We start from the raw sequence: 144,179 nt of genomic DNA, 5'->3' as shown, positions 1-144,179 counted from the left end.
TGGGTCTATTACAAAAGAGCAGAATTACAGGTAGGCTACTGAAGTCCTCCTGAGAAGGTGGTGTGCATTAGTCATAAGACATAATGGCACATGCATGAGACAGATCAAGTCAACAGGAAATTGATCATGGTGTCTATGAGATGAAGACAGAAGTTGAAGTATGTGTGCTACACAGATTCTTAGGAAATTGGGATCATGGATTTTTTTTTCTCACCAAATGAGAGAGTGAAGGGATTTCTGTAAAGAGTGGTTTACAGATTTATTAACAAAGGAGGGATGCAGACATATCACTTAAGTCAAAATACATCTCTGTAAGCCACTAATGACACAAGAGTTAGGCTAGAAAGGAGCTTGTCTGAGCCCGTTTAGAGAGTATCACCCCTTCCCTCAGACGAAAGGAAGGTAAACTAAAGGAATTAGGGAGTTTGTTTTGAAAAAGAAAAATAGGAAGTTTTACGCCTATAGAGATCATCAAAATTTTGACTAGACTGCTACGTGATCCTTTCATTCTACAGCCTTCTGGAAAATGGAGCCCAGTGAAAAATCTAAATAAAATTCAGTCCAGGATTTTTGTGTTCACACTGGTCTAAGGATAAGCTTGCTTCTAGCAGTTTCTCAGATCATGGCAAACTAAACACGGATGCTCACCTGTCGCTGACATAGAATGCTCCCAGTTATGGGACAGGGAAGGGTAATATATATCGTCTAGCTATCTGCCTTATTCCAGATTCCAGATACCTTTTTGGAACCTCTCAAGGAGTCCTCAGGGCTGGAAGGGAGGGAGGTCACTTCCAGATTTCTGAGTCACCTCCAAGTAATAACCTTGGTACCCAAGGGTTCTTGGCTGGGCCTCTCTCCATCTCTCACCTCCATTCCTACTTCTCGATTTCTCATCTGTCTTCTTTATGTTGGATCTTATTGTTAACCTTTTAAAAATCAAGCTCTAAAATCATAAAATAATTTTGACCATGTGGCTCTATAACTATTAAATTTTTACATTCCACTTTTTTTTTTAATTTCTTCAGCAATGTAAAATGACACAATTGCTAAAACACATCTGAAATCTCAGTAACTTTAAAACTCAGAATTCATTTATGGACTAAGTCCTCATACGACAGAGGACTTCATGTGGTTAGAGTCTAATATCTATTGCCACACAGACTTAACTAAAAAACTTTGGTTCTTCTGTCTTACTTCTTAATTGGAAGAGGAACCTGGAAATCATTGCCAAACAGGCCACATGAGTCATGGCAGGTGACTGTATTCTCCTTTCTAGTATGAGGCAGTGCAAGATAAATTTGGTTTCTATTACTTTTGTTATTTCTCAGTAAGAGCAGAACTTGCAAAATAGCCTAGGTTTACAGATCTGATTTACTTCAATGTTCATGTCCTTACAGGGTTGTTTCTAAGGAATAATGCAAGATCTTTTCATTAACTCCTCAAAGGCTCTGGGAATCAGGCCTCAAATGTGATCTTTTTGTTGTTAAAACATATTTGGACCACTTAATAGCCACCATCAGTTCTACAATTCAAGTGTTCTGTTCAATGAATGTAGTTGTAACAGCCAACACATATATATTTTTTAAGTGTACCTTTTTTAGAAAGTGTGCTTATTTATTTTTGGCTGTGCTAGGTCTTCATTGCTGCATGTGGGCTTTCTCTAGTTGCGGTGAGTGGGGGCTACGTTTTGGTGGGGTGTTCAGGCTTCTGATTGCGGTGGCTTCCGTTGTTGCAGAGCACAGGCCCTAACGGCATGGTTTGACAGCTAACAGACTTTTGGTCCTTTGTTTCTCATTTTACATTTACTCGTTTCATAAATGTGAAATCAGTGCCTACAGTGTCTGGGATTACCTTATGCGCTGTGGGAGAGAGGAAGGTATAGGATTTGACCTCTGATTTCAAGGAAATAGTTGGGGACTAATTCTAGGGTAGCACAAATGGCAATGAACAATGTATGTATAAATGCTGAGCGTTTAAAAAGGAGAGCAATTACCATGGGAGATGACTCAAGCAGATCTAGAAGAAAGAACAGGGAATTTGGTACTTAAGAAAACAATAGAATTTGAGGCACTGCTGGCAGTATGTCAGACTAGATACTCTGAACAGATCCTCCAACAAAACAACTAGACCTACAATGAAATATACTCTCCTTTGCATCAGTGAGCTTGCAGAAGTAAGGGAAATTTCCCTGGAGCAGAGATTAAAATGTTGGCTAAAACCAGAGTGGTGAATGAGGACACAGGAGGAAAACTGTGGTTGCCCTGGGGGGAAATCCTAATGAAGGAGCTGTGGTGCCCTATCGGTCCACTCAGGCTGCTGTAAGAAGATACCACAGACGGGGAGGGGGTTGAAACCCAGAATGTATGTTCTCACAGTTCTGGAGGTTAGATGTCCAAGGTCTAGGTGCCAACTCCCAAGATTGGGTTCTTCTGAGGTTTCTCTCCTTGGCCTGAAGATTGTCGCCCTCTTGCTGTCTCTTCACATGGTCGTACTCAGGCCTCCCTAGCTTCTTTCCTTCTTATAAGAACACCAGTCATGTTGGATTAGGGTCCCATCCTAACAGTCTCTTTTTAACTTTATCACCTCTTCAAAGACCTTATCGCTTAGCATGGTTACACTCTGTGGTATTGAGAACTGGGACTTCAACATAGTAATTGAGAGGTAGAGGGAGGCAGAGTCCAGCCCATAACAGAGTCTAAGCCCTGAGTCCTGGCTCCAGATTAAGCCAAAAACCCTGGAAGGGGCCAAAAGGTCCCAGTCAGTAGTGCTCCCTGTATGCAGAGGTAAATGAAAACATTCCCTGAAAGAAAGTAACCCAGTCTTAGGCCGTAAGTGTCTTTGTACATATGTACAAATACATATGTACTCCTTACCAACGACCAATAAGAAAAAAAGGCACCATGAGTGAGCATCTGCATAAACAACAGACAACAGGGCTAGAAACGCTCAAAATTTTAAATAAATATTAGTGTCAACAAACATTCAATTAATTATCAAGTTAAGAAAAGGGGAATTTTATTTGACTCAAGCTGAGGATTATAACTTAGGAAACAGATTCTCAGAAAGCTCTGAGAACTACTCCATCTGTCAGAAGGTACAGTCATATACATTTTCAAGACAAAGGATCATATATCAACATGATATACTGACACTTTATGTAAAGTTCACCAAGGATTGGGCTTCCCTTGTGGCTCAGATGGTAAAGAATCTGCCTATAATGTGGGAGATGTGGGCTATATCCCTGGATTGGGAAGTTCCCCTGGAGAAGGAAATGGCAACCCACTCTAGTGTTCTTGCCTGGAGAAACCCATGTACAGAGGAGGCTGGTAGGCTACAGTCCATGGGGTCATGAAGACTCAGACACAACTAAGCGACTAACACTTTCACTTTCACCAAGGATACATAGGCCAGGTAAGCATATACAAAGCCAGGAGGAAGTCACTATGACCCCCTGCTGCTGCTGCTGCTGCTAAGTTACTTCAGTCGAGTTCGATTCTGTGCAACCCCATAGACGGCAGCCCACCAGGCTCCCCTGTCCCTGGGATCCTCCAGGCAAGAACACTGGAGTGGGTTGCCATTTCCTTCTCCAATGCATGAAAGTGAAAATTGAAAGTGAAGTCACTCAGTCATGTCCGATTCTTCGCGACCCCATGGACTGCAGCCAACCAGGCTCCTCTGTCCATGGCAAGAGTACTGGAGTGGGGTGCCATCACCTTCTCCGCCATGACCCCCTACAGAGCCACAAAAGAACTCTGTTCTTTTAAGAAGTTGCCTTGCTAGCATCAGAAGAAAGAAAAAGAATTGCTCCTCAGGGTTGAGCAAGCACTCCCACCTTTGAGGAGCTCTGGTTCATGTGTAATGCACACTGCACTTTACAGAGAGAGGAAAGGAGGGAGGGAGGAGGCCCAAACACACAGAGGGAATTTTGTGTTTAACTTTTTTCTTGACCTGCCTTAGAATATAAATTTTATTTCATTGCTGGAATTATCAAATAAACAATCAATAATATATGAAGTATCTAGATAAATGAAAGTCAGAATCACAGAAGTGGGAGGGAAAGAGACAATGAAAATGAGTTTGGTTGAGAAAAGATCTATAAAGAACTTTTAAAACACAAAACATTAGTATAGAAAAATTTAAAACTCTATGGAGGGATGAAATAGCAGATTGGAAACAGTTGAAGCAAAAATCGGCTAACCGAATAAGAAGTCTTAAAAAGTCTATCAGAATGTAGCAGAGGGAAAAGACAGAAAAAGAACAATGTCTAGCATATGTCTAATCAGCGTCTCGGAAGGAATAAGAGAATGCAAAAGGCAGTATTTAAAGAGATCATTGCTGAGGATTTTCCAGAAGGATGAAAGAGTTCACAGATAGAGGAAGAAATAATCTATGCCAAGGAAGGTTAAATTTCTTTAAAATCTATACCCAGTTGTATCATAATGAAACCTGCAGAACACCAGAGACAAAGAGAAGATCTTTTCTCTAAGAGAAAAGGCAAGTCACCTACAAAAGGATGGTAATTAGAATGACAGTAGACAATGAAATAATGCTTCCAAAGTTTGAGAGAAAACAGTTGACAACCTAAGATAGTGATCCAGCAAAACCATTTTCCAAGAGAAATAATAAAATGAAGGTGTTTTCTGACAAACAGAAACTGAATTTGTTACCAATAAACCTGTATTAAGAGAACTTCTAAATGATCTTGTCTTTGGGTTCCCTGAAGGAAATACTCTGGACTGAGTGAAAGTAGTTTGAGAGGTGACCCCAGGAAATACTTGCAAGCAAGTGGGGATATGACAGGGGAAAGAAAAGGAAGCCAGAAAAGATGGATCATCAAGCAGGTCACCACAATGGATGATGGGAGCTTCAACATTTTGAGGGACCTGGGTCCAGCGTGAAGTGTCCCAGTTTTCCTTGCCAAAGGGCGAGAGAGCTGGGCCACGCACCGACCCCCTCCAGACCTCCTAGAGGGCTGCTCGCAGGAGGCAGCACTCCCACATATCCTTCGCCGGCACCTGAGAGCAGCAGCAGGGCTGCAGCAGCCAGACGGAGCCCTCAAGCCGAGTGACAGGTGCTGAGAATTAGAAGCGGGCCCCGGGCTGATATGAAGGGCCACCAGTAAAGCCTCACTATTCATGTGACTGCAGGAGAACTGGGAAATGCCTGTGGAAGAAAGTCGGGTGCGCTTTAAAGACGGAGGAGCCAGTAAGTTTGCCACCATGGAAGTACATCCAGATACACACTGTTGGTGTAACATGATGACATTAGTATCTAATTTGCAGTCCAACAAAAAATGAAATAGAACCTAACTACGGTATTGGATACTAGTGTATTTTAAGCCAGAGTCTGCGATCATGGGCAAGAAATTAAAAGTTAGGAACCGTAAGTTTTTTCTAAAAGAATAACATTTGGCCATCTGGATTGGTGGAAGGAAGATAAAAGTACGTCAGCTGAGGTTGCCTGATGGGCTAGAAGAGTGGAGGGAAGCTTGGAGGAACACGAGTGAGCTCCAGCAAAGGCAAGCTTCACGACGGGGAGGAACTGTGGTGGATAAGACTGCACAGGTGAGGCAAGGGGAGGGTGACTGGAGAAAAGTCTTGAAGACCTAGCACTTTATCCTTTAGGCCAGGGTATTTTTTAAAATCGCATTAAAATATTTTAAGCTTGTACCCCATATAGAACATTTGTACTCTCTACTAATATGCTCATTATAAAACATATATTCAAAATAACTTAAAGGAGATTAGTTAAATAAGCATTTAAAATTTATTTTTAATATTTGTTTTCTCTAAAAACAAAATGAATAATTTCTGCCGAGCAATGAGATGGGCTATGATTCATTAGTTTGGAGCTTGTGACTTACAGAAAACAGGTACATTTTGACACTGGGTTTCAGTGACTGTCATAGCTGGTGAAAGACACCTCACCAAAGTAAAGCAGACCCAAAGTAAGAACGGTGCTTATACATCATGATAATTATTATTATTATTTCAATCCGACATACCCATGATGCAAACATTTTTGTTGAAATTTGGCTAGGAAGTTTCCATGTTCTCGGATTTCAATCAGTGGTAATATTAATAGCATACTAGTCAGAAGGATTTCCCTGGTGGCTCAGTGGTAAAGAATCCACCTGCGAATGCAGGAGACACAGGTTCAACCCATGGGTCAGGAATAACCTCTGGAGAAGGAAATGGCAATCCACTCCAGTACTCTTGCTTGGAAAATCCCATGGACAGAGGAGCCTATCGGGCTATAATCCACGGGGTCGCAAAGGTGTCGGACACGACTGATGACTGAACATGCAGATGGGCCTGATTTACAGGTTGTGGTTTGTTTGTTGTTTTTGGTTTTTAACAAATGAGTCCAAACTCCATTAAAAAGCTTCATCAGAACAAATTTTAAATAAATTGGAAAATTATATTTCTGAGTTTTTAAAGCCGGCTCTGCCAGTTCACAGCATCTGTGCTGATAGGATTAAAGCCTCTTCCATCAAGAGGAAGGTGCAGAAAGAAGGGATCTGAGGACAGAGGTGACAGGAGTTGGTAATGGCATTTGGAAGGAAGGGAAACAAGGAGAAGCTAGGGCTGGAATCCCTGGGTTTGCCAGGTCCTTTCAGGTTGCAAGATGCAAAAGTATCATCAAAACACATCTGTGAGTGTGAGTGAATTAAAAGGATACCTGGAAACTTAAAGGGGACAAGGAACCATTTCCATAATTGCATTGGTGGCTTCATAAACATGTCACCCATGTCATTTCAAGATACCACATGGCCCTGGTGACCAGTATCAATTCAGGGCTCAACTGCAATCTCTATCGTGGCCGTGTTTGTGACAGTTCTTCCAAGTAGAGCCTGCTCTTCTCTTGTTTCTTCCCTTCTGCGCAGCAGACCGACTGCCCTACTACCCCTGCCCACCTCGCGGCTCCTGCTGACTCATATTTTCTGTGCCTCCTGCCTCCTCTTTGCTGCTTTCTGTGTCTCTCTAAGCCAACACCAGTTCACTCCTCCAGCATCTCCTCTCTGCCTTACTACATATCTCCAAGGGAGAGTCTGACTTGTCCACACACCACTATGTCGGCTGAAGGTCTTAGGTGAGGCCAATCCTTAGGTCACTGGCCAGTCTTTAAGATGGTTGTTTATGGAGTGGGTGTTTGTGCCTGGGATGGTAGATCATGTCTCCAAGGCACAAATAAGAGCAACCTATGTGATCAAGATTCCTGAAGAGCAACCAAAGCAACTCCCTAAGCTGTGGACCCACAAACACATTGAGGCTTTGTGTAAGTAAGCTGCTTATACAGTGTGTCCATTATAATCAGGGAGATGAGATATTCTGGTTGTAGCTTCTTATAAAGCAAAGGCCAGTAACATGCATGCATGTATTTTACTTAACCCCCAAGGCTTTACTTCAGGTATTAGCATAGGAAATAACAATTTTAAATTATTGTTAATACTAATAGTAGAAGAAGTATGAGAAGCCATGTGGTTAATATCACAAACTTTGGGACTAGATTGCCTGGGGTCAGATCCTCAACGCTGTCACTGACTGGCTGTGGGACCTTGGGGAAATTACCTAACTGATCTATGCCACAGTTTCCTCATCTATAAAATGAGTATAATAAAGTCTATCTTGCTGGGTTGTTATGAGAGTTGAATTCATTAATATATTTAAATGACTTATAACAGTGCCTGGCATATAATTAACACTACATGAGTATTTGCTATTTGAGTATTTGCTCCAACTATGTACCAGCATTATATCTATTATTTTGGTCTCTCTAAATTTAGTCTCTGATTAAATGTTATCTTGCACTATTTTCAAATTATTTCCTGTTGCCAGTCTTGGCTCACTAGTAAGATTTTATACTTTAACTGTATAAAAAATATTTTTTTACTCAGATTTAAAAACTATTATTTGTTTTTATTTTATAGCCTATTCTAGGACTTCTTAGTCTGCTAAATCAGAGGGTCAAAATTCTAGAAAAGGAAATAATACTTATAATAAATATTATTTTCATTTCTTTTATCTTTGTTTTGGGATGTTTGTTATATTTTCATAGTTTGATCAGTTTCCCTCAGGAGAAGGTCAGATTTCTCTGGAACATTTGATTTCATTACTTTGAGATGAAATAGGTGTTACATGTTTATTAAAAGTTATCCATGAGAATGCATCAGAAACCAAAAGGCATTGATATTTTTTTTTCCTCAAAAATCTTACTGGCTTGCTTCCATACTTGAATTTGAATGCTGTTTTAAATTAACATTTTATACGGTAATCAATAGTTGGTAGGATTTGCCCCAAGTATTTGAAACTGAAATGTTCCACTATATTTTCAGATGTAAATTTAAGCAAATCTTCCAATATCATTATATTTTGAGATTGCACACCCTAAGTGTAGGACATAAAGCTGTATGGCAACATGACTGTAGATACATCAACCGGTGGCTTCATCACTCCTGGGATATGGGGTTGGCCCATCCCTGAAGTCAAACCCAGGTTTCCCTGACTATGTCAACTGCAACCATTTTCAGTGGCTTCACCTTCCAGGAATCTGGTTTGGAACTTATGCAGGTCTCCTCTCTTTCTTCTCCCTCAGGGGTCAACCACCGAGCCAGAGCAGTAACCCATAGGCCATCCTTCTTCCTCAAAGCCCTGGGAGAGAGAGAGAGAGAGCCAACTCATGCCTCCCCGTTTGCCTTTAAAAAAACCTAAGCCATCAGCATAGTCGCTCAATTTCCTGACTTGTTCTCTTTGCCAGCATTATCACTGTCAGTCATGGAATCAGGGATTTCACTGAATCTCATACAGGTCAGATACTACTCTTTTTTTATTGAAGTATAGTTGATTTACAGTGCTGGGTTAGTTTCAGGTGTACAACAAAGTGATTCAGATATGTATACATATTAATTATATAAATATAAAATATAAAATAATATTCCTAAGATTATTTTCCACTGAATATTACAAGATGTCTAGCTGTTGTTCAGTCGCTCAGTCATCTCCTACTCTCTGTGACCCCATTGACTGCAGCATGTCAGGCTTCCCTGTCATTCACTGTCTCCCAAAGTTTGCTCAAACTCATGTCCATTGAGTCAATGATGCCATCCAACCATCTCATACTCTGTAGCCCCCTTCTCCTCAGATACATATATATATATTTTAAGATTTTTTATATAGGTTATTACAAAATATTGCCTATATTTTATAACCCCTGTGATGTTCAGTAAGTAGCTCCATGTTATTCATCTATTTTTTATATAGTGGTATGTGTTTGTTAAGCTCAAATTCCTAATTTATCCCTCCCCACACCCCTACTTTCCCCTTTGGTAACCATAAGTTTGTTTTCTACATCCACGAGTCTATTTCTGTTTTGTAAATAAGTTCATTTGTGTCATTTTTTTAGATTCCACATATAAGTGATATCATATATCTGTCTTTCTTTGTCTGACTTACTTTGCTTAGCCGATCTCTAGTCCATCCATGCTGCTGCAAGTGGTATTATTTCACTATTTTTCGTGGCTCAGTAATATTCCACTGTATATAGGTACACATCTTCTTTACCCATTCCTCTGTCAATAGACACTTATGTAGCTTCCATGTCTTGGTTATTGTGAATAGTGCTGCAGTGAACATTGGAGTGTATGTATCTTTTCAAATTAGAGTTTTCATCAGATACTGCTAGTGATAGGACAGAAGAAGGCAAAGAATTTCAAATCAGACGAGGGCAGGATGCATGTTTCCGAGCACACTCAATAATGTAGGAGCTCTGGAGGTGACACATTAAACAATGATGGTTCAATCCCTCCTAGCTTTATACCAATACTGAAGGCCTTTTAGATTGCTCACAGTAACTACTGTCTCAGAGAGCTCCTCCTATATGTGGTCTATATGTGCCCTGTGATCTCCAAAACCCAAAGTAGGGTCAAATGGAATTCCAATGTCATCATACAATGTGCGAGATATAAACACAGGACCCTTCACATCATCAGTGCAGCATTTTCTAAGCCAAAATTGTGCACTCAATATGATTCTCAGTATATGCTGAGACAATACAAAAATGTATGAGATTCTTCCTGCCCTGAAGAAAAGCATTATCTTATTAGAGAGGCAAGACTAGCAACAGGAAAGAATGTGAAAACAGAGGTAACCTTTAATCAGAAATCATAAATTAAATCAGAGAAACCAAAATGGCAGATACTACAAGGCATCCAGGAATATGTGGTTTGGGAAGAAGCATTTACTTTTCCTGGACTTCAGCTTCCTTGTTGATTTTTGTTTTGTTTTTAGGTAGGGGTAATATCAATCCCTATCTTTTGAGTGATCCTGGGAGGCACAACTATAACACAGTATGTGTCAGCACTCTGAAAAATTCTTAGCACTATTCTAATGTCTTTGTTTAGTCGCTAAGTCATGTCCGACTCTTTGGCAACCCCGTGGACTATAGCCCGCCAGGCTCATCTGTTCATGGGATTTTTCAGGCTAGAATACTGGAATGGGTATTCATTTCCTTCTCCAGGGCATCTTCCGGGACCAGAGATTGAATCTGCATCTCCCAGATTGGCAGGCAGATTCTTTCCCATTGAGCCATTCAGGGAAGCCCCTACTATTTTAACATAGGGCTTTATTATTATTGCTGTGATCATTGCTGCTATGATTATTAATACAATACCTGGAGTTCAGAGAAAGGAGGGGTCCTGGTACAAAGGGAAGCCTGCTCAGAGAAGGAAATGTGTGGAAACCTGAGCCAGCCTGGAAGGATGTGCAGGATTCTGAAGGGGCATGAATACCTTGGGGCAGTAGGGGGAGTGGCCAGGGCAGAGGCAAGGAGAGAGTGTGAAGGATGTGAGGCGTCAATCAGGTGCCTGCTTGGCTGTGCAGAGGGACTACTGTGGGGAGGAACAGAACACATATTGGGTGGATAAGGAGACTGACCCAGGGCAGATCTTACCATCCCCACAGAACATGAATCCTGCAGTTGGAAAGGGAGAAATTGGCATTTCCTTTGTTTAAGATTAGGGGTTTGCTTAGGAAAAAGCACAGTATATTTACCAGTCTAGAGAATTAAAATGCTCATTCTAGGGACTTCCGTGGGGGTCCAGTGGTTAAAATTCCAAGCTTCCACTGTAGGGGGTGTGGGTTCATTCCTGGTTGGTGAACTAAGACCCCCACATGTTGTATGGTGGGCCAAAAAAAAAAAAAGAATGTTCATTCTACTACTTTTATCGAGCATTATCCTCTTCTTCCAAGTGAGTGTATACTTTTCCTGTGGTTTTGTTTGTATCTAGCCCAGGGCTTAGCAGATAACTGGTACCCCGACTCTGGCTGGTTGAACTGAAGTCATGCCATCTGTAGTATCTTTCATCATCACTGCTACTGCTGTTCCCCAGCTCTTTTAAGTTACCAGTGATCTCATTTGACGCCAACCAATGGTACATTTCTTTGTCTTCATCTTTCTCGACCTCTGCTGAATCTGTGCCTGGTCCTTACTCATCCCATGTGTTCACAGAAGGCTGTATTGTCTACTCGGCACTGGGAACAATTCCATCCCCAACTCCCAGGCAAACAGCTTCAGGATTCTGCCTGAAACTTAAACGACTGAGATATCTATACCTATAAACCAGCATTTTCCTTTAAAATCCAAATGCATCCAAGGTGGCTAAGGAGGGCAAAGATTCACACTTCACTTTTAATTATTTTAATTTATTTATTTTTCTGCTACAGTCTACCTATGAGCTGCACCTCAAGGAATGAAGGAGTGCTTGTTTGGACAAGTTTGGAAGGCTGGAAAGGTCATCTGGAAGATGAGGGAATTATAAGTAGCAGACTGAAGAGCAGATCGAGGACAAGAAAGGTGAGCCTAATTTTCAAACTTGTTCAACTCTCAACCTTGCCAGTGCATATATATACCAGGCTCCCCTTCCAGCCCCCAATCCATACTCCAGGCTTTTCTCCCCTGATGGCCTCAAAAGGGAGAGGCAGCTTCCAATGAAAAGAAATATAAGTGACTTTCTTCCCTCAAATAAGTCCTGTGGGGCTCTCAAGTGGGACTCCTTGGCTCCTTTTCAAGATCCATCTCAGAGTTTCATTGCAAACGCTCCAACAAATGCTTTTACCTACTCACACACCCATGAACAATAATGAGTGAATGTCTCCTGGCTCTGTCCTGATTAAAACTTGGGCTCATTTAAAAATGGAACTTTCATGACCCAACTGTCCCAGAATGTTCTATTGAGGGGATAAGACTGAGTCACGTGACAACCAACTAAGGGACTACGTCTCTCCTTCTTCTCATGCCCCATCGTTGACCTCCAAAGTAGTAACTTCTACCCACACTTTGTTCTCTCTGGGAAGCAAGAGAGAAAGCTGCTGCAAGCTGTGCCCTTTGGGGAAGAGTGACTGATATGACCAGGAGGATAGGGGTAAAGATCACACTGCTTGCTCGTTCTTTTGTTCTTTCGGGCTAAAGCCTACCTGCACATTCTTCCCTCTGACTTCATTTCCAAGAGGCAAGCAGAGCCGGGGGGCAGGGGTGGTGGTGGTGGGGGCCTGTCTTCTGGAGTCTGATGTTTCCCTGAGTCTGATGGGGAGTGAGGGCAGAAACTCCCTTTCCTGCACGCAGCTCTCCTCACCCACAGGTAGAGCTGAAGGTCCTGCCGAGCCCACGGTGCAAGCTGTGTTCTCCAGTCCAGCTTTAGCACGAGCAAAAGTGTGGTTTACTCCCACTAGGTTGGTCTGCCCATCTCTCAACTGACTCAGAACCTGAGGGGAGGAGGCATGGGCTTGACTGGCATCCCTAAGATGTAAGAATTCTCCCCTTAGAGTCTCAGTGTAGCATGAAGAACTAGCATCTATTCTAACATTATGTTAGCGATCTTGCCCCCGCCCTCACCTCCACACCTAGCCCTCACCTTCCCCTGTCCTCCTCATTTGGACCTGAGGTTTGTCAAATGTATTCTGTGGGCTGGAGGACACCTAACTCTAGAGATAAATACCTAGGCATTCCCAAGTTTTATCCTGTTCTACTCCCTTCCAGTGTCCTACCGGGTCTAATTCGGGGCACACCATGATCACCAGGCTATTTGGAATACTCTAAGATACATTTAAATCTATGTGGTTTCCCTGCATAGTTATCAATGTTAGTATCAAGGAAAGAGTGTACCATTTTAAAAGTCATGGGACTTTCCTGGTGGTCCAGAGGCTAGGACTCTGTACATGCGATTCAGAGGACCTGAGTTCCATCCATGGTCAGGGAACTAGATCCCAGATGATGCAACTAAAAATTTCCATGTTGCAGCTAGAAAAGATCATGCATGTCGCAGCCAAGACCTGGTTCAGTCAAATAAATAAATATTAAAAAAATTTTTTTAATTCTTCCTATCCTTTAGGAAAAACCACTGTGGGAATATCATCATTATTTATCAATGAGACCTTTCATAACACCAAATATTTTTATCTTTCAAGCAAACATTTGATGGATTACTTTTAAAGAAAGACACATTTTTGTTTCTCATATTGTAAGTGAGTTTAGAATAGTAGCTCTAGAATTCAATTACATTGTCAGAGTTTTCTGGCACAAACCATTATTGCAGTGTCTCATAAAAAGCAATGAAATGAAAAAATAACCATTGTTTTTATGACTGGAATGTTGGCTAGCTAGCTCTCATGGCCCTATTCCAATCAGAATAATTATATTCCATTTACATATAACCCACATATAATTCAGCTGAATTGATCTATAATAGGAAAAGTCATGTCTCAGACTTTTGAGAATACAGACTTAGTAAAATGCCCTGGCAGTGGACTTAAAAAATTAGTAATAAAGCAATTTCAATAGCCCCGTTTTGCAGATGATCAAATTCTAAGCCATAAAGGCTATAAAATGAAGTAATTTGTATAACTTGAGGTAACATGATATTTAAATAGAAATCACACATCTTCTTAAAGTGTATTGCCCTAAGATATTTCTGTTCATAAACATTTCTAAGCAAAAGTACTCTTATATCTGATGCTTGGAGCAATGCTTAAATTTCTATACTATTATGAGTACATGTGAATGGGTGAAAACTCCATTGAAACATATGAGAAAGGGTTTTGCTCAGTTATAAAAAAATTATACATGCTAACAAAAACCTGAGATTCCTAGGTCAGAGGGTTCCCCCAGCTCTACTGGTAACCCAGGATTGAAACTTCAGTATCTTCTGTTGTCTTTTTTCTTTTTTGTTCTCCCATATCTTGGTAGTTTCTGAGAACTTGATAATTTTCCCTGTGCGATCTTCCCAATCACTATCTCTTTTTCATCCCTTTGGTGATGCTTGTGACCCTCCACTGCAACTTCTACAAGAGGCTTCTAACTGCAGTGCCTTCCTTAGACCCTGGCAAGAGGGGCCCTAGCCCTGGCCCTCCTCCACTGTGCCCTTCTGCACAAAGAGGATACTACGGAACTGAAAGATCCTCAGCAACCCCAAGTCCAAGCCCCCACTTCTAGGCCACTGATGGAATGCTCTTGCCCAGATCCTGGAATTTCTTGTCCAAATAGTCTTAAGCCTGCTTCCAGAGCCTGTGCAGGCTTTTTCCTGGCATCCGTCCCCCCGCCGTGAATGTTGCAATCAGTATGCACAGCCCTGGATCTAAAGGGGTAGCTGGATCTAGAGGTAGCTATTTGAAGGGTGTGTGGACGTGCAGTTTGGGTGTGGGAGAGATGGTCACAGAGTTGGATGGTATCAGACGAAGAAATGGGAGGAGGTGCCGGAGCAGGGGCAGGGAGACAGGGTCAGCTCGTTCTGTGATGCCACATTTTGATATGAGTTTCTGAGAATTTAAAATTCAACCTGGTTCTTCAGGTTGTTGTGAATGTGTATTTGTCAAGATAGGAAGATAAAACATAATTTATTTAACAATTGATCAGTTTTATCTGCAATTCTTAAATATTTTCACACATGGTGTATGGGCCTTTGTACTCTTGCCCCAGCTCTACCAGCATTAGCAACAGGTCTGCCTAACTGGTCTCCCTATACCCAGAATTTTTCTTTCTCGTTTGTTTTTGTTTGGGTTTTTAGAATTTTTAATTTTTATTTTATATTGGAGTAGTGGATTAACAATGTTATGTTAGTTTCAGGTGTACAGCAAAGAGATTTGATTATACATATACATATAGCTCCAGGAGTTGATGATGATGGACAGGGAAGCCTGTCATGCTGCAGTCCATGGGGTCTCAGAGTCAGACATGACTGAGCAACTGAACTGTTACATATATCTATTCTTTTTCAGATTCTTTTCACATATAGTTTATTACAGAGTAATGAGTACAGTTCCTTGTGCTATTCAGTGGGTCCTTGTTGATTATCTATTTTATATACACTAGTGTGTATCTGTTAATAACAACCTCCTAATTTATCACCCTCCCCACCTTTTCCTTTCGATAACTGTAAGTTTTTCTAAGTTTGTGAGTCTGTTTCTGTTTTGTAAGTAAGTTCATTTGTATCATTTTTCAGATTCCACATATAAGTGATATCTTATGATATTTGTCTTTCTCTGACTTACTTCACTCAGTATGACGATCTCTAGGTTCATCTATGTTGCTGCAGATGGCATTATTTTGTTCTTTTTACGACAGAGTAATATCCGTTATATATATGTACCACATCTTTATCCATTCATCTGTTGGTAGACATTTAGGTTGCTTCCATGTCTTGCCTACTGTAAACAGTACTGAAATGACATCCAAAATTTTTCAAGACAAACATTAGATCCTCCAACTCCTATGCACAATGGGGAGGATTCAGTGGTGTGTTGTGTTTTGTCTCTAAGAATATTTGCAAATGTGCTTTGAGGTTTTGCCCTCAACTATTCATTTTGTATTGTTTATGAAGGGGTAAAAAGAAAACAGCTGCTTTAAATGACGAACTGCATTGGTGAATCCATCAGCATCTCAAACCAATTCAATTACTGAGTCTAGAAAGCTACACATGAGTAGAGGGCAAGTAAACCAATCAATCAGCTGTATTTGCATAAGCCTTCATTCAGTACTAATTCACTCACCTTCTCCAAGCCTGTTTTCTCCTCTACAAATGGGACTGATATAGTGATGGAGAAGGAAATGGCAACCCACTCCAGCATTCTTGCCTGGAGAATCCCATGGACGGAGGAGCTTGGTGGGCTACAGTCCACAGGTGGCAGAAAGTCGGACACAACTGAGTGGGCAGCTAGGGTACTATATCAGTCCCATTTATAGGAGAGAAAACATGTTTGGAGAAGGTGAATGAATTAGTAAAGTTGTCTAAAATCATACAACTAATAAATGCAGAGTCTCCTAAGATCTGATTCCAAACTCTTGCTTTTAAGGGCTACAGGATCCAGACTTACTCTAAGACATACAATTGCACTTTTTATATTTGGAAAAACTACCCTAGGAAGGTACATGTGTCTTCCAGTTCTGGTTTGGCACAGACAAACATTTCTTGGGGAAGTCATCCAACAGAGGTAGGCCTCAGTTTCCACCTTTGAGATAAAGGAGTCAAAGTAGATAATCACTAAGGTTTCTTTTACAATCTATACCCCAGATTGCTTTTCACATTTGTGCATGTGGCCCTAAAACCTAGGTAACACAGTTGTAATATAGTAATGTCTTTTTCAAATGGCCCCAGGTGTCCTCCATCCCCCCAAGTTAATCAGATCAGCTGGCACCAGTTTAATCAGAAGTTAAAAATGAACATTGAGGACAAAATGACAAACCAACAGAACTTTTTTGTTGCTATTTCCCAACACTTTTAGGGACAAGGCCACTGGGCAGTATTACCATGATGTACTAGTTCCAAGAGATATTAATCGAATCTCCTTGAAAAGAGGTTTTTATGGTGACTGTGTTAAATAATGTCAAACAAGTTTCTTTTGTGGAAATTCTTTAATATCTACATAGCTTATTAGTTATTCATATCCAGGAAGAAGATTTTTTTTTTTTTCCTCTAGGAACTAGTGCTCAGAACACAGTTTTGGAAAACACTTCTTCAGAGAATTTAGGTAGGATCTACTGATTATTTTCAGCATCTCAAAATTAACCCCCAAAGCAAAGTGTAGCTTTTGGTGATGCCTGTATGTACAAAACATGATATAAGATGACCAGGCTATTTGCCTTCTCATAAACTAAGTGAAAGAATGTACCTGTGTAGGGACTTCCCTATGGTCCAGTGATTAGGAATCCGCCTCCCAATGGAGGGGACAAGGGTTCAGTCCCTAGTGAGGGAACTAAGATCCCACATGCCACAGGGCAACTAAACCCACATACAACTAGAGAAAGCCCGCACACCACAGCGAATATCCTGTATGCCACGTGCCACAGCTAAAACCTGATGTATGCATGCATGCTAAGTCACTTCAGTCGCATTTGACTCTTTCCGACCCCATGGGCTATAGCCCACCAGGCTTCTCTGTCCATGGGATTCTTTAGGCAAGAATACTGGAGTGTATTGCCATGCCCTTCTCCCTCTGGTTTTTCATGACCCAGGGTTCCAACCTGCATCCCATGTCTTCTGGGTTGGTAAGCAGGTTCTTTACCACTGGCAACACCTGGGAAGCCCAAGACCTGACACAGCAAAGTAAATACATGAATTTTTTTTTTTTTTAAAGAATTTAACTCTTAATGCCTTTTAGTTGCATCTGAAGTCAGATCTACTACTGTGGCAGATTGTATTCTCCAGAGATGCCTGAAATAATCCCATCCCACATGCTTGTCTTGCCTTGAGACCTTGAGCCAGATCATCAAAATGTCATGCACTTCAACCTTGCTCTCTGGGCACAAACAAGCCCTATGCTGACACGTGTGTAGGTGTGCCTTGCCAATGGCCCTCATCAGCTGCCAGACATATGGGTGATGCTGTCTCCATCTGATTCCAACCTCCAGTTATCTATCACCTGGGCCTTCTTCCCAGCCGAGGACCCAGAATCACAAAGCAAAGGCACGCTGTCCCCTCTCTGCCCTAGCTCACAGAATCCGCGAGCCTAAGGAAGTCTGCACCTGCGAATGCAACCACCCACAGATCAGAGTATTTGGGAAAAAATTCCAGAAAGTTCCAAAAAGCAAAGCTTGAATTTGTCCCACGCTGATAACTGTTTTGTTATGGCTATTTAGTCACTTAGTTGTGTCTGATTCTTTCTGCTACCGCATGAACTGTGGCCCACCAGGCTCCTCTGTCCATGGGATTTCCCAGGCAAGAATACTGGAGCGGGCTGTCGTTTCTTTTCTCCAGGGGATCTTCCTGACCCAGGGATCGAACCCTTGTCTCCCGCATTGCAGGCAGATTCTTTACCGCTGAGCCACTGGGGAAGCCTGGTAACTATTTACATAGTATTTACACTATATTAGGTATAATAAGTAATATAGAGATGATTTGAAGTATACAGAGGATGTGTGTAGCTTATATACAAATACTATGCCATTTCGCGGGGCATCCCTGGTGGCGTAGGCAGTAAAGAATCTGCCTGCAATGCAGGAGGCTGGGATTTGATCCCTGGGTCAGGAAAATCCCCTGGAGAAAGAAAATGGCAACCCGCTCCAGTATTCTCTTCCTGGAAAATTCCACGGATAGATGAACCTGGTGTGCTATAGTCCAATGGGGTCCCGAAGAATAGGAAATGACTGAGCAATTAACACACACATGCATGTTATTTTATAGAAAGAACTTGAGCATCAATGAATATTGACATCTTGGGGGATTCTGGGACAAAGCCCCCCTTGGATTACAAGGAATGACTATATTTTTGGTCCCTAAATTTCAGGGTAGGATGTTTGACAATAACAGTAACTTAACAACTCCCAAAGGATAAAATTTGTCCCTGCTGAGGAAATTCAAAAGAATGTGCTAAAGAAATTTTACTTTATGAATCTTTAGGATTTGAGATTTATAATCCCAGCATCTTGGACCCATGTGTATTGAAGATTTTTGGACTGGTACTCAAGTCACCAGCATTTTAGCATTTGAATTTCCCCAAATCATATTGTATTTGTTTAATAAAAAAATTCCAGGGATTTCAGAAAACTAAAACTCTTAGCATGTTCAATTCACAGTCTTGAAGCAGGGCTCAGAAAATCAAGTGTCTTCAGGGTCCTGACTGGTAAAAAAAAATGAGTCAGGTAGAGACTCAGGAGCCTGGGGGAAACCAGAGAGTTCCAACAAAATTATTGGTTGTGACTTCTAGAAGAAAGTGACCTGTTCCCAACTTCCCTTCTTAAGCTTTAAAGTTTACCTATTGCAATGCCTGCCGTATGCCTGATCTCTTTTACAATCTCCAAAGAACACTTGCAGAGCCCTGAGCCATCCTCAGAATCTGAATTCTTTGGATGTTGAAACATGGATTCAAAGGTTATTCTCAAATCAAACTCACTGAGACTGATAAATATGCTGGTGCCACAGGGCAGTCTTGATCAGACGCCTCAGCACAAAATTAGCCTGAGAACTAGAAATGGATCATTTGCTTCACGGGATCCCATCCAGTTTCCAGAAATAAAATCCTTTTATCAATTCATAAATGTGGTTTGGGTCCCTGAGAATTCTAGACTCTGTGGCTGACAGCTCACCTACCCTATCCACACTTCTGGCATATACATTTATAGTAATCTGTGAACAAACAAGCAATTTCTTATTTCTTTGTTGTTTTTGGATACAGTTTCAGCACTACTTAAAGTAGCCAAGACATGGAAACAATCCAAACATCCATTAATAGATAAATGGATTAAGAAGATATGGTGTATATATATTATCACTATATAATATTACTCAGCCATCAAAAAGAATGAAATAGTGCCATTTACAGCAACATGGATGGACTTAGAGATTATCACACTAAGTCAGAAAGAAAATGACAAATACCATGTGATATCATTTATACATGGAATCTAAAATTTGATACATATCAACATATACAAAACAAAACAGGTTCACAAATCTAGAAAACAGACTTGTGGTTGCCAAGGTGTAAGGGAGGGCAGGAATGGGAGTTTGGGATTAGCAGAGGCAAATTATTACATATAGGATGGACAAAAAACAAGCTGCTACTGTTTAGCACAGGGAAATATATTCAATATCCAGTGAAACCATAATGGAAAAGAATATGAAAAAAAACTACATATATATATATCTGAGTCACTTTGCCTTATAGCAGAAATGAACACAACACTGTAAATCAAATATATTTCAATAAAACCTACAAAAAAGTTTTGATTGATTATTATTATTTTAATAGCTATCTTTCCTTCTAGACCTGAAGCCTCTTTGGGGGAGCCTTTGCCCATCTTATTTACCATTATGTCTCTTGCACTAATAGCACCTGGCACACACAAAATACAGAATAATACTTGGTCAGTGAATGAACAGTGTCCCATTCATTTAACCAATGAACATACATTAAATACCTACTGTGTCAGGTATTGATCTTGGATGTGGGAATAATAGTATTATCGTGAACAATACAGGCCCAACTCGGCTTTCATGGCGCTTAGCATCTAGTGAGGGGAGGGTATTGGAGAAAAATCCAAGTAAACAAATAAACTCAATAATTTCAGGTAGTGCTAATAACTATGAAGAAAACCGAACAGTGTCCTGTGAAAGAGGGGAAAGTCAAGGGAAGCCCTTAGAAAGACTGTTTTTTCAATGAGCTGTCTAATGAATGGGGAGAGGAGGGCACAGGGAGCCAGATGTTTATGTACAGGAAAGAACAGTGGAATGAATGTTCCAGGAGCAGAAATAGCTGGTGTAAAGGTCCTGAGGCAGAACTCATTTGACTTATTTATGGGATATGGTTCACTGAGAACACAGTGTAGCTAGAGCATAGTGGAAGAGTGTCACATGGTAGGGGATCAAGTTGAGATGTTGGCAGGGGCAGAGCAAGGAGGACCTTGTAGGCCATAATAGAGATTGATTCCAGGGTTGCAGAACAGCAAGCTGTTAATAAAAATTAAAGGAGCTGGTTGGCCCAGACTTGTTCCTCATAGACCTAAAATAACATGCTTCCCTGGTGGCTCAGACAGCAAAGAATCCGCCTGCAATGCAGGAGCCCTGGGTATGATCCCTGGGTCGGAAGGTCCCCTGGAGGAGGGCATGGCAACCCACTCCAGTATTCTTGCCTGGGAAATCCCATGGACAGAGAAGCCTGGTGGGCTACAGTCCATGGGGTCACAAAGAGTCAGACACGACTGAGCGACTGAAACAATAGCAACACATCCAACAGGAACAGAAACGTCCTAGTTACAGCTGCAATCTCTCAGGTTGCAATCTCTCACATCAGACCTCTGAACTTTAGGACACCTGACCTCACTGCTGCCTTTCTTTGTATCAGCTGCCAGCAATACAACTGACTCTGGAAATTTGGAGTTCTGAGCTCTTGTGGAGGCATAATTGTCATTATTATTGCAAAAGTAAAGTACATCCTGAGTTGCTTTAGATGTAGGTTGAATGAATCAGGCTGAAATATCAGGAACTAGGCAACAAAACCATTTCAGGTTAGCAGGCTGTGATGGTCCAAGGGCCCCTCCTCTCTCAAGCCAGAGTTCCCAGCCTCTCTAATAAACAGCTCTCCCTCCCTCTCCCACATGCCTGGCCCTCTGCCTATTTGCAGCTGAAGGGGAGAATTAGGCAGCTGCTCCTGTTTCCAGACTCCCAGATCCTCATCTTATCTTCTGTGGCTGCAAACACTCTGGCCTCTGTGAACAAGACCTAGTAAGTGTCTGGAGAATAGGGAGGAGCAGAAAGGGGGAATGGGTGTAAAAAGATAAGAGATGGGGGATTGTGGTGGGAGTGATGAAGATAAAAAGACCATGCAAAGTGAAGGGATTTGTAGTCAGATGAGGTTAGAGTTATTTGGAATATTCAAAGGAGATAAAGAGGAAATTAGGGTCAGGGTAAAAGGAATTTGTATACATTTCATATTAAAATGTCCATGTGTTGGGACTTCCCTGGTGGTCCAGTGGTTAAGACTCCACCTTTCAATGCAGGGAACTTGGGTTCGATTCCTGATCAGGGAAATAAGATCCCACATGCCAGGTGGCAGAGCCAAATGAAAAAAAAGTTAACGTGAAAAATAATCTGTAACTTGTCATTTTATAACAAGTATCTTGGTCCTTTATGAGAGACAGCTAAATTTGAGCTTTAGGGCAAAGTACCTCAAATACATGCAACATTTTATGTGAACTTCTCATTCAATAGTAACCAGTCTACTATGCAAAGGCCCATGGTTTCGCAATGATAGATGACCAGCAAGAGCCATGCAGGTTAATAAGTACTGGGACAGGAGCTCCAGGCCAGTTATCAGGCTAAATGTGAAGTTTCAGGATGATCAATCATAGGGTTTAAGAGCTAAAAGGGAATTTAGACATCCTCTAATCTAGAGGGGGCAAAACTGACCCACTTGCGTGGGCATGTTTTGTATGTGAAGGGGTTCAGGCAGGGCCCTCTATCTCAGCTAGCCCAGCCCTCACCGCTCCTTAATGTTCACCTCATAGGAGTCAGCCTCAGGAATTGTGGTACCCTGGAGGATTTAAGGTTGTGACCACTGGTCAACTAAGAAGCCTCATTTTACCAGGGAGGAAGCGAGAAGTCTCCCATCCTGTTAGTGAAACAATTTGCTATCTGTGAACAATGGGTAGTATGGGGGTGAATGACCTAAGGGTTAAGGTAGGAGGCTAGAGAAGAATTTGTCCAGACCAATTAGAATTTTAAAAAAAAAAATGATACAATTCTAAACTGGGGCTATGTTCTTTCTTTCCTAAAGCAGTTTGACAGAAACCCTCTTCAGTCCCAATTTTGTGAGGCCAATTTTACAAATATAACTATTCCCACTCTACAGATTTTAAAATAGAGGCAAAAAGTGCCTTAACACCCATGTCTTGATCCAGAATATCCTCCAAACCCAAGATCTGTTATGAAGTCAGTCTGATAAGCAAGCTTCATAAATCTTGTAAGCAGGAAGGATAGTGTCCTGCAGCTTAATAGCAATGACTGTCAAGTGTTTTGGTTCCTGGGAAGCCCAGGATTAACTTTCCAGCAAATTATAAAGGTAGAGGAGATCTCTCTTCTCCTGTTTCTCCCCTTTCTTTAAATCTCAGGAATTTCTTTATTTCTTTTTCTCAGTGCCTCTTTTTTCCAAAACAAATCTATTTCTAATTTTCTTAGTCCTTTACAGTTGTGGATTGTACTGATTCATTAGCTGATTACACTGGAGCATGAATGCATTTCCATATCTGTGTTACTCTGGCCAGTTATATGCATTTGAAGACTTTATTGCAAAGAGATTTGCTCTCTGTTTATAGGATTAAGACTCAGGTAAGAAGTTTATGTTGGGTGAGGAGTGGGAATCAGGAAGAGGCCTTTACACTCAAATCATTCTGAAAATGTTCTTGGTTCACGTTTGAAAGTGAAAGTCCCCTACCTCTCTTCGCTCCATTTTCTATTGAGAAGAGGCAGGTTGGGGCATGTACATGAGAGGAGAAGGTTCTGGAAGCGGTAAGCTGTTCTGCTTGTAGAGCTGCTGAACAGAACTAAGAGGGATTAGCCTTCCCTTCATTTTGTTCATTTTTCATTTTCTCCTATTGACTACTGTCCTAAATTAACAATCACAACAATTTCAGCAGGATAACTACACTCCATTTAAAAAAAAACTTTTTTTTTTCAAGTATAGTTGATTTACAATGTTGTGTTAATTTCTGCTGGACAGCAAAGCGATTTAGCTATATATTCATTTTTTATATTCTTTTCCATATGGTTTATCATAGGATATTAAGTATAATTCTCTGTTCTATAAAGTAGGACCTAGTTGCTTATCCATTTCATATGTAATTACTTACAACTGCTAACCTCAATCTCCCATCCCCTCCTTCCCTCAACGCCTTTCCCCTTGGCAACCAGAAATCTCTCCATGTCCATGAGTCTGTTTTTGTTTCATAGTTATGTTCATTTGTGTCTTTTATAAGATTCTACATACAAGTGATTTAATATGGGACTTGTCTTTGTCTTTCTGACTCTTTGAAGTCCCAGAAAACATCCCTAAGCCTCCTGTGGTTCCACCCTCTGTTGACAAGATTTCTGTGACAAACAGCTAATGTACTGATAAAACTAGGATTTTCCTGGCTTTTCAAAGCAAAACTGCTCTTGGGTATAAAAGTCAATCCCAATCTCATATACACACTACTATGCAGAAAGTGAAGAGGAACTGAACAGCCTCTTGGTGAAAGTGAAAGTGGAGAGTGAAAAAGTTGGCTTAAAACTCAACATTCAGAAAACGAAGATCATGGCATCTGGTCCCATCACTTCATGGCAAATAGATGGGGAAACAGTGGAAACAGTGTCAGACTTTATTTTGGGGGGCTCCAAAATCACTGCAGATGGTGACTGCAGCCATGAAATTAAAAGACGCTTACTCCTTGGAAGGAAAGTTTTGACCAACCTAGATGGCATATTGAAAAACAGAGACAGTACTTTGCCAACAAAGGTCCGTCTAGTCAAGGCTATGGGTTTTCCAGTGGTCATGTATGTATATGAGAGTTGAACTGTGAAGAAAGCTGAGCACCGAAGAATTGATGCTTTTGAACTGTGGTGTTGCAGGAGTCTTGAGAGTCCCTTGGACTGCAAGGAGATCCAACCAGTCCATTCTGAAGGAGATCAGCCCTGGGATTTCTTTGGAGGGAATGATGCTGAAGCTGAAACTCCAGTACTTTGGCCACCTCATGAAGAGTGACTCATTGGAAAAGACTCTGATGCTGGGAGGGATTGGGGACAGGAGGACGGCAGAGGATGAGATGGCTGGATGGCATCACCGACTCAATGGACGCGAGTTTGAGTGAACTCTGGGAGTTGGTGATGGACAGGGAGGCCTGGCGTGCTGCGATTCATGGGGTCGCAGAGAGTCGGACACGACTGAGTGATTGAACTGAACTGAACTGATGTATAAAATAGGTGAAGAATAAGAAACTGCTGTTCAGGATGGAAAATTCTATTCAGTACTCTGTAATGACTAATTTGATTCTTGATCAGCCTCATGATAAAGCAAAATCAGGAAAACCAAGAGAAAAAGAATCAAAGAACTGACTCATTAGAAAAGACCCTGATGCTGGGAAAGATTGAAGGCAGGAGGAGAAGGGGACAACAGAGGATGAGATGGTTGGATGCCATCACTGACTCGATGGACATGAGTTTGAGCAAGCTCTGAGTGTTGATGGGCAGGGAAGCCTGGCGTGCTGCAGTCCATGGGGTCGCAGAGAGTCGGACACGACTGAGCAACTGAACTGAATGGCTTGTATGGGAACAGAATCTAAAGAAAAGTAAGTGCGTGCGTGCTCAGTCACGTCCAGCTCTTTGCAACTCCATGGGCTGTAGCCCGCCAGGCTCCTCTATCTGTAGAATTTTCTAGGCAAGAATACTGGAACAGGTTGCCATTTCCTATTCCACTAAAAAAGAAATGGATATATGTGTATGTATCACTGATTCACTTTGCTGTACAGTAGAAATGAACACAACATTGTAAAGCAACTATAATCTAAAAAAATTCATTTAAAAAACTTCTCTCAGGGGCTAACATATGAAAGACAAATGAATTTAACAATATCTAACAGACTTTTATGGAACTTCTCTATTTACTGAAACATTGTAAGATACTGTATACTCTATACCCAAGTTTACTAATTTTTCAACATTATTGCCACATTTGCTTTATCATTCTTTCTTCTCCCCCTCCGTCACAAAACCTCACCACTATTTTACAGTGTTTTTCAACTCATTTGAGAGCAAGTAGCAAATCTCATGGGCCTTCAGCATATATTTCCTAAGAACAAAGATATTCTTTTACATAAGTACAATATCATGAATAAATTCCAGAATTTTAATACTGATAAACTAATTGAATCTAATCTACAGCCTATATTCCAGCTCTGTCAATTATCCAAATGATATTCCCTTTATCGTATACGGTCATATCATGTCTATAGTCTCCCTTAATCTGGAACAGCTCTATGGTCTGTCTGTGTCTTTCATGGCACTGGCCTCTTTGAAGACTGTAGGGCAATTATGTTTTATGTTCTTCAACTGGTTTACCTAGTGTTTCCTCACTAGGATTAGATTCAGATTATGCATCCCCAGTGGATCATTTCCTGGGTGATTTTGTTCTCCCCAGACTATCCTATCTGGAGACACATGATATCTGTCAGCATGTATTGGGTGCTGTTAATTTCAACCACCCAGTCATTGTTTATTTCCTCACTATGTATTTATTGCTTATACCCTTCAGCCAAACAACAGTCTTCGGAGACAATGAGACCATGCAAATGCTCTGCTTCTCGTTAAATCCTCCCCTACTTTTAGCATCCTTTCTTTTCCATGATGGTTAAAAAATGGTAATTTCCCAATTATAGCACCACTGACTCTACATTTATTAAATGACGTTGTAAGACAGAGTTTTCCTTTCTATGCCAATTTTTGTTTATTTACAGCTTTAGTAATGTAATTCACATGCCATATATAATTTACCCTTTTGAAGTATACAGTTCAGCAGGTTTTCCTTTTTTAAAAAATTGTGGTTATATATATATATAATTTACCATCTTAATCACTTTAAAGTTATAGTCCAGTGGTATTAAATATATTCGCATTGTTATGTAACAGTCACCATCATCCATCCCCATAACTCTTTCATCTTGTAACACTGAAACCCTATACCCACTAAACAATAACACCCTTCTCCCCTCCCCTGAGCCCTTGGCAACCACCACTGATTCTCTCTGTCTTTATGACTTTATGATTTCATCTACTACAAGTACTTTCAGTGGAATCATATGGTATTTATTTTTTTGTGACTATCTCATATTGGAGAATTTCTTTCACTTTTAAGGCTGAATAAATTTTAGTGTGTCTATGTTTGTGTGTGTGTGAATATAATTTATACATACCAAATTTTCCATATGTATTCACCCATTGATGGACACTGGATTGCTTTCAAGTTTTAGCTATGACTAATACTGCTATGAACACAAGGATACAAATATATTTTCCAAACCCTGCTTTCAGTTCTCTTGAGTATACACCCAGAAGTGGAATTCCTGAATCATATGATGTCTATTTTTAATTGTTTGAGGAACTGCCATAGTGTTTTTCACAGTGACTATTCCATTTTACATTCCCACCAACAGTGCACAAGTTTTCAATTTTTCCATATCCTCGTGAACACCTGTTGTTTTCTCTTTCATTGATAGCAGCCATCCCAATGGGTATGAGGTGGTATCTCATTCTAATTTTGATTTGCATTTCCCTAATTATTTATGATGTTGGGCATCTTTTCTTGTGCTTATTGTCCATTTGCAAATCTTCTTTGGAGAAATGTCCGTTCAGGTCTTTGCCCATTTTTGACTTGGGTTGTTTGGATGTTTGTTTTTTTTCTTGCTGAGTTTTAGGGGTTTTCTGTATATTTAGGATATTAATCCCTTACCAGATATGTGATTTACAAATATTTTCTCCTACTCTGTGGGTTGCCTTTTTATTCTGTGTGTAGTGTGTTTGAATACATAACATTTGAAAAATTTTCATAAGATCAATTTGTCTGTTTTTCTTTTGTAACCTGTGCCTCTGGTGTCAAAGTCTTGCAAGTTCTGAATCTGGTGAGGGGGTAAATTAGTGTATACCACACTGTGCTGTTCTCTCTATGTGTGTGAGGCTTTTTTCCAGTTTCACCCTCCTGTGCTCCCCAATACTGTTCTGCCCACCCTGGGTCATCACTGTCTGGGGACAAGATCTGTCTTCTTACTGGATGATGAACACCGTGAGAGAAGGGCCTGGGTGTCTCTTACCACTGTGGCCTCAGCATCAACCAGCATAATGTGACAAATTAGGCAAATCACATTCACTATGTAAAGAAGTCCTCATATCAACTTAAAAGGAAATACAAAATGTTATATTTATCAAGTTTCTACTTTGGACCAGACTCATGCTAACTGCATTATGTTATTAATAGTAACAACACCAAATAAAATTTAACCATGACAAGCCACAAAGTTACTTCCTTTCTCTAAATACTCCACCTGTTCAGTCATACTCCCTCCACCCATGCTCCCTCTCCAGTCATACTCCTTCCACCTCTCCTCCACTTCCAATTCTTCATCCATTACTCTTTCCTGTCCTCCTTAAGACATAGAGGATTTAAACCACAATAAGTCAACTCAATCTAACAAACTTATACAGAATATTACCCAGCAATAGCAGAACACACACTCTTATGTGCACACAGACATATTACAGGGTAGAATACAGGTGAGGCCACAACTCAAGTCTCTATGGATTTAAAATTAAGATATCATACAAAGTATCTTCTTTGACTACAAATGGGATGAAGTTAGGAATAAATAACAAAAGGAAAGCTGTTTATCTATTATGATAATGGACATTGGGTTTTTCCAGTATGGAATTACCATGATTAAAATTGCCATGAACTTTTGTGTACAAAGCTTTGCATGGACATATGTTTTTGTCTTGCTTGGGTGTTTACCCAAGGGGAAGAAAAATGGCTTGTTGTGAGTGAAACTGAGCATCTTTCAAATGCCATTTTCTATCTTTTGTGATTGTCCATTCATTTTGCTAATTTTTTGTAATATTTTTAGTCTTATTTATTCTTAAAGTTCTTTGTCTATGGGGAACATTAGGCCTTTCTTTTATATATGCTACAAATATTCTTTCCCAGCTTGTAATTTGTAATTTAATTTTTCTTAAGGTGATTCTATGTAAAATTTTAAAATTTTATGTAGTCAAATGTATTTGTCTTTACTCTAATTGCATCTGGATTTTGAATCACAATTAGAAGTCTACCCTGTATGCATGTTACAGAGAAATTCATCCATGTTTTCTTTCAGTATTACTTTGGTTTCCCTTTTTATATTCAGATTCCAGATCCATTTAAAGTTTATTCTGTCTGTGGTGTGAAGAAAGTGGTATTGAAATATCAAAAGCCTTTTTATTTTTTTTTGGCCCCAGTGATTTGAAAAATCACCTTTATCATACATTATATGTCCACAGGTTACTGATGTTGTTGTTTCAGTTCAGTTCAGTTCAGTCGCTCAGTCGTGTCCAACTCTTTGCGACCCCATGAATCGCAGCATGCCAGGCCTCCCTTTTCATCACCATCTCCCGGAGTTCACTCAGACTCACGTCCATCAAGTCCGTGATGCCATCCAGCCATCTCATCCTCGGTCGTCCCCTTCTCCTCCTGCCCTCAATCGCTCTCAGCATCAGAGTCTTTTCCAATGAGTCAACTCTTCTCATGAGGTGGCCAAAGTACTGGAGTTTCAGCTTTAGCATCATTCCTTCCAAAGAAATCCCAGGGTTGATCTCCTTCAGAATGGACTGGTTGGATCTCCTTGTAGTCCAAGGGACTCTCAAGAGTCTTCTGCAACACCACAGTTCAAAACCATCAATTTTTCAGCACTCAACCTTCTTCACAGTCCAACTCTCACATCCATACATGACCACAGGAAAAACCATAGCCTTGACTAGACGGACCTTAGTCGGCAAAGTAATGTCTCTGCTTTTGAATATGCTATCTAGTTTGGTCATAACTTTTCTTCCAAGGAGTAAGCGTCTTTTAATTTCATGGCTGCAGTCACCATCTGCAGTGATTCTGGAGCCCAAAAAAATAAAGTCTGACACTGTTTCCACTGTTTCCCCATCTATTTGCCATGAAGTGATGGAACCGAATACCATGATCTTCGTTTTCTGAATGTTGAGCTTTAGGCCAACTTTTTTGCTCTCCTCTTTCACTTTCATCAAGAGGCTTTTTAGTTCCTCTTCACTTTCTGCCATAAGGGTGGTGTCATCTGCATATCTGAGGTTATTGATATTTCTCCCGGCAATCTTGATTCCAGCTTGTGTTTCTTCCTCAGAATGTCTGACTCTTTTGTGGATAACTCCATGGACTGTAGCCTACCAGGTTCTCTGTCCATAGGATTTCTTAGGCAAGAATATTGGAATGGGTTGCCATTTCTTTTTCCAGGGGATCTTCCCCACACAGGGATCAAACCCTTGTCTCCTGCACTGACAGGCAGATTCTTTACCACTGAGCCATCAGGGAAACCCATTTCTGTACATACTTGGTATTATTCTGGATTTTTCCATTCTAGTCTAGTCCTTGGTATTATTCTGGATTTTCCAATTCTATTCCTTTGTTTACCCTAGTTCATGTACCAGCACCATGTTGTTTAAAGAATAGAGGCTTTTTTGTATGTTTAGTTATCTGGCCAGACAAGTCCCTTCTCTTTCCCTCACCACAGCAGAGCTCCCTGTTCGGATTTTCTGGTTATTGTCATGTGTTTATTTTTCTACATGGACTTTAATATCAACCAGTATAGCTCTAGCGGGAAAAATGTTTATTAGTAATTTTATTGGGATCATGTTTAATTTACGAGTTAACATAGGGAAAACATACTTTGATGATGATTAGATATTCTAACCATGAGCAAAAGATATCTTTCCTTTTGTTTTCTTAAGTTTTCTTTTGTTAAATAGGATATGTTTTAGGTAAGTATATTTAAAAATTGAACCAGAGATTACTTCCATGAGACATATTAAAAAGCAAGAAGTCTATCTTGCTTTCTTTCCAATAAAAGAAGGAAGCAATTTGAAAACAGTAGTAATACACTACTTGAGTAGCTTTAATTGTGTTCAGGAATTGTTAAGCATCTTGGTCTGCAGCATTCAGATTTCCTGGATGTCTCTTCCTTGGGTCTGCTCTGGGTCAATATGGAGGGCAATCGCTCCTCAATATAAATAATAAGCCTAATCACTTCAAGTCTTTTTTGTTTATTTAAGGAGACTTTGGGGAATTCTCTGGTGGTCCAGTGGTTAGGACTCTGTGCTTTCACTGGAAAAGGCAGTGAAAAGTTTAGTCCTGGGTTGGGGAACTGAGATCCTGCAAGGGACATGTCATGGCAGGTAGATAAATAGATAAACAGACAGATGAATGAATCTTGGATCCCTTTAAGAATCTGAAAGCCATGGACTCCATGTCTCCCAAAATACATAAGCTCAAAATTTTTTCATGTAGGAGGAGAGGGCAGAGGTGCCATGAAGCTGATTCTTAGATGCTAGTTTTGAACCCCTGCACTATGGATTATTGAAGGCAAAAGGAGAATGCAGCAGAGGATATGACATGATTAGATAGCATCACTGATTCGATGGACATGAATTTGAGAAAACTCCAGGAAATAGTGGAGGATAGAGGAGCCTGGCAGGCTACAGTCCATGGCTTCACATAGAGTTGGACAGGACTTAGCATGTGAAAAACAACAATACTATGGATTATATATTACAGGCTTACAAACCTAGTGCTGCAGAGGCAATGTCTATCTAGGTTTGGACATTTTACTCACTGATATTAATTTGTATTACTCATATTTTCCAGTTTCTCTTGAGGGATCTATCATTTAACATAATTTGGATGTGAATAGATTTTAGTTTGGCAAAGCTCCACCAAGAAGATCACAGTGTTGTCCCTGTGAAAGTAAAGGAAGGAGACTTCTTCCCCTACTGGTGGTTAATCTAATTCTATACTAAGAATCTACACTTTAGATTCTAAAGGATTTGTACATTGAGAATAAAGTGCTTGATGCTACACCCATACATATTCTGAGTGTTAGGGAAAATGGGGCTATGTCCAGGGAGCCCCCCATGACTAGTTTTAATTTCTTTCAGGTTTGGAAACCTCACTCTAGTGCTGACGGTTCTAGCATTCCAAGGCCAGAAGGCAAACAACAGAATTGGTGCTGTGGCCAGCATCCTTCAGCTTCTCACCAATAGTAAACCCAAATGCTATAGTAAGGTCAAAAGTAAGATACCCCGAGAATCCTGGGTCATGATGATCCTCTGAAGGCTAACCTGGGGACATTCCCTCTTGATATCACAGGATGCGACTGGGGAGATGAAGCTGGAGAGGGAGATATACAGGGACAGATGGTAAAAGGTCTTGCTTACCATCTGCTGCTGCTGCTGCTAAGTTGCTTCAGTAGTGTCCGACTCTGTGCGACCCCATAGATGGCAGTCCACCAGGCTCCTCTGTACCTGGGATTCTCCAGGCAAGAATACTGGAGTGGGTTGCCATTTCCTTCTCCAATGCATGAAAGTGAAATGTGAAAGTGAAGTCACTTAGTCATGTCCGACTCTTTGTGACCCCATGGACTGTAGCCTACCAGGCTCCTCCATCCACGGGATTTTCCAGCTAAGAGTACTGGAGTGAGTTGCCATTTCCTTCTCCATCAGACAGTTTCAATTTTATTCTTAGACAAAGGGAACCACTTAAGGGGAATGACATGATCAGACCTGCTTAGGGGGTACTCACTCGGGGGGTTAGAGAGTGAAACTGGGGCTGGAGAGGACATCTGAGGCAAGAAGACTAATCAGTCTTAGAGGAACATCAAGGGCTGTAAAAGACAGTGGCAGGCCAGAGGTAGGACTGGAAGGATTTGAAGGTCGCATTAGGAGGGCCCATCCAGGATGGCTGAGTGCACTTAGCAAGGATGTGGGAGTGTTGTGGGCCTTGGAGACTGCACTCTGAGTTCCATTTTCCCTAGCCAAATGATCTCCCTCAAAGACATTTTCCCATCTCATGCCTCACTGCAAAAGGAATAAAGTATTCTTCATCCTAAGTGCTGTCTGTGTGAAGCCACAGACAAGAAAGAAGAGAGAGGAAAAAGGAAGCAGAGATGATAAAGGTGCTAGTATGGTAAGGTGGTCATCATATTGCAATATTTAAATGTATCAAATCAACATATTCTACACCTTAAGCTTATCCAATGTTATGTGTTAATTATATCTCAATAAAAAGTTAAACTAAACAAAACAGCATATGTTTTAATAGCTTGGAGGCCAACATCGTCGCTGTGTTGAGCGATTTCTGAGCCAATGGCTTAACCCACATCCTCACTGATCCAAGGCTGGGGCATGTTGTCCTAACAGTGCATTTGTGTGGTGTGCTTTTGCTTTCAAAATACTTCTATTTTTCATTCTCCTCTTTACTCATCCAAGAATAACTTTCTTATTTTTTCCACTGGGTCAACTGGTAGTTTGTTTTGGACTAAATTAAAACCATTTTCCAAATGGTTTTGCCATGGTTTGAGTTTCCTGAAATACTACCACTTCTGCAGATTTGACCAACTTTATTTTACCTAGTGAGTAATAATGTACACACAGTAAATGCATGAAGTACCCAATCTTAAGCATGTAGTTTCTTTTTAACATTTGTGCACATCCAAATAACCACCATTGAGGGAAAACTATATAATATTTCCTGTACCCTATGAGGTTATTTTGTGCACTTTTCATTCTTTTCCTTGAAGGGTTAATCACTATTCTGACTTCTAAACGCATCTTTTAGTTTTACCTGCTCTTAAACTGTGGTGTTGGAGAAGACTCTTGAGAGTCCCTTGGACTGCAAGGAGATCCAACCAGTCCATTCTGAAGGAGATCAACCCTGGGATTTCTTTGGAAGGAATGATGCTAAAGCTGAAACTCCAGTACTTTGGCCACCTCAGGCTAAGAGTTGGCTCATTGGAAAAGACTCTGATGCTGGGAGGGATTGGGGGCAGGAGGAAAAGGGGACGACCGAGGATGAGATGGCTGGATGGCATCACCGACTCAATGGACATGAGTTTGAGTGAACTCCGGGAGTTGGTGATGGACAGGGAGGCCTGGCATGCTGCAGTTCATGGGGCCGCAAAGAGTTGGACATGACTGAGCGACTGAACTGAACTGAAACCGTATATGGTTTCCCAGGTGGCACTAGTGGTAAGGAGCCCACCTGCCAATGCGGGAGACATAAGAGACATGGGTTTGATCCCTGGGTCAGCAAGATGCCCTGGAGGAGGGCAAGGCAACCCATGCCAGTAGTCTCACTTGGAGAATCACATAGACAGAGGAGCCTGGTGGGCTACAGTCCATAGGTGTCCAAGAGTTGGATATGATTGAGCACAAACACACAAACTGTATATAAATTGAATCACATGCTAGAACTTTTTTGTATCTGGCATGTTTCATGCAATACTGCATCTGAGATTTCTCTAACTTGTGTTGGAGCCTTTTTCAAAAATTGATTGGTAGTATTCCATTATATAAAATATCATAATTTATCTGTTTGTGTGATGAGTATTTGTGCTGTTTCACCTTTTAGATATTATGAATAAAGCTGCTATGAATATAGTGAACAGATTAGAGGGCATATGCATTCATTTCTCTGGAGGATTAAAAAATGGAATTGTTTTATCCTAAAGCCAATGCATATTTAACTCTAATAGAAATGAACAAATGATTTTCCAAAGAGATTGCATTACTTTGCAGCTCCCACTGACAAAATATGAGATTTAATCTGAAAACACTTGATATTGTCAGTGGTCTAAATCTTAGCCTTTCTGGGAAGGGACTAGTGGTCTCTTATTGGGGTTTTGTTTGTTTGTTTGCTTTTTAATTGGAATATAGTTGATTGATCAGGCTTCCCTGAAAGCTCAGTTGGTAAAGGAAACTGCAATGCAGGAGACCCTGATTCAATTCCTGTGTGGAAAACATCCACTGGAGAAGGGATAGGCTACCCACTTCAGCATTCTTGGGTTTCCCTTGTGGCTCAGCTGGTGAAGAATCTGCCTACAATGCTGGAGACCTGGGTTCTATCCCTGGGTTGGGAAGATCCCCTGGAGAAGGGAAAGGCTACCCACTCCAGTATTCTGGCCTAGAGAATTCCATGGACTGTATAGTCCATGGGGTTGCAAAGAGTCAGACATGACTGAGTGACTTTCACTCACTCACTTATAGTTGATTAACAATGTTATGATAGTTTCAGGTGTTATGTTCAGTTCAGTTGCTCAGTCGTGTCCGACTCTTTGCGACCCCATGAATTGCAGCATGCCAGGTCTCGCTGTTCATCACCATCTCCCGGAGTTCACTCAGACTCACGTCCATCGAGTCCGTGATGCCATCCTGCCATCTCATCGTCAGTAATCCCCTTCTCCTCCTGCCCCCAATCCCTCCCAGCATCAGAGTCTTTTCCAATGAGTCAACTCTTCTCATGAGGTGGCCAAAGTACTGGAGTTTCAGCTTTAGCATCATTCCTTCCAAAGAAATCCCAGGGTTGACTCCTTCAGAGTGGACTGGTTAGATCTCCTTGCAGTCCAAGGGACTCTCAAGACTCTTCTCCAACACCACAGTTCAAAAGCATCAATTCTTCGGCGCTCAGCCTTCTTCACAGTCCAACTCTCACATCCATACATGACCACTGGAAGAACCATAGCCTGTTATGTTAGTTTCAGGTATACAGCAAACTGATTCAATTATATGTATGCAAGTATCTATTCTTTTCCCATTTAGATTTGTGCTATACAGTAGCTCTGTGTTGCCTATTTTAAATTTAACAGTGCATACATGTCAATCACAAACTTCCAGTCTATACTTCCCCACCACACTTCTCCCCTGGTAATCTCGTTGTAGTTTTAATTTGCATTTCCCTGATGAGTCATATAAATTCCTGTTAAGTTTTAATTTTGTTTATTACCCAGTTAGATATCTTCATTTTCCAAGTTCCTATTCAAGTCTTTTACCCAATATTTTTATTGAATTTGTTGCCTTTTTTCTTATTGCTTTATAGAAAAGTTTTTTCCTCAAAGGTGGTTCTGAATCCTTTGTCAGATGTGTGTATTGCAAATATCTTCTATTTTGTGACTTGCAAGCAAATTTATTTATAAGCAAATGGAATTATGATATAATTAGAGCTATAATTTTAATCTTTTTAATTTTTTCTGGCCTTGAATCCCTTTGGAAGTCTGCCTATGAATTCCTAAAAATAATAATTTAAAATGTATAAATTAAACTATATAACAATTAAAAGGAATCCAATAATCTTGAAATACAGAGCATTTCTTAATTATGATGTTTGCTCCATTATTGGTACATAAAAAGATCTAGTGGTAGCTCTAATGATTATCATAATTTCAAAGTAGTCACAGCTATAAATGATATCTTGAAATGTTTCAACTTAAATGGGATATGAAAATATCTATAATTTCTGTTGACAGTTGTAGGTTCTACCGTTACTATAGTTTGTTGCCTACCTTCATAATGGAAAGAAATACTGCTGCTGCTGCTAAGTCGCTTCAGTCGTGTCCGACTCTGTGCAACCCCATAGACTGCAGCCCACCAGGCTCCGCCGTCCCTGGGATTCTCCAGGCAAGAGCACTGGAGTGGGATGCCATTTCCTTCTCCAATGCATGAAAGTAAAAAGTCAAGTGAAGTTGCTCAGTCGTGTCCGACTCTTAGCGACCCCACAGTTAAATGTTAGCAAAAATTAGAATGTTCTTTTCTCATCAAGGTCACAAACTCAGTGAATTCTGAGGCAGGCACTCATTGTGCCTCCCATATGAAGATTTCCTGTAATCAGGATACCCATGCCAATAGAATAGACCGGAAGAAGGGATAAGCTGGAGGCAGGGAGGCCATTTCAATAGTCCAGACAAGTTTAAACGGAAGCCATGGTAGTGGAGTCAAGGGCAGTGTCTAATGTTGGGAAAGAGAATTTAGGAGTGTGTGTCTTGGAAGTCGGTGGGGAGATGGCTGAGGAAGCAGGAGAAAAGCCTGACTAGAGGAGTTCGCTGAGGTTCAGAGCTTGGTTAAGAGGGAAGTTGGCAGTCTAAGCCACACTAGCTCTTGGCTGGACTGCAGTAACAGCCTACTAACTGGCTGGTAGTGTTTGTCCTTCCCCCCTACAGTCTAATTTCAAACGAACAAAGTGGACTTTTAAAACAGAAGTAAGATTACAAAATGTCTCAGTTCAAAGCCCTGCAATGACAAGTGTCCTTACAATAGTCCTTAGGGCCTCTCATGGTCTGAGTGTCCATCCTCTCTCTGACTTTATCTCCTTCTGTCTCTCCTCTCTCTCTCTCTCTCCTCCTTCACCCTCCCCTATTCACTGTTTCAGACACAATTGCTCTTCTCAAACAAACAAGACAATGTTTCTGCCTTGGGCATATTTGGACTCTTTTTCAGTCAGGGACAGTCTTCCTTTAAGCAGCCACATGCTAACTCCCTTAACTCCTTCAAATCTTTGCTCAAAACTCAAGTCCTTTCTTCCTTAACCTCCTTCAAATCACACCAGTGAGGTTTACCGTGATAACTGGATGTGAAATAGCATCTCTGTAACTAAGAAGGACCCTATGGGGCCTTTCTGAGACAGATCCCTCCCCCATATCTCTGCTTTAGCTCCTCGCTGAAGTTCCTAAATGATAGTATCTGACACATATTTCCCGAGTTTTTTCAGATGCTAAAAGTACTACCCCATGGAAGAAATTAATTACTTGTGATCATGAGAATGTATCCCCCAGACCTACTGGACTACACTGTACCTACTCAGGACTGATGTTGACCCCTGTGACAACACCTTGTTATCTCACCATCAACCAATCAGAATTGTGCATGAGTTGATTACACTCCCTGGGACCAGCCTCTCTCACCTTGCATGTAAAAATGCTTCGCTGAAATCCTTTGGAGAGTTTGAGGGTTTTGAACGTGAGCCACCAGTTCTCCTTGTCTGGCACCATAACAATAAATGCTGCACATCCCTTCAGCCCATGTCAGTAGATGGGCTTTACTGCATGTGGGCTAGTGGACCCAAATTTGATTCAGTAACATTTCTTCAAATCTCACTTACTCTGATTTATTTTTTTTCCTGCCTTTCACAGATGATATCCCTTCTTCAATTTCTTGTCTATATTCTCTCACTAGAATGTAAGCTCCATGAGGACTGGAATCTTTGTTTTGGTACTGTGGTCTAAAATATCAAGAACAGTGGTTGGTACGCAGCAGGTGTTCAATAGATATTGTAAGAATGAATACAATATTCATTGTGGGGATGGTGATGCAGCTCCAAAAAAGGAAAGGCAGGAAAGAAGAAGACGCTTTCAGGGAACACGGAGAATATTTTTGATTTAATACATTAAAGAAGGATCCATGGGTTGCCCTGGTGGATACCTAGTTGGTTTGGAATTTGAGGGAAAGGATTACTGGTACAGAATTTTAGATTTGAAAGTTGATTAGCATGTGGGAGATAATTGAAGCTTGGGCTTGTTCAAAGAGTACCTGTTGCCTGATGACAGAAGGAAACTGAGAAATTTGGAGGAAAAGTAACTTTTAAAAAGTAGTTAGGGCCTTCACTGGTGGCACAGTTAGGAATCCACCTGCTAATGCAGGGGACACGGGCTCTATCCCTGGTCCAGGAAGATTCCATATGCTGCGGAACAACAAAGCCCATGTGCTCCAGAGCCCAGCAGCCACAACTATTGAGCTTGCTTGCCTAGAGCCTGTGCTCCCCAGCAAGAGAAGCCACAACGAGAAGTCCTAGCATCACAATAAAGAGTGGCCCTCACTCACCACAACTAGAGAAAGCCCCTGCAAAAAGCAACAAAGACCTAGTTCAGGCCAAAAAAAAAAAAAAAACCAGAGAATTTCTTCTTACCCCCACTATATCCAAATTTCTACATAAATAAAATTAGTAAAAAAAATTAGAAAACTCATCAAAAAAGATGTGGTAGCAAAACAAAAACACTAGAAAGAGCTATCAGAAAACATAAAGTAATTATTAAATTTAAAAGTGGAAATGTACAGTAATCTAGGGAAATAGGCAGGACAAAATATATTTCAAAATTAGATTTTAAACATGTAATGAAAGTTTCCAATTTTGTAAAACAGCAGGGTTTGTGTCAAAATGTTTTGTTTTCTTTTTGTTTGTATTTTCTGTTTTCTAGCTGACACAAAAGGCCAGATCACATTTCTGTGAATTTTTGACACTCAGAAGAGAAATGGTAATTATCTGCTTTAATTCTAAGTGATCTTGTATTAAAAATGTACTCAGTTGGAGGTTTAAGTGTTAAATGCAAAGAGATTGATGTGAAAAGTTGCAAAATTCTAGCTTGTATTTTTGAAGAAAATGTATCAAAATGCAAAGGAGTCACATAATATATTGCATTTAATTTAAAGAACTCACAGGGTCTTTGAACAAAAGAAAGTAGAGCTAGGTACGAGAGAGAGAGAAGAAGAGAAATGATTTAAATAGTGTAGGCACTTCTATCTGCCATCCCCTTTGACTAATATCTTTCTCTGTGTAAGCATGAGAAGCAAGGTTTGAAGAGGCAATTCCATTGATTGGTATTAGTTTTCACATGCTCTTAGTGTAAGCATTTCACTGTATTAAGTGCAATTTCAGTGTTTCATATAAACTTTTGTAATCAACTTAACAAATTCCATTCAAAAACCTTGTAGAGATTTTGATTGAGGCTATATTTAATTTTTGATTGAGAAATCTGTGTGTATGTGTGTATTTGTTTTTTCATTCTCATGTATGCATGTATTTTCATTTTTATTTTACAGGTAATTTATAACAATTATAGAAAAATCAGAAAATACATACTGTAAACATAAAGAAGATAAGAATCACCTATACTGATCGAGAAATCTTATCTTTAAACACTGATTCTTCCTATCAGGAACATCGTCTGCTTTTCCAGTTATTTAAATCTTTTATGTCATTTTGTTTCATTGTTGTTGTTTTCCCATGTAAGTCTTCAACATTTTTACTAGATTTATTTCTAAGTGATGCAATGTTTTGTTGCTATAATGAATGGATCCCTTTCCCCTAACATTATCTAGTAAGTTAGTGTTAGAAGCTATCAATTTTTCAAAGGTTGATCACATATTGGTACTAAATTTCCTTGTTTGTTCTACTAGTTTAACCATAACCTCTGAAATAGTTTTGTTTCAACCTTTCCATTTACTTGTATCTATGTCTTTCTTCCCTGATTTAGTGTGTTGACAAAAGCCTCAAATACAATGATAAATAGTTATGGTGGAAGTAGGTATTCTTATCTTGTTCTTTCAAGGGGATGCTTGCTTTGAATGTCTATTAGGATAATGCTTGCTCTAAGGTTGTGATAAATTCTCTATAAGGAAGTTTTCCCCTCTCATTAGCTCTCTAAAGCATTTTAATAGAAACAGTATTCAATTTTATCAAGTTCCTTATTCAACGTCAGATGATCATTTGGTTTCTATGTCTTTAATCAGTATGGCAATTTGTATTAATAGAGTTCATAATGTTGAAATAGTTCTGTATTTCTAGAACAAACTCTCTTGGTCTTAATGTGAGAGTCCTTTAATATACTGCCATATTCTGTGCTAATACTATATTTGGGATATTTGTTTCTATGTACATAAGTGGCATTAGTTTCTTGTGGATTTTAGGGGGAAAGCAGTACTTTCCATTTTGGCTTGTTATCAGGATTTTGTTGGTCTCAGAATGAAATAGGAAGCTTTTTATTCCTTTCTTTGCCCTGGACTATTTACACAACAAAATAATTACCTGTTCTTCAATCGTATGGTAGAATTCTCTCAAACTCTTCTGGGTCTGTTATCTTTTTTTTTCTAAGAAGTAACTGGAGCCTTTTTATACAGAGTGAAGTAACCCAGAAAGAAAAATACCAATACAGTATACTAACGCATATATATGGAATTTAGAAAGATGGTAACGATAACCCTGTATGCGAGACAGCAAAAGAGACACAGATGTATAGAACAGTCTTTTGGACTCTGTGGGAGAGGCAGAGGATGGGATGATTTGGGAGAATGGCATTGAAACATGTATAATATCATATATGAAACAAATTGCCAGTCCAGGTTCGATGCAGGATACTGGATGCTCCGGGCTGGTGCACTGGGACAACCCAGAGGGATGGTACGGGGAGGGAGGAGGGAGAAGGGTTCAGGATGGGGAATACGTGTATACCTGTGGCAGATTCATGTTGATGTATGGCAAAACCAATACAATATTGTAAAGTAATTAACCTCCAGTTAAAATAAATAAATTTATATTGAAAAAAGAAGTAAATCTTTGACTAACTTTTCTATTTCTTAGATGACGACTAGGCTAGTTAGTTTCTCTACCTATTCTTGATTCCATATTATAAGTTTATATTTTCTGTAAGATTATCTATTTCACATTAATTTTATAATTAATTGTAAAAAATTACATAAAGTTTGTGCTAATTAAATTATCTTCTATAGATGTGGTTATGTCATCTCTAATTTCCAACATTATCTGTGTTCTCTGCTTAGAGAGCTGCAGACCTTTAAATTGCAACCTATTGAATTGAAGACAACGAGATAATTTCCATAATGTTACTATAGCAACCAGACTAAGTCTTACAGCAATTAGAAGTTCAAGGGCTTAGAGATTTGAGTATCTTGAAAGGGAAACATAAAAAAGTTTGAATGGTAAAATATAACTAAGAGCATTTCAATCCCTTGATGCTCCAAGTGAAATAGAGTCCAAGAAACCCTGAAGAGCTTAACAGTGATCCCCTCAACTCTCTGCTCTCACTGGACCATCTTATCTGCACTGAGAAAGACATTCACTCTTAATTTTAGTCAGTCTAAGAAATACAGCATTAAAATTTTTGCTTGACTATTGAGTTACCAGCAGGATACATCAATGTCAATTCTTTGACATTTCAATTTCACCGAGTATCTGATTCCATCTTCTCCATTTTTCTTCAGTCTAATTTAATGAATCACCTATATCTTTATTTTCAGCCTTGTTATCTTGGGCAATCCATGCCATTAATTTTCAGTTTATCTTTTACTTAGGATGAAGAAAAATGTTCAGCCTTTCTATTTCAAGACTCACTTTCATTTATAGGTGACACATTACCACTGTTGCAAGATGCTGGCATATAAATGTCATCACTTTATTCCCTTTGTTTGATTTCTACAAGCCTCATCTTACTACTATATTTCTGGCTCTACTCGGGCCAGGTTCTAATTAATAGCTTGTAGTTTTGTTAATTCTGATTTCTGTTGTTTGCTCTGTTTCTAATATGGTAAATCTTAGAAAGCTCTGAACTAAAAGTTACCCAGATACAAATGTAGGGTATCCTTAAACTATTAACATAAGTATTAATCCTATACCTTTATCAGTATATTTGGAAAACCATAAATATTTAAAACAGAAAAATGTAGACCACAAGCTTCTGAGACATATTAAGTTTAGGTTTGTCCATATAGTACATGGACAAACCTCTGTCCATGGAATTCTTCAGACGAGTACTGCAGCGATCTCTCGGCCTTAGCGCCATCTTTTGAGAAACCTCTGCGCCATGAGAGCGAAGTGGAGGAAGAAGCGAATGCGCAGGCTGAAGCGCAAAAGAAGAAAGATGAGGCAGAGGTCCAAGTAAACTTGTACACCTATGGAAGCCACAGAAGCAGAAACAAGGGAAGCCAGAGGCCAGGGACGCTGGTACAAAGTGTGGACTGCATGCCTACTATCTAGAACTTCTCAATGGATCTGGAACATCTATGGCCATTCTGATCGCCTTGACCACCTTTGGAGACCTACCTTGCTCATATCAGAGCCGTCCCTTTTATTGCCTTGGACCTGTGATAACTATGGACTAGTTCTCTTCTCAGTTGTGGCTGAATGTAACGTGTACAATAAATCATCTCTTTTGCTGTCTTAGCTGAAGAAAAAAAAAAAAAAAAGAGTACTGCAGCGAATTGCCATTCCCTTCTCCAGGGGATCTTCCCGACCCAGGGATGGAACCTGGGTCTCCTGCATTGCAGGCAGATTCTTTACCATATGAGCCACCAAAGTACATATTAAGACCCAAACAGTCTACATATTCCAGTCCATATTCCATAGCATCATACAGGCAGGGGTCACGTCAATCTGTTTACTACCAAATTCCTAATGCTAGTATATGTCTGGCACATAGTAGTTAATCAGTACATACAGTTGGCTGAATAATCAATTGATGTGTATAGGGACCCTAATTCAATAATGTATCTTAACATTGTCACACATGATTAAAAATGACAATGTAAAATTATGTTAGATGCTTTCAAGTTTCAGGTATCAGAGATCTTCAGAACTTACATTTGTTATAGGGGTTTATTGGAAGGATTAATGGAGCCATAAAATGAAGACAAAAAAAAATCTCAACAGGTATACAGCTGATTGACCATCATTTTGGACTGGTGGTACCTCTAGGAGTCATGCTTTTTCAGAATTGGGTTTCTGTTGCCCCGTTTCCCATTGTTCATCATTCAGGAGGCCTCTGTGTTTGCTCAGCTGCTACTAACTCTGCATGTCTGAGTACATCGCCACCCTCCTACCACCACCATCATAATGAATATGATTAGCCAATCACTAACAATAAAATGGGTCTAATTCTCCAGCACTGAGCCACTTCACAGGTCACTTTCCAACCTGTATAGGGTTGCCTTCAGGTGAGATAATGATCCTAGGTTCAGTCACCCGTGGTGAAGGGAGTAGTCACATGGTAAAAGAGGGGCCACTAGTGAGGCAGGTACCCTGAGGCACCTTGCGTGACCTAGTACCACCTTTCTATTTAAATCAATCACCAGGGCCTGTTCGGCATCAACATCTAACAGACCAAACAGCCATACTGGTTTCATTTCATATTCATGTTACCACATCTTTACTGTGTGGATTTTATTTACTAGTCAAGCCATTAATACCCAGTCATGTATCCTAGAATCATGATGGTGTATTCTGATGAATAGAAATGAACCATGATTTATTGAGAGAAAAATGTCATGTATATAGCATGCTGAAGAGAAATTCAAAATACGGGAACTTATGAATAAGAGCTAGGGAGGGTTTTTTTGGAGGGGGAGCTTTTCATACATGACACTCCTATAAATCAGAAAACATTTCTAAGTATCTTGTTCTCAGAAAAACAATTTCCATGAAATCTCTGCATGCTGGCTTTTGCTGGTATACTTCATGAAATTACGGATAATGGGTCTTTCTGGGATACAGCACAAATGATATTGAATTCCCAAAACATGTGCCCATAGTAAATCTATCAGCTATTCTCAGAATTATGCCACATTGACCTGGTATAAAGTAGTGATCTGAGTCAAGCACTGGTGCTATGAATTTCCCAACTATGGGATATTTTCTGAATAAACAGTGAGTTCAGTTAGGCCCAGGGTACCACTGTCCATCTGTAAAAAGAGTTTCAAAATTGTTGCTTCTCATCAGGATGACGTGATTGCTAAATCAAAAGAATATTTCTCAGTCCTTACCTTATTTAACTTCACAACAGCCAGCATTTCTGAGCATCTTCTTCTATCTCATGATAGCTTCATCTGCTTCTATAGAGTAGCTGCCATTTGTACAGTGATGGTTTCTGAGTACTCTACATCCAGATGAGACCCCATCCCCAAGTTTCAGGGCAGAAATCTCCTCTGCCTTCAAACTGTCGGTCTAGACAATTAAAGGTCTTTCAAACAATATGTCTTGATTAAATACATTATACTCCTGTTTCCCACCATTACCCTAGCCCTCAGAGGCCAATCTGATTTTTCCGTGTGTTTCCTATCTATATGTATATGGTGGTCTACCAACTATTCTGAATCAGGGTAGGATTGAATGGTAGGGGTGGGATTGCTGCCCTCTTTCTTTGCCCACAACCAATCACCACTCAAATTCTACCAGGTCTATCACCAAACCGTCTCTCCAGTCTGCTTCCTCTACTCCATCCCTATTGCCACTGCCTTAGTTCAGGTTTGCGTGTTCTTGGGGTTGGAGCACTATAATAGCTTTTTTTGTCACCACCTTGATCTCTGTCTTCCGCTTTGTTGCTGAAACCATCTTTCTGAAATAATCTCATTACTGATTTATTAAAATCCTTTATAGTTTTCTGTAATCCACAAGATAAAACCCAAATTCATCGCTATGACTGTATTGGTTTGCTAATGCCTCAATAATCTTGTGTCACAAACCACTCCAAACCTTTATGGCTTAAAACAACAATTCATATTCTTGGATATATGGGTTGGCTGTGGTAGTTCTGCTCATCAAAACTGGGGATGATCTGTGGATCACGTGAGGTGGCTTAAGTTCCTTCCACTTGACTCTTATCTTCCAAGGACCAGCAGGTTAGCCTTGGTATCTGTTTTTCGTGGTAAAGACAGAGGCACAAGAGCGCAAACAGCTAAGTCCTCTTAGGGTCTAACTAAAAGCTATCATGTTACTCTCATTTTAATTGTCAAAGTCATGTGACTGAATCAGGATCTGGGAAATATATTTTGACCTGTTACTGGGAGAGACTGCAAGTTACAAGGGAAAAGCATGAATACAGAGAGGGATGAAAAACTGAAGCCAATGGGGAAAAAAGAGGGGGGCTGTCTAATGTACCTATCATTTGCACTTAACTTCCTTGAATCTGACCTTCTAATATGACATTTTGAACAAAATATTTTCTGTCATGCATCAGTGACATGCTTGAATCACATGCTAGGAACAGCTTCTGCCATCTCCACCCCACCCCATGTTGCTTTTCTGATGATGACCCCTTCATTCTCCAAAACATAGCTAATATGTTGTTTCTTGTTCCTAAGTAACCCCCTTTCCTAGAGAGAAGCAATTTCCTTCTCTGTGCCACCTGTTTTCTTTATGCATGAATTTTTCTCCTGCTATCAAATAAATTACAATTACTTATTTACATTGCCACCTCCTTTTTTAGATTAATAAATCTTTTTGAGGTTAAGTATTTGCTTTTCTATCTCTGTGTCTCTAGGGCCCAGCAAAGTGTTTGGCATGCAAAGTTCAATGAGTGCTGAATTGAATTAAAATTACATTAGACAGAAATGACATTTTGGAAATAAGACCAATTACATTGAGTTGCAAGTAGAGAATTTTGCCTGTGCAATTTGGAATAAGAAGGCAGCTAATGTTCTGTTCTCTCTGAAGCATGGCAGTATAAAATTATTGAGATATACACAGCAGACAAATAAAGGAATCTCTTCTAGAATTCTTTTTATGCTGCACTGAGCTTTTGGGTTCTGATAGAAGTAGCAAAAATCTGATTTTAAAAAATACTTTACAGATTGTTCTACCATGCTCTGTTACATGTGAACAATTTAGTTTCAATTATGAGTTTTCCCATTTGTGAAAAGGAGTTGGAGATTTTCTGCATTATTTTTGTATAGTCTTACAAACCTTTTTTTCTTTCTTAAAGCCTAATAGCATAATAACCTAAGATTGCTTCTTAAAAACTTTTGAAGAATTGGACTCTGCTCAAAATTTTTTTTTCTGAAATATCTGATCATGTACATTTTGAAAAAAGAGGTCATTGCTGTTGTTATATTCTGTTCAAGTCAAATGGTATGGATTTTTTTTTTTAACAATGAAAAGCACTATCATAGAATTCTCATTAAGATATGATGAACTGGTTTATTCTGATGAAAAGATTTAAAGGAACAGTAAGTTGATTTATAATAGACTTATACTAGCTCATTGAGAGTTTAATTGTACGTTGGAGTCCACTCATCACTGCTTCTGAAAACAGCTCACAGTATTTGGGGGCAAGGTAGTTTTATGTGATCCTTTAACAGGCATAAAGGGGAAAGTAATTTCTATGAAAACTCTACTGAATTTAATGTGTGTTTGGAAGGGTCATTCACTACTGTGTCTACTGTATCTAAGGTGTGCTCTTACCATTTTGTAGTACGTTCAAGTTTCATTAGGATGCATATAACTTTTTAATTTTTGGCTGCACCCGGCCAACTTGCAGGATCTTAGTTCCCTGACCAGGGATTGAACTTGTGCCCTCAGCAGTGAAAGTGCTGAGTCCTAACCACTGAATCTCCAGGGAATTCCCATAGGATGCATAGAACTTTTGATAGGATAGAGTAAGCAGTAAGCTCTCTGAGCCCTAAATTTGACCTGCTAGAAGGCGTCACTTGGTTGGGGAGCGTAGCTCATTTTTAAATGTCTTTTGTGGTATTGCTACCAAGTCACTAAGTCCTAGAGCAGTGTTCTCTAATAGAAGTACTATGTGAGCTACAGATGTAAGTTTATATTTTTCAGTAGCCATATTAAAAAAAAATGTTTTTAAAGAAACCAAATCTATCTAAAGTAGGGTCATTTCAACACAGAATCAACATTTTTAGAGTATTAATATGTTTTTCATTCTTTTTATCATACTAAATCTTTGAAATCCGATGTATATTTTAGGCTTACAGCACATTTCAATTTGAATGCTATATTTTCATTAGAAATAACTGATCTAATGCCTTGGTCACACTCTCCTGTCCTACTCTGGCTCTTTCTTTTTCACACCACTACCCTGCCTGGTCCTCACTGGTCTAGCAAATTTCTGCCCCCATGCCCAAGTTCAGCCTGACTTCTTACAGCATCCCTCATCTCCTTCATCTGTTTTCTCACAACGTTTGTATTTTTATTACAATAATCATCACATCACATTGTACTACAGCTTTTTAAAAATCTGTTGCATCCCAGTTGGAAGTGATCTCATTAGGAGCAGATTGTCATATTTATCTTTGTACCCTTGGTTCCTAGCAAGTGCTGAGCCTGAAAAATAGTCGACTGATTCATTTATGTGAAATGTGCAAGACAGGCAAATCCATATAGACAGGAAGCTGACTTGTGGGTACCAGGGACTTGGAGGAGGGAAGATAAAGAGCGAGTGCTAAACAGTGGGTGAAGTGAAGTCACTCAGTCATGTCCAACTCTTTGCGACCCTCTGGACTGTAGCCTACCGGTGTCCTCCATCCATGGGATTTTCCAGGCAAGAATACTGGAGTGGTTTACCATTTCCTTCTCCAGAGAATCTTCTCGACCCAGGGCTCAAACCCGGGTCTCCCACAGTGTAGGTAGATGCTTTACCGTCTGAGCCACAAGAAACAGTGGGTACCAGGGGTTTTTTCAGGGTGTTGGAAATGTTCTGGAACTAGACAATGATGATAATTACACCATGCTGTGAATGAATGTTCTAGATGCCACTCACTAAACTGTGCACTTTAAAATGGTGAATTTTATGTTATGTGAATTTTGCTAGAATAAAAAACTATATCTTGGTTGGGAAAAAAGAGAAATAATAGATCAATGTCTCAGTTTCTATAATTTGCAGTTGGAAAAAGTAGATTCACATACCGAAGTTGTTCCAAACAGACTTTTCTAATAATGGAATGAATAACTAGTCATTCAATTTAAATTAATTGGGAAATTCAGTTTCTCAGTTTCATTAGTCACGTTACAAGTGCTCAGCAGCCACTTGTGACCAGTGGCCACTGTGTTGGCCAGAGCAATTCTAGAGAAAAGTGATGGCCTCAGGTCTTCAGTGATTACCTGAGGATTTGTGCCCAGCTGCTGTCCATCAGCACAAGAAATAAAAAGGAATCAGAGGTCACAGTTCATCTCATAAAAAGATAAAAAGTATATAGTATGTGGTTTTATATCATAAATAAAACATGAGTTCAGAGAAAAGACAAATGGGTGTGTGTGAGTGTGAGCATTAGAAAGACTTTGGGCCCTGGAAGTCCACAAGGGTTTAGACAGGAATTGTTATTGTTGTTTAGTCACTAGAAGTCGTGTCCAACTCTTTTGTGACCTCATGGACTGTAGCCCTCCAAGCTCCTTTGTCCATGGGATTGCCCAGGCAAGAATATTGGAGTGGGTTGTTCATAATTAAACCCACATCTCCTGTATTGCAGGCGGCTTCTTTACTGCTGAGACACCTGTGATGCCCAGAAAGAATTTAGGAAGGGACATTATGTGGGGAATATGGCAAAAGTTTGGTGGTGAAGATACAGGGTTTAATGGAAAACCAAACTATATGGGACCATTACTAGGTGGTGCTTAAGAACTTAAGCCCCATAGTCATCCTCCTTCAGTGTGAATCCTGGCTCTGAGACTTCCTATTTAATTGACCATGATCATGTTATTTAACTTCCCTTTTCCTATTTATTTGATCGTAAAATAGGGCTACAGTTAGAACTGGACATGGAACAACAGACTGGTTCCAAATAGGAAAAGGAGTACGTCAAGGCTGTATATTGTCACCCTGCTTATTTAACTTATATGCAGAGTACATCATGAGAAACACTGGGCTGGAGGAAGCACAAGCTGGAATCAAGATTGCCGGGAGAAATATCAATAACCTCAGATACGCAGATGACACCACCCTTATGGCAGAAAGTGAAGAAAAACTAAAGAGCCTCTTGATGAAAGTGAAAGAGGAGAGTGGAAAAGTTGGCTTAAAGCTCAACATTCAGAAAATGAAGATCATGGCATCCAGTCCCATCACTTCATGGCAGATAGATGGGGAAACTGGAAACAGTGGCTGACTATTTTTCTGGGCTCCGAAATCACTGTAGATGGTGATTGCAGCAATGAAATTAAAAGACACTTGCTTCTTGGAAGAAAAATTATGACCAACCTAGACAGCATATTAAAAAGCAGAGACATTAATTTGCCAACAAAGGTCTATCTAGTCAAGGCTATGGTTTTTCCAGTGGTCATGTATGGACGTGAGCGTTGGACTGTGAAGAAAGCTGAGTACTGAAGAATTGATGCTTTTGAACTGTGGTATTGGAGAGGACTCTTGAGAGTCCGTTGGACTGCAAGGAGATCCAAGCAGTCCATCCTACAGGAGATCAGTCCTGAGTGTTCACTGGAAGGACTGATGTTGAGGCTGAAACTCCAACACTTTGGCTACCTGATGCGAAGAGCTGACTCATATGAAAAGACCCTGATGCTGGGAAAGATTGAGGGCAGGAGGAGAAGGGGACGACAGAGGACGAGATGGTTGGATGGCAACACTGACACGATGGACATGGGTTTGGGTGGACTCCAGGAGTTGGTGATGGACAGGGAGGCCTGGCGTGCTGCAGTTCATGGGGTCACACAGAGTCGGACACGATTGAGCGACTGAACTGACTGATACTGAGTAATACTTCATAGGGGTTTTGTGAGGACTAATGAACTAATACCTATAAAGCATTCAGTGTAGTGCTTACTGCTTAAGTGCTCAAGATACATTAGCTGCTGTTATTAACTAAGTGTGACTATTTGCTCTTTGGAATTTATGTAAAACAAGCCAGAGCCATTCTCTTTAAAACTTATCTCTTACAGCATTGAGCTTATGTTTACATAAACCAATTTATATTCCAAATATACAACCATTCTCAATGTTACTGAGTCTCAGTTTCCCCATTTGAAAATTTTGGAATAATTTAACCTACTTTGTAAAGTTGTAATGGAAATTAAATGAGCCCATTTAGGAAGCAGGCTTCTTCTACCTATTAACTACAGCCTTGGGAAACATACTCACCTCAGAGCCCCAGTTTTCTAATCTAAATGATAATATCACCCTTTCAGGATCAAATGTATAATATATGTGAAGTGCTGAGCACAATTACTGTCACAAAAATGTGCAATTATTTTTAACTTTTGAAAAGATCTTAAGTCTTGATGGCTTAGAGACCTCTAGCAGTTCAGCAAACCTTCAGATTAAAGATTTCCATGACTTCAAGTTTAGAGGCTTTCATATCTCTAAGAAGTACAGTCACTTCTGCAGGCAGGAACCAGAGTCATTTTACACTTCCTTATACCTGTGGTTAAAGAAGGTGGAGAAACAGGAGTCTCAAAAAAGGACAAATCAGCCAACTCATTTAAAAGAAGGTGGAGAATTGTTTACATGAACCGATACCTTAGCAATGACTCTGTGATCCTTCTCCCTTAGGAAGAAATGAACTGTAATAAGTATGAGTGAACAATTGGAAACAATTTAGAAATGGAAAAAATAGCTTGCCTTTCCTCTTGTTGCTTCAAGAACTAAAAGCACACAGTTTGATGGTTTTTTACTTACCTTAGAAGATTTATCTATACAATTTAATTAATTATACTAGTCTTTATTTCTACAATATGGTGAAACAGATCTACCAATCACCATATTTAAAACAGTCTATTTTCATGTGATGATTCTCAGTCACTTATTCATGATCATAAAGTTGTTCTTTTGTGACACTAAAGAGATTTTCTTCACATTTTCAACTGATTTACTGTAATTTTTACTTAATTAAAGATCCCCACGATTCCGTGACCATTCAGAACCTGAAAGGCTTAGAAAGCTTGCAGTATTTGCAGTGCAACTTACAGGCCAAGAAAAAATTATGGCAAGATTCTTTGTTGGGGGCTTCCCTGGTGGCTCTGCGGTAAAGAATCCACCTGTCAATGCAAGAGATGTGGGTTCAATCTTAGGGTTGGTAAGATCCCCTGGAGAAGGAAATGGAAACCCACTCCAGTATTCGAGCCTGGGGAAATCCTAGGGGCAGAGGAGCCTGGCGGGCTACAGTCCACTGGGTCACAAAAGGTTCAGACATGACTTAGCAACTAAACAATAAACCCTTCGCTGGAGTTCTATATTAGTTTCTTGGGCCATAGTAAATAAATACAACAAGACCGAATGACTTAAAACAACAGAAATTTATTCTCTCAGAGTTCTGAAGATGAAAAGGACAAAAGCAAGATAACTTCAGGCACATGCTCCCTCTGAAATCTCGGAGAAGAATCCTTCCTTGCCTCTTTCTGGATTCTGGTGGCTCGCGGCAATCTTCTACATTCTTTGGCTTGCAGCTACCTCATTCCAATCTCTGTTGCCTGGCCACAGGGCCATCTTCCATGAGTATCCTGTCTTCAAATAACTCTTACTTTATAAAGACACTTATAATTGGATTTACGGCTCACCTTACTCCAGCATGACTTCATCTTAACTTGATTACATCTGCAAAGACCCTAATTCCAATTAAGGTCACGTTCACAGGTATCAGGGATAGGATATCAACATATTATTTTGGAAGACACAACTCAACCCACAAGATCCTACTATTATAAGACAACACCAAAAGTACAATGAAAACATATCCTTCATGTATAAAGTTTGTGCCAGCCACTGATTTCCCAGCTCTCTAGCTTTATCCCTAGGGAATAAAATGCCAACTGGTATTACAAGTACAGTTTGTGGGCATGTACAAGAAAACTTTATCGGTGAATACAAAAGTTAACATGTATTGAGATCCTGCTCTGGGCTAGGTCATTTACTTGGTGTTAGAGATACAAGAAGAAAAAGGTACCAGTCCCTGCATTTGTGGAGCTCATTCTGTTAGCCTGGACTGGTTCCATGACCTTGGTAACAGTAACAGCCTTGCACTAATAAAGTGAGTAAACCAGTTATCTTCCATCACTTTAGTCAGTAAAAGACCTCCATTAAATACATAGTTTTGTTTACTGTGCCCATTTCAGCAAAACCTATCAAAGTTGAAGGGATTACCTCCTTGCTGAAGATAGGCTAGCTTTTTTGAAGTTAATTACTCAAGTCTTTGTGACCCCATGGACTGTAGCCATTCAGGCTCCTCCTTCCATGGGATTTTCCAGGCAAGAATACTAGAGTGGGTTGCCATTTCTTTGTCCAGGGGATCTTCCCGACCCAGGGATCGAAGCGGGGTCTTTACCGTCTGAGCCACCTCAGAGTCTTCCTGGAATGCAGGAGACCTGGGTTCAGTCCCTGGGTGGGGAAGATCTCCTGTAGAAAGAAATGGCAACCCACTCCAGCATTCTTGCCTGGAAAATCCCATGGACGGAGGAGCTTGGCCGCCTACAGTCCATGGGGTCGCAAAGAGTTGGACACAACTGAGTGACTTCACTTTTTTTTTTCAACACTAAGGGGATAAAAATGGAGAGTAAATCAGATAGAAAAGGAGGAAGGTTCCTGCCAGCTGTTTTGACTTGCTTCACCCACCTTCACCCCTCAGCAGGCAGGAAACAGAGATGTTTGTTTTGCTTGGGTGCTCCAAGGCCCAAACACACTTTATCACTAACACTTAAGAGTTGCCATGGTAGGTAGGTCATTATTTCCAACCATTCTTCAAATGTTTTAAACAATTATAGAATTGTTTTGGAATTAGAAAGAGATTATTTACTGCCTGAGTCCAAATACCTCACTTTTATAGGTTAAGGGAGGCTGTAGAATGTGACCTGACCTAGACCATGCAACTGCAGTAGTCAATACTGTAAGCTCCATCAGAGTAATGACCCTGTTTTTGGTGACTTTAGTGCTTTCAGAGACTAGCATATGCCTAGCAGATAGTGAGTGTTCTATAAAGGAGAGTTGAATGAGTAAAAAAAATAATTTGAAAAATAAATTAATGAGTCAAAAATATATCTCTTTAAAAATACTTTTTCCACTGCCATAATTAACTCCACATTTTTCAACAAATATAAGATTCTCAATCAAAAGTTTCAAGGTAAAAAGATTCAAGTCTAACAAATGTTCAGACATCATCATTTATCCATGTGCTGTAAAACTTAATTGTTTAAAAGATAATTCTTTTGTTTTCCAGATTATCCAATACTCTAAGCCTCCACTCTTTTTTTTCCTACTCTTTATACCTCTTGCAAATTTGGCAGAGGAAGAGGAGCTGAATCACAGATCTTGCTGCCTGTTCACCCAGTAAGCCTTTACAATAGCTGTTATCTAGTCCCAGCTGTTGTGCTAAATTTAGGATTTTGGATTATCTGTAACTGTCCTTTCTGTCTCCCATTACCAAGGTTAACTGAGAATTGATGTTAGAACAAATAAAACTTCAGTTCATACAATAAACTACATAATATAGTATTCAATAATATCTAAGTCAAATCCACTGGGAGTTAACATTTGTAGCTATTACATAGATTAACAAACTGTTGCCATTTGTCAGAAGTTTCATCTTCAAGATGCCAGAACATTTCTCATGAAAATACATGTTACCCTCCTGAATGCTCCATCCAGTTTTGACTAGTTACAGTCTTAGAGTTAAGGTTTTTAAATGCAGTTGCATACATAATTCTACTGTACATATGAAAACATCCAGAAAACATTATTTTTTCATAATAAAAAATATATGCATTTGATTGATTTGAGGCAAAAAATGCAATCCCAATCGTCATTTACAAAAATTACAATTTTTGTAAATTGTTACTTCTGATGTAGAAGTAAACAATCCTCACTGTAAAACTTCGGAAACCTCAGGAGAGTACAAAGACTAAAGGAAATCACCTTTAGACCCATCCTAATTACTTTCTTGTGATTTTTTAAAAATGATAATTTAGTTTACTTCTGAATATTTTAAATATAATGAAAACAAATATAACAGTTTTGTTTTCAAAACTCTTATCAACTATTAAAAGATAGGGGTTTGTAAAAAAAAACAGTGGTTTATTGAATACTTAGAACGTTTACACCTTCAATATTAATTCCATTTAATTTTAGAGGACAGAAGTGCACAAAACAAAAAGCTGTTGGAAACATCTTCAAAGTGGGAACCACATCAGATGGAACTGTGGCGCTAGACACTTACCCCCAACATATATGATGGTGGTGGTGGTGTAGTCGCTAAGTCGTGTCGGACTCTTTTGCTACCCCATGGACTATAGCCCGCCAGGCTCCTCTGTCCACGGGATTTCCCAGGCAAGAATACTGGAGTGGATTGCTATTTCCTTCTCATCCCGTTGTGATTCTTGTATGCAAAATTGTTTCTTTTTTTAAAAGTTTCTATACTGAACCCAAGAGGACTGTAAATTTTGTACTTTGTCTCTATTTTAAGCTCACAACCCGGTATGTACTTTGTCTATAAACTGAGTAGCTAATAGCTTCAGTCCTTGCTAGGGTTGCTTTTTTTAATTACAGCAGATCCTTGTCATCTGTTTGTGTTGAAATGATGATACAACATCGCAACACGAAATGTCATCATGTCACATTGTTATAGCACAACAACAAAATTACAGCTCCCCAACAATAACACGGTGTCAAAAGTGTCCTCTTGCCATGAGTCAGTGTTTCAGAGATTATAAAAGTTATTTTTAGCACCGCAAGTGCCTCGGGAGCTTGGGTTCTGAATCCTACTAAAATCCCTAGTGATGTGAAAAAAAAAAAAATTTTTTTTTTAGGGTGAGGAGGGCTTCTTGTTCTTAAACTCCCCAGTCCCTGAAGCGTATGGAGGCCCACGCTATTGTCCCGGCCACAATTAGATCCAGCTTCCACTGTGCACTGCAAGCCACTCGGGGATGGGTCACAACTCTGCGCCAGCATCCCGTGTGGAGGAGGAGGAGGAGACTATAATTATCCTCCAAGTCTGGGGCAGGCCCTCGGATGACATCTCCTCGGTTACCCTGTGCTCTAATAGCGCAGCTCTGGTTCCTGGTCCCAGACGCGCTTCAGCCAGCTCGAAGGGCAGACAGGAAGCGAGCGCAGCCGATGTGCCTGGCGCCTCGCGGGCCTTCGGGGCTCCGCCAGCCCCTCGCAACCCGCTGTACCTGCAAGGAAACCCAGGCCCCCAGGCTAGCGCCCCTGGGCGCGCCGGGCGTTGTCATAACAACCGGGCGCCAGCAGCTGAGGCCGCCGGGGAGGAAGTGACGAGCGGTGGGTTGGCTGTTGTTGGGACACGTGACCCGGGCAGTGTTTTGACAGGGCAAACAGCAGAGAAAGAACTGGGCGAGCGAGGGGGCCAGGGAGCTGGGGCGCCAGAGCTAGAGACAGCGGGCGGGCGAGGAGCTGGCAGAGGCGCGGGGCGAACGGGCTGGCCAGGTCGCCAGGCGGCCAAAGCCCGAGGGCCGCGGGGCTCGGGTGCGAGTCGGGCAGGACGAAGGGCTGAGCGTCGGGAGCGGAGCGAGGCGGCGGCCAAGGCGGGGGTGGATGGCCACAGGGGCGCCGGGGAGCCGCGTCGGGCTTGTTGTCTCGGGCCCCCATGGTCCCCTAGCGCAGCCTCGGGGGCCGCTGCGCGCCACGCTCCGCTTTTGCCGGCCCTGCGCCTCTCGGAGCCTCACGTCTGAGGTGGGAGTGTGATGTGAGCCGCTGGGCGAACGGCGGAGTCAAGTGCCTGGAGGAGGAGGTATTGGGACGGGAGGCGAGAGAGTTAGTCAGCAGAGGTCGGCCGAGGGAGCCATGAAAACAACTCTCCGGCTGGGAGAGGGGCCGGCGCGGCGCTCCGGACGGCGGGACTGAAGGAAATCCGGGGCCGCGGCGGGACGGAAGGGGCCCTCACCGGCAGGCTGCACCGAGGAGGGGCGATCGCCCGGCTGTAAACACCTTCCCGGGACGACCCTCAGGCCCGGCCTCTCAGGGCCAGGGGTGTTGCAGGGGCGACCCGGGGCAGCACAGTACAGTTCTTTTGGGACTGGGGGCTGGGCGCGAGGAGATGTCTCGGGTTTCTTTTTGACCCTCTTATTGTGTAAACTTGGCCGCGGTTGAGGCAGGAAGACTAGCCAGAGGGTAATTACACAGGTGAGGCCTTGCGGGGCGGGCAGAGCGTCGGCGAGGCGTTTGGGGTCTTGAAGAGTCTCCTTCGCTCAAGTCATCAGGTCCAAGCATTTCTATACGAGTCACTGCGGAGGTGCCACTGTTCCCAGAGGCGTTTTTTACAAAGGGGTTAGTTAGCTTGAGTTGCTTGATCCCCCCCGCCCCCTCGCCTGTACATTCAAGTTATAAATAGATCTTCTTTTTGGTTTGGAGACGCTGTGTCAAAGAAGGACACTTTGGCCTGGAGAGCACAGGGGCGGGGAAGAAGGGTGCTTGGTCCGGAGTCGATTGGGGGGGCGGGGAGGCGGCGGTGTAGAGTTTTGCTTTTTTCAGACCTGCGGATGGTGCTGTCACCGCTCTTACTGCCAGGAAGAGGCCTGTTAGCAGTAGTTTTCTTGCAAGATCGAGTGTTAGGGCAGGACCAGATTAATTTTATTTTGACCTCTTTTAGCGTTTTGAAAACGAAGCAGTAGCTGCAAAATCAGCGGCGAGCCTGTTGAAGAGAACCCACACGTGTATTTCACAGCACCTTGGGTGGATATCGACGTGAAAATGAAGCCAGACCGAGGTACATAATTTAAGTAGGATTTTTTTTTCTTGTGCCCCATTTTAGAAAGGTTAACCTAATTCTGCGGCAGGATCAACTGAATTACATATGATTATTTCTGTTACAGATTTCCAGCGGGTAAGGTAGAGAAGGGCACAGGGAAGAGTTAGGAACTAGATGGGAGAAAACATTCTTCAAAACTGTCTTCAGAATGTTAGTTTCAAGAGATACTAAAAGTGAAATTTTCAATAAAAGCATTTTTATCTGGTGTCACAAAATTTGATATCATTTGAGAGTTACACATTTTTAGGTAAAGTCAATCTAACTTAAGTTTTTAAAAAGTTTACAGGTTTCCTCAGTTTGAGAATTTGAACTTGATAAACAGAAAATTTAAGATCATTTGAGTTAACAGATATTATTTGTCATTGCTGATTTTTGTGCTTTAAGCAAACTCTCAAAGTTTGAACAAATCCCTGGAGTACTTTGCTGTATATCAGTATGTGGACAGGGCTACTGAAATCCCTATAATAAGTACTGCCATTTTCTTTCTAAACCTGTATTTTCAGGACTTCTGGGAATAATGTGTACACTGTGTTTTTCAAGCACTTCAAAGGAACTGAAAAACCCATTTATCAGTCTGCTTTTGATTCATAGCAAGGACCAACTTTAGAAGATTTTAATATAGTGGTAGTTAGGAGTTTCAGTAATATGGGAATTTGGTTTTAAGGAATATTATAAGAAGAGGATTAATGTATTTGGTAGGGAGTTGAACTAGATGACAGAGTCCCTTCCAAATATGAGACTTTTGGATTGGAAATGTTAATTTATCCTTATGAATTAGATGCTCATTTTAAAAAAAGATATAGGAAATTCCCTGGTGATCCAGTGGGTAGGATTATGTGCTTGCACTGTAGGAGGCACAGGTTTGATCCTTGGTAGGGAACTAAGATCCCAGGCAGCACAGTGTGGCAGTAAATAAGAAAATAAATAAGACAGAAAAAAAAAAAGACATGATAATTCTTAAAAATAAAATAATTTCAAAAGATATGTGTTAAACTGGTTATTTTTTCCATATATTATTTTCAAAGCAGATTAGAAAGTCAAATTCTCTTTTCTACGCAAATATGTCTTTGGTGGATATTGTCTTAAAATGCACTTGAAAGAAGTGAGGAAAGCCATACTTAATTTAGAGGTTTAAATTAGTTTTTAAGTGTTTTAAGTGTTTGGTTGATTCTTAAAATCAGCTTTGTATGTTTTAAGTATTAGCAATTATATTGCTACTAATCAGGTTGCTTATGTAGATTGCCAAGTTGAGACTTTTAGATTATATCCATGACTTTGGAAAGCTGGCACCAAAGTCAGTGATTGCATCTCAGAATAAACAAACAAATAAAATCAAAGTCATTGTTAAAAAGTTACTTTAAATACTTACACAAAATCTCTATTTTAGCCAAAACTAGTACTAAGCATGATAAAATGTTATCTATTAATGCAGATTACTAAAAAAAAGTAAATACATTTATGCATCAAGATTCCTAAAGAAGTGACATTTTTTCTCATTAAAATTGTAGCTTTCTCTAGCATTATGATGTAAAAATGAGGGAATCGAAAGTTTGGTACTGTGACTATATTTTATGAGTCTTTAGCCCATGGCTTTCTTTTGACCATGACCTAGAGTAAGTAATATCTTTTACTTTGCAAATAGTACAGAAATACTGGAATAAATGTTTCAGAAAACATACTTACTATGTGCATTGTGGTCTTGTATTTTTCTCTTCTATTTCAATTTTTAAAAATTGCTTGCATAACCCATTGAATTGATTTCTTGATCTGTGGTTGGCAAGGGACAGTTATGGGAGAGCTAGACAACAGTAATACTTCACTTTTTCTACATTGGTGTCTAAGAAACTAGTCTGTATGAGTTTGTTTTCTGGATGACTGAAACTTCACTCTTTAAATGCCAAAAAAATTTTCTGTTGTACTCATAATATGTGGACAAAGATTTTTTTTGCCTCTAACTTAAACCCCTTCAGCCTGTTTACTTTAAGATCTGATTTTTGAATTCCCACGCTGTCAGTAGTCTTTGTTGTCAATATGTTTATTCTTGCTTTTAATATCTGTGGTTAAAAAACTAGATAACCATACTTCACTGAGTTCTCTAAAAAATGAGAGTGAATGGGGAACCTTCAGATATTCATTCAGAAACTGAGAATGTATATGAATTCTAATGTAGAAAGTCTGAGATATTTTCCTAAGTGGGATACAGATGTGCATCAGAGTTTCTAAATAAGTACAAAAAGAGCCTCTTATCCTATACAGTTGCATGTGGTAGTTGGTTGGATAATCTAAAAAGTTAAAGTGAGGAATCAGAAAAAAATAATGCCTTAATTATTTTGCCTGTCTTTTGGATGTAGGCTAAAGGCCCTTCTTTAGAAATGGGATTGGCAGGGAATGGAGCCTGTTTAATCAAAGTTAGATGTGATCTTTCTTATGTAAACCACACCAAAAATGTAAACCTAAAGATTTCTACTTTTGATTTCTGTAAAGTGTAATAAGACTTTGTAAACAAATTGAAGGGTGGAATATTTTACATTTAAAAAATGTAAAATTCTTTTTTAATGTTTAGTGCAACTTCATAGATGTCTGTGTATACCAAGAATTATAAAGATATTTGTGTAGTCAACAGGAGTGTGTCTTGGGGGAAGAGGGAATATATATTCATCAAAATTATGTTCATCAAAATATTCTATTTCCAAAGCAGTCAACATAGTTTTCATAGAAATAACCTTTTGTTTGCACTCAAGTAAGTTCATTACTATAGAGTGGCATAAGCAAGTTTGGGAATAAACACCAGATATTAGCTATTAGTTAAGCACGCAACTCAACTAGCAGGAGTAGAAGTGCACAGGAAACTGGAAGTAATTTACTAGCTGCTAGTATCTGTCAGTTTACTTTATGGAGGAAATGGAAAGCACTGGACAATATGGCTAGTTGATTAAGTGAAAATTAAGAGACTTTCTAAATTAAGATGTTACTGTACAATGGCAATGTTTTACAGTATTCAATAGAATTTTATTATAGTCTGAGGTAAATCTTCTTTTCTCTTTTTTCTTTTTTTAAGATTTTTAAGCAGTTATATAACATTACTTGCACAATGCTGCCAGAGATGAGTCTTTGATGTTATCATTGGCACAGGTTTTCTAATCAGACTTCTATCTGTAATCTTGTTCCATTACTTGCTAGCTCTGTAATCTTCATTTAATTACTAAATTTCTGAGAGTTTCAGATTCCTTCTCTGTAAAACAGGGATAATTCCAACTTCTCATAGTTGCTAGAAAGTAATATGACACTGGTTGGCACATAGTAGTTTTAAAATAAATGATAATTATGTTAAACAAGATATTACAGATGCTTATATGTTCAGTTATAAAATATGTTCAGAAAAGGTAAAGAACTAGTCAAATGTGCAATAACCTAGTAGTACCTTGTTTTGTTCCACATTCATAGCCTGAAACCTGCTAAGGCTCAAGCAGATTTAATAGGCTTTTAATGTATAGGTATCTGAGAATATATAAAAGCTACAAAAGAATTCTTGATATATGTGGAATTTATTTTTCTGTCTTTGTTACTACAAGTATATATATGTTAATTTCTATGTGTAGAGGGTGGCATGGGCGGATCAAGCTTCCTAGGAATACCTGTTTAAGTGGTGTTAAATTCTGACTAGAGCTGGGTAATTGGCGAGGTTAAACAATGTTATTTCACCTTGTACTCAAGGATGTAAAGTTTGGATCTGATCCTAGTTAGATACTGAATACTCAGTGTTTCAAGAGATGTCTAAAGTATGGTTTTTGCACAGATGTAATTAAAGTATTTTACATTTTTAACATTTAATATTTATGTTATAAATCTGTGGTATTTATAATTTTGTATATTTTGAATGCATGGTTTTTTTTTCTATAAAAATGTATTTCAAAATAATATAAGCTTATGTTTTAATTTCAAGATCCCAAAGGTTTCAGAATTCCTAAGTTCATGGTATTGTATAACAATTTAAGTAGAATCAAAATCTTTTTAATTTAAAAGATAAATGTCAATTTTGCTGTGCTTTATCCTTTGTTGGTCTTCTCTGGTGGCTCAGTGGTAAACAATTCACTTGCAAGGCAGGAGCTACCAGAGATGCTCAGGGTTTGATCCCTGGGTGGGGAAGATACCCTGGAAGAGGGAATGGCAACCCACTCCAGTATTCTTGCCTGGAGAATCCCCTGGACAGGGCCGCCTGGCAGGCTACAGTCCATAGGGTCGCAAAGAGTTGGACATGACTGAAGTGACTTAGTATGCATGCATGCTTGCTTTGGTTAAAGTTTCTTCATCAGACATTTCCAAGAAAGTTGTCTGAGCTTATCAGCTGACCTTATCAAAGCTCAGTTGTCTGAGCTTATCAAAGGTTAAGGCCTATAATATCTAGGAAATCATCAAAACATTAATAATTTAAACATACTGTGTTTCAATTCATGAGTCATTCATTTATGAGTATTAAGTGAAAACTATTAATGCAAAACCTGTTGCACAAATAAAATACCAAGCAATTGATTTTGTTTTTGAGGTTTAAACTGAGAGGAATGCTTAATTTTTTTCCCCCTCTGCTGTAGATTGAATATTTTTGTACCCATAAAACCCACAGATTAAAATCCTTAGCTCCAGGATGATGGTAGTAGGAGGTAAGGGCCTTTGGTAGATGATTAGGTCATGAGGGTGAAGACTTCATGAATGGCATTAGTGCCCTCATAAAAGAGACCCAGGAAAGTACTCTCACCCCTTCCACCATTTTAGGTTATAATGAAAAGACAAATACCTAGTGAGAAAGCTGATCCTCACCAGGTACCCGTATCAGCTAGTGCCTTGATCTTGGACTTTCCAGCTTCTGTAACTGTGAGAAATAAATTTCTGCTGTTTATAAGTCACCTAGTTATGGTATTTTGTTATTTCAGACTAAATGGACTGAGACACCCCCTTTTTGATTATATTACAAATTTAGGCTTTAGCTTTAGTATTGCAGTGGCTTATGAACTTACCTATAGTATAATGCAAATCATTTTAATCTCAAACATTTCTTCCTGGGCAACTGAAATGGAGAAAGAAATGGTAAGGACTAGAGAAAAATAGCATGGGAGGTAGATGAGTTTCTAACTTGCTAATAGTTCATTGTTAGCCAATGTAAATCAAGCAACAGAGATGACAGAGGACGAGAAGTGTTGACTAGATTAAACAGAACAGCCTTTTGCTAAATTCCCTCATTGGAGGTAGTGGTAGTACTGTTACTAGTAACAGCTAACTCTTCTATATACTGTATGCCAGGCACTGATCCAAGTAGTTTATATAACTCATTTAAACATCACAATTGTTCAAGAAACTAGATGCTGTTGTTCATCTTCATTTCATAAATGAAATAGTCACAGTAACTTATCCAAGGTTACACAGCTAATAAGAGAGCTAGCCCAGATTCAAAGTAAGCTTGCACTGTTGTTCAGTCATTCAGTTGTGTCCGACTCTTCGAACCCATGAACAGCAGCATGCCAGGCTTCCCTGTCCTTCACTATATCCCTGAGTTTGCTCAAACTCAGGTCCATTGAATCTATGATACCATCCAACCATCTTATCCTCTGTCATCCCCTTCTCCTGCTTTCAATCTTTCCCAGCATCAGAGTCTTTTCCAAAGAGACGGCTCTTTGCATCAAGTGGCCAAAGTATTGAAGCTTCAGCATCAGTCCTTAAAATGAATATTCAGGGTTGATCTCCTTTAGGATTGATTGGTTTGATCTCCTTGCAGTCCAAGGGACTCTCAAGAGTCTTCTCCAAGCACCACAGTCGAAACCATCAATTCTTCGGCACTCAGCCTCCTGTATGGTCCAACTCTCACATCTCTACATGACTACCGGGAAAACCATAGCTTTGACTAGATGGACCTATGTTGGCAAAGTAATGTCTCTGCTTTTTAATATGCTGTGTAGGTTGGTCATAGCTTTTCTTCCAAGGAGCAAGTGTCTTTTAATTTCATGGCTGCAGTCACTGTCTCCAGTGATTTTGGAGCCCAAGAAAATAAAGTCTGTCTCTGTTTCCATCTTTTTCCCCATCTATTTGCCATGAAGTGACAGGAACAGATGCTATGATCTTCATTTTTTGAATGTTGAGTTTTAAACCAGCTTTTTCACTCTTCTCTTTCGCCTTCATCAAGAGGCTCTTTAATTCCTCTTTGGTTTCTGCCATTAGAGTGGTGTCATCTGCCTATCTGAGGTTATTGGTATTGACAAAACATGGTCCACTAGAGAAGGAAATAGCAAACCATTTCAGCATTTTGCCTTGAGAACCCCATGAACAGTATGAAAAGTCAAGCTTGGGTACATGCTGTAAACCCTCTGATTGGTAGGAATATGTTATATTAAAATGTTATAAGATATTGAGGCCAAATTTGTTTAAAAACAGGCCCAAGGGAAATAAAAAACAGACTTGCTAATTATTATGATCTTAGAAAACTATAAATCTTATTTGTGCCTTACCTTTTTCATCTTTGCAATGGAGGAAGTAATAGTACCTTGCCTTTAGAGTTATTTGAGTAAATAAGTTAGTGTATATAATGTGCTTAGAACTATGGCTGGGACATAGTAAATATTCATGTGTGAACAGCTTTTCCTACAATTGGACATATTCTAATTAAGTCACTTATTTAGGGAAGGCTGGGGAAAACAAAAGAAAGGGGCTAATTCAGCTGTACGTGTTTTATATACTCACTGTGATCTCAAGTCCAAAAATGACTACTGTTGACCTTTCATCCACTTATACTGATGGGTCTTGACACATCAGTATCTGTCAGATAATTGCTGGCTTGATACAACTTCTGAGACTCAATACTAAAGGGATTAACATAGAGGTTCCTTATGTTTTTGCCTGTCATCCTGTAAGAAAGATATGATTCAGTGGATAGAACACTGTCATTTCTTTGAAGGATGAGAAAAAAAGATAATTGGAAGGCAGAACTGAGAAGCTAATGTGTATACAGGGAGAGTAACTCAAAAGCCAATTTCCTTTTCAAAAAGTGAAGAAACCTGTGGGGCCTGAACATTCTGCACTGTGAACAAGTATAGGAAAAAAATTAGTTGTTAAATAAGAAATATTTACATTCATTTATTCTTTTGTCCTTCGCAACTTTGCATCTAATTACAATAGTATTTTCCACTCAATTAAGGCTGAGGGTTTTAAAAACTGAGGGAATGTTTAACTTAGAAATTCCAACTGAATACTGACTTTTTTTTAAATGAGAAAGCAAAATCACAGTACCAGGAAACAGTATTTCTTGCTCAGTAGGTAAACCAAAGTCAATTTTTCAATAGTTAATTCTGTCTTTCCTCAAATGGTTGAAAAACTCTGACATTGATTATGTCAGACTTTCTTATTAAACTGAAACAGAATCAACTGGCTAAAAATGCCAGTAGCTACTCAAAATATTAGACATTAATCCATGTGTAATGCCAAAAACAGACCCAGCAATAACCTGAGTTGAGATTTCACATATATTCCTTTTCATATAAAAGAAGCTCATTCAGTAAAATTATAATAAGGCTTTTTGAATGTCTTACCTTTGTTCAACTTGCCCAGTCCCACTGGCCACCTTTTTGGTTTTCAGTGACCATTCACAGCCTTGTGTCCATTATTTCTTCTGCCTGAAAAACCTTCTCCCCAGTCATCACATGGGTAGCTCCTTGTCATTCTTCTGATCTTGGTTTAAATATCATTTTTCAGAGAGATATTCTCTGACTACACTATCTAAAGTGCTCAGTTAAAAGTTAGCAGCTATTATTATTTATTAAATTAGGGTCCTTGTTCTGTGTCTCCACAGTTTCTTTCATAGCATTTACTGTATTATGTGATTTTTTTTTCTTTGTTTATTGTCTGTCTCCACAACTAGATTTTAAGTTCCATGAGGACAGGAACCTTGTCTCTTGTTCACAACTGGATTCTATCACCTAGCTGATGGTCTTATACATGGTAGGTGTTTAGGAGGTGCTTAAAAAAAATGAATCACTAGTTTACCTCAATATTTGTGAAGCAAATAGGAATAGAAGCAGATGATTAGAAATCATTGATTGTTTTACTGACACCAACTGAAATTCTCTCACTTTAGGGATTTGCTGCATTATTGACAGGCTATTATCACAACATTATACCTAATTAAAAAAAATAGATTTAAAATATATTTGCCCATAACTTAAAAGAAGATAATATTTTAAAATTGATTAAATCTCACTAAGTTGAAATAAAATTCTGTAAAATAAGGTGTAGGCAAAAGCTGTTTGGTATAGGTGGTTCTAAGTTTATATACATTTACTTAACAAATAATCCACACAGAAGCATTTGCTGGTAGCTCTCCTCTCTTCAACCACCATACTGAATTTGTTCCTGTTGCTATTTCTTTGAAAGAGAGAGAGATTAAATTGATTGGATAACTTCAGATTTATGAGTACAAGTAGAATAAAGACTCAGGATTTAGAGTGTAGACTTGGGGCCTGTTCTGTCACTTACAGGTTCTATGATTTGGATCAATTTCCAAACCTGTTTTCCCATCTATAAAATGTACTAGGCTCAAAGTGTTGCTTCTGAGCTGCAGGTAAGATAATGTGTCAAAGAACTTTATAGGGTGTGAAATGCTATAAATATTGACTGGTTTGCTGTATAGACAGGATGATCTGTACTCATGAGCAAAGAGCTAGGTGCTCTCAGGTGTATCTTAGGGGAGGTCATTCTGTCTAAAAATACCCATTTATGCAGTACCTGGTTTTTACAGTTTTTAAAGTTTCCCCTTGTTATCCTGATTGAAATTACACCAACAGGAGAACCATTTAGATTAATAAGTGTATATTTAATTATATATTTTTGAAGAATATTGAAATGATGGCTACCTTCTGTTATAAAATTGGCTCAAATGTGTCCTTTTTAGCAGCATAGAGTTAAGACCCTAAGGCTTGAGGATCAAACTTAGATATCAGCCAAATGATCTTGAGCACATTACATAACCTGTCAGAACTTCAGTTCTTTTTGTTCAAATACCATTAACTTTAAGGATTGTGGGAAAGGTAAACTGAGAACCCAAGGTTCAACAACTAGCATGTTCCTGGCATGATATAGGGATTGATTAGTGTTTCATTTCCAAGGATAAGCAACTTGAATCAGCTGCACTGAGGAAATAAATGTTTCAGTGCTGTGTTGTGAAAGATAATCATAAAAGGCATAAGAGATCAACAGATCTTTATTGTCACTCTGAACCTTGCATTCTGGAATATACAACTAGCAGAATTCAAAACCAGTATGGAACTACACATCTTGTGCATGCAAGGGGAGAGGGAAAGTAGGTAAGTGGAGCACACCAACTATTTCTGGGTGATCATACACCATTGTGAGCATTTAGAGCAGCATTAAGGCAGAGAGATTGGGATGGAGGTGGACACTAGAAGGAGGTTGATGAAAGTTATTAGAACGATCAGATGGTGCCCCAAATTGCTTTTTTCTTTATTTTAGAACATTAGCAAGGATTGATTCAGTGTTTGGAGCATGGCCCTTTTGTTTCTGTGAGTCAGAATCTAGACTTGTTCCTGATGCTGCAAGAAATGGCCTAATATTATAGGTTAAGAAGCTTTTGGTAGGCTAGCCTGGGAATCTAGTCATAACTTATTATTTGTAATTATTTATTATGTACTATTACTTATAAATAATATTTATTCAAAGTATGACCATTATTTGGACTTCAAAACTTATTTTCTTTGAGAGTACTACTCGTTTATAGTTAGGAATTGACATTTTAAATTAGTATGAAGTTTCCATTTTTTGTTTTCCTACTTATTAAGCTTATACTGAATGGAATTAAAATTTTATAATAGCTGAAATCAGGCTATTTATAAAACTTTATCTTGACATTAGAGAATTCCTGTACATTTTAAAAACCAAATTAGCCATTTTCTTTTGTGAAGAAGTATCATGGTTTTGTGAAAAGAAGTGATCCAGTGGGTCACTTCTACTTAAATTCATAATAGTAAGAGAATGTGTAACTTCAGCACTCAATATTGGCAATTTTGATCTTTTTTGGGGGGGGCCGCGCTAGCTTCCGGAATCTTATCTCTGGACTAAGGATCAAACCTTGGCCCTTGACAGTGAAAATGTAAAGTTCTAACCACTAGACTGTCAGAGAATTCCCAAGATTTTGACCTTAAACATAGCTTGAGGTTAAAGCTCTATATCATATTTGGTATATGTCACAAAATTTTGACATACAAAAAAATTTTTGATGTACAAATTTTTTGATATATGAAAAAATTAGCCATAGGATTTCTTTAAACTTCCGTACATTGCATGCTGTATTTCACACCCACAAAAAAAGTTAGAATCATAATTTTCATAGATTATGAGCATCTTACCACTTTTGTTTTACCTCTCTTGAGTGGTAGGTCAGTAGATAGGTAGGTAGGTAGACAGACAGACATAAGGGCTTTTTTATTTTTATTTGTTTATAAATTCAAGTAAGTGGTGGACATCATGACACTTCAACCCCTGTGTACTTCAGTATGAAACTGGCTAGTAGCAGCATGTGACAGCTGATTGTATACATTTCTTCTCAACTCTGTCAAGTTGATTGCTTGCTATCAGCAAAGGTACCAGTATTTACACCATGGAAATTGGCAGTGCTACAGACCAGGACTTTTTTTTTTTTCCCTTTGTAGAACCAGTTGTTAAACATTTATCATCATACTACTATGTGTATCTCCTAAAAATAAGCATTCTTGGGAGGGGATATATGTATAATTATGGCTGATTCGAGTTGTTGTGTGTCAGAAACCAACACAACATTGTAAAGCAGTTTTCCTCCAATTAAAAAATTAAATTCTCCTATGTACCTGTAATACAGTTATCATATTCAAGAAATCTATTAGCACACGCTAATATCTAATTTATTGTTTATATTCATATTTCTTTAGTAGTCCCAGTATTGTCTACAGTAATACTGCCTTTTAAGGAAGTAAGTTGCTTTCTGTTACAAAAAAGGAGTTAGACCCTGGTGTTGGACATTTAGAAAGCTCTTGGAGAATACCATAAGAATATATAAAGGTACAAGTGAGTAAAAGTACTGGTTTTTGGGAAAAAAAAAATAGGTCATGTAAATAGGACAGTTAATTAGGATTTTAGGGTATTTTCCTTATTTTGTTTAACTTTTTTGAAAAAAAAAAATTACTTGGACTAAGTGGATTTAAGAGGAAAATGAGTATTGGTAAATTCCAGGACTTGCCAGTTGAAAAAGAATTATATTTTAAATTATTTTTGCATTGGAAAGAATTCCACTTTTAACCCTGAAGCCTCATGCTACCTCCCTGACCTCACTTCTTGGTACTCTTCTAAGGTTCCCTGTACTCTAGGCACATCGATTTTGCTGTTCTTCAGTCACTACAAACACATTGACATCATGCGGACTTGGCATTTGTTGTTCCCTTTTGGACTATAAGTCTCAAGATTGTCTTTTACATCATTTGACTTTCTACTCATTGTCACTTCCTCAAAGTGAGGAAGTTGTCATTTCCTAGACCATCTTATCAAAAGAGTACAGGTCTTTTCTTGTCTCTTGACTCTGCATTACTCTTCATTGTCCTTGTTACTACTTGACTTGATGTTTTATGTTTATTTATTTGCTTTTTTTGTTTTTCTCTCAATAGGAATATAAACTCCACAAAGGCAGGGGCTTAGTGGTGTTTGACCACTGCTGTGTTTGCCAGTGCATGGATTGATGTCTAGCATTTAGTAGCTAGTCAGTAAATATTTATCACTGAATGAATGCCTGCATGCATTTTATTATCTTTGTGGTATAGCATAAAACTTACTACTGGAAAAATTTTTGTATTATTTTTCTATGATTTGTTAGTTTCATAACTGTAAGAATTAATTCTACAGTGTCCATTTTTGTTTCTAAATGGAATATTTATTCCTACTTCTCAAAGTTATTGGGTGAATCAAATGAGATAACTATAAGCAAACATAGTATAAGATACTCACATACAGTAAATAGTAAAAGTAATGTCTACTATCAGAATTCATAGGGGGTGATTAATTTCAGAGAAAGCCTGTCTTTTGGCAGAGATAGCAGCTGTATTGAGCCTTAAAACACAGTATGATTTGGATAGATGGAAATGTACAGAGACTAAGAAGGGGAAGACTGGAAGAGAGGACACAGGAGCAATAAAGATGTTCCAGAGATAGCAGGTTGACTAATGTGAATTCGAGGGGTTACTTAAGAATGAGGGAGATTAGGGTTTTGAATGTCAAGGACTTTGAGCTTCATTCAATAGCAGGGCACCATTAATTAGCTTTCTATGATTAAAAAGAACTTCTTGGAAGAATAATTTCAGTACATTTCTATTATTTCATTATAAACCAGTACAGATACTGAATATCTGACAGTCTTAAAAAGTCAATTTTTTAGCTCTCAAAATTACATTATAACCTGCTATGATAAAAATTACCTAACACTCATCTCTGGAGAAGGAAATGGCAACCCACTCCAGTGTTCTCGCCTGGAGAATCCCAGGGACAGGGGAATCTGGTGGGCTTCCGTCTATGGGTCGCACAGAGTCGGACACGACTGAGCGACTTCACTTTCACTTTTCACTTTCATGCATTGGAGAAGGAAATGGCAACCCACTCCAGTGTTCTTGCCTGGAGAATCCCACGACGCAGAGCCTGGTGGGCTGCCGTCTATGGGGTCGCACAGAGTTGGACACGACTGAACTGACTTAGCAGCACACTCATCTCAACCATTGGCTAATTGTTTTCTCCTCTGTATGTTTTCCCTTCACCACCATTCTTTGTAATATATGAGGGATTATTAATTATTGCCTTTTATGAAAATTCTTGGGAATATTAATATGGTACACAATACTGGTTGTACCATGGCTCTTGTTTTATGATACGCTTTGTTCAGAGTGGTAAACTGCATGGTTCATTTTAAAATAGCTGTGTGTTAGAACGAATAAGAGGAAAACAACAAGATGAAGTTTGAGATTCCTTCTCTCGTGGCAGAAACTTAATGAACTCTGCAGGATTAGAAGCCTTTATACTTCCCAACCTCATGTGAGCTATAAGAGTGAGGAGATCCCCTCAATATTGATAAGCTCTTCTATCTTTGTTAAGGAGAGAATGAACATGTATCTTCTCCCCTATCCAACCCAATAAACATTTCACACCAAAGCTTTAAGAAAAAAATTTTGGTCATACAAGGGGTTTGTTCAATGGTGTATTGTGGCAGAAAGAACACAGCAGGAAATGTTAGATTCTGTCATTCATAACTCCTTTCTTAAAAATTGTTTCTCTGGGCATGTGTATTCTTAAGTTAGTATACTTGCTCTTTAGAAGTTGGAATAAGGAACATAGCTATGCCTTTGAGCAATCTGCACTCAAATCTTAGTAATTATTTTGTTGATTGAATGCTGGTCCTGGAGACATATTTCTGTAGTCCAGCATATAACAACCCTCCTGTGCTTTTTCTTGTAGCTTATGTTGCAGAGTTCAGGTATCTGCTAGGGGGCTCTGAATGACTAACAATGGAGGAAAAAAAAAAAGTTATCAGGTTATATCGTGGTGCAAATTAAATTCCATTCTGAAGAGCTCAGAACATGAAAATGGTTTTGTGATTCTGAGATTACTCTCAAAGTTAAGCTGTTGCCAGAAATCAGAATTGAAAAGGTCCTTAGTGTGTCTCTTTCATTCTTTTACAGTTGATAAAGCATAAGGCCCAAAGGAAAAAAAGTAACCTATCTAACTATAAAAGTAAAACAAATTACTTGCTAACCAGTTGAGAATTTTTCTATACTATATTATTACCTCTGGCAAGAACACAATTGCCTCTAGATTCTGGCCCCAGAAATGACATCATGATCATTCAGCCTTCCTCAAGGAATGTGGATGAAACAAAGGCTAGGTGATTATATTTTACCATTCTTCTCCAAGTAGTGTGTACATACTTTTAAAAGAAAGTCAAATGGTGATAAATAGACTCAATGTGAAATAAATATTTAATACTTGAAACTGGGATGCTAAAAAGAGAAAGGAATATAAAGAAATTAGAGATAATGTCTAAAATTTAAAAGTTAGGAAATAATGTGAAGCTTATTATTAAGCATTATAGAGGAAGAAGTCCATTTTTAGTTTTGTCATGTGAAAAATAGGGCTAGTAATAGTACCTAAATAAAGGACTGGCATAGTGGTTAAATGAGGTAATCCATGTAAAGTGCTTGGAATAGTATTTGACTCTGAAGAAATATTCAATAAATGTGATGTATTATTGTTACTATATTAACATTTCTTGAACAAGTAAGAAAATTACATGTTGTAAGTGCTCTGAAGGAAATATACAAAGATTAAGAATGTGACAACTTAGGGCAGGGAGAAGACTCCCTTGCTTGGGATGATTAGCTAAGGCCTCTCTGAGAAAGTGAGGCAAAGATAAGAAGGAGCCTGCTGTGTAACGAGTGAGGAGGAGAACATTGCAGGCCAAAGAAGTATGTTCAAAGGTCCTGAATGTAGAAAGAGCCTGGCATGCTCTAAGAAACAAAAGAAGACGAGGGCACATACCACTGTTTGGGCATCATTTACTTGCTCACTTTAGACTGTCTCCTTCACTAGAGTACTTATTCTCCAAGGGCAGGACAGCATCTGACTTCTTCCCTCACACCTGTTATGGTCCTTGGCACAGGGCTGGCATTTATTAGATAGTTGAGAAAACATTTCATCACTGTCAGTGCTTTGTGGGTGAAGACTTGATCTTTCAAGACTTGATCTTTCCTCCAAACAAGATAGCTAGGATGTAGTGAGTTGCTTATGGTTACTTTTTTAAAGGATATTTGGAAAACCTGATGCACAGTTGTAAAGTATTCACATACCATAAAATATCATAAATTTTATATTTTGACTCAGATTAGTGAGTTTCATGGAATAAAAAAATTACATTAAAATTTTAACTTGAATTAACTGTTTTATATATCTATTTTAACCATGAAGTTCACATTTTCTTGGGGGATGGGATGGGTTAAATGCTACCTGGGTTGGTCCTGGTTTATGCCTGATGTCCCTGTGTTCAATCCTATTTCACAATTTGTCTCTCCTTTTTTTATTGTTTTGTACAAAGAATTTTATGTTCACACTAGTGTTGCACTGTCCTGCTAGTGCACTCAAATCTTGTCTTCTGTTAAATTGTGTTTTATTCTGTATTTAGCTAGCTTGCTGTGTTGTGTAGGATATTGTATCTAATATTTTATAATTTATGTGGACCCTTGTACTAAATCAAGGTATTGACTGGAATGCTTGCTTTGACTTAGTCAAAACACCTGGACTTTGTTTCAGAAAGTCTTGATTTCTAAAATGTTTCTACCAAACTGCACATGTTTTAGCAAAACAAATTTTATTCAAAGTCTTATGAACAGTGTCTTCTGTGATAAATGTTAAATTAGTGATTACACAGTGTATGGGTAAAATGACTTTATTTTTAGAATTTACTGTTAAATATGGTAAAACTTTGGACAATTGGATTCCTTTCCCTCTCTTCTCCTGAATCATGTTCATTGAGTACCTGCTACATGCCTGGCACATACATGGTGGAAATACAATGACGAGCAAGAACTAACATGACCTTTGCCCTCTGGAACCTATAGTTAAATATAGTCTTTCCTGACTTTTTTCCCTGAGTCAGATTAGGACTGGAGGTTACCCTTTGCTGTTTTGGAAGAGGTGCAAAGGGCCAGTAGGGGAACTGGCCCAGAGGAAAAAAGTAGCAGATGGCTTGCACAGACTTATAGATCTTTGACATTCCACTACTCTTTTCTATTTGTTGTTTCAAATATTTTTGGTTTGAACATAGGGTTATGTGTGTATGTGTTGGTTGTTCTGTTTTTGTTTTTGAGAATAAGGAATGGAAATGTATTCTCAGTAGGTGCAGGTTTCACTTGAGGTGCTTAGTTCATGATACTTTGTTGACTTTCCCCTCTAGGTGATGCAACTAAAACCTTCCTGGTCTAAAAGGTTAGAAGCTATTGAGGTAGTCAAAAAATAAGTACTTTGCACAAGGTTGCTAGGTAAAATAATTGTGTAAATTGAAATTGTATCTATAATGGAAAGCTTTGAAAGGCTGACTACAACATTTGTGTGAATAAAAAGAAAATGCTCCCTCTACACAAAAGGGTAGATGCAGTAGTTACAGAATTCATGCATTCTGGTGGTAAATCTCTAGCAGCTACTTCTTTCTCAGACTCGGTAAAACTTAATATCCGCCTTTAATATGTGCTTCCAAAGTCCATATTGGTTGAATGTGATAAGGTAGAACCAAACACCTATTGGAGAGAATTAAGGTAGGGGGAGGGTCACTGAGAGGTGGTATCACATGGAGCAGTAGGTTAAAAATTTTTTTGACTGCTCACAATTGCAAAAACAATTGAAGTTGCTGTCCTATAACAGCATTCCCTCTTCCCAAACAAAATTCAGTACTCAGTCTTGCTCATGAAGTGATAACTGATCTTTTCTTTTTCCTGTTTTATTTAAAAAGAAAATGATAGTCCCAGCCCTCTAGATTAATTTCACAGCACATATAGTCCTACAGATTATTTTAGCATTTAGAAGAACTTGAAAGACCTTGGTTAAAGTTCTGATTTTGCTTATGGTTACTGGGTGGGAACAATAGGTGGGTGGGATAGTTAGGAAGTTTGGGATGGACGTGTACACACTCCTATATTTAAAATGGATAGCCAGCAAAGTCGTACTGTGTAGCACGGGCAACTCTGCTCAATGTTACGTGGCAGCCTGGATGAGAGGGGAGTTTGGGGAAGAATGCATACATGTATATGTATGGCTGAGTCCCTTTGCTATCTACCTGAAACTTTCTCAACATCATTGATTGTCTATATTTCAAAATAAAATAAAAAGTTAATAAAGTTCTGGTTTTGTCACCTGATCTATTTAAGCTTAATTAAATTACCTAACTTCTCTGAACTTCAGTTAGTTCAGTTCAGTCACTCGGTTGTGGCCGACTCTTTGCGACCCCATGGACTGCAGCACACCAGGCCTCCCTGTCCTTCACCGACTCCCCGAGTTTACTCAAACTCATGTCCATTGAGTCGGTGATGCCATCCAACCATGTCATCCTCTGTCATCCCCTTCTCCTCCTGCCTTCAATCTTTCCCAACATCAGGGTTTTTTCCCATGAGTCAGTTCTTCACATCAGGTGTTTCAGCTTCAACATCAGTCCTTCCAATGACTATTCAGGACTGATTTCCTTTAGGATAGACTGGTTGGATCTCCTTGCAGTCCAAGGGACTCTCAGGAGTCTTCTCCAGCACCACAGTTCAAAAGCATCAATTCTTCAGCACTCAGCTTTCTTTATAGTCCAACTCTCACACCCATACATGACCACTGGAAAAACCATAGCTTTGACTAGATGGACATTTGTTGGCAAAGTAATGTCTCTACTTTTTAATATGCTGCCTAGTTTGGTCATAACTTTTCTTCCAAGGAGTAAGTGTCTCTTAATTTCATGGCTGTCGTCACCATCTGCAGTGATTTTGGAGCCCAAAAATATAAAGTCAGCCACTGTTTCCCCATCTATTTGCCATGAAGTGATGGGACCAGATGCCATGATCTTCGTTTTCTGAATGTTGAGCTTTAAGCCAACTTTTTCACTCTCCTCTTTCACTTTCATCAAGAGGCTCTTTATTTCTTCTTCACTTTGTGCTATAAGGGTGGTGTCATCTGCATATCTGAGGTTATTGATATTTCTCCCGGCAATCTTGATTCCAGCTTGTGCTTCCTCCAGCCCAGTGATTCCAGCTTGTGCTTCCTCCAGCCCAGTGTTTCTCATGATGGGCTTCCCTGGTGGCTCAGAGGTTAAAGCGTCTGCCTGGAATGCGGGAGACCTGGGTTCGATCCCTGGGTTGGGAAGATTCCCTGGAGAAGGAAATGGCAACCCACTCCAGTACTCTTGCCTGGAGAATTCCACAGAGGGAGGAGCCTGGTAGGCTACAGTCCATGGGGTCGCAAAGAGTCAGACACAACTGAGCGACTTTACTACTTTACTCTGCATATAAGTTAAATAAGCAGGGTGGGTGAGTTTCAGTGTCCTCATTGGTTAAAATTGAGATAATGTATTCATTTTAGAAGTTTGTTGTAATGACATAACCTGAGGAAAGTAGTTGTACCAGGCTCTTAAACACATAATCAATGGCTATTTTTATTCTCTCCAGTTTGTTAGCTTAGGAAAGGGAAAATTATAATAATGGTGAATCCTATTTAGAGGAAAATTAATTCAGTTTTAGATACATTAGAGTTTGTATTCACACAGATAGCCGTAAGAGTTCAGTCACATCATTTGGAAACAAGAGTGTATGAAATAACCTGAAATTAACAAATTTTTTAAAAATGCAAGTAAACAGTATTAAAGCTTTGAGGACTTAACAGTTGAGTCTTAAAGCTATATGAGGTTTTCTTAATTCTACCTAAACTGTTTTACTTTACTAGATTTTGTTAACATTCTTCAAAATTTTAAATGCAGTCATTTGTATGACTATTGGCATAACTCGAATTTATGGCTAGTGATAGCTAGCTGTAGGGGGGTGGCGATGATGGTTGGGGAAAACAGACAGGACTTGGAATTAGACCTTGGTTAGATGATTCTGTTTCTTCATTCTTATTTCACAAAGTTGGATTGTCAAAGGGACAAGTAAATGTAAGATACATTATCTCCATGGAAATACTTTTACTAACATATCATTTTATCAAGATAAAAAATTCTTGATTGTTTCTGGACTTTTAAGACTGAATCAAACATACCGTTCTTTATAATAGTGAAAGACTGACAATATCCCAGACCATGTCTTTAAAGAAATATGGGTCTAGGTAAAGGGGAATCCATGTGCATCCTGGCACATATTTTATTTAAGAATGATGATATTATTTTTATTAAGACCCAAGTAGTATAGGATATTAAAAATTAACTCTTATTCCTGGTCTTGATACTTATTAAATCTGACTAGTGTGTAGATAAGATATTATTAGAGTGTTTGTCCAGTAGCTTAGATTATAAATAACCCCTGTTCTTGCTCATTTTAAACAATGTAGTATGAATGATGCCAAAAAAGAGGCTAGAACATTTTCTTCTCTCCAAGATCTTAGATTTTGTAAACAAGGCTCTGCTCCTAAAACTAATCTAGGTCATCATAACCCCAAATCTTTTGAAAGATGACAATCCCAGTTAAGCCTATTAGGTTCTTTTTAATCCTGCAAATTTATGAAGTGTTTTAGGTCTTAAAAATACAATATGTTTGGATTGTATAGTCACTTGGCTTATTTGTACCATGTGATAATGAATATAAATCACTGGGTAATCATTTCAGCAATAATGATTGCTGGAAATCTCCATGTGAGTGGAAATTAATGTAGCCTTTTATGGCTTAATTTATCCAATACTGACCTAACAGCATAATTTTTGAATAAAAACTGATTTAATGAGAAAAGCCATAAATTTTTTAATTCCTCAAATTGTAAAATTTAGTTTTATTTAGTCTTTCTTGCAAATAAGTTAGTGAACTGTGAAATGTGTTGTTAAAGTGACATTATTTAACAAACTGGAAAAATGTCAGTGTCATAAAAATCTTTCTATGATAGTCAAGATTTAAATTTTATCCCTATTGATGTTAATATGGGATACTACTAATGTATTACCCTTTTATTTGTTGGTGTGTGTGTATGTATGAATGTACATTTGCTGTTTAGTAACATATTTATAGAACTGATGTTTGCAGAATAAAAGAGGAAACTTAAATTGCTTGAGAGCCTGGTGTGCTGCGGTCCATGGGGTTGCAAAAAGTCGGACACGACTCAGTGACTGAACTGAACTGAACTAAGAGCCAAGTATTGGGCTAGATGGCTCATAACTCTAGAGAAATTATTACTGCCACTTTACAGATGAAGAAATAGACTCAAATAGCTTAAATCATTTGACGGCACAGCTTCTTAAGTGGAAAGAACTTGAACCCTAGACTCTAGCTCTTCTCCATTATGTCTTGCTGCTTTAAGGGATCTTTTCAGTAATTAGGTTGTATTTTGTGCAAACATGTTTACACTGTCAACCCCTAGAAGACTGACCATCAGGGATGACAATATCCTATTTGTGCTGTTTTTCAAAATTATTGTATCTTGTCCCATTTGATCCTTACAACATACCAACATTGCAGTCAAAAGAAGAAAAAAAATATTTCTGACCTAGAAATGAAGAATTTCAGAGAAGTACTTAAGGTGGAGTTTAGTCTAGAACCCAGATCCGTGGTTCCTGGTTCAATGTTCGTTTCTACCTCCTTTACTTTCTCTGAATCAGGTATGTGATCTGTGATTATGAAATAGTGAAGTTCACAGATTGAACCTTTTATTGTGTCCTTCATGTAACTATAGCCTGGCTCCCTGTTTATCGGTCAAATCCTGTTTTTCTGTATTGTAAGTAACATCAATGACAGTTCTGAGGTGTAATGGGGCTATAGTGGTGGTTATTGAATGAGTAATAAATAGAAAATGTTAGCTTGAAATTTTTGTATTTCAAGTTTATTCTTACATGATGCCATATTTGTCTTATGGAAATATAACTATGAAAGGAATTGTTAAAAGCACACAGATTTAGGAATACCCGTTTCCTGGCTTTGCCCACTTAGTTTTGCCTACTTGAGCAGGTTATAAAGCAGTTTCTTCATCTGTGAGGAGAGTAACTACCAGAGTCAGAGGAGATGGGCATTTAAAGAAATTAGCACTATGCCTGGCCCATGGGCCTACATATATAGTGGTGGTGGTGGGGTTTAGTCACCAAGTTGTGTCCAACTCTTGCAATATATATAGTAGCTATGTAATAATTACCTTTGAAGGGTTCTTTTTTTCTTCTAGCAATGAATCTTTTTTGTTTAAAAACTATCCAGGCTAGCATGGTTATCTCTTAAAGAGAGATATCTTAAAAGGCTTAGATACCTTAAAAGATAAGGTATCTTAAAAAGCTTCCTCGATGGCTCAGTGGGTAAAGAATCTGCCTGCAATACAGGAAACACAGGAGACCCAGGTTCAATTCCTGGGTCAGGAATATCCCCTGGAGGAAGAAATGGCAACCCACTCCAGTATTCTTGCCTGAAAAATCCCATAGACAGAGGAGACTGGCGGACTACAGTCCTTGGGGTCACAAAGAGTAGGACATGACTGAGTGACTAAGCACAGCATCTTAAAAGTAGATAGTTCAATTGTTTCTGCTAACAGAGGACTCGGATTATGTGAAATAGTTAATATTTCAAATTTTTCCATTCTGTATTTGGAATATGTAGCTTAAAAAAACTCATGGGAGATCTGCTTCCTACTTATTTCCTTACATTAGTATAATATAAATAATTTACATTTCTTGAACTGGCCCATTTGGAGAACACAATTATTGACCATACTGGGCAAAAAGGGTTTTTTTCCCTCGTTGAGGGTTGAGAATCTGAGACTAGTACTTAGCATAGTATTTTATTGATATATTATTCAGATTTTTAATTTGTTGACTGTTGAGATTATTTATAGCATTGTGTATCACAATGAACCAGGGGGAAAAGCAACCATTCTTCAGAATTATATAAAGTGCCATTTTGAAATTGATTTATCATTTAGAAAACTAGTAGCAGAGGAAGCATTTTGCTAAATAAATCTCTTGGTTGCATTTTACTTTTTAAGGTGGCATGTCTCTTCCAGTTCATTTTATTCACTTGTAATTACATGCTTCTGATTAAATTTAGTATTTTTAATAAGTTCTCTTTGAATATGTTAATAGTTTTAGATTATAGAAACTGGCTATTATTGGCCTTTAATTAAAAATTTTAAGAATTTTAACTGAAAGGAAGTATTCTCAAACAGTTTAGAGATCATATATTCTTTTTTTCATAGATATAAGAAGTTAATTTTGAATTATGCAATTATGTATCCAAAAATTTTTTTAAATGTGTTTTCTTTGGGTCTAGTTGTATGACTTGAATAAATAAATGTTTGGAATTGATATTCTTATTTGAACTTGTTCTGTTTAACTTTCCATGGTTATAAAATCAAATAAAGTAGAATATGGAATATAAATCAGTCATGGTGCTAGGTAAGCAATAATGTAGACAGTTGTAGTATCTCCCTTCAAAGCACTTACAGTGTGGTGGAGGAGAATGTCCAACCAGTCATTTTGCAAATAGTTATTTAACATTTTGTGAGCTAAGTACTAAGAAAAAAGTATAGAGAGACTGAGACTAAGCTCAGAGAAAGCTGCCCTAGGGAAGAGAAATTTAAAGGAATCAGTGGAAGGGATTGTGGGAGACCACTCCAAGCAAATGAGGAATAGAATTTGCAAAGGCTCTTAAGTTTTGAAGAACCTTAAGAGTCCTTAGTAACCAAAAAAAGCAGTCTGACTAGCAAAGAGCACCTTTTAGCCTTCACAATTAATTAATTAATTCCATTTTATAGACAAGAAAACTGAAGCTCAGAGTAGTTTGCTAATTTGTATAGGGTCTTACTGTTTGTAAATGGCAGATTCATATTTTGAACCCAAGTTGGTCAGCCTGACTCCAACATCCTTGTTCTCTCTATTCTGCCATTCTTTCTCTGAGTCACTTATCTCAGAGGTTATTGTGTTCCCAAACACATCTCTTTCCTTATTTCTCAAAAGGCTTAGCAGCTCTCCTTCTGGCTAATTGTTAAGCCAACAACGATCGGGTTCTTTCCTTATACTACTAAGGTAATAAGGTTTAACTCTTACAGGTTATATCTTTTACTTGTATTCTGTAGAACTCCAGGGATCCTGAAAGCTTTTTCAAGGGTAGGAATTTTGTAGATCCTGGGACTGATATGAAACTGCAGTGTTGTTTGTAGCCTCTTATTTAAAAATAGCCTCATGGTGCTCATGGAGTACTTTAATAGTGCCAACATTTCCATCAGCCTCTCTGCCCTATCCACAAGACACTCCACATAAACAAAGATCTGAGTAATAAATAGTATGCTTCTGCTGTTGCCTCTGCCTGCTCTCTCCTGTATAGAAATCCTAATGCCACCACAATAATGCATTTTATTGGAAGAATGCAAATTTAAAGGATTCCATTGCTTTAAAAGTTTGAAAAACACTATCTTAGTTTGTGTGAAGTTCATGGGAAATATTTCCTAAGTGAGAAATTTTTCTGATTCTTCATAACTGTTTATCTCCTACTACCTGCATTGACTCCCCCAAACATTTTTCCTAGAGGGAAAAAAATTCCTGAAAAATAAATTTAATTCAGACTCAGTGTCATTGTTTTATGTTTTTTTGTCATTGTTTGTATAAGAAGAGATATTTTAATGCAGATACCTAGTTAAATCTTTTATTGTCAGAGTTTACTGAGCAATTTTTTCTAAGCAATCTGTTAATCTCAGTTTTTCTCGCCCTCTTAAAAGGCACTGCATAAATTTGAGGGAGGGCTATTTTTAGGCCTTGTCTTGTTTTAACTAACTAATCTTGCTTTTCTTGGAATTTGTTAAGTTTGTTGTAAAGTAATTCATAGTTCTGGGTAGACAGAGGTTGATGCTTTATCCTGATTGTCCTAAATTTTTGTATGCTTTGTTTACAGAGGGTTTCACATGGTAGAACCTGATTTACTTGAAATGCGAAGTAATAAATTGATTCCCTCCACCACCCCTTTGTCCTCTGTTTTATGTGAAACACCGACTGAAGTGAATGTTTGCCCTGTGAATTTCTCTCCATTTCAAAAGCACCCAGATACGCACGTTTTAGGGGCTCATGCTAGAATACTTTGTCATTATCGTCACACCAATCTTTCCTTTCACGTTGCCTAAACACAGCTGAGTTGGTAAGAGGAGCAAAGACAACAAGATAGCGCTGCCAAGTAGAAGGGAAGCTGTAGTGGACCCAACGAGCAGGGGCGGCAGAGCACACCCTCCATCCAATCAGCTGTGAGTGCTGTTGCTATGTGCGCTCTTACTCTGCTGCCTTTGTGAAAAACCTTACACAGAGCGAAGCGAAATCAGCACCCACGGCTGAACATTTGTTTTAACCACTGCAGACATCTGGATCCCTCAGTTACTGACTGTATAGCTATTGACAGCCAGAAGGCAACTTCTTTTGTACAAGGATTCCAGTATGGTTTTCAGTGGAAACAAAGGGCTTCACAGAGAAGGTGTGTAATGAAGTGTTTTCAACGGCTTTATTTTTAAACTTCCAATTTTCAGTAGCTGTTTACAGTTGCAGTGTTTGCTTTGCGTGGATTTTTAATAAACGGGTCTAGGAAAATGATCTCATGTTGAAAAACATTAAACTTAGAGAATTTTCTTTACCTTCAAATAGCCTGTTTTCTTTGAACAGCATGGCTTAAAAGATTATTAAAATGCTCATCTGAACAATGAGGAGGGAGAAAAGAAACCAAAATACAATGTGCTTACTTTAATGGGGGAAAATATGACAAAAATAAGAAAATTGGGAAGAGAATGAGGTTTAAACAGAAGTATTAACTGTACTTGGGTGCGGGAGGTTTTTGTTGTTTTTAAATAGAAGCTGTTAAGGAGAATATATTCTATAGAAGTTACGTATTTTTAACTGAAATTCATTGTTTCTGAATTTGAAGAGATTATCAGAATTTAGCTTAGTGAGAATTTTTACATAGTTTTGATGTTCTGTCTTTCTGTAAAGGATTTCTGAAGATGCAACCTCAAATTGTATAAGCTCTTAATTGTTTGATCTGTTGGCTAGTTCTTCTCAGTTCAGATAAAGTATAGTAGTATAATCCAACTGCAAAGACAGTGGCGTGTTCTACTAAATAAATGTCCATATAGAAAATTGAAAATATAAAGGATTTTGCAGACAAACTAGAAATGTATAAGATACTATTTTAAAATTAAAGTAAGCCTTAATTAAATGTAATAATTCCTTATCTGACTTCAGATATAGCAGATATAGTAAAGTCTTATTAAACCTCACCAATTCAATATTTGTAATAATTAAACAAGATATGGGTTACAGTTTATGAGATCTGGAAGAACCAGTTTATCCAACTAATTACAGGCAAGTTTTAAAATATCTTAGATAAACAGAAATCTTCACGTAGTTTCAAATACTGTGAAATTATATTTTACATAGTTGATTTAGCTAATGACTCTTCTAAATTAATTAAAGCAGAACAGAATACTAATTAACATATTGTCCGTTTATAAGCAGTTTTCTTTCATCTATTTCACCTGGTTGTGTGTCTCCTTTTAATCCACTGGGTAATTTATGTCTGAGTAAAGTTAGTGTAATGCAAATTCCAAGCTAATATGCAAGCCTTACATTTTATCTCTACAAATTATATATTTTGGAATATGATTGGTTTTGACATTATTGTCTTCAAGAAGTGCTTGTCATTAGGAAGGGTTAGCATTATTTGATAAGCAAAGAAAGGCTTTTTTTTCCTCGGAAAGAACTCAGTATATTTCATGCTTTTGTGCGCATTACTGACCATTTTTAAGGGTACATGTACATTTATAAAGGTATTTTATGTGAATCTACATGTTGCTAAACTTAAAAAAAATCTGGCATTTCATAGTTTTTTTCAGTTTTTTACATGTAGCCAAAACTTGAACTTGATAGGAGTTATAAAAATTATGGCAAAATAAAAAAAGCTATTATATACTTTGTACTTGCTAGCCTTCATGATATAAAGCACTCATTTGCAGAAGAGAAGCTGGAGGGTGGGTAGGTAGGGATGGGAGGCAGAGGGATGTTAAATGGGCCCAAACTCATCAAATATAGCTCTAATCCCATGGAAGTCAGTCTAGTTATTTCCCTTTTTTGAGCTATCACTCTCATCAATTACTCATTTTATTTTTTAACTATACAACCACAGAAACCAAAGTGTTGCTCTTATTGGTTCCCCATCTGCGTGGTTTATTTCTTAAGAATTAACAGACTTTCCAAGAGAAGGATGATTTCATTCATATGCTGCAAAAAAAAAAAAAAAAAAAAAAAGGGAACATGATGTTGGCAAGAAATTTAGATCTGCTTCTGTGTCACACAAAAGCCTTGCAGTTGTGTTGTAGGAGGAATAGTCTTGGCAGAATCCCAGATTTTATTTCTGGGCTCATCACCTAAAGATGGTTCTTATATGTCTTATACATGTGAGAGTTCCTGTTCAGTAACAGAACCTCAGGGGTAATAGCTGATTTTTAAAAATCTGGTCAAGGCTAGTGACATTGCTAGCATACTTCAACTCTTTGAATTTATCTGTTATTTGACTATAGAATTTTAATTGTCTTATTCTGTGTCAAATCTTTCTGGCTTTATTTGTACTTGTAAATAGAAAAATACTTCAGTTCTCAAAAGTAGTGATTTCTTTTTTGCCTTAGCCACTTGATAGGATAGCAGTAGAAGTTCTCGTATTTATCAGATGCGGGGTTTGCTGTAACAGATTTTATTTCAAATAAAATATTTTTAATTTTTAAATCACCAGGCAATAATATAGAATATGTAAATAGTATTTTGTTTATAATTCTTCAAAAAAATTTCTCTTATTTAGAATTTCAGGTTAAGAAGGGGTAACAATCCAAGTATTTCTTTTTCTTCTGGTCTTTTGTAAAATCTTTTTTTAAAAAATAATTCCTACAGCAAGTGTTATCCCCAAGTGTTTGATTCCTACATGTATGCTCTAAGTATTGTAACACTTTATGCAGTGTTTCTTTGATTCTTCCTTGTAGAAATTCCATTCACTTACTCCTGTTCTGAACCCAGAAAATATTTGAATATTATAGTCAGCTAGGCAAGTAAGTTTTGTCTTAACAACTTTTGATCAGACATTTTCATATAGCAGCAGTGCTATTATGTAAACTGTATTGCTTTTGCAAGAGTATAATCTTTTAAAAAAAACCTTCGATGCCATTGTATCTAAAATCGGAGACCCAGGTTTTAAAAACATAGTTGTTTGGAGTATTGCTTGAATCTGATTATATAATCCTTTGTGATGAGGCTGAGTTATAAGCTATTACTTGATAAACTGGAAATATTGCCTTGTAGTTTTCTTCGCTGGTCTCAGTTTTACTCATTCAAAGATTTCTGAACATCAAAGGATTTGAATTATAAGGTTTATGATAAGCACAGGGACATTAAAAGTATAAATTACAGGAGGTAGTCAAGATAGAGTAGAAAAAAGAATTGGGTCCAAAGAGTCATGTATAGCTGGGCCTCGCATTTTGCTGTAAGCTTCTTGTTATCCAGAGTATGAAAAGAAAACTCTGCCAGTTATTTGCAATCCCTGTTATTTATGTAACATTTTATTGCTAAATATTAGTCATTCTCTTTTCTTTAAAAATTATTCTACATTTTTAAATTCTGAGAATTTTAAGTATACTATAAATATAATTTTTTATATTTTTCTTCTAAGTTTCACATATGCAGATATACTTTTATGCAGAATCTCAATCTTCTAAGATACTTTATGACCCAGAAAGTCTTGGAAACTTGGGGGTTTGGCAGAAGAAAGGGCAGACCTGGACTTCCCTGGTAGTCCAGTGTTTAAGACTCTGAACTTCCAGTGCCTCCACTTAAGGCTGAGTGAGTTCAATCCCTGATTGAGGAACTAAGATCCCACATGCCTTGCTTGGCATGGCCAAAAAAACAAACAAAAAAGAAGAAGATAGGGCAAGGCTGATAGGGAAGTATGTGACTAAACCTCTAAAGAAAGATAATAGTCAATAATGGCAAGGAAACAATGAGTAAATGGGAAAATAAATGAAGAGGAGGAGGCAGAAAAAAATTTATTTGATACAGTGTTATTTTCGGGGGGTGGTGGTGTGTATGCATTAAAGTTCCCACCAGTGCTGGGCTGACTGACTAGAGCTGGTAAATTCACCAGGGATTTGTTTACTGACTTTTCTTTTAAATTCCTCAACTAGGTTGTGATAAGGATGACCTTGTATTTACCACTCATTAACGACAAGGGACAAGTCAGTCAGCTGTCTGAAAACCAGAAATTAAATTTTATCACATACATGATGAATGTAACTGTTTTGAAATATAAGAACTTACAGAATAAAAATCTGGTGATATAGGGGCTAAAATTTAAAAACTCAAAATTCCAAGCCAAAATGTTCAGAAAATGGTCTTTTGTCATTTTAATAAGTACATAAAATTTCAGGTTCTTTTTCAACTGATCACATTATTTTCACTGCTTTGGGAAGTGATAATTTTATGTTATTTTGGGAGAGGTTCAATATGGTTCCCATCCTGGTTTTCATATTTTCATCAAGTGCTAAGATTTTGTGATTCTTACAGAAACATATTTAGTCTTTCAGTTCAGCTGAAGATAAAGTTTAGCTTATTGAAAATTAGAGGACCAGCAAATGTAAAGAAAACACAATCTTTTACAGGTTTACTCCATTTTTTTCACTCTCAGTGCATTCAGTGGTACTGCCTAAGTGGCTTCTGCATTGGATCCAGAAACTATTTTACATCTAACAAAAAGGGTAGGAGAACCTTTTTAGAAATACATTTCCTGGTTTTACCTGACTGCATTGCATTGGTGTGGTTGTTTACCTTAAATCATTTTTTTCTGAAAATAACCACATAGAAAAAGAATAAAAAGGTTGATCTATGTCATTGTTTTATATTTTGGGTACTGACCCTTTTGAGAATCTGATGAAAAATATCAACCCTCTTGCTAGAAAAAAATGCATCTATGTATATACATAGATAATTTTGTGGAAAATAGCCAAAGGTTCATAAATTCTCTTAAGAAATCTTATTAGGCATAATTTGGTTTTAGTCAGAGAATAAAAGCATTAATTTTAGAGAACTGAGGTTTAAAACAGATTGGATAAGAACTTCAGGATATGAATGGAAGCAAGTATTAAGCAGTGAGTGTGCAGTGCTGTTTTGTCACTTTTGAGGAGAGGGGAAATGTTCTAACATGTACGCCATACATTTTAGTACTCTTGCAGATGGATTTGTCCCGGGGAGGACCCCGCATTCCTGTGCTGATTCCTCTATTCTGGATGAGCTTCTGATAGAGAACCTAGTCAAAAGGACCAGGCCTAGAATGTGTAATATCTAGATCTGAGGACCTACATATCTTCTCTGAGTTGTAGGTTGAGATTACAGGAAATCTCAAAGACACCTCCTTTGGCCTTAGACTTTCTTTCACCTGAGTGCTCTTCCAGAAATTGCTCTGTCCTAGAGATGACAGACCCACTGCAGTGGATGGTACCTAGTTCCATCTTTGTTCTAGAGAACTGAGCAGAACTGATCTTAGTGTATGTGCTCAAGTTTTCAACTCTTAATTAAAAACAATTCTACATCCACTTTTTATTTTTGCTGGAGTTTTAGGATTCACACATACCAACAGTCAGTGGAAAATACAAATGTTGAGGGTGCTTAGAAGAAGGGGTCATGCATGTGGCAGAGGGAAGGAGATTGAAAGGACAGAGTGTATTTTTGGGGACCAGCCTGTGTTATAACCATATTCCCATGAGGTGAAAATGTAAGAAAGACTAAATTAGGTTAAGCTTGAGGGTAATTTTGGAAAGCTCTGTGCCCGTTATCTGAGTTTAGTAAAGCTGGAACAAAACAAAACAGCACTAGAATAGTAGATGGTTGCTTTTTTAGCACAGGGTCATCTTTTGAGTGTAGAGCTAAATCTAGAACTTGTGGTTTTGAGAGACAGGACTCTGCTTCCTTTCGTGGCAGTGTTTTCTCAGCTTTTCGTCCCCTACTTCTTTCTGCATGTGGTATGGAGTGATAACTCCCATATGATCAGAAATATTCCCGCAAAGACAGTAGAAAGGACAATATTTTCTACTTTAGTATTTTCAGGCCCTGAAACAGTAGTGAATTAGGCTTAATGATTTACACAGAGAACAGAGAAATTAGAAAATAAGATCAGGGCAAGTAAGAAAGAAATGAATAAAATCTGTATAGCTCTGTTTGTGTCCGTGTATCTGTGGTGTATGGCGAAAAGCACAATCCTGGTAACCTGAACTTAAGGAGGCAAAACAAATGGACACTAGTAAATTTTGTCAATGACACTGACAGGTTCTAATTGTTTCATTTTAAATATCAAGACTTCTGGGAGCTTTCTGTGATATCTAAGATGGAGTTCCCACCTAACCATTCCCATAGCACTGAAATATACTTCTGTTATTTATCAAGCGTCACCCTGAATTAGCTTTACCTGAATGTACTCCGCAAGACTGTCCTCTGCTTGAAAGCAGAACAGCAGCTGATTCTGCCATTGCCTTCGGGAGACAAGCTGGGTTTCACTTGAATTTTTTAACACATAGAGACTTCGTTTTCCACTCTTACCTTCTAGCTAATCTTTAAATTGCTTAAAATTTAGTTTTCTTTCTAGAGCTTAAGTTGCCCTCAACTCATCACATAAACAAATAGGTTGGTATGAAGAATTCTGTTATTCCTTGAAAGACTGTTGAGACCTAGAAATTCCAAACACAGATATGGAAATTAGAACTCAGAAAATGCTCTCTTTCCTTTTTATTTGTTTAAATTAAATTTTTTGCCCTGGCCTAGAGTTTGATGACTACCTAATACAATTAAAAAAATTTTTAAAACAGATATTTCCTTGTCCCATTTAAGAAAATCATATAGATAAGGGCATTTTAAAAACTCACAAAAAACTATTTCAGTGCAAAATATCAAATTCAAGATAATTATCTGGACAGGGAAACAGTAAGCCTTTATCACTGTAACCGGAAGTAAGCTGAAATAGGGAGAAAACAAAATGTGATGGAATATTAACCATTCATTATTTTAGCAAGTGTTTGCGAGCTTGTTCATGCCAAGTACTATGCTGGGCAACTGTAAGAGAGATGATCCTTCTTCTCATGGACCTTAGTGGGTTAGAGAAGAGAGGTAAATAGTGATTTATTTGTGTGTGTGTGTGTGTGTGTGTGTGTGCGCGCTAAAATTTAGGAAGGAAAAGCATAAGATACAATGGGCTCATCTCCTAAAAACAATAAAGCATCATGGGAGGTTATAATAGGACCAGATGAGCTTGGATAAGACCTAATGAAGAATTGTGTATTTAAGCTAAACTAGAGCTCATCACGTTATTTTATACTCTATTCTCTTAATCTTTAGAACTTTGATCACATGGTAAAGTTAAATTTTTAACTTCGTAAATGTGTAGGTCATTAGAAAATGTAATTTTAAAAACTCATGCACAAGAGTAACAAATCTAATTTTTAATTAACTTAATAGAGACATTTTTAATATTTAAATTATTTATAATTTTGGGGGTGCACTGCGTCTTCTTTGCTGCATGTGGGCTTTTGCTAGTAGTGGCAAGTGGGGGCTACTCTCTAGTTGTGGTGCACAGGCTTCTCATTATGGTGACTTCTCTTGTTGGGGAGCATGGGCTCTAGGTGCACAGACTCAGTAGTTGCAGCTCCCGGGCTTTAGAGCACAGGCTCAGTAGTTGTGGCACACAGGCTTAGTTGCCCTGCAGCATGTGGGATCTTCCTGGATCAGGGATCAAACCAGTCCCCTGCATTGCAAGGCAGATTCTTAACCACTGAACCACCAGGGAAGCCCTGGAAAATTCTTTATGAAGAAAAAATTTTAAATCTTCCAAAGAATGTGAATGGTGAGATTTGAACCTTTAAAATGCAGTTTTTAAAAAGTTGGTTGAAGTGATTTTTGAGTCGCTAACTCTGATCTGGGGGACTCATTGAAAAATTACTGAGGTATCAAGAATGGAAAAGCAGTGAGTGTTAGAGAGTTGGACTGCTCTCCTAAAATAATACACAGAGGATGAATCACCTCCTTACCACAAAGTTTTTCCATGGTGTGACTTTAAGAATACTGGCATAGTTGGAGAGAAAGATAAAAAGATTGAGATGGGGCTATGAGGCTTGTGAGGAGGAGAGTGCTGGAAACAAGGAATTCTAGTTATTCAATGGAATAAAGAAGGGGTAAGATATCTTGAGGTGGCCCTGTGAGAGAAATAGATCAGGTGGGCCAGAACATTGGATGCATAAAGGGCAGTAATGACTAAAGAGGTTTTAAAAAGTGCGATAGCATCCCTCTTCACCTCATCTCTCACTGGTCCCCTTTATGAATCCAATGCTCTAACCAAACTGAGAATGCTGAGAGATGAGATATGGGAGGTTGTTAGTAGAAGCAGTCAGACTTCACCATTGAGGACTTGTTGGAGACAGGAGAAAGGGAGGAGGCATAGATCATTCTAAGATTTTAAGTCACAAAAAGCAAAAACAGCTGTAGTTGGAAACAAGTTTTGTACTCTGACCAGCACCCCCATGATTATTTTTAGTTTGTGGTAGGCTACATGTACCAGGATCAGTCTGTGCTTGTGGCCAAAGTGGTACTGACAGTAAATGGGATGGTAGTATTTTATAATTTCAAAAATCAGCACAGGTAGAATCAAATATTATTTAAATTGGAATGGGCATCTTGTTTCGCATTCCTTCATTTTACAAGTAAGTTTGTTGAGGGTCACAGAGTTTAACTGACCTTTCCCGAAGTCTTGGAACTAGTTCATGAGAAAGCTGAAATTGGAATCCAGATCTTCTGGCTTCTAGTATAGCATTTTTCATACTTTTTGCAAGTTACTGAAATTTTGTTTTCATTTGTTTTCTGTTTTATCGAGAGATCAATCAATTTCAAGATCTATTACAAGTAAAGGTCGGTGTCAGATCTGTTATTTAGCTATCAAAAAATTTAGGTAAGTTAAATATGGATTTAAAGCCAGTTGACAAGTTTATCTTCTAAACATATGATTTTAGAATAATCTAACAATAAATAATAGCTATGCTCAATTGATGATAGTTTGTGAATCTGTCCACTGAACTAAAACCAGTTTAACCTGGTTCTCAGTTCAGTTCAGTCCCTCAGTCGTGTCCGACTCTTTGCGACCCCATGAATCGCAGCATGCCAGGCCTCCCTGTCTATTACCATTTCCCGGAGTTCACTCAGACTCATGTCCATTGAGTCAGTGATGCCATCCAGCCATCTCATCCTCTGTTGTCCCCTTCTCCTGCCTCCAATCCCTCCCAGCATCAAAGTCTTTTCCAATGAGTCAACTCTTCGCATGAGGTGGCCAAAGTACTAGAGTTTCAGCTTTAGCATTATTCCTTCCAAAGAACACCCAGGACTGATCTCCTGTAGGATGGACTGGTTGGATTTCCTTGCAGTCCAAGGAACTCTCAAGAGTCTTCTCCAATACCACAGTTCAAAAGCATCAATTCTAAGGCACTCAGCTTTCTTCACAGTCCAACTCTCATATCCATATATGACCACTGGAAAAACCATAGCCTTGACTAGATGGACCTTTGTTGGCAAAGTAATGTCTCTGCTTTTCAATATCCTATCTAGGTTGGTCATACTTTTCTTCCAAGAAGTAAGCGTCTTTTAATTTCATGGTGGCGATCACCGTCTGCAGTGATTTTGGAGCCCCCCAAAATAACGTCTGATACTGTTTCCTCTGTTTCCCCATCTATTTGCCATGAAGTGATGGGACCGGATGCCATGATCTTCGTTTTCTGAATGTTGAGCTTTAAGCCAACTTTTTCACTCTCCTCTTTCACTTTCACCAAGAGGCTTTTTAGTTCCTCTTCACTTATCAGACTTTATCTTTTTGGGCTCCCAAAACCATAGAATCTGATTCTAGAAGTATCGTATACTTGGCTGATTCAAGTTGATGGTAATGACCACAGAGTTATTCAATAAAACATTACTTTAAAAGCATTATATTAGCATTAAATCCCACTGCTTGATCATTATCAAAGGATACTGCCTTGGCAGAGTTACACATTTGAAGGGGAAATAGAGCGATATGAAACTAAAGAAAAAAATAGAAACACTATTGTTTCTCATCTTACCGACCTAATATAGCAAGGTGATATCTTTATAATAGCCATTTTCAACTAAACTGTAACTTCTATTCAAAATAATTGATCTCTCCATACTTGTGCAGAGGTCAATGAATGAATCCACTTGAACAAATGGTTACAAGGGTGACATTGTCTGCTTGCTTCAACTGGTTGAATCACTGAAGGAATCAGTGGGTATTCTTGGTGCTATTACATCATCTCATTTTATTTTTGGCAAACTATCATTCTCATTGACTTCTGATCCATTGCGCCCTTCCCCCCCACCCACCTTTTTTAACGGATTGGTAGTTTTCTACTTTTGTGGAACATTGTGGTCTCTACTTCCCCATCATTGCTCCTTTAAATGATGGATAAGCTTCTCAGGCTGACTGAAGTGGGAGCAGTGGAGAGGGAGAGGGGAGGGACCTCTGGAGAATGATAGTTGGGTTCTTTGTTATTACTCACACAGGGCCTGAAGTCAAATCATTTTCAGGATAGTGGTGGTGGTTCCTGAAGTTTGGTCCTCAGACCTGTGCTAGTCTAATGTAAGTTTTTTCATTTGTCCATGGCAAAGATGGCAGCCATTCTCAAGAGAGACTCCTTTTCTGTGATCATGACTGTCAATTTTTTGTTACTAAGTGCCTTTTCTTTTATGAAATCATGTTTTTTCTTTGTAATTTTGTTTTAATTTTAGAAATGAAATGCAGTGTTTAAAAATCTCCAGGAGTTTTAGAAAGCTTATTTTAGGAAACTTTGGAGAGTTTATTTTAATGTTTTATATTTTATTGTTTCAGATAATCTTTAAGTTTATACATTATTGAAAAAAGTAAATATAAAATTGTGGGTATTGCTGTTTAACTTAATAGATTTTTTATGCCTTTTTATAAACAATGTAATTATTTTAATGGCTGTAGGATATTCCATCATGTTGACATAACATCACTCAAACCTTTTTCCATAGTAATTTTTAAAAATACTTTACTATTATAGTAGATAAAACATGGCTTTTCACTGTGATTTTAATTGGTATTTCTTTGATTAAATATCCTCTCTAGAGAGATTAAACATTCCGGTCTGTGTTTACTTATGTGAATTCTTCTTTTCAAATTTGAAAATAGCAAGTTTAATTAAAACAGCATATGGAATAATTTAATATATGCAGGAACACTTTGTCAACCATATAGTGTAGAAATATGTTCCCTTCTACTCTTTAAGAAATACTTTGATTTTATACATTTTAATCTGCCAATATTTTCCTTTGTGTATATTTTTCTCTTTTCAAGCTAAGAAATGCCTCATTTCACTAAATAAATACATATTGGATATTTTCCCCATTAAAACTTAGATGTGATTCCTTTTACCTGTGAGGTATTTATTTTCATGTATGATCTAAAGTGCTATTTCCCAAAGTGTGATTCAGAGATCACCTGCATCAGAGACATAAAGCTTTCTTATTAAACATGCAGACTCCTGAGTCAGAATCTCTGGGAGTAGGACCTGGGAATATACATTTTCTGCAAACTCCTAAGATAATACTTGTTTTAGGGTCTTGTTTCTGCTGTAAGAAATTTCTGCAACTTTATGGCTTAAAACAATGCATTTAACCAATTTCTAAATCTGTAAGATGACTCAGAGACCTCATCTGGGCCAACTCTATTTCAGTTGTTAAAAACAAATGAAAAAGAATTGCTGAAACGAAAAAACAAGAAAATTGGTAGTAAGGCCTATATTTGATCAGTAGCATATTGGCTAGGGACCTAAATATTGAAATGGAACTAAGATATATCAAGTCTAAAAATTTTCTGTGTATTTTTGGAAGATTACATACCTTTTCTAGATTTTTTTTTAATTTCTTTAGTCTTTCACCTGAGAGAATTTGTGAAAATAATTGAGGTAAACTATAAGAAAGTACTCCTGACTCAGAAAAATTATAATGTAAATAAAATGTGATATATTGACTTTTATGCAATTGTTAATAAGATTAATTCTAAAAATAGAAGGCCTACAGTATTAAAATCTGTATAAATTTTACATTGAGGTGGACTTTTAGATGCAGATGAGGAAAAATCACTTTAATAATTGAGTTTGGCTTGGTTTTATCATGTTGCACCTTATATCCGTAGTATTTATTTGTCTTCTAACTGGAAGTTTGTACCTTTTGACTGCTTTCATCCATCTTCCCCTTCACCCACCCCTTGCCTCTGATAACCACAATGATCTCTTTTTCTGTGAGTGAGTTAGTTTTTCTGTTTTTGAAGTACAGTTGACATCCAACATTATGTTAGTTCCTGTTACACAGTGATTTGGTATTTCTATACCTTTCAGAATAATCACCATAATAAGTCTAGTTATGATATGTCACCCTTTCAAAGATACTGCATAGTTACCAGCTGTCTTCCTTACATTGTTCATTTTATACCGATGACCTCTTTCTTTTCTTCACCCATCTGCTTCCACTTTGGCAACCACCTGTTTGTTCTCCTTATCTATGATTCTGTTTTTTTGTGTTTGTTTATTCATTCATTTGTTTTTTAGATTCCATATGTGAGTGAAATTATACAGTATTTGTCTTTTTCTGTTTCATTTATTTCACTTAGCATGATACCCTTCTAGGTCTGTCCATGTTGTCGCAATGACAGAATTTCATTCTTTTTTGTGGGTGAGTAATATTGCATTGTATAAATAAGTCATATCTTGTTTATCCATTCATGTTTTGCTGGGCATTTGGATCGCTTCCGTGTTTTGGCTATTGTAAATAATGCTGCAGTGAACATAGGGGTGCATGTATCTTTTCCAGTTGGTGTTTTTGTTTTCTTTCAGTAAATACCCAGGAGTTGAATTGGTGGATGATATTTTTAATCTTTTGAGGAATTTTGATACTGTTTTCCATAGTGGCTGTACCAATTTACTTTCCTACCAGCAGTGCATGAGGGTCCCCTTTTCTCCACATCCTTGCCAACACTTGTTTTATTTGTTGTCTTTTTGACAGTAGCCATTCTGATAGGTGTGCCAAATATGACTTCTTGTCAACTTCAAGATAATATCTGAGAGAGAGAAAGAGATATTCTAGAGTTCATAAAAAGTTGAAAGCCTCTTCCTTATATAATGGAACTGAGATTTTAATCCATTTAGTTTTTCCTCCAGGACTCCCCACAACTATTAAAAGAAATTTTTGGGGGCCAGCTGACATAGTTTTTTAATTTCATTTTAGAAAAATGAACTCCATATTTATTTTCATATTTCTTAGACCTCATACAACTATAAAACCAAAATAATTTTGAAAAAGCTAAATTCAGGCCATCATCAAAAAGTCTACAAAAATAAATGCTGGAGAGAGTATGGAGAAAAGGGAACTCTCCTACACTGCAGGTGGGAAAGTAAATTAGTATAACCACTATGGAGAACAGTGTGGAGGTTCCTTAAAAAATTAAGACAGAGCTACTGTATGATCTAGCAATCCCACTCCTGGGCATATATCTGGAGAAAACCATAATCTGAAAGGATACATGTACCCTGATGTTCATTGCAGCACTTTTTAACAGTAGCCAAGACATGGAAGCAACCTAAAGGTCCATCAACAGAGGAATGGATAAAGAAGATGTGGTGCATATATACAATGGAGTACTACTTAGTCATAAAAAATGAAGTGATGCTGTTCTCAGCAACATAGAGATTATCATACCAAGTGAAGGAAGTCAGACAGGAGAAAGACAAATATATGATATCACTCATATGTGGAATCCAATTTTAAAAAGATACAAATGAATGTATTTACAAAATAGAAGCAGACTTAACAGATAGTAAAAACAACTTATGGTTACTAGAGGGGAAGCATAGGGGAAAGGGATAAATCAGGAGCTGGGGATGAACACATACACACTACTGTATATAAGATAGATAACAAACAAGAGCCTACTGTATAGCACAGGGAACTCTACCCAATATTCTGTGATAACCTAATGAGAAAAGAATCTAAAGAATGAATATGTGTATATGTATAACTGAATCACTTTGCTGTACACTTAAAACTAACACAACATTGTAAATCAACTACAATAAAATTAAAATATTTTTTAAAAATAATAAATGTGGATAAAATTACAGAACCACTAAACTTTGTCATTGTGATGTATTACAAAGCTATTGGTCAAAATGTGACTATCATGCTTGGTATTATGGGCCAAGTCCTTTTGAGTTGAACATGCCTACGATACTATGGCTTGATATTTACTTGTCCCATTTCACTCACTGTCAACTTTTGTTGGTACCCCAGGTCACTGTTTTGTGGACTATATTAAGTCCACCTCTCTTCTTACCAGCCAAGAGCTATTCAAGTCATACTGTTTAAACACCAGCAAAACTGTCCATGTAAGTCATAATTGTACATAGGAATATAACATTGAAATAAGAAAGCAATCCTTGATTATCATTGTCTACAATGTTCCAGACAAGGTTTATGCTTTTTTTTTTTTTAGATTTTCATTGAAAATAAATCATGTGTTAAATTTGGAGAGAGAGTTGTCAGATCCCCAGAATGTCCACAGACTCCAGTCTGAGAACCAGTTCTACCCAGTTACATGTTATACATTGATACATGCAAATTCACAGCTACAACTGAGAACATAATTCCAGTGTAAAGCAGGTCCCTTGCTTTTCTAATGTCACCTCTGCTTTCCCTATATCCTACCTTGCCTAATATCCTCATTTTCTCCCTTTACTTAGCCACAAGTTTTCAACTAGAGCAGTGGTTTTCAGTCCTTGTTGCACATTAGAATTACATAGGGAGCTTTTATGTGGATATAATATCTAGTCTTAGATGTGTTCAAGTTTTGTTTCTGTTTTTTGTTTGTTTGTTTTGTCTTATACTTTGTTTTTAGTTTTCCAGTTTGTTCAATGTGTGCCTGGGATTCAAAACCACAAGGTTCTGGAACTATTGACAATTTCTATCAAGATATTTGGCTTATTAAGGAACAGTAAGGCTGTGTATTATATAATACTGCTTACTGTATGCCAGGCACTGTGTTGTTCAACACATATTATTACCTCATAAAATCAGTGATGCTATGAAATTGGTATTAGCTCCATTTTTCAGAAAGGTTAAGTTTAGAGAGACAAATTAGGTTCCCTTGGGCTGCATTATTAAGCAGCAGAATGGGGATTCAGATTGTCTGTTAATCATTATCTTAACCACAACACTATAAATATTCAGTCTTATTTCACCCTTTGATTACAATATAGATTTACTTTAACCAATCCCTGTTAAATGCACACTTTGATGAAGGCATTTTTACTTTGAGTAGTTTACATATTTTGACTAAAAATGTGTAAGCATAAAGTATGAATGCAGTTCATATGAACACCTGCAGCTATAGTTCTCTCTGTTTGCTGGATAAATGATTTCATTTTCCAAGATTGGATTTCTTTTCAAAAGAGGCTGAAAAGCATTCACTTAGTTAGCTCACTTTGTTTTCAAGTCTATTAAGAAACACTGCATTTGAATCACATTCTGATTAAACTTATAATTTTAGGGTTACCATATTTGGTTGATTTTAACACATTTTCTATATTTTACATCTTTGAAGTCAGAAATAAATTTGTTTCTTACATTTTGATGGCCCACTGTAGTTAAATTGGCAGATTTTTCTTTGTTAATGAAAGATAAAATAGTTATATGTCTTAAAATTAATGACATCTTGGATTTGATGAATTAACAGTAGTGGTTATATATGAATGACTGTTCCATATATAATCCGCCTATTTTGGGAGGTAAAACAGTATGATATATTCTCAGTATTGTGAAGATTAAATAAGATAAAATAATCATCATGGTATCTGGCACATAGTAAGAGCTTAGGAAATGTCAGCTGTTGTTATGATATTGTAAATATTAGTGTTATAACTGCATGATGGCTCCACAGCTATAGACCAGAGAAAGGTGACCAGCAGCCTTCAGTTTATAAGTGAAAGAAATTAACTGTTCTTTCAGTTATTTCCTGTAGGCAGGTTCTTTTATAAACAAATATGACTGGCATTAAATTAATATTTCCAAGACTGCTGTATATATAGAATGCTGAAAACCACCATTATACAATATACTGTGCTGTACTGCTCATTATGGACTCTTATTCTGGCATATTCTCAAAATACAGAACTGAATATAGATATTCACTAGTCTAGTCCAGGGGAATTTTGTCCAAGAAACGCAGCACCAGAGATTACACATATGAGAAACAAGATTGTTGTCAGTAGACTTTGAGTATGTCAGTTTTTATAAGAGCTTTGCTTCCCTCAGTCACACAACAGTTTTTTTTTTACCTGTAATACAAGTTAAATAGCAAATAATTGTTGCAGGAGTAATATTTTTCTCTTCTTTCAGTAACTCACACTTATTTTTCAGGCCCTGAACACTTTTAAGTATAGTCATACCTATCAGACATTAAAGTGCTTAATATAAAACATGTTGTTGTTGTTTAGTCACTCAGTAGTGTCTGACTGTTTGCGACCCCATGAACTGTAGCACACCAGGCTTCCCTGTCCACCATCTCCCGGAGCTTGCTCAAACTCATGTCCATTGGGTCGGTGATGCCACTCAACCATCTTGTCCTCTGTTGTCCCCTTCTCTACCTGCCTTCAATCTTTGCCAGCATCAGGGTCTTTTCTAATGAGTCATCTCTTCACATCAGGTGCCCAGAGTATTGGAGCTTCAGCTTCAGCATCAGTCCTTCCATATAAAACATAAATTATATTAATTTAAGTTTATACAGAATGTCCTTTTATTTTTGGTCCTGGGAGGTAAAAACTCACCTGAGCTTTGATCAATTTCTTTCTTGGCTTGTGACGTTGCTTTCAATTATTTTTTTTCTATGATTTATGTTTCCTAAAGGAAACTTCTTAAGTACAATTTTGGGGTAAGTGAATAGATTATTTTCATTATTGATTTTAATTTTTTAAATCTGCAGAAAGCAAAAAGAATATTTTCCTGGAATTGTATAAAAAGGAAATATTTTTTTAATTAATAAATTTTCTTTAGAAAGGATTTTTAGATTCTCAGCAAAACTGTGAGCACAAAGTGCCATATATACATTGTTACCCACACATGCACAACTTCCTTTACTATGGATACCCCATGACATGGTGGTACATTTGTTAGTCAGTGAATCTACATTGATACATCATCATCAAAAGTCTATACATTATGTTAGGGTTCAATCTTGCTGTATATATATATTTATTTGCTGAATTTTACAATTATATTATACTTTTTCTTTACTCCTCTCTCTTGAGCTCGACTTCTGCGCCCTACTCTCCTTTGTCTGATACTCTGCCCTGTGACTCTAGCCACCTAACCTCCCTTTCCCTTAGTTCCTTTGTCCTTTACTCAGGGAGACTGCTGGGTTCTGTCTGCCTTCTCCTCTCTCCTGGAAACTTTCTTCTTTCTTCAGCCTGGAAACTTTCTCCAGGCATTAAAGCCGGGCAGTTATAGGAGTCACCTGTTTATTTTTCTCTCAGAGATCACTGTCTTGCACTGTCTGTTGTCCAATGCCTGGAAACAGTTGTTTGTATTTTATCATGGTTTAGGCGTGTAGGTAAATCAAGTCCCTGTTACTCCATTTCGACTGGAAATAGCCTAATGACTACCAAAACCAAGCCAGTCATGTTACCCATCCTCCCAGTCTTGTGGAAGAATTCATAAAATGGGTGAATATAGAAATTAGTCATTTCTCTCCAGTATGTTCCTTGGTGGGAAGATAAGGGTTGTGGTGAAGTCTTGCTCTCCTCTTATGTACAGAGACCCAACCCAAGTAAAGGGGAGAAGTACCTTTCTCCCCTCTCACTTACCATTATCAGTATTTACATAAATTGAGTGACATGTCTCAGCTTGCCCAGGACTGTCCTCACTGCATCCTGCTGTCTTCTTTGTGAAAACAGTAAAATCAGATTCTGCAGTGAATGTTTTACTTTTGCAGTTGTGAGAGTTATTAAAGGTTAATTTGTTTTCAGAGCTTTACATGAATTTTTTTACTTTGGACATCAGTTATGTTGTATATAACCTCATTTCAATGAGGTTTGCTTTTGAAGGTTAAATAATTACTGAAATTTAATATGATAATTCCTACCATAGCAAGGGGCTTCCCTTGTGGCTCAGCTGGTAAAAAATCTGCCGACAAGGCGGGAGACCTGGGTTCCATCCCTGGGTTGGGAAGATCCCCTGGAGAAGGGAAAAGCTACCCACTCTGGTATTCTGGCTTGGAGAATTCCATGGACTGTATAGTCCAGGGGGTTGCAAAGAGTTGGACACGACTGAGCGACTTTCACTTTCACTTCACCATAGCAAGATATGCCAGAGAATCTTTTTCTTTCTCAGAAATTTCTGAGAGAATTATTATTTTAACTTGCCTACAGTTACTCAGTATTTGAATTTACCTCTGTTTGATATAACGTCAGTATTTACCTCCCAGTTAGGCCACATTTTAGAACCATCACAGTTCTATAGAAGAATATAAAAGTTTAATATTTTAGGTTTAAGATGAGTTATAATTTTGGCATCTTATGTGTCCCTTAGAAAAATTATCTTTTGAGATCATTTGTCTAAAGCCAACAGAAAAATCATTATAAGCAATATAATTGTCAAACAAATCATCTCTACTCTTATTGTCAAATAATAAATAGCTCTACTCTTATTCAGTTTATTTTTCCTTTTATATTTCCCCCTTCTTATTTTCCTATTTGTTCTTTCCTCTTTGTCTATTCTCTATCTCTGTCCCTTTCCTCCCCCTTTTTTCTCTTTATTTTGATCACAATTCTTAGTTACTTATCCTTCTGTTCTTTTCTGATTATTTTCTATAAGAATTCCCTTATCTCCACAGGAATTACTGTGGTTGAAATGGTAAGGAGCCAGAAGGGGAATGTGGATACTCGTATATAGAGGTTTCATGTAGTTGGGAATTCAGATTGTAAAAGAAATTATGTTTGTTGTGACAGACAATTATAGTCCTCTGGGAAGAGAGTCACCTTGCAGAATCGTGTGAAGTATAAGCTTTATCTTCCTTGGCTTCTGATGAACTCTTTTTATTCTTCTGTGCCTAGGAATATCTATTTGTTAACAACTGGGTAAAAATTCAATAATAAGTAGTTGAATAATTAGATTGAGGTTTTTTTTTTTTAATGAACTCACCAGTTGCTTTACTACTATAAAGAGTAGTTTCTTTTGTGTTATATCTTTAGAGCACTTTTAGTTAGAAATTATTTTGATGGAAGATATGTAAATACTAATCATAAATGCCTTATTTCTTTGTTATGCAAGCTTTTAATCTATAATATAATCATCTGAGTAGTTTAGATGACATAAAATATATGCTTTTTTAAAGTTTTACTGTAGCCTATGATAGTGTTTTGGAAACTACACAGCATTGTATTTTTTTATTATTGTAGTTTATTTAATAGTTATGGTAAACAAATTCAAATTGGTAGGTAGTTGCTATTTTATATTATGTGATATTTGCAAAGGTGGGAAAAGAGATAGTACTTATTATTTGACTGTAAATAACTTAGGGAACAGAGGAACTTAGCATGGGCTCAGTTCTGAGTAAATAGTCTTGTTATACCTCACATCAAAGGAGCACCTTGTATACTTCCAGAATTCTCTTATGTTCTTTAGTTTTAGAACTAGAACTATTTGACTTTTAACTTTTAGATCCTTGTATCAAGAAGTTCATAGTGCTTTAGAAAATACTATTAATCTTAAAATATCTTAAGAATGATGGAATGTATATCTTATATTGATTTTTTCACGATAATTAAAATTTTGTGTGTTTGTGTGTGTATATATACACATATATATGAAAATTGCACAATACCAGTTGTGAGCCTGATAGAACATCTACAAACATGAACAGATTTAGAAAAATTTAAGAAACATTTTAGAGCATTGAAGATAATTGAAAGTCCAAATTGTCACTTAACAAATCACTAAGTCTGCTTTTCTTTAGTGCATTTTCATTGGTTAGTTCTACTGATTGTTAACAGTAGAGAATTAGTGATTAGAGAATTAACCAAGGCTTTTTCCTTTGGTTTCTATGAGATTCGGTGTGAGATATGTGTAAGATCAGACCCTCAAAATTACCTGCTGTCAGCATTTTAGAGAATACACTATCAAATGGCAGAAATGGCTGTCAAATTGGAATTTAGGAAATAAATTCTCTTGAGATACTGATGATTGGGTCCCAGGAACATACTTGAAATAATCATTTTGGTTGGGTATATGTGTGTATTTTAACAACTTTTTGCTGAAATGTCAGTGTGAATAAGTTAAATTCTGTCTTTTAAAAAACATAGTAAAATAAAAGTTAAAAGAGCTTCTTGTGCATTGCCTGATGTTTTGACACCTTCAGTCTGCCGTTTGTTACAGAACTAATAATCTGTGCTCATTTGTCCGATAAAACCTGAATTCCTCAGTTTAATCTACTTTAATCAAACTTGGCCATACTTCACATACTTCAGTCTGTAATCTTTGATCTACACCTGAGATATTACTTATTAGTTAAATAACTATGCTTAATTGTTTTTCATTATGCTTATGTATTCATTGAGCATCTTCTATATATCAGGCACTGTCCTGAAAGTGAAATTCGTTCAGTCGTGTCTGACTTTTTGTGATCCCATGGACTGTACAGTCCATGGAATTCTCTAGGCCAGAATACTGAAATGGGTAACTTTTCCCTTCTCCAGGGATCTTCCGAACCCAGGGATTGAGGTCTCCTGCATTGCAGGTGGATTCTTTACCAGCTGAGCCACAAGGGAAGCCCAAGAATACTGGAGTGGGTAGCCTACCCCTTCTCCAGGGGATCTTCCTGACCCAGGAATCGAACCAGTGTCTCCTGCATTGCAGGTGGATTCTTTACCAACTGAGCTATCAGGGAAGCCCACTGTTCTAGACACTGGTAATAGAATGATGGCTGTGTTAGACCTGGTTTCTGCATGCCTGGATTTTATGGTCTCATTAGAGACATACAGCCATTAGAGCAATAGGAACACCTGAAGCTTATGAGAGAATTTCCCTTTGGATCTACTTCCCATCTGAGTTGAAATTTCACTGCAATCAGGTGCTAGAAAAAAGTTGGCAGATTTTCAACTTCTCCATTGGAATATACACAGTTTGTAACAGTGTACTCCTTAGTTAAGGCTTTTAACCCCTGCTTATCTTCTGGCTTTGGTTTTCCAACTCATTTACAACTCTTCTTTTGCAGCTTTCAAAATACCAGGTTTAGCTTGGGTAGCGATTGCGTATAGGAATCCCTATAGATATAATAGATATTGAGGACACAATCCTCATGTCTCAGTGCGTGAGCAAAGAAACAAAGAAAATTCTGTTAGGATTGCAGCAGAGTAACCATGTAAACAGGAAAGTCCAGTGAGAATTCAAAGGGAAACAGATTGGGAATTAGACATCAAGATGTTTTACAATAAGGGCTAGAATCAATATTTAGAGCTGGATAACCAGTACAGAATGAGCAGTAAGAATGACCTTGATACTAACAAATACATGAGGCTGACTGAGCTAGAATTGGATTTGGACTAACTGGGGAGTAGAGTTTAGGTAGGCATACTGGATGAAACTTGGAAATAAGTCCTCAAATTTTTAATGTTTTATATGCACAGGAGATCTTAGTTTAAGGCCTTAGTTTACGATTATATCGCTCTGTGTGTCTGAACTGTCACTTCTATGAAGTCTAATTTCTTCATCTGTAGATTAATTAAAATTCACAATGTTCCTTTGAGCTTTTAAACTGAATTATATACAAAAGCCAAGACTCTCCCGTCTCCACTCCTGCCCCACTTTTTAACTTACCCCTGTTTTCTTGCCCACAGAAGCTGCTCATTTTTCTTTGATAATAAAGGGACTAAGCTTGGTTGTAATTAACTGTAAGTGGTTTTGAGTACATAAACAGAACATTGAAACATTGAAAATTCTTCTAATACCAGGAATCCTTGAAGATATGTCTGTCTGAGGGGCTTTCTAGAATCTATGCCCTGAGTAGGTAGGGTAACTTATACTCTAAAAATGAGTCATTTTTTGTCTGAGGTGAAAAATAAGAATGAACTTTCATAATTGAGAATTATTAGAAACTATTGGTAGTGTAAAGTGGGCTCTTAGAGATGGTTCTCTGCTGATAATGTTTGTGACCTTGGCGAATGATTTTACAAATTTAGTTTTCTCATCTGTAAAGTGAGGGAAAGACCCACGTCATCGCATTTATTTTTATCTTAAGTTTAAGAAGCCATATGGTGCACTCTATGTGCCAGGCAATATTCAGAATATTTTACAAATAGCAATGCAGTCCTTTTAACTACCCTCTGAAGGTCAATACTGTTATTATTGCCATCTAATAGATTTTTTAAAAGCTAAGACAAAGAGAAGTACAAGAGGTATAACTTGTGCAAAACCAACCAGCAAGTAGCAGAACTGTTTGCCTGATCTAAGAGTCCATGTTCTTAACTATTACTTTGTGCTACATAATGAGAATTAAGATGAGGAAGCACTTGATAAAATACTCCACAACTCAAAATGATAGAGATCATCTTTGTCTAACTGAATGTTTGGATTATGTGACAGTTAAAATTTGTAGCTAATTTTCAAAGAGCTAGATTATTATAAAAATATACACATGACTTTGTTTTTCTGATTGAACTTCAGAATATTAATTGCTTTAATCATAATCTTGAATTTTGGTGGTTGCTGTATAATGTATATGTACAGCAGAAATATTTGGTTGAATTAAGACACACAAGTCTAGAAAGTTGTTTTTAAAAGTCAGTCTGTGATAAGTTTGTTTACAGATCACTTGCCTTTTTCAGAATAGAATGCTGAGGATCAGTTTAAGCTTTGTTCTTGGCTAACAAAAACAAAGCATATTTTTGTATTTGAAGGTACTCTTCTTCTAGTGAAAATATTTATGTCACTAGTATTAATAAAATAATACTGTACATATAAAGTTGCTTTCATTTATAGCCACAGCCTCTATTTTTTGCACTTGTCATTAAAGTTAACTTTGTCCTTTATTTTCTTCTTAAAGTTTTCTCATAGTGTATAAATCAAGTTGCACTGGGAATGAAAAAACCTAGATCCTGTGCAGCAGTATACATACAACTCTGAGAAAAAGGAAGTTAATGTCTTTTTACCTTTCTTCATTTGAAAGTAAGGTAGATTAGGCTACATAATTTCTAAGATCTTTTACAATTCTAACTTAAAACAGAAACACTCAACACATACCTATGAGACTGGAGCATGTAAATGAGAAACCGAGAATATTTCAGAGTCTGTAGAACCTCACTCATTAGGAAATAAACATCAACAGAATATTAAGTATATTTTTATAAAGAAATGGATGGGTTACTATAACTCTGGAAGTTCTTGCAGTTTGGAAGAGAGTTGGCTCAAGTTAGCAGTACAGTCTGTGTATGGAACAGAGTGAAATATATACAGGTGGAGGTGAAATTTATGACCTTAGGATTGCGTGCCAATACCCCGAAGTAACCATTCATGGCGTAATGGCTTACATAAGTTCTGGGGAAGAGTACCAAGTAAGTGAAAGATCAGTGTGGAAATGAGTTAAGAAAGGACTCTTGTAGGAAAAATGGAGTCAGGAAAGTTCTTCAGAAAACTTGAGGCATATTTAATAGGTAAAAGAAAAAAGGTGGTGGCACAAGATGAGAAATGAGTAGAGCTCGGTATAGACAGTAGTTTGGATAGAACAGGGTTACATGTAGGGAGCAGTAAAAGAAGAGATTAAGAACCAGAGCTGAAGTCCTAAGCAGGCTCACCTTGGTTTATAACTTCTGGAGGCAGTGTTCATATCAGAATCTGCAGTGCACAACCAGAGTAGCTGGCTCTGTATGGTGGCCCTGGCCCTAGTGTCAGGCTTAAGCATTTACACTGGGTTTAATAGGCAGTTAAGGAGCCAGTAAAACAAACAAAAAACAAACAGAAAAATGTTGAGCTGAGAGGAATGTGGTGGAATGGCTTTTCAGGAAGATTAATCTGCATCAGTTTGCAAGACAAATAAGGGCCTAGAGTCCTAGACCATAGCTAGGAGACTGGTGTAAATAATAAGACTCTAACTTGGTAACTGATTTGAAGTTGAAAAGGAAGGTTTAATTTCAAGAGACATTTGAAGAACAAATTAGTAAAATTCAGTTATTGGATTTTAGGCCCTGAAGAGGGAGAATCTCCTGCCCCTGTATCAAAGACTTAGAAGGGAACTTCTTTTATTCTCTTTTGGGATTTGGAGACAATTTTGTATGAGTGAGGATTCTACATGTGTAGTACTTATATTGTGATACATGAATCGTCATTGTGTTAAGTGAGGACTAGGAAAGTAGGCTTTTGTGTTTATCATATGTACCCTTCAGAATAATTGACAATATATGCCACGTCTATCAGAGAAGGCAATGGCAGCCCACTCCAGTACTCTTGCCTGGAAAATCCCATGGATGGAGAAGCCTGGTGGGCTGCAGTCCATGGGGTCGCTAAGAGTCGGACACGACTGAGTGACTTCACTTTCACTTTTCACTTTCATGCATTGGAGAAGGAAATGGCAACCCACTCCAGTGTTCTTGCCTGGAGAATCCCAGGGGCGGGGGAGCCTGGTGGGCTGCCGTCTGTGGGGTCACACAAAGTCGAACACAACTGAAGAGACTTAGCAGCAGCCACGTCTATCTAATCTTCCATCATCACCATCTATTGAGATCACTATTGTCAAAGTCACCAATGACTTCCTTAATGTCAAATCGAGTGGTCATTTCTTTGTTTATGTTTTATTAGACCTCATTACTGTTTGAGACAGTTGACCACACCCTCCATGAAACTTTTTTTTTTTCTTGGAACTTCCATTATACCATACTTGACATATACCAGCTCCTTTTGCTTGTTTATCATCTTCTACCAGATCTCTACTTGTTAGAGTGCCTCAGGCCTTTGTCATGAATTCTCACTATGTGCTTCTAGGTGACTCTTCACTCTAAATGCTGTCCAAGTGCCAATGTTTCCTAAAACTATATCTCTAACCCTGGAAAAAAACCAACCTCCTAACTAGTATACCCACTCTGATTCTTTTTCACTTATTTTGTTATTAACATATCTGTCAGGGCGATCATTTTAAAATGTAAATCAGATCATGTCATTTCTCTAGTTAAAACTGTCCAACAGCTTCCCACTGCATTTAGGATAAAATCTAATTTCCTTCCCCTTGCTTCAAAATTCTGTATGATGTAGTCACTGACCACTTTTCTTTTTTTTTTAATTGGAGGATAATTACTTTACGTTATTGTGATGGTTTTTGCCATACATCGACATGAATCAGCCACTGGTGTCCCCCCATCCTGAACCTCCCTGCCACCTCTCTCCCCACCCTATCCCTCTGGGTTGTCCCAGAGCACTGGCCTTGAGTGCCCTACTTCATGCATCAAACTTGCACTGCCTTGATCACCATTCTAAACAATAATTCTTACCACTTTTCCTCTCTGCTACTGCCTTTCCATCCTTACTCACCTTCTTTTAGTTCCTGGGACATTATTGCTTCATTCCTACCTTAGACCCTTTGCTCAGAGTGCTCTTTCTCCCAGTTTTTTAATGGTTTGTTCCTTGTTCTGACCTTGGCTTAAGTGTTATCTGCTGAGAAAAGCCATCCCTCAACAGTCAGTATAAAGCATTCACATAATTCCTCTCAGTTTTTGCAATTATAGTATAGCAGTTAATACCGTCTTCATACCTATATACTGGCTATATCAACTGAGCCCAATTCTCTAACCATAACCTCTTCTCCTAAATCTTAACACCCTTTCTCAGATTCATCCATATATTTTTCATATTATCAATATAAGATACTAGTTCTTACCTAATTATTTTTAAAAGATTGCTTTTAAAGAGAAAAAAAGAAAGAAAACAAAGCAGAAAAGTATTTGAAACTTCTAAGTTCTAATTTCAACACCAGAACCAGTAATGCCATTGTCTATGTCTGTTGTTACAAATTCCTCTACTAAGTAACCACACTATTAATGTGATCTACTTAGCAGGGGTTTTACAGAACAATAACTAATTAATTAATGTATATGACACTATGCAATTCTTTTATTTATATATTATTTTCAGCTAATAGGTTTTATCTTTTGTCTGATGCCAGAGACTAGAAATTTATTTAAAATTTAGTTTGTCTGTTTGCTTTATAGGAATCTATGCATGTGTGCATATGTAATCCCATGAACACATGATCATGACATTATTTCTTTTGAGAGTTGTGTTTTCACTTATATTGTGGATAATCTTTGTCAAAAGTAGGTCTATATCATTATTTTAGGTAAAACTTTACCACAGTGCCTTTTTGTTAGGGCATTTTCTTGGACATTTAGATTGATTGCATTTTTTGACTGGTATAAATGCTTTAATAAATATCCTTTGACATTCAACTCTGTGTACTTGTTCTGTTATTTCTTTGGAATAAATTCATGGGAGAATCTTTATTCATATTACCAGATTGTTCACTATATGTTTGAAAGGACGTGATTTTTAGAGAAATTTTCTTTTTAGCAGTCCCCCAGGTGTTCTCATGCTTCATTTTATTCCATATATGAGGGATGTGAAATCTACTACCTTGGCAGACTTTAGAAGTAAACTTAACAGCATAGACAGCAGCCCAATGATAGGAAGGACATTCTTCTTCCATTTCCTTTGGACAGAGCTTTGAAGTATTCTAGATTTTTTTTAAAATCAAGGATTCAGACACCACCATTAAGTATTTATGATAAGTTCTGGTTCAGAGGGACTCCAGTTAGGTCCTCCCAAGAAGGAAATGGTGGTTCTGGCCTCTCCCCTGGGATTTTTATGAAGTACTTCAGAGTAGAGATTCATAGACTCCCAAGGTTGAAAGAACCAATGGATGTCTAATTCAGCTATCACTTGACAGCTAAATCCCTTCAGCTACACCCGGGCAATTATTTATCTGTCTGTTTGTGAGCATCCTTAGTGATGAAGAATTTATTTCCCAGGTTAGCCTGTTTCACCTGTGGATCATTCTGATTGTTTAACATTTTCCCAATGGGAAAATTATTCACTTCTTTGTTGGAGAGAACAGATGAAGAACTTTAAGATGGCTGAACTCCAGAACTAGAAGAGAACACCACTAAAAGGGAGCCAGTCTGGTCACAGCTTCTAGTCAGGCAGTGGTGTAAGCAGTATCCCCGTTGAGGTCTTTGGGGGAGAGGGACTCAAGAACTATGTTTTAGTTGATTGACTTCTATTCTCTAATGATCGGTCAATGATAGCTTGTGAAAATTTATAACAACCTTTCTGTTCAGTTATGTTTTAAATCAATTTATCTCTTTAGAAAAAAAAAGGCTAATAGGTAAGCCTTTGCAGCCCATGTTTGTCTACGTTTCAAACACTTTTTGTTTTTATAAAAGTAAATTGTTTACAGAGACCCCCAAAATTATACCTTATTTCTGGGATAATCTATGTCCTTAAGATAGCAATTCATATCTAATGAATTTTTATTATGTCATAAAATTTCCCAGTTCATTAGTCATATTCTTTACTACAGTAAACTCTACTGTATGGCAGAGGTTTTAGAAATTGAAATTTTCAAAATTTTAATAATGCAACTTTTCTAATGACTACTGTCATTTAGTATTATCATTTGTTAAAATTCAGATACCCATAAGTTTTTCCTGACAAGTTCCTAAAGGCTGTCATCATGTTGTCACATGCGTTTAGTATTTTATGTGTTTCATGATACCATTGTTAGTCCATATTATTCCTTGCAGTAGTTTTGTAATAGTTACATAGATAACTAATAGGTAACCACTGTCATCTCTAATCTTTGGCATTTTTCATATAGATAGTTAATACCCTGGCTAAATTCAGTAAGCCTTCCAAAGGATTGCAGACTCCAGTCATGGTTTTGGAGTATTTTTAGTTTCCTATTTGAGGAGGTAATGACCAAAACAACCAATTTCAGTCAAATATTAAATTATTCAAAAATGCTTTTTTCTAGTTTGGTTTTTATAATTTTAAACAATAATTTCTAGTATGTGAGTAAGCCATATCCTACTAGGCTTGTTTTTTGTTGTTGTTGTTTGTCTTACAGTAGGTCCTTATTGATTATCTATTTTAAATACAGCAGTGTATGCATGTTAATCCGAAACTCCCAATCTGATCCTCTCCCTCCATCCTTCCTCCTTGGAAACCATAAATTCATTCTCTAAGTCTGTGAGTCTGTTTCTGTTTTGTAAATAAGTTCATGTGTATTATTTTTTTGGATTTCATATATAAGTGATGTCATATGGTATTTGTCTTTCTCTGTCTGACTTACTTCACTTAGTATCAAAGTCTCTAGGTCCATTCATTTTGCCACAAGTGGCATTATTTAATTTTTTTTGAGTAATATTCCATTGTATGTATGCACCACATCTTTATCCATTTGGAAGATGAATTATAATTTTAAAAATAGTATCAAATATGTATGAGACATTACTTAGGCTGTGGACCATCCTTAGTACTCACATGGAGTAGTTGACATCTTGGCAACACTCAGCATTTCATAGCTTAGGAGCAACTGTTCTGACACAGTTTTTAGCTCTCCAAGATTACCCCACAGTTTGAGAGAGGGAAAAGGATGAGCCCAGAGAAATTTTCTGAGAGCTAAAGTCACGCCATATTGCCAGCCCATGGCAAAGCTGTGCTAGTCTTGAAAACTCACAGAACCATCAGAGAAAAAAGGATGAGTGGATTTCTTTTTATGTCTTTTGATTCCCTCTGCAGGACATCATGATTTAACTCACTGTGTCTCAGGAGACCACAGGAGACCCTTGGCTTATGACCTAATTGGTTCCTGGAGGAAAAGTGAAAGTTCACACCTCTCTTTTATCCCCAGTTGGCACAATATTATAAATTATGGTCCTTTTCCTGGAAACAAACCCTGTACCACAAATATTCCAAAATATATTATTAAAATATATGTTGAATGTATATTATTTATATTTATATTTTTACAAGTATCTATTAAAGTATATAAAAGCAAAATTTGTAGCCACAAAAAAAGAAAGCATGTTTGGGGTAGTTAGGGACTCAGATTCTGGAACCAGACTTACGAAGGTTCAAATATCAACTTTGCAGCTTCCTAGCAGGGTGATCTTGGGCAGTTATTTAATCTCTCTATGCTTTGGTTATCTATAAAAATGGTGGTAATAGTCCCCACCTTCTAGAGGTGCTCTGAGGATTAAATAAGTTAATATATAGAAAGTAGTGAGAATTGACAATGCCTGACAATTTCACCAAGTGTTGACTGCTATTTTATATGTTGTAAATGCTCATTTTAGGGAAACTTTTCGGAATGGCCTTAAAATACCAGCTCAATCAAGTTGGCTCTCAAGGTTCCTTCTTTTCCTAATAAGCATTCCTGAGGCTAGATATAGATGCTTATCATCATACCCCCCTCAAGGCCATTCACAATCAGGCTCCACTCCTACCTTTTCTATACTTCTTTTTGTACAAATGCTCCCCTCAAGTTGTACTTACTCTTTACTAGTTCAGCCCAACATCTGCCTCTCTTGCAAAATTTAACCAGTATTATCTGAACTTCATTGGAATTTATTGTGTGCTTCAATGTTCCACTGTTTTAAAAATCATCTCTGAGTCAAACCGTTTGAGACTAGTAGCTATATGCAGTACAACTTTGTGTTCCCTCGTCATCTACTTTGGGATGTGCTTAGTCGCTTGTGTGCCAAGTTGCTTTAGTCATGTCAAATTCTTTGTGAACCTAAGAACTGTTGTCCACCAGGCTCCCCTGTCCATGGGATTCTACAGGCAAGAATACTGGAGTGAGTTGCCATGCCATTCTCCAGTGTATCTTCCCAAACCAGGGATCAAACCCAAGTCTCTTATATCTCCTGCATCAGCAGGCGGGTTCTTTACCACTAGCGTCACATCTTCCTGACCCAGGGATCAAACCTCCATCTCACATGTCTCCTTTATTACAGGAATGTGTGTCTCCTGTATGTACTGCTTAATTGGTAGAGATAAGAGAAAGCAGCCTTTTTAAGACTGTACTATAAATTGAATTTTGTGTGTGCATGTACACATGCATGCATGTCCAATCTGCATAGCAGGTTAATAGTTTTGAAAACTAACTGTACTTTTAAAATTGGAGGACTTGTAAGAAATTTAAAATTAATATAACTAAGTGAAACATTTGCAGGTTAGATTGTTTGAAACTGCATAGGAACCAAAAAACATCACACTTTGTATATTACAATCAGACCTGCATCTCCTGTTGGATAATTATGAAATGTCTACCTCTGCAACTACTGCTACTGTGTGGCAAATAAAAAGAAGAATGCTGTGACTGTGAATGTCCACATCACCGAATTAGGGCTCTAAGAACTAGGAACTAGTTAAGGAATGAGAAAAGGAGAGAAAGGGAAAAACATACTTTTGGATCTGCCTCTTTTTCTAATATTTAATAGTAATAAAACATCTTAACTAAAAATGTATGATGTAATAAGACATTTTAACCTTTTGGCTGTTGGCAAAGTTTTCTTCATGAAAGCTATTATATTTGACATCTAAAAATATTATTATCTTAAAGGATTTTCTGTTGTTGTTCAGTCGCTCACTTGTGTCCGACTCTGCGACCTCATAGACTGCAGCACATCAGGCTTCCCTGTCTTGCACCGTCTTTGGAGCTTGTTCAAACTCATGTCCGTGAGTTGGTGATGCCGTCAAACCTACTTATCCTCTGTCGTCCCTTTCTCCTCCTGCCTTCAATTTTTCCCCAGCATCAAGGTCTTTTCTAATGAGACATTCTTTGTATCAAGTGGCCAAAGTATTGGAGTTTCAGCTTCAGCATCAGTCCTTCCAATAAATATTCAGGACTGATTTCCTTTAGAATTAACTGGTTGGATTTCCTTGCAGTCCAAGGCACTCTCAAGAGTCTTTTCCAACACCACAGTTCAAAAGCATCAATTATTCAATGCTCAGCCTTCTCTATGATCCAACTCTCAGATCCATACATGACTACTGGAAAAACCACAGCTTTGACTAGACTGACTTTTGTTGGCAAAGTAAGGTCTCTGCTTTTTAATATGCTGTCTAGGTTGGTCATAACCTTTCTTCCAAGGATCAAGCATCTTTTAATTTCATGGCTGCAGTCCCCATCTGCAGAGGTTTTGGGCCCCAAGAAAATAAAGTCTCTCACTGTTTCCATTGTTTCCCCATCTATTAGCCATGAAATGATGAGACCAGATGCCATGATCTTCATTTTTTGAATGTTGAGTTTTAAGCCAGCTTTTTCACTCTCCTCTTTAATCTTCATCAAGAGGCTTTTTAGTTCCTCTTTGCTTTCTGCCATAAGGGTGGTGTCATCTGCATATCTGAGGTTATTGATATTTCTCCCAGCCATCTTGATTGCAGCTTGTACTTCATCCATCCCCACACTTAGCATGATATACTCTGCATATAAGTTAAATAAGTAAGTGACAATATACCGCCTTGATGTACCCCTTCCCATTCTGGAGCCAGTCCATTGTTCCATGTCTTGTTCTAACTGTGGTTTCTTGATCTGCCTCTCAGGAGGCAGGTGAGGTGGTCTGGTATTACCATCTCTTTAAGAATTTTCCACAATTTGTTCTGATCCACACAAAGGCTTTATCATAGTCAATGAAGCAGAAGTAGATGTTTTTCTAGAATTCCCTTGCTTTTTCTATTCCTTAATATTAAATATTTTAATTGACATTTACATAAAAATAATTTTATGCCGTAATTTTAAGCAGGTTTGTTATAAATGAAATTGAGGATTATCCATCAACGTTTGATTTTTTTACCTGGTTAATTAAGAGTTTATTGTATTTTAATTGCCTTGTTTTTACTCTTTGTTCAGTTCAGTCACTTGGTCGTGTCCTACTCTTTGCGACCCCATGGACTGCAGCACACCAGGCCTCCCTGTTCATCACCAACTCCCAGAGTTTACTCAAACTCATGTCCATTGAGTTGGCGATGCCATCCAACCATGTCATCCTCTGTCATCTCCTTCTCCTCCTGCCTTCAGTCTTTCCCAGCTTCAGGGTCTTTTCAAATAAGACAGCTCTTCGCATCAGGTGGCCAAAGTATTGGAGTTTAAGCTTTAGCATCAGTCCTTCCAATGAATATTCAGGACTGATTTCCTTTGGGATGGACTGGTTGGATCTCCTTGCAGTCCAAGGGATTCTCAAGAGTCTTCTCCAACACCACAGCTCAAAAGCATCAATTCTATGGCACTCATCTTTCTTTATGGTCCAGCTCTTACATCCATACATCACTACTGGAAAAATCACAGCTTTGACTAGATGGACCTTTGTTGGCAAAGTAATGTCTCTGCTTTTTAATAGGCTGTCTTGGTTGTTCATAGCTTTTCTTCCAAGGAGTAAGCATCTTTTAATTTCATGGCTGCAGTCACCATCTGCAGTAATTTTGGAGCCCCTCAAAATAAGGTCTGACACTGTTTCCACTGTTTCACCATCTATTTGCCATAAAGTGATGGCAGATGCCACGATCTTAGTTTTTCTCCACTCTCTTCTTTCACTTTCATCAAGAGGCTCTTTAGTTCTTCTTTGCTTTCTGCCCTAAGGGTGGTGTCATCTGCATATCTGAGGTTATTGATATTTCTCCTGGCAGTCTTGATTCCAGCTTGTGTTTCATTCAGCCCAGCATTTCTCATGATGTACTCTGAAAAGTTAAATAAGCAGGGTGACAATATACAGCCTTGACGGACTTCTTTCCCAATTTGGAACCAGTCTGTTGTTCCATGTCCAGTTCTAACTGTTGCTTCTTGACCTGCACACAGATTTATCATGAGGCAGATCAGGTGGTCTGGTATTCCCATTTCTTTAAGAATTTTCCACAGTTTGTTGTGATCCACACAGTCAAAGGCTTTGGCATAGTCAATAAAGCAGAAATAGATGTTTTTCTGGATCCAGTGGATGTTGGCAATTTGATCTCTGGTTCCTCTGCCTTTTCTAAAACCAGCTTGAACATCTGGAAGTTCACAGTTCATGTACTGTAGAAGCCTGGCTTGGAGAATTTTGAGCATTACTTTACTAGTGTGTGAGATGAGTGCAATTGTGCAGTAGTTTGAGCATTCTTTGGCATTGCCTTTCTTTGGGATTGGAATGAAAACTGACCTTCTCCAGTCCTCTGGCCACTGCTGAGTTTTCCAAATTTGCTGGCATATTGAGTGCAGCACTTTCACAACATCATTTTTTAGGACTTGAAATAGCTTCACTCTTTGTTAGTGGATATAATTGAATTTGGGCTGTGGTATTAGTTTTTGTAGACATTAAAAAATGAATTCTTATCAAGGATACCTTAAAGCAAGGACCCATCTTTCTTTCTTTTCTATCTTTTAATACTAGATACTCTGGATGAATATTTTGAGTATGATGCAGAGGAATTCTTGGTCTCTCTGGCCTTGTTAATAACAGAAGGACGAACACCTGAATGTTCTGTTAAAGGTCGGACAGAAAGTTTCCATTGTCCTCCAGCACAGTCCTGTTACCCAATAACTACAAAACATGAATGTAGTGACAAGCTGGCCCAGGTGAGAATTGTGTGTTGAATGCATTTTATCTGCCTTTTATATAAATTAGTTTAAATTCTGTCATCACCTTTATTACAATTTTAACATTCACATTTAAGTATAAAATTGGTTACAACATAAAGAAAAGTATAGTACATATTTTTTCCATCAGCAGGTAAGTGTGCTGCTAATTTCATACCTTTGTCCACACACATCAGATTTAAGATGATCCTTGTTAACTGTGAATTAGATTTCATTAGGTTTAGTCTCAGCCCTAGTTCATCAACTTTATGTTCTTGTTTATTTATTCAATTTATGTTTATTATTATTTTCCCCACATTAATGGGAGGATGCTTTTTACTGTCATTAATGTTTCTGTATAATACTGTTAAAAATATTTATTTTGGTATGTAGCGTATAATTTGCTGTAAAGATATTTCTGCCAGTTAGTTTTTTAAATGTAGTCCAAATTTTTAAACTTCTAAAATCTTGTCTATTTTGAGTGTTTAATGAAAATGAACTTTTAATATTTTGCTCTTAGACTGAATCTTTCATCTATAATTAATGATATCAAGATGAGACAAGGCTGGGTCATCTTGAGGCCTGTCAGACATTGTGCATGGCAGTTATTTTTTCACAAAATAGAGCAAAGATATCCTCCCACAAGAAAATTTGCATCATAATTGTTGTTAGCTACTAATCCCCAAACTCTGGAGTTAATAGTGCTGATGCATTGTTCAGTGAGGAAACCTAAATAGACAGACAAGCCTGAGCAAAGCCCTTGAATAGGCGACTCATTTTCATACAGATGTCTGCTTTACAATTATACTTTTCGAATTGAAATATAAAACTGGATGGGCTATTGAGCCATTTTGCTTACCTCCATCTTCTCCAAGTGTCGCCAAGCCAGACGAACTAGGTCTGAGGTCGCATTGTTGTGGAAGAATAACCTTCCAATCATGGTGGAAGTGATGCTACTACCAGACTGCTGCTACAGTGATGATGGGCCCACCACCGAAGGAATTGATCTAAATGATCCTGCTATTAAACAAGATGCGTTATTATTAGAAAGATGGATATTAGAGCCAGTTCCTCGACAGTAAGTTGACCTGAGTTTGAAGTTGTCCCTGGTAAATTAGATTTTCCATTACTTTCTATAAATTACTTTAATGATATGTCTTTGAATCCTTCTATTTATGTAGTAAAATTTACCAATTTTGTACTTCTGTGACTTCAAGTGACACTTATAAATGTACTCCCGCACTCTTGAAAGCATATATCCTGAGTGAGATATTTACCAGTTCCTTTCTAAAATTCAGTCATTTTATACTTGCTGACATTTAGATGATGCTTTTTTACTTTCCTTAGGAGTGGTGATCGATTTATTGAAGAGAAGACTCTCCTGTTGGCTGTCCGCTCATTTGTGTTTTTTTCTCAATTAAGTGCTTGGCTGAGTGTTTCTCATGGTGCTACTCCACGAAATATTCTTTACAGGTATGTCTAGGGCAGAAAAAGAACCATGTGTATTCAGCTACAGTGGTTAACTACTGAATGGTATTTGACCTTTTAAGCAGTTTACTTCCTTCATTTCTAAATGTAAGTGGATAAAATTTACTCAAGTTTTTCTCAAAGCACGTTAGAGAAGTTTAGATATGATATGACTCAAGATGAGTTTTGCTTCTTGGGTTAAATTTGGTGTAGAGTAGTTTTCAGAGAACTTTTAAGCTTACTTTGTAGAACCAACAATGAATTCATACCACCATTGTAAATAAAGTGGAAAAACTTTCTGGGCTGCTGAATTTTCACAATGGTAAACCTACTTAATTTTTAGATCTTGAAAACTGTAAACACACAAGCTGCTGAACAGCTGTCTTAACTGTCTCTTTAGGCAGGTAGCCATGAGATAGAGAGTATGTCTAAATCACCTCACAGAAAGGATATAATTATAATAGAATTAACTGAATTCATTTATTTAGAAGCAAATGGAAAGTTCCTTTTTTCTATTTTGACAACTAATTTTGAATTACACTATTTTTTAACTTTAGTGCTTTATTACTATAATGTTCTTAAAAAGAAGATTGTCTGTATTGCAGGCATAGTCTATTTATGTTGGTTTTGTTAGAGTGACATGCATGGTAAAGTAGATTAAAATCTCAATAGGAATTAGTGCAAACAAAGGTAAGTATATGATTGTTTAAAGTTTTGAAAATAAGATATAATAATTATATGTTTTATAATCCATTGATTCCATTTTTTTCTGTGTGATTCTAGAATCAGTGCTGCTGATGTAGACCTACAGTGGAATTTTTCACAGACTCCAATTGAACATGTGTTTCCTGTTCCCAATGTTTCTCACAATGTGGCCTTGAAAGTCAGCGTTCAGTCCTTGCCCAGACAATCTAATTATCCAGTTTTGACCTGTAGTATTCACACTAACATTGGCCTTTATGAGAAAAGAATTCAAGAACATGAACTTAAAACCCATCAGCACCGAAATTCTACAGAAGCAGATCATTGTAGTACAGACAGTTCACAACGTGTTTGCAGCAAACAAACTTGGACCATGGCACCTGAAAGCATAATATTACATGCAAAAAATGGCACAACTCCAGAATATAGTGCAGCTGTCAAAAATGTCAAGCTATATCCAGGCACTGGTAGTAAATCTGACTATGGAACATCTCAAGGCAATATTTTAGGCTTCAGTAGTATAGGAGAGAAAAAGTCACATGAAACATCAGTGAGAACCTTAAAATCATTTTCAGTGGTTGATTCCAGTGACTCTAGTCGCCAGAGTTCCTGGCAGTCAGTTGGTGAGACTAATCCTTTAATAGGCTCTTTAATTCAGGAGCGGCAAGAAGTTATTGCAAGAATAGCTCAGCATCTGATTCATTGTGATCCAAGTACTTCCCATGTTTCTGGACATCCACTTAATATGCAAGAATCTAGTTCACTTAATTCAAAACTTTTCCGTGTTTCACAAGAAAATGAAAGTGTACGAAGATGTAAAGAAACATTCTCTGTCTCTTTTGGCAGTCCAGAGCTCACCTCTTCAGAAGATACCAGTGAAGGGAAGATTCGAGTAAAACCAGAAACTCCTCGAAATGACACTTGCATCTCTAATGGTCTTCATTCTCATCAGTCTGTTGGTGAGACTAATCCTTTGATAAGCTCTTTACTCCAAGAACGGCAAGATATCATTGCAAGGATTGCTCAACACTTGGAGCATATTGATCCAATGGCATCTCACATGCCCCGGCAATCATTCAATATGCAGGACTCCAGTTCAGTTCCTTCTAAAGTATTTAGGAGTTCCTATGAAGACAAAAATTTACTGAAGAAAAACAAGGATGACACCTCTGTTTCCATTTCTAATACAAAATTTTCCTTGTTAGATGATATCAGTGAAGGGAAAAACTCAATATCTAATAAATATTTTAGTTCTTTTAATTGCAACAGTAAAGTCAAGCCTTCTTTGCAACCTCAAACAAGAAGAAATCTGTATAAGGACAATCCTAGTGAAATCCAAAGTACGTTTCAGGAGACACAGAACAAAGCTCCTGGTTTAATGACCCCTTCAAATATATCTCACTGCAAAGAAAATAACTTTGATTTGACAATCAGGTTAGAAAACACATGTTCTGAGTGTCAATTTAAGAAGCAAGAAATTAACGATGAGATTGATAAAGAGCATTCAAATTGTAACAGTATTGACAAACAGATTTACACAAATAAGTATAAGGACAAAATAATAAATGAAAATTATAATCCAGAATCTTTTAGCAATCACCAGTGTGATAATTCAAAAAAAAATGACTCGAAAGTAAAAGTTACTGTGTTGGAAATGTCTGGATATCTGAGTAAACATGAAAACGAGTGCTCAAATAAAGACCCAAAAAGGCCTAAGCCATGTGAACAAAACACTCAACTTAATAGTATAGAAAATTATCTTATTAAAGATAGTGAAGGTTTCAAATGCAAAAAGCTAGACCAATTAAGAAATGAACAGGATAAGAAAGATCCGATTGATGAAAACTCTCAAAACTCTTCTCAGAGAAAGAATATAAAAGACTGTTTGTCCACATGTGAACGACTGAAAAATAAAGAGGTGTTGGTAAGTAATATCTAACATTTCAAATATAATCCTCAAATACTTGTTATGGTTTGAATTTTGTTTACAGAAGATCTTGTTATAAAGGCCCAAGGTGCCCATTGTCTATAGAGCAGACTATCTGGCTACAGATCTAGTATTAACATCCTTATAAATAAACTACCCACTTAAGAGCAAATGCTAGGTAAATTCTTCCTCTTGCCCTTTTTTGTTTATTTCAATACTGGGAACGGTTGCTGGAGAGTAAAAAGGAGTCAGAAATGAAACTTGTATCATTAGCTTAATGTGTTATTTGTTAGCAACTCTGGCCCTTTACTAGCAGAGTGCCCATTGTGTTATGCCTCTGCCCAGCTAAGGAATATCTAGTGAAATCACTGACCAGTGGTCAAAATACCTACATTCCAGTCCTGACAAATTTGGACCTTGAGTGAAGCTGAATAAATCACTCACTTCTAAAACTTCCAGTCTCCTCAATTTTAAAGTAAGAATGATGAATCTCTTTTGCTTATAGTTGTGGTAATAATTAAATTGTAGATTTTTAAACATTTTTTAAACTTTTACTTTACTACATAAATCAGACATACTTAAGTTATTTCCATTTTATTTGTCCACCAAACCACTTTTTAACTTTAGAAAATTATTATTAGACTTAAATTTCCTTTGTTTCTCTAAAAAGCATTACAAATTTATATCTCAGTTGTATGGAAAACTACTTAGCTGCCTTGATCCAAATCTGAATGACCTTGGTTCATCTTCTTTATCAGGCAGATTAGTCTTGTTGGACATTAGAGTCTTAAAATTATGCCATGTTGCCAATTGCTGTTTTTCAACAGAAGATTTCCTCTCCTCTAACACATGGGTTTAATCAAATTTCAGTTTCCAATTTACTAAAACGTTACTTGTCACAAAAACCTACCCTGACCCTAAGAATACTAGCTTTTCATGATCCTTTCTGGTACATTATAGGGAGGCTTACTTTGACCATGGTATTTTTCAAGCCACTGTGATTAGTTTTTTTCATGTTCTTACTTTAAATATTGGAGAAGGCAATGGCAACCCACTGCAGTACTCTTGCTTGGTGAATGCCATGGATAGAAGAGCCTGGTAGGCTGCAGTCCATGGGGTCGCTAGGACTCAGACATGACTGAGTGACTTCACTTTGACTTTTCACTTTCATGCATTGGAGAAGGAAATGGCAACCCACTCCAGTGTTCTTGCCTGGAGGATCCCAGGGATGGGGGGAGCCTGGTGGGCTGCCGTCTATGGGGTCGCACAGAGTTGGACACGACTGAAGTGACTTAGCAGTACTTTAAATGTAACTATATAGCCTTTGCTATGTGCCTAGGCATTCTTATGAGTGTTTCATACATGTTTGCTTACTAAATCCTTTCACTATGATGTGAGATTAAGTGCTGTTGCTAACTAAAGTTTGCAAATGTGGACTCTAGGCCTAGAGAGGTTATATAACGTGCCCAAGGTAATAAAGCTAGGAAATGATAAAGCCAGGACCCATTAGTTCTTTCTGATTTATATTCATGTGTTTTCATGAAATTTTGATTTCTGAGTATAAACTTGCATAAATTCTTAAGAAATAGTCTATTTCTTATATCACTTCAAAAACATGGTACTGTGACTGTTTTAAGTATATTTTAAAATTCACATTTATATTCTTGTATCATGCACTAACTACCAAATTATATTTTCTGAGGAGGGCTCTTGCTATTGACATAGTTTCGTATTTTAGAATATTGTACTAATTTTTTCTAACTGTGAGAAGTTATTTTTTTCACAAATTAAAAGAATTTAATATTAGCTTACTAATGGTAGACTAAGTATAAAATACATTGACCTGACATGCTGCAGTCCATGGGGTCACAGAGAGTCGGACACAACTGGGCAACTGAACAACAACAAGGCATACATTAGACATACTTTCTTTATTTGAGTTTATTCAGCATCTAGAAAAAACTCTTAAACTCTGTTTTCTAATTAAAGTGTATATAAATGTGTGTGTATGTGGTCTTCTCTTGTGCCTCAGATGATAAAGAACCTGCCTGCCACTGCAGGAGATGCAAGTTCAGTCCCTGGGTTGGGAGAATACCCCAGAGAAGGAAATGGCAACCCACTCCAGTATTCTTGCCTTGAAAATCCCATGGTCAGAGGAGCCTGGCAGGCTACAGTCCATGGGGTCGCAAAAGAGTCAGACACAGCTTAGCGACTTAACAACAAATAATGAATATGTGTGTATAGATAGGTTTATAGGTCATTAACTTTACCACCAAGGGCGTAATACCTCAGTACATATTAAGACTAAATCTGAAAACAAAAAACTTGATGTTACTATTAAAATCTAATTCTTTTCCTAGCAGAAAACTATACCATTTAGACACGCAAGTGTCTGGCAGAAACATAATTTTCATTCCTTGGATGGAACCTCAACCAGAGCCTTTCATCCTCGAACTGGATTGCCTCTTCTTTCCAGTCCTGTAAGTGTTTTTCTCTTATTATGTAAAATGTTTGCAAATAATTTTATCCAAGTTTTAATTGAAAATTTTAAATTTAAATGCTTCAAAATAAATTTTTAGTGGGAAATCATTTTACCTTTTGATATACTTAATAGCTAAATGATAATATGGAAAAAGGAAAAGTGGATAAAATGCATTTATTATGTTATGATTATAAAATTTGTCTGAAATTCTCAATGTCTAGCATATTAATTCTTACTAAATGTAAGGAAAATAAGTGTCAAGTATATTTTTTATAAATAGATTTGTGTTATAGTACTGAGCCTTGTTGACACTACCAGCTGAATCATCTGGGATTCAGATTTGTGGCTGTCTTTGACTTAGGACCTGTATAATTAATCATCTTATTTTGAGATCTAGAGGTTTCCCCTTTCTACGTTTACAAATACAGATCTGAGTGTGATGGTTAACAGCTTTGTTTTGGAGTCACACCGACTATTCTCTAGCCATGTGACATTCAGTTCAGTTCAGTTCAGTTCAGTCGCTCAGTCCTGTCTGACCCTTTGCAACCTCATGAATTGCAGCATGCCAGGCCTCCCTGTCCATCACCAACTCCCGGAGTTCACTCAGACTCATGTCCATCGAGTCCGTGATGCCATCCAGCCATCTCATCCTCTGTCGTCCCCTTCTCCTCCTGCCCCCAGTCCCTCCCAGCATCAGAGTCTTTCCCAGTGAGTCAACTCTTCGCATGAGGTGGCCAAAGCACTGGAGTTTCAGCTTTAGCATCATTCCTTCCAAAGAAATCCCAGGGCTGATCTCCTTCAGAATGGACTGGTTGGATCTCCTTGCAGTCCAAGGGACTCTCAAGAGTCTTCTGCAACACCACAGTTCAAAAGCATCAATTCTTCGGTGCTCAGCCTTCTTCACAGTCCAACTCTCACATCCATACATGACCACTGGAAAAACCATAGCCTTGGCTAGACAAACCTTTGTTGGCAAAGTAATGTCTCTGCTTTTCAATATGCTATCTAGATTGGTCACAACTTTTCTTCCAAGGAGTAAGCGTTTTTTAATTTCATGGCTGCAATCACCATCTGCAGTGATTTTGGAGCCCCCAAAAATAAAGTCTGACACTGTTTCCGTGACATTAGTTGAGAAATATTATCTCTCTGAGCCTCAGTTTCCTCATCTGTAAAAAGGGAGTGATAATGTCTGCTTTAGTGTTAGGAGGATGATTAGTATCATTCCTGACATATGGTAAGCATTTGATAGTTAGTCACTAGTGCTGCCATTTCAGTTAAACTAAAGGTAAGCTGTTATTTTACTACTAATATAAAATAATTTTTGTTTTTATGTGAGTGTTTAAAGTAAAGGCAAAGCATATGTTTAAAAAATAATTTTTGAATAAGAGATCTAGATTTAAATTGTAACTAGGATCTTAGGTATTTGTTTTAGAGAAGTTGAATTCCAAACAATATAAAATAATCCCAAATATTTGACCTACCTATGAGATGCTTTCAAAATACCCAAGTGATCAGGAAACAGACTTGCATCATGCTGGTGTAAAGACCACTACATGCAGAATTCTGTTCAATATGGTCAACTGAGTTGATACAAGATCCTTCCTCTTTCCTAAATGCAGAAATACTGGATAAAATATAACACAACTTATAAATACATAATATAGTATATGAGCAGGAAAGACACATTTCCAAATACTAACTAGGGGTGAATTAATTATGGCTTTCCAGAATATCTAAATCTAATATAATGCTAAGATTTAATGTTCCTGCTGGGTCAGGAGTCAGGTCTATACCAATCATAGCTGAGACCTAAAACCAAACTCCATAAAGCCAGAACAGAAGAGGACAGCCATTCTAGAAATGGGAGAAAGGAGGGGAAAAAAATCACCTATTTAATTAAAAGGTACAACAGGAAGGTATAGATTAGATGGGAAAACAAGTCCCCCAAAGAATTTGGACCTAAGCCTAAATCACCCCAAGATAGGGGGCTCCAAATTTGTGCTATATATGAGAAAACATGAGATTATCCCACATCTATAACCCATGGCACCAAGGATTTATTTTCAGCAATAGCTCCTGCTAAAGATGATCTCAGGGGAATTAAAATTACAAAGCACCTTAAAAGAATCAATAAGAGAAAGAAGGAAGGGAATTCATATTTAGGAATCTTGTTATCAGAGCAGCATGAAAGAGAATTAAAAATAATTTTTTGTAAAATTTTCCAGGATATAAATGAAGATAAAGACAGGGAACTGAGATAACAGCACATGTGGAATTGGAAAAATAGAAATGAAAAATATAATTGAAGTGTACACATATGTGCACATACCCATATATATGAATTAAATGGTGGACTGAAATCATCTGAATAGAGATTTAATAAATAGACACATGTTAAGAAAGCACCTGGAATAAAGTACAGAAGGAAAGACAGATGGTACAGTATGAAAGTGGCCTGGAGGATAAAATGAAATGTTCAATATAAGCCTAGTAGAAATTCCAAAAGGAAGAGTAGATAAAGAAAATGCAGTATTAGAAGAAATTAAAGTAGAAAATGTTCCTGAATTGAAGACATGAGAATTTGGATTGACTATTTCACATTAAATTCTGACTCCAAAATATAGCATGGTATACTTATACAACTCTCAAAAATATTGAGATTGTTTAGACTTTCAGTATCATCTGTATCACAAATTAGACCAATCACTCAGATACTTTAATACATATTTAACTTTAATTTTAGAGACAAATTCATCTAACCTGCATGTTGTATGTGATTTTACCTTTTAATTTACGCTGGGGTCTTTGACTTTTAGAATATTTTGAGCTAGTTGGTGGTTTGTCTTAAATGTAATTTGGTATACAATAGTGATTGAAAATCCAGAATAGTGTTTTTCAAAACTATTCTCTGTGAAGCCCCAGCCAGGGTTCTTAGAAATGTGCACTGGGGTAAGGATAGGTAAAGGAACAGTGGAGTTGCCAGGACCCCAGGCTCCCATCACTGTTTAATTCTTTTGTCCCCTTTTATTGTAAAGCTATAAATCATTTATTTCTATCACATTCAATACAGAAGTATGTAAAGTAAAAAGTAAAAATCTTATTCTATGTTAAGATTACATGTAAAACTTGGTTTTAGAGAAAACTGGTTCTGATTCTTTATTTATTTATTTGACTGCACCAGGGTCTTAGTTGTGGCATGTGGGATCTAGTTCCCTGACCAAGGATCAAACCCAGGGCCCTGTATTGGGAGCCCAGAATCTTAAGACACTGGACTGACTACCAGGGAAGTCCCCGGTCTGGTTCTTAAAAAAAGTCAAAACCTAGGGAATTCCCTGGTGGTCCAGTGATTTGGACTTGGCACTTTCACTGCAGTGGCCCTAGTTAATCTCTGGTCAGGGAACTAAGATCCTACAAGCTTCGAGGCGTGGCCAAAAAAAAAAAAAAAACAACCAGTAAAAGTGCTTTTATTAATCATTTGTTTATTTTTTAACTAGTTAATAAAATGAAGACATAGGGACAATATGTAATAAAAAGGGTGATTTTAAGTACACTATTAAGAGAGAAGTTGTATTATTTTTTAAGATATGCTTAGCTTTCATTTGAAATTTGTTTGATCAATTCAAGAAAAAAATACAGTCTTTTGAAATTCTTTTGAAACCTAACAAGTGATTATTTTAACCTTAGGTTCCTCAAAGAAAGGCACAATCAGGTTGCTTTGATCTGGATTCTTCATTCCTGCATCTGAAAAACTTATCATCTAGAAGGTATTTATCTTAAAATTCATTTGTATATATGAAATAATATTACACAAAATTCTAGCCTTTCGTAGTAAATGATGTTGATTCTGAAAATAAAAATTTTAACAGGAGTCTTATTTTTCAGTTTATCATTTTCAAGATGATTTTACACATTCAGTTATTAAAGATGAGAGAGATCACCAACTATATAATGGCATCATAATAAACAAACACTTAACATTGGTTTTAACATTTAAGTGGGTTTGTCTGCTTCTGGTCATTCACCTCCTCCTTTGTCTTATACACTGCCTTGGCAGTTTGTTCCTTGTTGACAAATAATACCCTCATTATATTCCTTAGTCACATAATTTTGCTTTGTATTCTAGTTCTTAACTTAAAATGAAGATTGATATAGAAGACTACATTCAGTTCAGTTCAGTCGCTCAGTCATGTCCGACTCCTTCCGACCCTTTGAACTGCAGCACGCCAGGCCTCCCTGTCCATTACCAATTCCTGGAGTGTACCCAAACTCATGTCCATTGAGTTGGTGATGCCATCTAACCATCTCATTCTCTGTCGTCCCCTTCTCCTCCTACCTTCAGTCTTTCCCAACATCAGGGTCTTTTCAAATGAGTCAGCTCTTCACAGGAGGTGGCCAAAGTACTGGAGTTTCAGCTTCAACATCAGTCCTTCCAATGAACACCCAGGACTGATTTCCTTTAGGATGGACTGGTTGGATCTCCTTGCAGTCCAAGAAGACTACATTATACTACTATATATTTCCAGTAGATGCTTCTATGTGATATGTTATAAATTCTACCTTGAAATCTAGGATGCTTTATATATATTCTTTATCAAATACAATAACAAAGATTATAAAATCCAGAATTTAAGATATTTCATATCTTAACATTTGATTACATTAAATTTTGATTATGATACTTTGAGTAAAATTGATCAGATCTTCCTAATTTAGTTTTGTACAAAAGTAAATTAGAAAACATTATTGTTAATGTGCCCATTTGCTGATTTGTTCTTTTTTAATTTTTTGTTCTGTTTTTAAATAGTCCTCAACCATGTTTAAACATTGAAGATGATCCAGATATTCATGAAAAACCACTTCTCAGTTCTAGTGCTCCACCTGTAACAAGTCTTAGTCTCTTAGGAAATTTTGAGGTAATGTTTTTTAAAACTATTTTAAGAGTTGATGTTTCTTAACCTAGATCCATGGTGCTATATCATTTGTTTCTGAAAAGGAAATAAATAGATTATATTTTTCTAAAGCCTTGAAATCACCTTTTCTTCCTTTCCTATTTTTCCTTTTTCTTTTTTCCTTTTCCCTTTCCTTTTCATGACAAGTGAAGTTGGGAGATTGTTGGCAGTGATAACGTACAGTTGGGTAGCTGGTGGGAAGAGATGGAGCACATGGGTGAAATCAGGTTGGATGGAGGTATCCGTTACTCTACCTGGAAAATAGACTTGACCACATCTTATCTGGTGAAACTGTCTCTGGGATCCAGAAGGGATTGATGATGGGCTGATAGAAGCTGATTCATCATCAAAGGAGGTTGATTTTCAAAATCAAATGATTCTTTGTACTTTATTTGCAACTTCTCTGTAAATCTTAATTTATTCTAAAATGAGATTATTTTTTAAAAGTCAAATGGTCTCATACATGTGCTGCTTTGTTTAATGACTGTTGTACTTGAGATCAAGTATATCAAGGGTTTAGTAGTCTTCAATTAGAAAAGTCTTAAACATTGTACTTGTAAATGACATTAAAAATTTTTTTATTGAAATACAGTTGATTTACAATGTTGTATTAGATTATGCTATATAGCAAAGTGAATCAGTTGTAAATATGCATATATCTACTCTTTTTTAGATTCATTTCCCATATGGGTCATTACAGAGTATTGAGTAGAGTTCCCTGTGCAGTACAGTAGGTCCTTCTTAGTTATCTGTTTTATATGTAGTAGTGTGTATATATTAATCCCAATCTACCAATTTATCCTGCCCCACTTACCCCCGTAACCATCAGTTTTCTTTCTACATCTTTAACTCTTTCTGTTTTGTAGATAAGTTCATTTGTACCTTCTTTTTAGATTCCACATCTAAGTGGTACTATATTTTATTTATCTTTACCTGACTTACTTCACTTAGTGTGGTAATCTCTAGGTCCCTCCATTTCACTGCAGATGGCATTATTTCATTCTTCTTGTGACTCAGTATTACTCCATTGTATATATGTACCACATATTCTTTATCCAATCCTCTGTTGATGGACATTTAGGTTGCTTCCATGTCCTGGCTATTGTAAATAGTGCAACAGTGAACATTAGGGTGTGTGTATCATTTTGAATTACGGTTTTCTCCAGGTATACCAGTGGGATTGCTGGGTCATATGGTAGCTCTATTTTTATTTTTTTAAGGAACCTCCATACTGTTCTTCATAGCAGCTATACCAATTTACACTCCCACCAACAGTGTTTTTAAAGAATTCCTTGACAGTCTAGTAGTTAGGACTCCCTGCTTTCACTTCAGGGAGTAGGGTTTCAATCCCTAGTCAGAGAACTAAGAAACTGCATGCCATGAGGTACAGCCAAAGACTAAATGAATGATTTTGTATGTATTTATGGGTATGTGTGTGTGTGTGTGTGTGTGTGTGTGTGTGTGTACACACATTCCAATCCCAAAGAAAGGCAATGCCAAGGAATGCTCAAACTACTGCACAATTGCACTCATCTCACATGCTAGTAAAGTAATGCTCAAAATTCTCCAAGCCAGGCTTCAGCAATATGTGAACCGTGAACTCCCTGATGTTCAAGCTGGTTTTAGAAAAGGCAGAGGAACCAGAGATCAAATTGCCAACATCCGCTGGATCATGGAAAAAGCAAGAGAGTTTCAGAAAAACATCTATTTCTGCTTTATTGACTATGCCAAAGCCTTTGACTGTGTGGATCACAGTAAACTGTGGAAAATTCTGAAAGAGATGGGAATACCAGACCACCTGGACTGCCTCTTGAGAAATCTGTATGCAGGTCAGGAAGCAACAGTTAGAACTGGACATGGAACAACAGACTGGTTCCAAATAGGAAAAGGAGTACGTCAAGGCTGTATATTGTCACCCTGCTTATTTAACTTCTATGCAGAGTACATCATGAGAAACGCTGGACTGGAAGAAACACAAGCTGGAATCCAGATTGCCGGGAGAAATATCAATAACCTCAGATATGCAGATGCCACCACCCTTATGGCAGAAAGTGAAAAGGAGCTAAAAAGCTTCTTGATGAAAGTGAAAGAGGAGAGTGAAAAAGTTGGCTTAAAGCTCAACATTCAGAAAACGAAGGTCATGGCATCTGGTCCCATTACTTCATGGGAAATAGATGGGGAAACAGTGGAAACAGTGTCAGACTTTATTTTTGGGGGCTCCAAAATCACTGCAGATGGTGATTGCAGCCATGAAATTAAAAGACTCTTACTCCTTGGAAGAAAAGTTATGACCAACCTAGATAGGATATTTAAAAGCAGAGACATTACTTTGCCAACTAAGGTCCGTCTAGTCAAGGCTATGGTTTTTCCTGTGGTCATGTATGGATGTGAGGGTTGGACTGTGAAGAAGGCTGAGTGCCGAAGAATTGATGCTTTTGAACTGTGGTGTTGCAGATGACTCTTGAGAGTCCCTTGGACTGCAAGGAGATCCAACCAGTCCATTCTGAAGGAGATCAGCCCTGGGATTTCTTTGGAAGGAATGATGCTAAAGCTGAAACTCCAGTACTTTGGCCACCTCATGAGAAGAGTTGACTCATTGGAAAAGACTGATGCTGGGAGGGATTGGGGGCAGGAGGAGAAGGGGACAACCGAAGATGAGATGTCTGGATGGCATCACAGACTCGATGGATGTGAGTCTGAGTAAACTCCGGGAAATGGTGATGGACAGGGAGGCCTGGCGTGCTGCAATTCATGGGGTCGCAAAGAATCAGACACGATTGAGCGACTGAACTGAACTGAGACTTCCCTGGTGGCTCAGTAGTAAAGAATCCACCTGCCACTGCAGGAGCCGTGGGTTCAATCCTTGGGTCAGGAAGGAAATGGCAACCCACTCAAGGATTCTTCCTGGGAAATTCCATGGACAGAGGAGCCTAGAGGGCTACAGTCCATAGGGTCTCAAAAGAATTGGACATGACTTAGCAACTAAACAATAGCAGTTGGTGCATATATATGTGTGTGTGTTGTGTATATATACATATGTATGTTTGTATGTATATATATGCATGTAGGACAGAGGAGCCTGGCGGGCTACAGTCCATGGGGTCGCAAAAGAGTTGGGCACGACTTAGCAATTAAACAACAATGATGGGTGTGTGTGTGTGTGTACACATATGTATGTTGTATGTATATATATGCATGTATAAAAACATATCCTGAAGAAGGACATGGCAACTCACTCCAGTATTCTTGCCTGGAGAAGCCTATGGACAGAGCAGCCTGGCAGGCTACAATCCATAGGGTTGCACAGAGTCAGATACTACTGAAGCAACTTAGCATGCATGCATGCATAAACACATATATAACCACCAATCACCTTGTTCAACTGGCTTATTAATTTTGTTCATGGGGGGAGATTTTTGTATGTAGATTTCCAAATCATCTAGAAATAGGAAAGGTTTTATTTTTTACTTTGTAATTTGTATGCCTTTTATTTCCTTTTCTTGTAGTTTTGCACTGAATAGGGCCTAGCATGCATGCTGCTGCTGCTGCTAAGTCGCTTTAGTCGTGTCCGACTCTGTGCGACCCCAGAGACAGCAGCCCACCAGGCTCCCCCATCCCTGGGATTCTCCAGGCAAGAACACTGGAGTGGGGTACCATTTCCTTCTCCAAGCATGCATGCTAGTATATTCATTTAAAAATCTAAAGTCAGAGACTACTTTGGATCATTGACATGGTCTTTTTGACCATGGAACTTGAGAACTGCTGATGTCTCTTTCAAATTTAGACTCGTGAGGGCTTGGAGTGTTTCTTTTCAAAGAATTATTGAATCAAAGAAATGCTCCTCACATTTCATGATGTATGCATAAAGAGAGCTTGTGAAAAGATTTACTTTTTTCTCATACCTGAGCAGATAAATATTAAATAACAGAGTGGTTTCCTCAGTGAATGAACTTGGGAGAGATGGATAAGGAACTTCTCTACTGCTTTTATTTATATACTCTTAAATATTCTGCCCAACATGTATTTGCTGTTTTTTAAATTAAACTGAAAAATAAAACATATGTCACATACAGCAGTTTTTAAGAAGCACTTGTTTCTCAAAGCTGAGTACTTGACTTTCTGTTTTGATGCAACTTCTGTAATATAACCTGTTAACAAGCTTTCAAGTGCTTCTCTGTGGTTAACACTGGGATTATACTCTGTGAGGAATAAGAAAATTTGTAATGTTATACTTGCTCTGGTAGAGCATATTTTTCTTCACAGAGATAAGAATAACTTATTATATAATTATGTCTAAACAGTGGTTAAGTTTAAAGATAGTTCAGTGTAGATTGGAATAGTAAGAAGGCCAAACTTTATATGATTGATGTGGGAGGAAATTGATTTCTGGTCAGATGAACTTTTGAAATGAGGGCATGGCAATGGCAGTGACCACTCTCCTAGTGCCAGAAAGCATAGTTAACATATTTCTTTAAACAGAAAGAACATGTTAACTTTTAATTGTTCCTTAAAATTTATTTTATCTTATCTCCCAGGAGTCTGTCTTGAACTATCGTTTAGATCCTCTCGGCATTGTTGATGGCTTTACTGCAGAGGTAGGGGCAAGTGGTGTCTTCTGCCCCACCCATTTGACTCTTCCAGTTGAAGTGTCATTCTACAGTGTTTCCGACGATAATGCTCCCTCTCCTTATATGGCAAGTATCTTTCAATTGTCTTCTGCTGAAATCAGCCATCTTAATGACAAATGCCTTTAAGTTTAAAGAGATTTAGTACTGCTTTGGTACAATGCCTGAAAATATAAACCATTTCCTTAAGAGTGGATTCAGGGCCAAATAGAGACGAATATGCCAAAACAGCACCTTACAACTTCTTTCTGAGCAAGCTCCAATGACAGATATCCTCTCTTGTATTTGAGATGATGCTGAAAATTTACTTGTTTTATGTAATTCGAAGAAATGATAAAATTTTAGTGACACTGTAATTCCATATCTTGCTGAGTTCACACAAATTCTTAAGTTCTTACTGTGCACTCTAGTCCTATCAGTGTTGCCTTCACTATGAGCCTCATCTCAGTAGAGTTTAAATAAGGATTTAGTGACCTACATTTTCTGTGAAACCGTTTCACTCCCTTTCTCCTGTTTGGTTTATCTCTGGACCATTTTTTTTTCCAGTCCCAATCCTAGGATCCCTAAAACAGACGAGGATACTGTATTACACAGTTTATTTCTTTAGCTCTGAATGTGGCCTTGTGTAGTTTCTTGAAATTGATGGATAAATTGGCCCAGACCCGGGGAATGCCAAGGGTGAGACTTTACACCAGAAGCTGCCTGGTTTCCTGAGGCTCCTACTTGAGAGCATCTAACAGCACAGCCCTGCTGATCAGAGTTAGGGAAGAATGAGGAATCTGTGCAGAGTACGTAAACTGATTTATGACAATTAGCCACAAATGCAAGCTATTCTGAATCTACCCTCAGGACGGCAAACAAGTTTACCTGCTTGCTAAATATGGCCAATAACATCAAGTAGAAATGAATTTGGACTTCTCTGGTGGGTCAGTGGTAAAGAATCTGCCTGCAGTATAGGAGACCTGGGTTCGATCCCTGGGTTGGGAAGATCCCCTGGAGGAGGGCATGGCAACCCACTCCAATATTCTTGCCTGGAGAATCCCATGGACAGAAGAGCCTGGTGGCTACGGTCCATGGGGTTGCAAAGAGTTGGACATGACTGAGTAACTGAACAACAGAACAGGATTTTTTAGCTCAGTGGGCATGAATTTAAGCAAACTCCTAAAGATAGTGAAGGACAGGGAAGCCTGATGTGCTGCAGTCTGAGGTCTCAACGACTGAGTGACTGAACAACAACAAGGTTCTTTAGAATACTAGCTGTGTCTGACTCTGTGCCAATGTTTTAGTGGTGAGTAAAACACCTCAGGGGAATAAGAGCAGCGTCTTGAACCTTAAGATCCTATAATTTTATCTTTCTCATTTTTTTATTCCAGCAGATTTGAGGATAAAATAAGCCCTCAACTGCAAAAATGATACCAGGTCCTGGTGTGTGATTACTGTCAGCCCCTTGCCAAAAGACAAGTCAGTGGCTACTAATACAAATGTTTAAGAAGTTTACACTGATGGTATAAAATATGGAGTCAGATCAGGGTTTTTATGTTAGGCCTTACTTTGGGAAATACAAATTTCGATAGACCTAGAAATATATGTTTCTGGTCTTCCTATTTGAGTTTCCTAGCTTATCACCTGATCCAGTTTCTTTCTTTCCTTCTTTCTTTCTAATATCCTTTTCCCTCCATCTTCTAGATTCTCAAGGACATTAGCAACAGTGCATTTTGTTATGAATAAAAGCTATGAAAAGGAAATTCTATTACATAATTGAGAGTCAGGAGTCTGTGTGTTTCATAATCAAAAAAGCACAATGATATGTAATCATTTATTCAAAGTTTTCTTTCTTTGATAATAATTACATTTGTGAGTAATAATCGTGAAGATGCATAACAATGGTTGTTACAAAAAACAGGCTCAGTTCTTCACAAACTTGCCCAGTTATCATATCCACCAAAGGATATTCACTTAACATAGAAAGATATATCCACTTTTCAGTATAATTTTGAAAAAAAAACCTTAGATATCATTAAGATAAGCTTAATATCAAAAAAAATGTGCATACTGAATGCTTACAGTATTAAAATACATCTATAAAGATGCCCATTTTGCTTTACTAGAACATCAAGGAGTCTCATTAGTTTCACATATTCTGTTGGCACATACTAATACAGAAATGGAAAGATAAGGTCTGAGGTCATTAGTGTACAGAGTTCCTGACGACCGTTAGGGTAGTTAGAAACAAGATAAAAGAGTGAATTGTCTGAAAATGAGCTAAAAAAATATCTTGGTGTGAAATTTATGAGCAAGAGGTAATTTGAACTGTGCTTTAGAAAAAGCAAAACATTTATCCTTGACCTTGGTTGACATCTAAAAAATGAAGGATTAAGAGGTAAAGGATTTTATCATGCTGTCTCCAGAAAGTACATCCAGGTGATCAGAGATTTTGAATAAATATTGAAAAGAGTTTAAATTAGGTTAAGTTAGTATATCCTTTAAGAATCTTTTACTTTTCTCTGATAATTGTCTTTAATAAATTTTCCATTATATAATTTTTACTCATTAAAAATGAGTTGCCTTTGCAAATGACCCAGTCCAAATCTTAGACCACAGATCTTTCCTACTGTATATTAATAAAATTAATCTTGTTTTTTAGGGAATCTTATTTATATTTTGGTAGTTGTCTGTTTTCAAAGGACTGATCATGTTTTGATAAGGTAGTATATATCATAGGCCAGTGGAACTGAGACACCAAATCCCTCTTTGTTACTCTAATAATGACCTTGGGACTTCTCATAACAAATTATACAGTTGACTCACAAAAGTGAAATTTTAGCACAGAAAATTCTGTCTTTGTGGTGTGGAGATAGTATCGAGCTTTAAGATTAGCTGAAAGCCAGATAAATCTCTCTCTCCAGTCCAGTGTTAATGGTAAGAATATTCTCCAAGTGTTAGGTAATGTGACATTTCACTGTTTAGAAGCTATTGCATGGTGATACCAGTCAGAAAGGTCTAAAGCAGGTTTGCTCATGGCAGCGTCATGGTATGACTTGCATTATGATCATATTAACAACACTGTAGGGGCTTCTCTGGTGGCTCAGTGGTAAAAAAAAAAATTCAGCTGACAAAGCAGGAGACACAGCTTCAATCCCTGGTCCAGGAAGATCCCACATGCTGCGGAACAACTAAGCCTCTGTGCCACAACTATTGAGTCTGTGCTCTAGAGCCCAGGAACCTCAACTACTGAGCCCATACACCACACCTACTGAAGCCTATGCACCCTAGAGCCTCTGCTCTGCGACTAGAGAAGCCACCACAATGAGAAGGCCGCACGCAACAAATAGTCCCCACTCACTGTAACTGGAGAAAAGCCTGTGCGGCAACGAAGACCCAGCACAGCCGAAAATAAATAAATAATTAATTTTTAAAAAGCAACACTATATATTTTATATATTTTTTCTATTTGTAATTAGCCATATTAAGATATCTTCCTTCAGTTTTACTTAGTTTTGCATATTTTCTATTACACAATCACTTGAGAAAGAGTTTTTGTGTAAGATTTTGGCCAAATTGAGTTCTTCTTAATCCTTCTATTCCATTCTAAAATGCCAGAAGGAAATGTTTTTCTTCCTTATGTTATATACAGCAATTTTCTAGGTATAAATATTAATATGCCAACCAATTAAAATAATGAAATTGTTAAAATAATAAATTTAATAATAATACTAATGAAATTCCAAATACTTTCCTAATCTCTTTATAAAATTCCAAACTTGCCATTGTCAATACTAGTCTTACATTGCTTAGAAATTTTGTGAAGTGTTGCCTTAAAATTTGAGGTTTTAGAAAAATCTATATTCTTCCCTTATAAATTGATGTATTATTATTCTAAAAACTATTAGAATTATATTAAAGGAAATAAGTGCAGGCTTGGTAGTAGATTTTCCCTCACCAATATTCTTATATATATTTAACAGAGGATGGCAAGGAAATACAGTAGTGCATTGGCTGGAGTAATGTAATTAGAAAGGTAGCTATTATTTAGATATATTTTGCTTTTCTTTCTGGAACTAGGAAAAAGAGGAGCACTATATATACCATAGCATTTTTTCATGTAGAGAAAATTGTAAGAGAAAAATTATTAAAGCTTCATTACTGTTTTGGTTAGAGATGCAGTTTGTTAACATGCTGTTTTCACGCTTTAAATGACCATTGATATATCAGATTCGTTAAGCACCACATGTCTTTTCAGTGCCCTTGAAATGAACATGAACATTTCCCATTATCAACATACTAATTTAATATTCTGATTGTCAAGTGCTGTTCACTTGAAGGTTAGGTATTCACATATTAGAGTCTGGCCTTCCCTTTTACCTTTGTCCCCTCCCTCTTATCCCCCACCCCTACCCCTGGTCAGTCTTTCAAACCCAACAGAGATATTACCTGATAGGACAGTCCTATTTTATATTTACTTTTACATAAGGTTGGCATGTTTTGGCAAGTACAATGTAAAATGATGGGATATGAATCGTAAAACATGCAATTATTCTACTTGAATACTCAAAAGAAAACTATTCACCCAGTTAAATGAATCAGCATTTTTTTCTTGAAGCTACCTAAGAATTAAGTACCACAATCACCATCTGTAGTCATTTGGTCATCCTGGTTATCTAGAAACTTTCACACATTCAATTGTAGCTTCCTGTGTTTTAATTTATACTGTTTGCCATTGTTTGGACTTCTGCAGTAATTACAGCATCTTTCTCAGAAAATTATTTTGTGTAATATGACAGTACCTCTCAAACTTTAGTGTACATATGATGTCATCTGGGGAATGTTGTTAAAATGCAGATCTGATTTAGTAGGCCTGTGGGGAGAAATAAGAAGCTGTGTTTCTAACAAGTTCACAGGTGATGCTGGTGATGCTGGTCTACCTTAAGTCAGAAAGTCATTTATGTATATAACAACTTAATTTCCTGACTGAATAATTGACTTCATTTTTTGGGCCAGACCTAAACAGAATCATCCCTCATTTTTGACTTTTCATATGTCCAAGGATCAGTAAATTGTTTTGCTTCTTCGTTTCCTCCTCCCACATGATACAAGAGAATAATCTCCCTTTATCTCCTTTTTAGTTAAGGAGCTTCTTACTTCTATATCTTATATCTTAATAGAAATCTCAAGCAGCATGGTCATTGATGTTATATATTGTTTATTGCAACATCTCCGGGAAAAATAGTAAATTGTTTCCTTATGGGTGAAATCCTTACTAGTTTGTATTCCTTGAATGTATCTCTATTACTTCAATGTGAATTTTTTTTCCATACAAATACAGTTGTGAAAAGTTATTAATTACATAGTTTATCATTTTTATTTTAGTCTTTTGTGTGTATAAATATGCACCAGTTTGTACTCAATTTGTCTTCTTTTATTTTAAGGGTGTGATTACTTTAGAGTCCCTTGGTAAAAGGGGTTATCGAGTACCTCCTTCAGGAACAATACAAGTGGTATGTGTTTTATAGCCTACAATTGCAATAATCATTCTCTCACATACATATAGAACTTAGCCCTTTCTCCTGCTACTGCTGCTGCAACAACTTTGGTAAGTAACAGTGGGGCTGCAGCTTTGTTTGGAGTTTCCCTGCTCTGCCTCAGGAATGACCATTTGGGGACCTCCATAAAAGGAAAGCATTAATAAGCTAATCAAGGTGAATGGTTTAGAAAAATAGCATATGGCAGTTAACTTAAATAGAGCTATTTTCAGTATAAATAAAATTTAGATTACCGGTATCTTCTATTTAATATAATAAGACAGATTGAGATTGACCCATGTGAAAGGAAACCCCAAGTATTAGTATTGCTTTCGAAGGGAACTTGGGAAGAAAAATTATCCCTACTATAATAATTTCTAAAATTGATTTAATGAGATGGTTACACAAAGCAGAAATGAAGTCCTGCAGACGTCAGGGTAAAGAATGCATCTTTCCTTTTGGCCTAGATGTTGATCTAGTTTTGCCTTAGGAGAACTCTTCTAGCCCAGTGCAGTAATCCTTCATCATCTTTGATCCCCAGCTCTTAGAAGAATAATTTTATATCAAGGCCCATTTGTGATTCAGTCCATCTCCAAGTCAGACCCAGAATAATCCTGTGAGTCTAAGGTCTATTACAGTATTGACTCTTGTAACTCTTCAAAAGAGTCCAGCTGTATTTGTCAACTGTACCTCAAAAAAGCTGAAATTAAAAAAAAAAAAGAGTCTAGCTGAGTTCCTCACACTAAGGATCTGGTCTAATTCAGCAAGCTTTTCTATGACTTTTGGCTGCAGTGTGATCAGTTCTTTGTCAGACCACTTTTATGCATCCCCATTGTTCTAGTATGGCAGAGTCTGTACATTTGTTTATTTTGTGTCACACAGAAATGAAACAGTACTAAGGAATTTATATGCATGTTTATATTGGAGTATGTATACATATATATAACTTTACTTAGGAAAAATCACATTTTAAAGTAAGATTTTTATGTGAATGGATTTCTTGAACTAAAAGAGTGATCATTTTCTGATCTCTTGCCTCTGGCTATGTAGCTCTTGTGAAAGTGTGGGTCACTGGAAAACTAGCTATCAGTTGTCATAATAATGAGGCATAAACCCAGAGGCAGCACATTTACCCCTTGTTTGAAGACTGCCAACTCTGCTGGCTATTTTAAATCTGAAACTTGGGTATGTCTTTCATTCCTTATGTAAGTTTAATTATGTATAAACATGGCTTGAACTTCTGGCTTACTAGTTGTTGTAGTTGTTAAATTTATTAGCCTTAATTTTAAGACTCACTAGATTTCAAAAATTGGATCATAATATTGATATATTTCTCATTTTGATTCAGTGAGTGATGTCCAGTGCCACGGATGAGCTTCTGAAAGCATGGGCACCAAGTTACCTATTGATGTGTTGGTAATTTGGTTAAAGTCAAATCAGCAGCTTGGAATTTTGTTTAAAAATTAGTACTTAAAAAAAATAATATTCCTTCAGTTATTCATGGCCAAATAGCGATTGAATTTAATTTTGGTCTATTATGATATCGATGGTGGTAAAAAAAAAAGTCTAGTGTCACTGAAGTTTCTGAAATGAGTCCAACTGTAAGAATATAAATTATTACTTAGTGTACTTTGTAACTAATAATAATGAACTTTATTTTCTAAACTTGGAAAAATTTCCAAACAAAAATTTCTTTTTTGAGAACATATTTTAAATTTTATAATAACCATATGTAACTAAAACATCAAAGTCTAGTTTTACCAAACTTTTTATTTTTAAAAAATTCTATTTATTCACTTAAAATGTGAGGAAAGCTGAAATTTTATTTTGAATATTTTGCAGTTAATTTTAATAAAATAATATTTGAAGTATATGAACTGGAATGTTTTAATTCAGTGAAGCTGTATTTAATAGTTTAATGGAACTATTTCTTAATATATGAACAAGAGTGAAAGTTGTGTATTGTCTATTATTAATAAGAGATTTGTGACTAAAAGATTTTGATTTGTTACAGGATCTCTTATTTATGTAAATAAAAAATAAATTGAACCATTAAAAATACTGAATATCATTTCATAAACTTCTGAAATTTTATTAGCTTTATTCCTTCAAACTGAATTATATCCACTGGGATTAATTTATTATTACAAAGCCTATCTTACTGTTGGCATAATCACTGTAAGACAAATCAACAAATCATTGTTTTTAAAAAATAATTTTTATATTGTTTCTTCAGACCTTATTTAATCCTAATAAGACTGTGGTGAAGATGTTTGTTGTGATATATGACTTGCGAGATATGCCAGCCAATCATCAGACATTCCTACGACAAAGAACTTTTTCTGTACCTGTTAAACAAGAAATGAAAAGAAGTGTCAATAAAGAGAACATCCGACATACAGAAGAACGGTTATTACGCTACCTCATACATCTGAGGTAATGTTCTAAATGAATATGAAAATACGTTACTTCAGAAGAAAATTCTAAAATTTTTACTTTAGTTTAAAAAACTCTCTCTCTAACTAGACTACTGCCCCTTGGAATTTGCTTAACTTGGACACTATGATATGCCAGGATGCAGAAAGCACATGGCATATTTTTCTGCAGTCATTATTACTTGTTGACTTAAGGGTGTTTTTATTGGTAGCTGTGTAATGTAAAATATTTTATAGGGAAAAAATGCTAATATATCTGGAGGGGCAGTGAAACAGTTTTCTGAAGCAATGCTGCCCAATAGAAGTGTAATATGACCCATATAAATAGTTCTGTATTTTCTATTAGCCACATTAATAAAAGTAATAGGTAGTGGAGGATTAATATGTTTTATTTAACTGAACACATTTAAGTATTATAATTTGAAATGTAATATACATAAAAATTATCAGTGAGATATTTATGTTCATTTGCTGTCCTCAATTTGAACTAGCCACATTACAAGTGCTCAGTAGGTGCTTGTGGCTTCTGAGTTGGACAGGGAAATTCTTAACCTTCATTTATTCATTCATTCATTCAAAAAATATTGATGTGTCAGGCATGCTTCTAGACTGTAGGGAAGCAGCAGTGACAAAAATCTCTGTTCTCATACAGTTTATATTCTGGTTATTCTGTCAGAAAGATGTTTTTCTCAAACTTTTACTACATAGCTCATAGCTCTAGGTTGTGAGAAACCATTTGTTTGCTCTTGAAGTTCATACTTCCAGGGGTAACCCTTGTAGCCCTGATATCCTAGTGCAGTTCTTAGGTTCCATGAGCAAGTCTGTTGCTTAGTAGAAAGCTCAATAGTGTTTTGTCCATAACTCAATCAGTGAGGAGACTGACCTCATCAGTGACAATAATTCATCTTAACTTCTTACTCCAAGAAGCCCCATTCATCAGGAGAAGGTACCAGCCTTTTCTTTAATCTGTTCCAACAACCTTAGCCATATGTAACCAACGATTAGATACCTTAAATGCTGTAAAGAAACTACTTTAGAAAGTATGGTGTAATTCCCAAAGTTCACCATGTTCTTTTTCAGATTGAAAAGGTGAAAAACTTCAGACAGAATGAGAGTGAGCCAGCCTGAGGTCTGCTTTAATGTATACAACTGACCACCAGATTTTTCAGCTAATTTGGGAATGTCATCCACAGTCCCAGATATTTCTACTAGACAAAGGGAAAACCACAAAAATTAGCACTAAAGGGTATGTCTGACATACCCATAATCTGCCAGATAGATTTATGTGATTAAAGCCTCCAATCCCTGTAGTATGCTATAGATGTTAGCAGAAGACAGAAACAGTTCCATATACAGCTTTGATAACCATTTTTATTTCACCGCTAACTTTCTCCTCTTGATTTCTATTGATGATTAGGCTTTGCTAGCCACTAAGGACAGTAGCAGTCCTTTCTCAGCCTGTGGTTGTCCTCAAAGCTTGATATAGTTTTCTGTGGTAACTTTCCAAGTGTGGAATCCATTTTATTGTAGTCAAAATTGTAGGAGGGCAGGTTGTGTGAAATGGGTCATTCTTTGTATGAACTAGAGGATGCCTAAATGTAGTATAACTGGCTGACATGAACTGAAACTTAATGCTATAGATGAGGAAAGATGCATGTGCTTTGGTGTCAGGAATATAAAGTAGGATTGTATGTGAAACCCAGATTTACAGAAAGCACCTCTGTCATTGTAAGAGGGGAAAGGGAGTGTGAACTGTGTACAGAATAGGGAAGGGGAAGCATTTAACATAGCAGCATTTGCTTTGGCAATATAAGATGTCAAATATTTTGTTAAAGAGGGACTGTTAATACTATAACAAGACTGATTCTTCCTGCTTTCAAAACTTAAAACTTTCAAACTCAAAACTTACTCAGGTCTGTTTGTTTTAAACACTTATTTCCTGAAATGAAGCATCTTTTTGTTGTTTCTTTGTTTAGGTTCCAGAGTTCTAAATCTGGAAAGATCTACCTCCATAGAGATGTACGGCTCCTGTTCTCTAGAAAGTCAATGGAAGTTGATAGCGGTGCTGCATATGAACTCAAATCTTACACTGAATCGCCAACAAACCCTCAGTTTTCACCAAGATGTTGATAAAGAGTGACAGCTTAAAGTATTTGCCCAGTACCCAAGTTTGAAAGTAAAAATTAGCATAGAAAGGAGTGTACCAAATTAACAAGCAGGGGAGTGGATCTTCTCCTGTTTTCCTGGACCAGTTTTTAATCAAAGGATTCCTGGAATGAGCTCTACATATTCCAAGTAGACTGGAAATACTCATGTCCTAATCCTTTTTGTACTGTTGAAACCACTTCATTGGACATGTTGCAATAGCAAATCCCTTCCCCCCCACAATTAGATTAGTGTTTACACTTTTTATTTCTCAGTTATTTAATATTTAATGTTTTCCTTAATACTCAAGTGATGTTTGTCTCTAGTGTTCTAATGTAGCACAAATCCTATGTAAAATCATACTGTGTATTTTTGACATTACTGTTGAAATCTGAAATATATGCACAAGTCTTTTAATTTTGCGTGATGTGTTTTAAGTACTATTCATTTAAGTTATTGAAAATGAGAATGAAATGTTGAGCTTCTTTAAGATTAACGCACTATGCAAGCATGTGTACTTTTTATATCTCCCGGGTTTAGTTTTTACAACACCTCGTCCCGATTGCTGTCTCACACAGTAGTCCTGTAACATGCTGTCTTGGCAGTGCAATGCGGACTAAGCTGCTTCACATTCCCTTTGCAACTTCAGATCATCATGCCCATTCATATTCCTTCTAAAAATCTCTTATCCCCAAAACAGTTCTATTTTTTCCGTAATCACTACTACAGAGGATTTACCTTAAATCGCTGTCCCATTCTAGATAATTTTTGCAAATTGTTAAAAGAATATGTACTTTGAAGACAAATTAGTATTTATATTGTAAATATATGCAAGAAACAAAGAAATGTGTATTTGGCTTTTATTTTTGGATGAGACATTTATGCGATTGAGTGAATTTCTGGTACCCATCATACAGTTTCTATTCTTGATTTATAGCTGATAAGAGGAGAGGGAAGATGTCTTGAGCCTCATCCCAATTTATCAGTTTCTCATTCAGGGTCACATGGAAGGCATTTGGCAACTGGGAAAACCACTGAGTAAGAGAACTTGATTGAATGCAAGTCTTCCAAGTCTTCCATCTGTCCCCTCAGAAAGAAGAGTAGTTTTAGATCTTTCTACAGAGACAATGGGTAACAGCAGATCAGCTTACAAAGGATGAATACTGGGAATGCCCAAAGCCATGAATGCGGGTTAGAAAATATTTACCGTTCAAGTAGACCAGATTTGGAACACCGGGGAGCCTAGAACTAAGTGAGCAGTCTGGAATTTGGGAGATGGGAAGGTCTTTATTTTTGGTACTCAAATAATGGATAGACCATGCAAAAGAATCTGAACTGGATATGAACGTGTATCTGATGGCTTTGGGGGTGGTCAGCAAGAAGCCTCTTATAAATTTCCTTTTGAAATACCAGCTTAAAGAGAAAAGGCTTTTTATATTCCATAAAACTAAAAAATAAAGTTTTCAGTGGCACAAGTTTGTAAAGATTTGTTCTTAATCTTTAGCCATGTGGTAACAAAATGGGATTAGGACCCCAAAGGTTTGGATTCTAGTCCCAGTTGTAATGGTATCTGACGGAACTGACTTCAGAAATCCTCTAAGCTTTCTGGGTCTGTGTGATTGAGAAAATGAAGTGCTGCTGCTGCTGCTAAGTCACTTCAGTCGTGTCCGACTCTGTGGGACCCCATAGACGGCAGCCCACCAGGCTCCCCCGTCCCTGGGATTCTCCAGGCAAGAATACTGGAGTGGGTTGCCATGTCCTTCTCCAGTGCATGAAAGTGAAAAGTGAAAGTGAAGTCGCTCGGTCGTGTCCGACTCTCAGTGACCCCGTGGACTGCAGCCCACCAGGCTCCTCCATCCATGGGATCTTCCATGCAAGAGTACTGGAGTGGGGTGCCATGAGAAAATGAGGTGAGAGTATCATTAATGTGCCTTTTCTTAAATTCTATCAACTAATTATTAGAATAAGTATTTAAATACATGTAGCTAGAGTTTTAAAAAAAATAGTTGGAGTATAGTTGATTACAGCATTGTGTTAGCTTCTGGTATATAGCCAAGTGATTCAGTTATATATCTATATCCATTCTTTTTAAGATTCTTTGCCCATATAGGCATTATATTGAGTAGAGATCCCTGTGCTATATAGTAGGTCCTTATTAGTTATCTATTTTATATATACTAGTATGTATATGTCAATCCCAATAGACTTTTTATACACTTGACAAAAGTCAGTATTGATCATTTTATATAAAACTTGGAAAATACAAAAACATTTAAAACATCAAAATGCCTTTTTTAAATTAAAAAAATGTTATTGCTGCTTTAACCTCTCTAGTAATCCAAAAATTAGTGATATATATGTTTGCAGGTGTCTTTTATGTAGATACTACAATGCAGTCCTCTAGAATTTTTTCTAGTGCTTGGTTTTCCACTTTTCTGGACATTTTAAAGAAGATTTCAAGAAAATGACTGAAGAAGCTGGATGCATCTTGTGCTCTTCCTGCCAAGTTTGTGCATAGTAAAGACGTGCTGACCTTTTTACCCATCTACTTCTTAGGGCCTTTTTTGTCTGTGTTCTTTTCCCCAGTGAGGTACAGTCACCCAGCACCTGTCTGCTCTCACTTGCCCTGGCACTATCTCTATCATAACGGGTTTTTTTTCTACCCTTCTTTTGTCATAGGCCGAGACTTTGTACTCCCCCTCTTTGTACTCACAGATTATGTCACTGCATTGAGAGTGTTTGACATATGCAGGTAAGACAACCAACACTGCTACCTGTAAGAGTTCTCCTCACTTACTGCAGGCTCACTTGGCAGTTTTGCAGACTGAAAAAATGAGGGATAACTTGTTTTTAAAAGAAACTTAAGGACACAAGTAACCTCTGGGAAATCTTTGGAGATTTTATCAGGAGAAAATGAGAAATATTAATAAATGCTGACAATGGGGACTGGTTGGAAGGCACCCAACAGAAGCTTCCCTCCTACTGTCACTTTATTCCACTAGGTCTCTCTCATTCCCAGAGTGTTAATGAAAGGAAGTAATTTCTCCAAAAACTCCATCCTTGGGATCCCCACTCTTCTCTAATCAGTTTGTGAGTGAAGCAATGATTTGATTTTAATTTATGCAATGCATGTTTAAAAACTTTTTACACTGCATAGTTATATAAAGTAAATGTGAAAGTTCCTCCTGTCATCTGCCCTTCTAGCTATCTCTTTACAGAGATGGTAGCTGTTCAAATTTTGGTATATGAAACCTCAACTGGTCTACTGGACCTGGGACACAATATCAGTCTAGATGGGAAGCGGGCTTTTCATCATGATAGGAATTCAGTCTCAATCCCTAAGACTGTCTCTGTGTGGGTTGGAATCAACTTTCTCCATCATGGATTATCTGTGAGAGATGTATGTCTTAAACATGAATACTGTGGGAAAAGGCAGAGAGTATATGAATGCCTACTGTGTGCCAGGTTCTGTAAGTGATTTCTATGTTATTCAGTATTAAAGCCATGATTCAGAGATTATGGATATAGTCTACAGTGAAAGAAAAAAACAGGCTTGAAGTACTTGCCCAAGGTCACATGGTCAGTAAGTTGAAGAGCCAGGATT

At 37.7% G+C, this 144,179-nt stretch overlaps 1 protein-coding gene and 1 long non-coding RNA gene across 6 annotated transcripts; both read left to right on the top strand.

Moving 5' to 3' along the window:
• LOC106502556 lies at positions 11,512–40,466 on the top strand. The gene is made up of 3 exons (XR_001296184.2): positions 11,512–11,850; positions 38,788–38,844; positions 39,410–40,466. It is a non-coding gene; the product is annotated as an uncharacterized LOC106502556 (long non-coding RNA).
• Positions 55,207–140,997, top strand: FAM214A (family with sequence similarity 214 member A). 5 transcript variants are annotated; one of them, XM_018054222.1, is made up of 13 exons: positions 55,207–55,317; positions 56,645–56,761; positions 114,140–114,324; positions 115,200–115,402; positions 115,672–115,797; positions 116,575–118,417; positions 120,781–120,900; positions 124,587–124,666; positions 125,707–125,815; positions 130,387–130,545; positions 135,903–135,971; positions 138,232–138,431; positions 140,407–140,997. In XM_018054222.1, exons 2-13 carry the CDS (start codon positions 56,746–56,748, stop codon positions 140,558–140,560), a joined length of 3,264 nt encoding a protein of 1,087 aa, XP_017909711.1. In that variant the 5' UTR covers positions 55,207–55,317; positions 56,645–56,745; the 3' UTR covers positions 140,561–140,997. The 5 variants fall into 5 exon arrangements, 4 of the variants coding, with proteins under 4 accessions (XP_017909711.1, XP_017909710.1, XP_017909709.1 ...); XM_018054221.1 differs by lacking the exon at positions 55,207–55,317 and adding an exon at positions 55,338–55,786; XM_018054220.1 differs by lacking the exon at positions 55,207–55,317 and adding an exon at positions 55,338–56,322.

The sequence above is a fragment of the Capra hircus genome, chromosome 10 (assembly GCF_001704415.2).
Source record: "Capra hircus breed San Clemente chromosome 10, ASM170441v1, whole genome shotgun sequence".
Taxonomy (NCBI): Eukaryota; Metazoa; Chordata; class Mammalia; order Artiodactyla; family Bovidae; genus Capra; species Capra hircus.
Note: the sequence above shows the minus strand (reverse complement) of the source record. Positions and strands in the feature narration are given on the sequence as shown.

What these genes read in the sequence shown, in the direction of transcription:
- FAM214A (XM_018054222.1), top strand. An exon ending in CCACGAAATATTCTTTACAG is followed by an intron (nt 115,798 to 116,574) that starts GTATGTCTAGGG and finishes GTGTGATTCTAG; the next exon opens with AATCAGTGCTGCTGATGTAG. An exon ending in GTCTCTTAGGAAATTTTGAG is followed by an intron (nt 125,816 to 130,386) that starts GTAATGTTTTTT and finishes CTTATCTCCCAG; the next exon opens with GAGTCTGTCTTGAACTATCG.